Here is a 141,427-nt window from a genome sequence, read left to right as displayed (position 1 = left end):
ACCATGTGGATAACAAATTTTTTCTTTCTTCACATGAAAGACTGAATTGTTATAAAACATGTGCATTCCTTGGGCTTGAGCAGCTAAATTTTCTGTGAATTTCCCACTCCATTTGTGGTTATGGCATTCCCACCAAGCAGAGCCAGGCCCCAACAGGAACCAGTACTGGGTTGTGTGAAGGACTGATGGACTAAGCAGAGGGCAATCTGAAGCAGCTTAGAAATATTATGTTGTCTTCTGTGGTTTTGTTTTGTTTTTGTCATCAAAAAAGAAAAAATGTAAAAAAATAAAATAAAAAAAAACCAAAATCAATCAGCAAGAAAATAAATCTGCAAGTTCTCTCTTTCCTTAGTAGGTTTACCTTGCCATCTGATGGCTAGATTGTGAAAGGGAGGAGAATGACACTTTGCCAGATTCTCATCTGAATTTTGTCTTGCAGAGCCTTAACTCCCTCCTCTGAAGTCAGAGTCCACTGCCAGCTGGCTCTAGACAAGATTTTCCTTATGTTCCCTACAAAGAAGGTTGCGTTGCCAACAATTGGTGTGCTAATCCAATATAGCTCTCCACACTTCCATGTCCCACCAGGGAAAGGAGGATGCTGAAAGGACAGGAGCCTCTGGCATGACCACAGGTGAAGTCACCTTCCCTGGGAAAGGTGTCCTGCTCCATCCCAGCCCACAAAATCTGCTCTAAACAAGGCTTGCCCAGATGCCAACCCAACCATGAAATGGCATCAAGGTAAAATGACTTTCCTGGAGTTCAGGTTGATAGAAGCATCAGACCCTGCTTTAAGTATGAGAGAAAGGTTGTCCAGCCTTAGTTTATCCATAATTCTTCATGTAACTATAGAAATATCTGGTATTCACTCATTTTATTGTGCATTCAAATTTCCAGGCATGCTTTCAGCCTTTATCATCTGAGCCCTTCTTTATCTATTACTGTCACCTGAAATCTCAACAAAAAGAAACCCTGTAAAAAAATGTAAGTTATATACATCTTACTTTCTTTTGACAGTCCACTTAAAAGCTTTGCAAAGAGATGGTTTGGCTATTTTTTTCCTTTTTCTTGTTTGCTGAAAATTGCCCAAGTTTTGTTGCCACAAAAATAAATTTTAACAGATGTCCCAGCACCCACATGGAGCTATGAAAATCACATCCAGGCCCACTCCAGAGGCTTGGTGGAGGCTGGGAGCTGAGTACCTGTTTTTTTGGCATGTATTTAACTTCAAGTAAAATGAGACAAGAACCCAGCTCTTGCAGATACAGCTGCTCATTTGTTGTGCCTCTGTTTGGGGACACAGCAGATGTCCAACCCAAACAAACGCAGCACAATACTGAAAACCAGGCTTCTCCTACTCTGTGTTGAACAGATAATTTTGCTGGCAACACCAGCTAATTTTTTTTCCTTCCTGTTTGTGACACTGCTTATCTTGCAATAGGTGATATGAAGTGGCTTAGGAGGTGCTGTGAGGCACAAATAATGTGTGTTTGTAAAGCACTCCAAGGCACTTGGACTGAGAGCAGGTAGGAATGTGTCACCCCTGGATACCAGCAGGGTCAGGATCTCCAAAGCAGCCTGGCTCTGATAGCAGTAATTTCTGCTATTAATAAATTCTAAGGAGTCACTTATTACATCTCAGGGCTGCTATCTCTGCCAGGCATGTGTCCTCTTTGGAGTGGCCACTTGACATCCTCATTAAGGCTTCATCAGCTGTAATGGGCTGTACATGCCTGAATGAGAGAAAAGTCTTCCACTCTGAAAATGTGGGAAGTGGCCACTCTGATGACTCACCTGGCCTGAAATTGATCTAAAATATCCCCACTCTTATTTTCATGTATGCCCAGAGCATGTATAAGGCACTGCAGGGATCAGAACCTCAGTGCATCAGGAACCATCCCCAGGCAGAACAAAGCAGCAGCTTGTAATAGAATCATAGAAATGCTAAGGTTGGGAAAAACCTCTAAGATCATTGTGTCCAACCATTTATCTAGCACTGCCATGTCCCCAAGTGCCACACACAGGAGGCAATAGAAGGTGGTAGGTCACATGGAAAATAGAAGGAAACAAAGAGATGGGATCAAACAGTGCAAGTTATGTCACCCTGTAGCCTTAAACACATCCCAAGCTTTTGCTGGCATCCCTGCAAGAAAGATCAGATGAGACACGGGAATGGGAAGGGATGATAGTTTGTCTGGATGCTCCTCATGGCATCTTGCAGGCAGGCTGGGGGGCAAAACACACAGGTGCTGCTCAGTGTGAAGGAAACTACAAGGAGTTACACCAACAGAGGGGAAACAATAGAAAAGCCACAAGACACAGCAATGTTACTAAGCAGACACTTGCTGGGTAAACCTGGGAAACTTTTAGACTAAGTTACCAAACAATGAGAGAAAAAATGTACCTTTCTCCCCTGATGCTGCTGTGCCCAGGCAAACAGCCCTTTGCTATGCAGTCTCTGTAAAGGAACTGCATCCCACAAATATGACTCTCTCATCTGTTTATCCCTCAAAAGGAAAGAGATTGATTTAGAGCCAGCTAAAGGCTGGCTGCCTCTTTGAGCCACAGTATGCTCAGGTAGAGGCAGAGTGCACAGGGAATGCTCTTCAACCCCAGGCAGACGTGCTATCATTAACCTTTCTTTAGATGTTTGGCACTTTCTGTGATGATCAAATAAATAAAGTCCCACCGACTTTTTTGCTTTCTCTCTCTTTGTCTGAGCTTGGGCATTTTTGGAAGCAGATGCAAAATTAAGTTTGTTTCAGTTTTGAATGAAAACATGTCTTTATGTCCTGCTGAGCACAACTCCTGAGAGCAGCAGAATCTTTTGAAAAGTACCACACACCTTTCTCTTTAGAAAGAGCTCTTCAGTTTATCCAGAGGCAGGAGTTTTATTTCTTCAAGGAGTCTTGATGTCAGTTTGGGTGGGCTTGATGCCTACTTGGAGGTGTCCTTTGTGAAGGAAAAAAAATCAGGAGGAGGCACAAAGTGCTGGGATAAAGTGCCCCTGGCCTTGCTGCATATAGATCAGAATTAGTCTTTCTTCATATGATAAAATGATGATAAAACCTAGTGGGACTGAGATGAGTTTCCGCATTGGACAACAGATAAGAAACAATGTGCTGTATTTATGTGCACCCACTGTTTTCTGCACTCTTAAAACTTGTTGTATATGTGTAAACACTTCACACACACACACACACACACACACACACACACACATACACACACAGACACACATATATATATATACATATACATATATATGTATATATATATATATATATATATATATACATATATATGGATGGGGAAGCAAACTTGCCATGTCCCAAAATAGTCTTTCTGGGTAAATAAATAAAACCACTCACCACTCACAGTTTAATGGGCTGGTTTTGTAACAGACCAGTCCATCTGTGGTGGCTTAGAACATGCCAATTAAGAAGACAAAGAAACATAATTCTGCTTCATAAATTTACTAATTACCTTGAAAACTTTGTGACTTGGAAAGTCTGAACTGTTCTGCCACAGACAGTATGTAAGTAAATCAACATTCCAGTTTAAATTGAAGCTTCCCATGCCTCAGACAGGAAAATATCTAAGTTCTGCTTTGAGTTTGGTAAAAATGTCAGCTATATATTTACCAAAATATTTAAAGTAGTGAGCACATGTCATTACATGAGTTTAAATTAAATTTGTGTCCTGCTGTGTCCCCCAGTATTTCAGAGAAGAAGGAGGAGAAAGGGAAAAGGACCAGGCAGAGCTGAATCCACTCCACAGACTGAAGATATCCATAATGCCTGGAGGCACTGCTGGAAATCCCCTCCTATGTACACTGAACTCCTTGAGGACCAAAAACAAAGTTCTTAAATCTCTGCACATGAGGAGAATGCAGGTCCCAGCTCAACAAGTGGGAAAGAACCTCTACAAGGTGCAAGGTATCTCTGCCAGCCTGGGATGTACCGAGGGCTATAGCAAATAGCAATAGCAAAGTCAGTCACTCCCTTACAGGAATAGCAGCCATTCCCACCACTGTGACCCAGGATGAAAATTTGGGTGAGTTTCTCCATTCTCACTCTGACATGAAAAAGTAAGTAAAAAAATCAGGAAGTCTTTTTCTCTTAATTTTAACTGCTGAGCCTGTCTGCCTTCCAGCCTGGCTATTTCAGAGCACAGTAGGAACATTTGCTTTCCCTAAACTTTAAGTGAGATTATTTTCCTATACAGTCACACAATTTGAGATGCCATAGACTTCAAGAAAAATTGTGTGTGTATATTGTGTTGCCATCATTGTCATTTGGAGAACTTGGACTCTTTCATGTGAGGGCAAAGCTTTATGGGCTTCATCTTTTATTTCATTTCAAACACAATTCCTCATGTGTTGGTCACAGAACTGAATAACCACAGCTCCATAGATTTCAGCATGCCCTTTATTTTCATTTTCAGGGCAGAATCTGTTCACAAATGAGATCTTGGCTCTCACAGTCAGTTCGCCAAAAGCTTAAATGCAGTCTGTGCCATGGGGAAAAGAATGGGAAAAACTGGAGACCTCTTCTCTGGTTGTATCTGGATACCAGCTGTCAAATCTCATCCTTGGGATACTAGTGTGCATTTTCCACCACAAATGCCATTAGGAGCAGCAGAACAGAGGCTTTGATAAAAAACAAAATAGCAATAGCCCACATGAATCACAAAACAGCTAAAGAGAGAAAGCTATAAGAGAGAGTTACTCAGAAAATCACTTGGTTAAGTGGCTACTGTTCCCTTAGGAGAATCAAAAAGTTCCTTGTTGGTAGCAGAGTATCAAAGCACATCAAAGATTAGAAGACAGGTAGTTATTGAGGGCAAAAAGAGCTCTGCCCACACAACTAAGATGTGTATTAGGAGCACAGGCAAAAGAGAGAGAAGCTCATCTGTGGAACAAATGACAACTCAGATGGGATGGACTCAGTTAAAGAACCACTCAGTTAAAGTCTTTGCAGTCACACCTGTATAGAAGTGCTTCAGCCTTCCATGCACTGTACAGACTCAGCTACTCAGCAACCTCTGCTCTACACTTAAAATTATTTGGAATGATGTGTCTCCATAAGGAAATCCTGCTATAGCAATGTCTGATGTACTACATGATGATAGAGGGAGACAAAAACTAGTGTAAACTGACTGGTCAAAATAACTGTTTCTCTTTTGAACCTTTATAATTCTTTCCACTTGCCCCATTTTACTTTTGCTGCTGTGGATAACACTGTGCTGATATTTTGGTGATGATCTTGATGCAAATCTTTTCTGGAGCTGATTTCATAGGCCATGGCTGGAGCTAAATCACTTTATGGAAGGAAAAATGCTTTGCTGAGTGCTGTTAAAACTCCTGCAGAACTGATGATGGTCACATCCAAAATTGTTCTCACTGAGCCAGAAAGGCCAAGCTTGCACCTACCCTGCTCCAGCAGCTCCCAGGAGTAGAGGGAAAAATTCTCCCAGCAGCCAGGGGCAGCCCACAGCAAACACACCTCCTAAATCTGCTTGGAAACCATGGACAAGGACGTCAGATTTGGCTGGGATAGTTAATTTTCTTGTTAGGAGCTGGTACAGTGCAGTGTTTTGGATTTAGGGTGAGAATAATGCTGATAACACTCTGATGTTTTAGCTGCTGTTGAGCTGTGCTTACTGCAAATCAAGGATTTTTCATTTTCCCAGGCTCTGCCAGCAATCAGGTGGACAAAAAGCTGGGGAGGGACATGGCCAGAACAGCTGATCAAAGCTGGCCAAAGGGATATTCCATACCACAGAACATTGTGCTCAATATGAAAGCTGAGGAGAGCTGGCTGGGAGCTGCCAATTCCTGCTCAAGAGCAGACTGAGCATCAGTCAGCAGGTGGGGAGCAACTGTAATGTGCATCCCTTGTTTTTCTTGCCTTTCATTCCTCCCTCTCTTTTTAATACCTCCCTTTTCATTACTTTTAATGTTACCATTATATTTTAATTTATTTCAATTACTAAACTGCTCTTACATCAACACATGGGTTTTACTTCTTTTTTTCCCCCAGTTCTCCTCTTCATCCTCATGTTGGGGAGGAATGAGGGAGCTGCTGCATGGTGCTGAGCTGCCATCTGGGGTTAAACCACGACATAAGGAAACACACAACACCCCGGCAGGAAGCCTGGGCTGGGCTGGCTGTGACAGCCACTGGAATTACTTCCTTGCAATTTACCCACATCACAGAGGAGGAAATGCACAAAGAAGCTTCCAAGGTCACTGTATCTGCCAGTAGCAAAGGCAGAAATTTCACTCCCTTCTGTCCCAACAGCATAGTTATTCTGATCAATTTTATTTTATGAGTGTCATTAGGACACTGCTGGGAAAAAAAAAAGTTATGATGATTAAAAGGCAGCAACTATTGGGATATAAAGTGGAGATGATATGGAACAAGTTTTCAGAAAAATACAGGGAAGTTATAAGTTTAACCACGAGTGAAACAAGAGTCTGGGCAGAACTGATCACACCTCTGAGACCAGCAGTAATGTGAAAGAAAAACCCGCAAGAAGAGAAATCTTTGATGAGTGACTCCCATGTTACTCATTTCAGACAGGGGAAGTGACAGGCTGCAGTGAAAACCAGTCACTTTTCTGGCCCCACAGCCATGAATGCAGTTCAGAGGGTTCATGAATGAGCCCAGACCTCTGGAGAGACTCGAGGGGCTCTGAATGATTTTTGCTACACCCCATCCATGATAGAGCCCCAGACACTTGTCAGGACCTCTGGTGTCTGTCAGAGCAGTATGAAGTAAGAGCCAAAAGTAATTTGTGTGTGCAGAGCTGTGAATACACAGCTGAAATAAACCACCCAGCAGCAGTAAATCTGCAGTAAATAAAAGAAGCAGAGCTAAGAGACTGTGAAAGGGGTACCCCTGCCCTCCCCTGCCCTCAGGAGGAGGTCAAAGGCTGGTGCAACTCCCTTTGAAGGGAACATCTGTGTGTTGCTAGTTGCCCCTCTGATTCCTTTTTTTTCTAACTCAGCTCTCAGTGACATAGCAGCAGTGCAATTTAAGGCACATAAGGAAACTAGAGGAAGACTTTGATTGTTATTATTTGGTTTTTTTTTCCCTTAGGCCATCTGGGATACTTCAGAGACTGTTTCATATGAGTGCAAAAAGTAGCAGAAAGACAGCCACTCACAATGGAAATGTCACACTTAATGAATGTAAATCATTCAGGTGACTGGAAAGCCCTTCAATGTAAAGGGTTAGTAATTACCAACAAATGAGTAAGAAGAGGAAAATGGTCTCTGTGGTCTGGAGCATTCAGTCCTCTTCTTCTACCACTCCTTCACATAATTAAAACTCATTGACTGATTCCTATGTTCTCTACTAAGAAACTGGAGGTAAAGGAAGAGGCATGGTAAGGTATAACCTTTCAAGTCAATGGAAAATAAACCTGGTGAGCCAAGAGACAGCTGTTCTTCACCCCATGCCATACCGCTAACCCTGGGATCTGAAGTCTTACAGCACATGCTGTCAGTGCAGTCACTTTGCTCTGCATGAACAGGCCCCTAAATGTACCAGCTGTCCCCTCTCCAATGTGTCCCCACTCTGGGGCAGCTCCAGGTGACAAATCTCAAACCTCAAATGTGGTTTCCTCCCCTGACATTACTCACAGTGATGGTAGGGTGCAATTATCACCAGAATTCTCCTGCCTGGAGCAGAGGGAGGGCCCAAGGGAGACAAGAATTTGGACAAAAGATTGCTGCTGTAGCCAGTCACCCTTTCCTATCTGTAATTTAGATAATATTCAACAACTGCACAAACAAAGCCATGCGACTGGTAGGGACTTTTATCTGCTGAGAGAATCATTAGCAAGTGTCTCTCTTTCCAAGGCCTCCCTTACCTGTAAAGCTGCTTTAGGATTGTGAGATGGGTGCATTTGTGTATATTTCTTAACAAAATGGCTCCCACACCCACCACTTGGGTGGTCCAGGGCACTAAACAGCCCGCAGGTCAGCGATCCATTAATTATCAGTTTCTGAAGGGCAAAGCAATCTGCCCCAAGCAGATAGGCGAGGCTTTGATAAACAGCCCGTTCCTCTTTCCTCTAATCCTTGCAGGAGGATGCTAGGACTGTGTTTTGGGCATTGCTAGGAAAACAAGCTGGTTTTGCCAAGGCTTCATTCCCTGATGTGCTCCCTATTGCTTTGCTAATTCCCTTTTCAATTCCAAAGGCAGGAAAGGCAGCTTCCCCATCAGTGCTTTTTACAAAAGAGTTTGGGTTAACAGGCATTTATGCAAGCTATGACCAGCATTGAATTGCTCTGTTTGGGTGGCATCAGACAGTTAATATGAGATAGAAGTCTATTTTCTTTAAAACCCACATTATTTCACATGTGCATAAGACATAATTTAAATTCCAGTTGATACATAATGTACAAAACCCTTCCTAAACTAGAAACAAAACATAAAACCTTGTCCAAGAGAGTAAAGAACTCCTGGGGTTCTTTATCTACACAGTTCTTATAGATCAGGATGTCCCATGGATTTTCTCCCAACTCAGGGGTTCTTTTACTTCCACCCAACAAATTTCAAGTATTAAAACCACCTGAGCAATTAGTTAGTCCACATTTCACTGCTTCCACTGGAACAAAGGTTTCTGTATAGTCTGCTATCAAAGCAAGCTGCAACCTCTGTCAAATAATTATGGTCACAAGGAGAATTTTCAGGAGGACTTTTCAAGATGTCTTAGAAACTATTTATTTATGATAGCACAATTAGAAAGCTGCAACAAAAGCAGGAACAAAATAAAACCCCTAGGAATAAATGATCTCTAGGAAACTTCATCAAGAGGCAGTCCAGAAATATTTGTGCTGTCGGCAAGGATTGCCTAAACTGTTTACTTCCTTTTTATACATCTGTGATTCCATCCTTTTTCATGCATGAATAGGCAATTGAAGTGCTAAACTAATTCTGCACAGAGATAATAAAAAGAAGCATGCTAGCTGAAACAAGGCTCTTCTATTTAACATACCCATCCCCACTGTTTGCAAAATAGGACTTTCACTGTTAATTACATGTGCAATAACAATTCAGGTTCTTGACAGGAAAGAGCATATAATAATTGCACAGGAAACTCAAATGGGTGCTTTCCAACCTTCTCTCTGAAAAGTTACAGGTCTCTAAATATCATAGATGTCCACTGTGAAAATTATACATTTCCATCACAAAAACATGACTGGGGTTTTCATCCAGTTTACTCACCTGATGTGTGTCCTGGTATGGAAATATTACATTTCTTGCCAAAGTTTGCAAAATACAAGCACTGCTTTTGCCTCTCAAACAGCCTGTTTTTCTCCCAAATAACAGCACATCTCTTTTTTTTTTAAGCTCAGATACTTGATACCAGCAGATGAGAAAAGAAACCCTCAGATATCCTACCAAAGTGCTGTTCTTTGACTCTGTACAGCATCAGAGCAGAAAAACAGGTGGTGGAATGACCATCCACAGCTGTTTCAGTGGAACATTTTTTCAAAAACAGGAATGTAACTCATGGAGCTGCTGTCATCCCAGCCTCTGCTGTGCCATTGCACTCCCCTACAAAACAGAATTAAAATTTGAGGTTTGTTTCCCAAGGTTTGGCCTGCAGTTAGCTCTGTAATTTGAAGCAGCCACACCTCACCCAGCAACAAAGCTGAAGGGGAAGCTGCCAAAGGTTAATCTTTCCTCTGGTATTTCTACCCCAGCTTTGCTTGGCTGGAGTTGTACCTGGGCTGAATTGAGCAGGACAATGAGACTATTAAGCAGTTTGGCTTTGTTTTGCACTCTGTGGAAACCCTAATTCCCTCCTGGGAGAAGATCTCTATAAGAGGAGAAGCTGCTATTAGCATTTGCAAGAGAAAGCAGCCACCTCTCCAGGGATAAGGAGCCTTGCATCCCCTGTTTCACACTGCTCAGCTCAGGCAGCTCCTCACCAGTGATGCTGGAGAAGCTGGAGTCTTTAAGTTTGGTTGAGTTAAAATGAGCAAATATTACTTCATCTGTGTGCACAGAAAATATTCTACCTACTAAATATTTTACCTAGAACTAGTCATACTTTCCAGGTTCTCTTCCCCCCTTCTTCCTGTCCTGTATTTAAACTAACAAAAATTGCCAAGAAGTACATTTTAAGTGAAAAGTGATTCCAAAAAGATATGAAATCCTTCATGCCTGATGTGAAATCAAAAGATGTTACTTGTAGAATGCCTAACAAATGTTTTGAAAAGAGCTAATCAGGCTTAGTGACCAAATGCAATACACCCAGCATTGCTCCATCTGGCATCCAAACCCCATGCTGTTCCCAGTCCAGCTCTGACCTCAGGCTCAGTCCAACTGCCAACCCACTGCCTACCAGGGACTAGCAAAAAATATTCCTCTCCAAAATGTCTGGCCTCAATAATTCTGGGTGGTTTCTCTTCTGTTATTTTTTTTTCTCACTTTGTAACATCAAACATTTTCTACTAAGAAATGCTGGATAACAGCCTGGCTGGACTAACACAATTTAAAGGGTCATGTCCTTCTGCAGAAGAGAAGGAGGATTCCTGCACTTCAGCATGAGCACGTGGAGCCCACAGGGAAACAGAGATGCCCTGACAGACAATACAAAGGCACATTCAAGCACAGCAACAGGGCATCAATAATCTCTCCCTGATTAGGGAACTTTTCATGCATCCCCAGGTACAGTTGCATCTCTGGGGCTTGTCTTGCATCATCATGTTTAGGATCCCCTTCTTTGGACAAATGCTGGCTTCCCAACCTGAAACTCCTTCTCCTGTGTTAAAGGTGGATGCCACACAGATGATGCCAGGATTTTTCCACCTGGGAAGTTTTCTGGCCCTGGCTCATGAGCTGCTTTGCATGTGGATCAGGGCAGAGGTGTGGCTGTGGCCAGGGCAGCTCAGAAGGTTTGTGGAGCCAAGTGGGCACAGGGGCTTTGATGAGTTCATTAAGCCCAGGCACTGTCAGGGCTTATACAGCACCTGCTCCCAGAACAAGTCCAGTTATCACTGCAGAGCAAACCAACTTCAGAGGTTGTGGAGAGGGAGCTGAGGAAGGACATCAGCACCATCCACAGCTCACCTGTGTCCTCAGTTCACAGACCAAGTAAATCTGCCTCTGGCTGGCCACACCAGAATCCTACACGTGGAATTCCAGCTCATCACTTGGCACTGCCCACATCTGAACCTGCAGCTTTGTCACTCATCTCAGCCCACACGTGCCTCTGAAACAGGCTCTCCCTCATTCTCCTGGCACGGGTGTTGCTTCTAGGACAGTGCCTAAAATCACCTCCTCTCGTGGCAGGATGATTCCTAATGCTGTTAAATGAAATGCACGCCTCTGGCTGCTGTGATGCAAACTGGGTTGCTATGGTGCTGATCCTCCCAATTATTTTTGTACACTTGGCAGGCCTCACCATCCACCTGGAGCTGGCACAGCAACATCAAAATCTAATGGAGTAAATATAAAGCCTCTAGAGGACAAATATAAATTACTAATAAGCTTTTTGTGTCTGCCAGCCAGACATATTAAAGAAAAAGCTCAGGTTGCTTCTGCGCCTTCCTCCCCTGTGCAACTTATGGGTTTCCTCCACCATGGATGATTTTGGATATGATTTCACCCCACTGAACTTCACCACGCCCAAGGGAAGTTATTTTTTTCTGGATTTACTTCTGGAAGCCAATCCATTCTAGAGCTGCATGAGGGATAGCAAATGTGCTTATCCAGTGCACACCAACAGATGGCACAGCAGAGTGAAAACGTGAGTCAAGGATCTTCAGAATTCACCTTCTTAAATATATGCTCCTGCTGGAGGCCCTCACATTCAGCCTCAGGTCCATCAGGCACTTCAGTTGTTCTGGCATCCTGACCTAAACAACGTTGGGTGTTTTAAACATTAAACAGTGCTCCAAGTGCTTTCTTATTCATGCAGAAACTGCAGGGTGCTGCAAGCTCGAGTTCTCCATACCTGTCACAGCCCAGGGTGCCCTATGTGATCACCTCTGCATCCATACCTGCACATACACAGCCCGCATGGAAAAAAACCAGCTGCCACAGGAGTCACAGACTGGCAGAAAGGCTGACATCGCTGCTGTCACTGAGCTTGTGCTGCAAGGGACTTAGTCTTGGCTTCCTCAGACCACTCCAGACGTGCACCCCAACTCCAGGTGTGCATCCCAGCACATTCTCGGCACAGCCCTCTCTCTGACAAAGAAGATGCCTCAGAGGGCTCTGTGAAATGCAAATGTAGCTGGTTCAAAAAGAAAATGAAATTCTGAGGGTTTGCACAGGAAACAGCCTGGGGGCGGAGAAAGGCGGCTGAATGCCTTTCATTGAAATGCAAAGAGGAAATTTTCTTTCTCAGCAAGAGCAAAAACCCCTCTCGGGGTGATAATTTTGTTAGCAGGAGAGAAACTGGCAGCAAAACTTATTCTAGACTGGTCCTGAGAAATAGCGCGAGTGAAATCATCCCCGGTGTTTTCCACTGCACGACACTTCCTACATTTTTCGTCACTGCTGTCTTGAAATACACGGGAGGAGAAAAATTTAAATACACAGGGGAAGAAAAAGTCTTAATCAGAGCAGAAATTATGCAAACAGAAACCCCTCCAATGTGATCCCAGCGTGTCCCAAGCACACTGAGTACATCTCCCCGTGCACCCTCTTAGCTGGAGTCATTCATCGCTTCAGCTGCCTGTGCTGTGCTCCTTCCTGGTGGCTGAACCTCTTGCATACAAAAACATCGCTCTGCAGAGCTGCCTCACAGACGACCATTTTGCCGTCCTTAGAAGTTTTTAGTTTTGCCAAGCTGTGCTTGAGTGGATTCATCATACCCAGTACATGAGGAAACAAATGGGAATGGGTTTAGTAGGCAGAAACTAAAGATTTGGCTGCATCTAAAAAAGAGAGACGCTGGTTCAACCCGTGGGGAGTGTTTGCTGGCAGAGGGAGCAGCCAAAAGGAATGTGCCTTGGAGGGGGCTCTGGATTCAGCACGGACCAATGCCAGGAGCAGTGGGGTGTCCTGGCTATGGGCTGTCCTGGCAATGGTCTGTCCTATAATGGGCAGTCCTGGCAATGGCTGTCCTGCAATGGGCAGTCCTGGCACATGGGCTATTCTGGCAATGGGCAGTCCTGGCAATGGCTGTCCTGCAATGGGCAGTCCTGGCACATGGGCTATCCTGGCAATGGGCAGTCCTGGCAATGGGCTGTTCTGTAATGGGCAGTCCTGGCACATGGGCTATCCTGGCAATGGGCAGTCCTGGCAATGGGCTGTTCTGTAATGGGCAGTCCTGGCACATGGGCTATCCTGGCAATGGGCAGTCCTGGCACATGTGCCAGCGGTGGAGGCACACCTTCTGTCCCCCGCTCTTCTGGCGTCACTTGGCACAGGGCACTCGTATTTCTCTTTCAGACTCACTCGGTCTCCTTGCGCCGCTGCTGGTGCGCTAATCGGCGATACATCCTCACACATCAGCCACACCTCCTGTTCTCATCTTCCAGGTTTTGTTTTACCCCTACCCTACCGCCCTGACATGACACATCCGCCTGTTCCTGTGTCACCAGAGCCCTGCCCCGACTGAAGAACAAAGGGACAAGCATTGCGTCTGCAACTTTTTTCCCCCTAATCAACAGACTAGTAAACTTTTTTCTCTATTTTTTTCCCCTCCTTTGTACTTCCTGGACACCCAATTTACACCATATGCTTCTGCCTGTGTATGTGTGTGCCAGCCCAAAACTTTCCTGTCCCTTCTCTGCAATGTCTCCGTTGCTGATCTGTGATGACAGGAGTGACAAATTCTGCCTATTCTTTCATTCCAGCTTGTTCTGCATACCATGCATGCTGAGAAATGCTGCAGAAGGCATGGAATCTGTTTTATGAAATCTCTCTATCATATGACTCTTTAATAGCTATGAAGAAAGCAAACTCATAACTTTCCACACAGGAAGAAAGCATGAGAAATCTCTTCTGGTACTTTTTCACTGAGTGTGCAAACAGCCAGTTGGGTTTTGAGAATCCAACTCTTCCCTCATCTGCTACTGAACTGCCCAGGAGTTACTGGTAGTTCTCCAGAGATAACAGAGTGACAGTCACCCACAGGCAGGGCCTGTAAAAATGGTCCTATTTGAAGCTGTGATACTTTTTAGGAGGCAGGGTGGAAAATAAAACAAGCAGCCTTGGAGAGGGGGATGAAAGTACTGGAGCTTTTTTTCCTCCCCAGCTCTAGTCCAGAGGGCTGGAGGAGGAGGTTGTTACCCTGCTCTGGTTGCTTTAGGAGACAGGGCTTGAGGCAAACAACTTCAGTGCTGGTTTTCTGTTGACTCCAACAAGCAGAGCAACTACAGCCATCCTCCAAAGGGCAGGAGATAGAGGTTATCTCCAGTAAAAAGAATGCTGGTATTTCTGGGTAGGCCTTATTCACAGAGAGGAATAGCTAAGCAAACTCCCTGTGGACTTTGGGAAACACAAAGGCTCTTCAGAATTTATGTGCTGAGATAGGGCTCCTGGGAAAATTTTAACCTAACCTTTCTCCAGCTGTTTGTTTTCATAGAAAAAAAATATATGTGTATCTATGTGAAGAAATCTCAAGAAGAAAATTTAAAATACACACACACACACACACACACATATATATATATATAATTTTTTTTTTTTTTTTTTTTTACAAAGTTTCACTTTCTACATGGGAATAAACAGATCCAGCTCCAGCAGGTCTAACTGGGAGATGACTTCAGTGATTGGGGAAATTACAATGTGATGACATGCCATTCTCTTTTTTTTATTTTTTTTTTTTTTTTCTCTGCTGTATTTCATGTGTATTTCAGGCTCTCATTCTGCCCTGTAGAAGATGCAGTTACAAAAGACTGAGTCTGCTCACAGTTCCCACGTGGCTGTGTATGTGGAACCACCTGTTGAAAATAGAAGTCAGTTGTAAGCACTTATTTAATAATTTGATTTACATATTTTTGGATTACTAATACTTTTGGATAATCTATATTACTAACACAGTACATGAATAGACAGTGCTGTCTTCTAAGAACTGTTGATAATTTCTATCCTTTTTGAGATGCTGTTTTGAAATCCTTTTCTGGATTCATCAAATCCAGGCTCTGAAGAAGAAGTGCACTGCTTTCTGCAGTTACTTTTTTCTCTTGAATTTCCTGGTTTAAACTCATTGGAGCTTATTTTTGCTTGATTGGCAGAATATCTAAATTAATAGCTCCTGACACATTAGGGGACAAGTTACTTTAGTTGTGAAAACAAGCAGATATTTGTCTAAACAAGACTATAAGTGTTTTAAGGAAGTGAATACAAGAGTGACTAGATATGAAATGCTTTTCATCTGCTAAAGGAATTTCTTATATTCATTTCAGGCAAAGACTACACACTGAGGTAAGTGATCTAAATAAGGGTAAGTGCTACCCAAAGTATGGAAGTTTACAAGCCCCTGAGACAACAAGGTTGCAGAAATGGGATCTTTGTCCTTGTGAGGGGTCATGTGAGCCAAGGAACATGGATTTACCTTCCAGAAGGGCTGGAAGCTACACAGGCACTGGAATTGCTTGTTTGTGTCAGTCAGTTTAAAATGCCTGTGCTGTTCATATCCCTTCAGTTGCTGTACTACACCAGGACTTTTGGGTTTGCCTGATGGTTACTTCCAAAAGTGTGTTAGTGGAGATGCCTTGTTAAGGAAATTTAAAACAAATTATTTTATACATTTCTTTAGCTGTAATGTAAAATTACTACAAAGCAGACTCAGCCATGAGATGAGATTTTTCCTTCTGAGGAATAAGCTTGAATTGAATGTTCCAGGCACTTTCCATGCTGAGATGCCAGAACTGAAGTGATCCAAATGTGTCTGGTTTAGATCTGGGGCTCATTCTGAAACAACTGTGGCCAAATCTCCTCAAGGTTTAACCATTTTCCCTTCCTACAGCTGGTGTTGCTTTGGGGACTCCTTGTCAGAGAATCTTTAGGAATTCAGCCCTGTGAATTCCAGCAAATGACAGATTTAGCAGCAAACTCCATCCCTAAAATACTGACTGCTGGAGGCTTATGTGTGCTCTGATTCTATGATTACCACCCTTCCCTTACTTATCTCTCTTGCTAGAGCATGAAACAAAGTGGAAATAAATAGTAACAGAGTCTGTCATGCACAATGCTAATTAAGCATTAAATGCTTCAGAGGTCCTGAGGGTTTTTTTTTTTTTTTTGCTTCATGATAACAATCTCACTTTCTTCCTCATTTGGCAGCAAATCCAATTACACAATTTATAAACCCCTGGGTTTTCACACAACCTTTACAACCCCTCTTATATCACTCCTTAGTCCTGCTGTCTTGCAGATGGCCAAGCTTGTCTGGAGCCATTTATTTGCTGTTGGTTTATATGCCTGCTGTAAAATGCTCTATTCCCTTTGTAAGAAGCCTCAAGCTCCAACTCTGAGTTTGTGCTTTTGGACCACAGAGTCTATAAAACATCCTGGGTTTATGTTTTTCTGCACCTAGTGTATAGAATTGTGTGTAGATACAATTAAAGATAAAAAAATGCACTTTCAGATGAGAAAAATAGTTGGAGCATGAGGGAAAAGAAAGAGCAGTCAGTGCTTAGGTAAGGTTTTTTAAGGTTTTTTTCAGGCAGAGAAGTGATGAGTTTGAAAGGAGAACCAAAGGGAACTTAAATCTGGAGAGTCTATAGGAATCATTAAAGATGCTAGGCCTTTCATATACATTACTGACACTGAAATAAAAATCTGTTCCATGGTCAAAAAAGTAACTGGATGACAGAAAACACCAAGAAAAGAAATAATTTGCAGAATTGTGATCATTACAAATACTTTGGAGCTGGGTATACACAGCACACAAATATTACCCTGACACAGAATTCAGGTCAGGGTAGGTTTCTCTGAGAACAGGGCAAAGCATAACTTAGGAAGAGGAAAAGATAGGGTGGAGATGGATGTAACACCTGAGACACCATGATGTAAGATTGCTTGTGCCATGATTGTGCCTGGAGACCTTAGTCAGATCCTGTGATCCCACAGCACAAAATGCCATGTCCATTTCTCAGAGGCATTCCCCCTAATAAACTTTAAATCTTTATCAAGAACAGACACTTCTGTTGCAGTTTGAATTTCCATTGGCTTTTAGGTTGAAGCTACAAGTAGAGTAAAAAATACCAGTTGGGAGAATAGGCTGTCATCCTCTGTCATACTCTGTTACACTCTGAGCTGGCCAGCTAAAATATTTATCCTACCAGAGCATAAATATGAGGATGAAAGTTCCCAATAAGAACAGATTCCAAGAAAGCCATCCAACTGTGTGGCTCTGATCTTCATTTTCTACCTTAAGGAAACCACAGATAAGTGCAAGCTGGGCCACTGTGGTTTTCAATCTTCAGACCAACTGGAAAGGGATAAGAATAATCAGGAGTCTGTGCATCCTCTGAGATGGAGTGGCAGCAAAGAAGGACTTACATGAAACTCAGTAGGAAAGCACCCTTTATTTCCTGACCCAGATACCTGGAATAGGTGTGGGTTATCCCAGAGCCAGTGAGGGCAGCACAATGTAAACATCAGACACAGACATAATTAGTTACACAACTGAACAGCCTCAGTAGCTCATGTACTTCACAATTACTTTTATAAGGGATGTTGCTGTTACCTGCTGCTTGAGATAGAAATATCATAACCATTTGCAACACCAAATCCCACCTAATAAGACATTGCACCAGTGAAGAAGCAACGTGGCCTAAATAAAACTCTCAGAGCCACTGTCTGAGGCCCTGAACAGCCAGAAGCACTTAGAATTTCTCTTTTCCGATTTCTGAGGTAGCACTAGTGTCATTTTGCATCCTGAACTGCCACCAGTTCCTTCAGGACTTGCCAACCCCAGTGTTACAGAGCGGTCTTTGCAAGGATCCACTGAGTCCCATTCATATGGGAACCTGACCTGGTTCAATTTTTCACATCTGTAAGGAGATCATGACAGAATTCATCATAGCTGCAGACCAGACATGCAGCAGGCGGGCAGCAGAGGGAACCTGAGCTGGAGGTGGCACTCCTGGACCTGCTCCCTTTCCTTTGTTAGCCTGGGCACTCAGTGCTGCTATAAATACACAGCAGTCACTTGACCTTGGCAGCTGCTTTGGCTGCAGTAATTCTCCTTTGCAGCTGGCAGGGGTTCAAGAGGAGCACATGCCTTGCTGCCCCTGCTGCTCAGCTGGAAGGCATGACCTTCTCCTTGCTCTGAAGTTGCAGATTTGTGGCTGCCTTATGCTCAGCCAAGAAGGATTAATCCCAAAACAGTGACCCCCACCTCCTTTTTCCCCCTGCTACATGTTCCTACTCACTTTTCAGATTGAATCAGACCGAAAATCAATCGGTTTTTTATCCCTCCAACAATTCAGCCCACTTTCAGAGTGAAGGGAAAGAAAATGCACTTTTGGGAATCAACATATTTTCCCCCATGGAGACGTATGAATTAGAACAGATGAGTCAAAATAACTTGTCTTTTTTTGTTCACTTAAGATGACTAGAGAACTAGAAATGTATGCTTTGTTTATCTAAAGGTAGATCTTTCCTTTTTATAATTCCCCATTGAAAAGTTTTCTAAGCCAGCTGACCAGAACCCCCTAAAATCCCACTGGGAGGTGAGCAGCCCTGCAGGCACTTTGCCCTGTCAGCCTGTATTTTAGGATTAGTCATATTGCCCCCAGGATCACATGTCAGGTGCTGATATTCTGCCACTAACGTCTGTGAGGTGCTGTGTTTTCTCCAGCTAAATTCCTAGATCAATAGTTCACTGCTGAGCAAGCCCAGCATGTAACCTGTCACATCAGGTTTCAGAAACACAGCCTCATGCCCAGCAGATCTTTGAATGAAGTGTTTTCCTTTGCCAAGGAACCATCCATGGGAGCAAAGGCTGCCCAAGGCCAGTGCCTACAGGCATTTTTCATGGCAAAAACAAGCAGAAGGGGGCATGGCTCTTTCTGCATATTTTTTCCTGCATTCCTTTAATAGCCACCATCTTATAATGGTTATTTAGATAATAATACAGTTCACAAATGCTACATTAAATGCTACATTGAAAGACAACTGAGACATTGCCCACAAATAACAACTGTATTTTTTTGTCATTTACAAAAAAATGAAGCAGAGCCCTGGCTGATTCTTAGAAGTGCTGCTGCAACAGCTAAAAATCAATTTGAATTTTGTCAGAATACCACTAGTACAGTACCCCTACTGTACCAGTAGCACTTACTATATGGAGCAATGTAATGAGGCCATAGTAGAACAGTTCCCTTAGACACATGTCAGGAGTCCAAGGTGGCTGGGCTGATTCAACAGGTTTTCTATGCAGAGGTGACATAAACTGTGCCAGAAACAGGAGGTTGCTCTGCAAGATGAGCCTCCCTGGCTGAAACTCTTTCCAAAGTCTAACTGCACTCCAAATCCTTTCCAGCACTGACAGAGTTTTGGGCAGAATTAAGAGGGAGAGAGAGAGTGCAAAGAGAACAGGAACAAGCACTTAGTGAGGATAAATCATCCATACTCGTGCAGTTCATCCAGTTGCTCTCTGGAAGGCAGAAGAGCAAAAACTTGATTATTTTATTAAAGGTTCTTAAAATTTACCTTGTCCAAACAGGGACAGAAGTTTCTTCATTCCATGAAGGATGTGGGGCTGAAGATGCTCTCTAAGTGTACTTCCTATCAAAGGGCAAGACAATTTACTTATGTTTTGTACACCAATGGAACAACTGGAGAAAGAGTGGAAGTAATTTCTTTTGTGAGCTTATTTGATTTGAAAGGTGAGCACCACATCCCCAACCAGTTCCAGCAGCTGCAATGGTATTGAACATCACTTGTGACATAATGTGGGCAGGTACAATATAATTTGAAATGTATTAAGCAGCATCACACTTTCAATAATTTCATTGAGGAATAGGTTTGCAGAAGTGAGTGACTACAGCGTGATTAGGAAAGGTAAACAATAAGTTTAGGAAATCACATCATTTTAAAGGGCTTTTAATCTACTCACTGAGGAAGAAATACATGAGTGTGATGATCACTGAAGGCAGCAGTGAGAAAAGCACCAATCTGTAATTAGAGGGATGACTTGGGAAAAAATGAGGGGGTTGACACCTATCCCATAATGTTTATTAATTGTTTGTCTTCAGTTCTATGAACTTTTTAAAATAGCTTAGATAGGGGCCTCCATTTCTCAGGCATAGATCCAGCCTAGCCCAGGCCTGTCACAGTGCAGTTATAAAAAAATAAGACAATTCATGATCACACAAAATGCAGTTTTTATCTGCTTACAGGATAGTTTTCATGCAAAATGCTTCACTCTTTTGTAAAACTTCTAAAATAAACCACTTCTAGTTGAACTTTTGGAAGCTGGAAGCCCCTGCCATTTAACATGCACCCTTTAAAATGTTTTAATTTTAATTACTAATCCAAGTACTGATCAATAAATCCAGGCAGGACAAATTTCTACCTACTTTTCTTAATGTGCTCAAAAGCAAATCAACAAACTGCAGGAAGCCTATGACTTTCTGAATGTCTCAGCATTAGCCTGCAAGTTTACAATGACACGGAGATTTTGGGAGTACAAGCTAAATACACACAGTAAATCTCTGGCACATGTCAAGGAAAAAAATTGTGGTGCTTATCTAGCCAGTGTAGCTCATATCAGTGCTGGGGCTGATTCAGGACAATTTACAACAGGTTACGTGCATGGGTTACTATTAATAAGTGTTGGAATTACAACATCAGGTACAGGAAGAGTCATTCACAGACACTAAATTGAGCTGAGTGAAGCCATTCTGTAGTCTGTGGAAATGTAAGCTTGTCTAGAATGCAACTCAGAGCCCCAGCCTAATTCAGACTCAAGTTACAGGAGAGGCAGAGAACTGATTTAGTGTTTCCCAGCCATGACACAGGGAAGGGACTGTCCCTGTGCTTCTTTGTCCCAGGCCTCCCTGAGCTGTGTCTGGTATTCACTGGGCACTTCATCAAGCACAGTCAGTTGGCTAATGAACAAAAAACTGCTTCAAGGAAATAAAAGTGATAGTTTCCTGCTGATTTAATGAGCTGAAATGGCTCAGCAAGAGATTAGAGAAGCTTGTGGGTTCAAGCCCTTTGAGGCTTGCCCGATCCCGCAGAGCTCAGCGTTGGATTCAGCTCTGCTGGGAAATATCACCTTTGGCTGCTCTCTTTGTGGGGAGAAATTTTAATTGGGCACCTGTTAGATCCAAATCAAAGATATTTGTTGCAGTCATCCTAAAGTTCCTGTCTTACTTGGCTTTGCCTACAGCATTACAAACCAAAGTGGAAGCTTGATTGGTTGAATAACTGAGCTATGTTTTATAATTTGAAGGAGGAGATTCAAAATGTGTCCACAGATCTATTCCCTCACCTTTTATGCATCACCCTCTAGGACCACTGCTGGAAAATGTAACTCTCATCATTTCACAGGGAACTTGCACCTGTTCCCCACTTCCAGCAATGATTCCTCCCCCTGCAAGCCCCTCTAACCAGAGGAACAGATTTGCAGAGTCAGGTGAAATAGGCTGTGACTGGGGACACTCCAAGAGCCTCCCTAGCATTTGGATGAAGATTGACACTGTGTTTGTCAACAGTTCTCTTCTTACACCATCAAGGGTAGGATGCTCCCCCACACTGCTTGATTGATGGAATTCTGCCAAACTCCATCAATAAATCCCAGCCACTATGAGTTCCTGTGTATTCAGTGCAAAGTGTGCCCTTCCTAGACACAGGACTCAGATGCAGTGATGGAGGCAAACCTCCCTCAGTACTGGGAAATGTTAAATAATGCTTTCTGGAAGCTCAGCTGTGTCCACAGTTTTTTCTGCAGAGCTTGTTCTCTGTGAATGGCAGTGCTAAGGGTCCAGAGTGCAATATGGCAAAGGTTCTTCAGATATCACTGGACACTTCCCAAACAGGAGGGCAGTCAGTCAGCCTTGACCCTTAACATCAGCAATCTGCTTCAAAGGCACTGGCTGCAAGCCTGTGACTGCTCTGGAGAGGTTTATGTAAACCACAGACAGAGGTTTCTGTGTAACAGGCAAAAATTTATTTGGTCTGTCTCCAGAATTACTTTTAACTAGGTAGATTGTGAGATCATGTTAGTGAAAGTCTAGGTGGGAGTGGGAGCAGTGAATCTGTTCTCCAGCAAAATTCACTGTAAGCAATATCCAAACATAGGGGTTCAAGTGACATAACTTGAAGTTTCTTCTCCCAGTACAATGCACATAAAGGGAAACCTGGATTCAGCTTCTAAAGAGGTAGTAAGTCCTACAGCTGTGGAACTACTTCAGAAGTCATTAAAGGTATAAGATGTGTTTCTATGTGAAGCACTACTGAAAAATCTACTGTAACATGAGGTATTACTGTATTGCAGGAGGCAATTCTTACCTACTACCTCACTGCTATTACAATAGCAGTGAACAGGACTACTACAAAAACCTTTGAACAAAGATCAGTTGAGGTGCTACATACCAGATATGCTACACTTTTTCTGTGTGATTACAGGGGGGTGATTGCACTTATGTCAAAAACTCTCCAGCATGAACACAACCTTGCATCTGTGTCTGGAGAGGTGTTAGCCCAACAAGGCCATATTCACTCCTTTAGACATACAAATAAAATCAGTAAATCCATACATAAAAATATTAGGACTACCAAGTTTTCTGAACAGTTAATCAGTTCAGAGAAAAAAACAAAACATCCCTATTGTATGAAAATTCATCTATTGATAAAAAATTCATTGTCTGTCTGTAATTTCAGTTTCATATATTTTTGCTTGCATATGCACTGTTTGCCCCATTTCTGTCTTGTCACTTTGTTTAGCAGCTGTAGTTTCTCCTAAACTTTTTAATGACCAGAGCTTATTAAATCAATGCAGTTTAGTTCTTACAAACTAGGTGCTATTACTTAACTAATTGTCAAACTTATCACCATTTGTTTCCTCTGGCATCAAAGATATTAATTAAATGAGATCATCACATTTCACTCCTTTTGCACTATAGCCCCCAAGCTCATGGTGTGTTTATTAGGTTTGGGGTTTTTTTTATTAACTCCACTATAAAGCACTTAACTATTATGAGTGTGTTATCTGTTTACACTGTCTAATCTTTAAACAAAAATTAAACAGAAAGTCGGCTCGCTGCCAAAAATAAGGAACCGTTCCTTCAAACAAAACCAAGGAAAAAGAAGCTTGCAAAGCTTCTGCCCTCTTGCAAAGCTTATTGCCACTCCAATATAATTTTTCTCATTTTGTGATGTATTTTTCCTCCAAATGGCAAATCCAAGTGAAGAAGAACAGAATTAACATAGGTGGACCAGAATTTTAATTCAGCATCTGCCAGCATTGCGTGTGACAGCACTTAACAATTTCTTCCAGCAGATTAATTCAGTTGTCTGTATTTTGCAAAGCTGAACATCTAATTCTTTTCCCTCCATTACATCCATGCACAATAATGCTTAGATCATGTCCATCCTTAGGGCAAGGACCTGATCCACCAGGTCTACCACAGTGAAAGAGAATCTTTACGTTGTCATCCCATCCTGTGGTGTAATGGGTTCCTTCCCTTTCTGGGTTAAATTCTTCATGATTTAGGGCTACAGCCATCATCAGACCATGGCCCCCAGAACATCAGCATCTTGCTGTGTGAAACAGTCCCATGAATAGAGTTTTTCAACTGAGATCTCTCTTTCTTTTATCAGGTTTAAGGGTAGTTTTGGAAAAAAGAAACAGCAGGGAAATCCCATCCACTTTCATTTTGGGAGAGATGGAAGTATGGAAGTATGGAAGTAGTGAAGTATCTCAGACTTATCTAATGACACACTTTGTATGCAACCCAAAAGTTGAAAGTAATTAAAACGTATACACAAAACATGTTGTAACTGTATGAAGGTTACCGGACAAATTTATTTACACTGTGTCCCTTAACATTAGAGCTTGTTTTTCTAGAGAACATCACTGCATCAAAAATGCCTATGTTGCCAAACTGGAGCTGAACTTTGAAACTGTGACCTCTCACTAGGAGACTTTCCGTGTGACCCTGGGGAGATCTTTTCACCTCTCTGTGCCTCAATCCTCCATCATCTGGAACAATAAGTAAGTAAATAATAAAGAGAAGGAAGAGGGAATAAGCTTCTTTTTTCCACCCACTGTCTTGCTCCTACTTTATCTATTTAGATTGAAGGACTTCAGGGAGGAGATTAAATACCCTGTGTTTTTAGCACTGCATGCAAAATGATGCCTGATCTAAATGAGTGCACAGAAGAGCTGTTATAACCTGTGGTAAACAGCCCAGTCTGCCTTTTAAAGCTTTAATATCTTGAAAATAGGAATGTGGCATTTCCCTCTCTAATTCAAAACACTACTGTGATAATTGATTGTTGAAAGTCCCTAAGGAGAGAGAAGGATCCTGTCCAAAAAAGGCACAATGCACTGGTGAACGTTCCTCACAACAGGCACTGGCAGGACAAAGACCCTTGGTTATGGTTCAGGAATTAAAAAACTTTCCTCTGGTGCTTCCCTAATCTCTTCAGAATCTTTTTATCTCCCTTCCTCCCTATTTCCTTAAATTTCAGCTATGCATGTTCCTGTGGTGTTTATAGAAGATAGATTTTCTGACCCTTACATTTTATTGTGTAATTATTATTTACCTCCAGCTCCCATTGCAGCCTTAATTTCAAAGTCTTGAATTGATTTTCTTACAGCAAGCTGCTACCTAAAGTGTCATGTGGATGGCTTAACTCATTTCTGTCCCTGCAGGGGACCCTTTGCAACGTCAAACAATGTGAAGAAGCAAAGTAGGCCACAGTTAGAGAGTGATTTAAAGCCAGCATGGGTCTGTACTGATCTGCTGCCCAGAAAATCATGTTTCATCCTTTGCTCACCACCATGCTCACCACCCCTCTCATGCTCACACCATCATTTGTTTGGCTGATTGGTGAGCCACAGGGAATTAATGTTATTACAAAACCTGGCAAAATATCTGGCAAAAAAATAGAAAAAAAAAATCAATACAACTTTACACCAGCCAAACAACAGAATTTAAAAAAAAAAAAAAAAAAAAAAAAAAAAAAAAAAAGTAGCCATAGTAGTAGCCAGGCAGAGCTAGGCTCTCTGCCTAGTCCCATTTAACCCAGTGACTTATTTGGGAGGACTCTGGAATCTACTGTTCTGTTTTCCCTCTTGTGAGAGAGACTAAATCACGTGTGATGAGGAACCTAAAGCTTTCTGGTTTCTTCCCCACTGGAACTAATTGCATACCATTCAGTGTTTTCCTTCTGCTTTCTTCCTTTACAGCTAGAAAGATGTAATGTTACAGCACTAGATGAAAACACTGCTTGCTATTATTCCGTATTTTGCTTGCTTTGGTCCTGGAGGGATTCCAAGAAATCACTTCCTTCTCTGCTCAGCAGCGCTGGTGATCGTACACCCACATTTTCAGTCTGTGTGTTCCGTGGAAAACGAAAATATAATCTGACTCTTATTGCTACTTACAGTGCCGGATGTGCTTATTACTCTAACAAGGCGTTAAACTACATTGCCCCATATTGCCGTTTCTAAAGGATGCCCTACTGGGATATCGTGAAATAGAATGAGTGATGTGGGTCTGGCCGAAGCGAGGCAGAGGGAGGGGCGCGGTGGTGGTGGCTCTGCTCAGATTACATTCTTTGTTGGCCTGCCTCAGGTTACATCCCTTATTCCTGCCAAGGCATCGCTCTGTGCCTCCACGAGGGATTCGTCCAACCACCAAAAATCCAAGCGGAGTTAGCCTCAGGGCAAAAATCAGATACCCCTGACCGAGGAGATACCTCCAACTTGAGCAACTTCTCCCCGAAAGATCAGGTAATATGCTTTATATTTTTGCTGTATTTTAAGCTCGCTTGTAGCGATTATGGCCAAGCCTGTGGCTCTGTTAAACTCAGGGACCAACTGCCCCGTTGTCCCCTTGAAAGTAAACGACGCTCACGCTGCCGAGGCCACCAGCGTCCAGTGTCGCACGGCCACCGCTGGTCCCCGCGCACCCAGCAGGGACACGGCTCCAGAAACGGGCCGGCAGCGCGGCCCCTGCGCCACTGCGGGGCCGGGGCGGAGCAGCGGCATCCTTGAGGCTCCGTCCTTGGCGGGGATTGAGCGCGGCCGCCGCCTCCCCCCGGCCGCGCCGCCGGGCCCGCCCCTTCCGTTGCGGAGCGCTCATTGCCGGAGCCCCGCGCGCCGCGCTCCCCTCGCCGCTCCCGCGCTCCTTCTGTTGCGGAGCGCTCGTTGCCCGAACCCCGCGGCCCTTTCGTTGCGGAGGGCTCCTTGCCCGAGCCCCGCACACCGCGCTCCCCTCGCCGCTTCCGCGCTGCTCCCGCTGCCTGGTGCGTACACCCCGCTCCGGGACGGGGGATGCTGGATGGCCGCGCAGCCGGCCCGTCACTGCTCCCCCGGGCTGCTTGATCCCGCCGGGCTTCGGCCGCTGCTGTGAGCCGAGCATCCCTGCGTGGCCAGCGGGTCGTGCCTGGGGTGGCCGGAGCCGGAGTGCGGCACCCGAGCTTTGGGGTTTGGGGTGCCTGGAGCTGGGCTGTGGCTCCCGAGGGTTCAGATTGGGGTTTGGGGTGGCCGGAGCCGGGGTGCGGCCCCCGAGCTTTGGGGTTTGAGGTGGCCGGAGCCGGGGTGCGGCCCCCGAGCTTTGGGGTTTGGGGTGGCCGGAGCCGGGGTGCGGCCCCCGAGCTTTGGGGATTGGGGTGGCTGGGGCCGGGCTGTGGCTCCCGAGGGTTGAGGTTGGGGTTTGGCGTGGCCGGAGCCGGGCCGCCGCGGGCTTGGCGCAAGCCTCGGGGCCCGCGGAAAGGAGCCGCGGCAATCCCGGCCCGCTCCCTGCGGCCCGGCTGCTTGTGCAGTCCCGTCCGGGTGTCCTGGTGTGCCGAGAGGTGAATGAATGCCCAGGGCCCGGCAGTGCTGGTGGAATTTCCCCCTCCGGCGGGCGGCTCTGGGAGCACCATGAGCGGGGTGTGCGAATTCGCCCCCGTTCAGCCCCCCTGGCTGGGCACCTTGAGCTCCGTGGGTCGTGTGTGATGGGAAGGAGCCCTGCGAGCAAGGGCAGCGTGCCCGGAGCTGCCTTAGGCAGACCTGGCTGCGGCAGGTGACTTCTCCATTCAGGACATGCCTTTCAGCTCCCTCTGGCTCGGTCTGGTGCACATCTCTCCGTCTCTCCTCGCAGAACACCATGGCCACTGTCAAGGACAAGCTGATCAGCCCCGTCGCGGAAGGAGCCAAGGTTCCCAACAACAAGATCACGGTTGTGGGGGTTGGCCAGGTTGGGATGGCCGCTGCTATCAGCATCCTGGCAAAGGTACGGCTCAAGGACAGCGTGCTCTCCAAGCCCCCGTGCTGCCGTGCTCTGCACTGCCTGTCTTAGCAAAGGGTGGGACTTTGGGGAGGTTGGCACAGGAATGAATCATTAGCAGCTCGGGTAAGCAAGCAGTGACCTACAAGCCTGACCTCCACATTCAGCCTCTCCTTGTTCTCTCACCTTTCTGTCTGTGCTTAGCAGTAAATGTCTCTTTAGGCTTCCAGGCTTCTGGGAAAATATTTGTAGGAATGACTCTGCAGCCCCTGCCAAACTTCTCATTCTATTCTTAAATTTTTTATTCTTCCTCACGAGGCTAGAGTTTGCTTGGTGAGAGAGCTCTGTTGGGCAAAGAATGGGGACAGAGCAAAAACCTAGGTGAAATATAGGATAGGAATCAAAAGAGTTTGCTTTTTATTATTTTAAAGAATATGTGCCCTAGTAGCTGAAAATGCTGCTATCCCCTTTAGCAGCTTCTTGATTTCTCTTAAGCCCTTTTTCCTTGTTATATGACTTTGTTTTTTCCAGAGAGATGTTATTTTTAAATAACTAAAAACAGAGGGCTGGACTTGCAGGTTGTTATGACTTTTCCTGTTACTGGATTGTGGGATACTTTTGTCAAATCTCATGTTGCAGTCTTTGAGCAAAGTAAAGGCTTAATAATCAAGGAGGATGTTTTGTACTTTGCCCTTTGTTTTTAGAGAATATTGTGAATTGATTAAATTTGAAAAGATGGAAACTGCACACTTTTTTGTTTTTAAAAGAAGGCATCAACAGATATGCCCTGCCCCCTTGCAGGGGCAGATCTTAAATCAGGTAGCTCATAGATGAAAAATCTTGCTTGTACAAATAAATCAGATGTATTTAGTTTGTAGATAACCCTCCAGTGTATTACCCTGAGGATGCATGTTTAATTGTAAAAAAAAAGAGTAAGGCCTTTGACTTGCTGATATTCACCAGCCCTGTGAGCAAGGAAAAACTGACAGTAAGAACAGGCCACAGTGAAACTAAGTGTGAAACTGATACAAAAGTGCCAAATGGTTTTTAAAACAAATAAGTAAAAAAGAAATTGAATGGAAAAACAGTGGCAGTCCATTGTGGGTTTTTATATTTTTAAGCACATGGTTGCTTCTCATAATCTGAAATCAGTTGGTTTTGAAGTGCTGTAACCTGTGAGGGAGACAGTGATGTTACCACAGATTGAACCACAATTCAGCATTCATTTAATGCAGTTCTCTTAGCAGGATCTGACTGTGTTGTCAGATATCTAAGCAAAAAGTTTTACTGTTGATGAACAGTGTGCACCAAACCCAGAGCAAGAGCTGGTTTTAAATTCTTCAAGCATGGATGATGACATGGAGTTTATTTCAGTCAGGCTTCTGCTTTCACTGTCTCACAACTATAAGCTGCAGTGTAAAACGTTTCTATAATAAAACCATCTGGTTCTTGAAACTGAATCATAATAATGTAATAGAACCACGTGGGCTGAAAAAGATCTCTTATGATCATTAAGACCAACCATTAACCCAGCACTTTCAAGTCCAGCATGTCCCCAAGTGCCTCATCTTAACATTTTGTAAACAATCAAGGGATTGTGACCCAACAACTTCCCTGGGCAGCCTGTCTCTATGCCTGACCACCCTTCTGTGATGAATTTTTTCTTCCTATCCAATCTAAATCTCCCCTGGCACAGTGTGTATCCTGTCCCTGTTCCCTGGGAGCAGAGCCTGACCCTACCTGGCTGCCCCCTCCTGTCAAGGAGCTGTGCAGAGCCAGATGGTTCCCCCTGAGCCTCCTTTTCTCCAGGCTGAGCCCCTTTCCCAGCTCCCTCAGCCCCTCCTAGTGCTTCCCCAGCTCTGTTCCCTTCTCTGGACACACTCCAGCCCCTCAGTGACTTTGTAGTGAGGGAATGCAGGATTTGAGGTGTGGCCTCACCAGTGCCAAGCCCAGGGGGCAGTCACTGCTCAGGTCCTGCTGGCCACACTATTCCTGATGCAGCCAGAATGCCTTTGGCCTTTTTGGCCAGCTGGGCTGGCTTGTGTTCAGCCACTGCTGGCCAATATAATGTAGGTTTGACTTGTGCAAGATGCTTGGCTCTAATACTGATTTCAGTTTGTTGGTGTGGTATTAAATATAAAAATTTGCATGCCTGAAACTTCCATGTTGGTTATTTAGTCCCTGCTCAGGCACAAGTCATTGATGTTACCATACTGATTTAGAAATGGAACCTAAATCTGTTCTGCAACCTAAATACCACACAGTAGCTCCTGCAGAGAAAAATAGCTAAAGATCCTTTTCTTTTCAATTTCAGTGGTGAGAGAGTCTGTTCCCATTGTGTATTGTTGTGAAATTAATTGACTGGTGGTATGTTGAAAGAGAATAATTACTTGATAATTATATGGTGTGGTCTTTCAGATATTTAAATATTTAAAACAGGCCTATTTGCTGGATAGATTTAGAGGGTTTGCCACAACTCTGAAAGATGCAACTTTTTTCCAAAGGTAATAACTTAATTAAGAAGTGCTTTCCTAGGAAAGGGTTGGCTGTGCATTCAAACTCCCCACAATTCATACCTTTTTTGGAAAGTCTGAGTGAGTTTCATGAACCTGTGCTCTAGTAGCCTCTGACTTTGTGAGATGCATCAGAACACCAAGATAGTGCTGGTTTATTTAGAGAAGAGATGCTTTCAGATAGGTGAAATGTGTTACTTTAAAATGTATTTTAGCTCAGCTCTGGGTTAGCTTTAAAATGTGAACTGTTCATTGACTCCAAATATTGTTGTTTCCAGGATCTTTGTGATGAGCTTGCTCTGGTTGATGTAATGGAAGACAAACTAAAAGGAGAAATGATGGACTTGCAGCATGGGAGCGTGTTCCTTCACACTCACAAGATTGTGGCAGACAAAGGTGTGCCTCAGTCTCTTTGATTTAACACTGATACTCCGTGACTTTGCTTAATAGTGGAGAATTAGTTGTGCAGTCCTAAAAAACTCTTAGGATTTGGCATTGACAAAGGTCAAGTGTTGAGTTGGGGTGAGTTTAGATAACACTGTAATGGGAGTGGCTCTTAAGCTGGGCCCTCTCTTACATCTCTTTACACTATGGGGCTTCTTTATTAAAATTGATTTTAGTGAAACTGTATGTAGAGGAAATAGTTTTATTTGCATAGTGGAAATAAGAGTCAGGATGGTTAAATGTACTCTCAACACCTATATATTGATATATCAGGTCAGTGTTATGAGATGGTGCTGGCTTTTCAAACTGATGTCTCAAGGTTTTGGGTTTGGATGCAATGCATAGTGCAGAAGCTGTAATGCCTGTATTAACACAATGCTACTGGAATTAGTGGAATTGTTTTAAACACACTCTGTATCTTCTCCCCTGTGCTCTGGTTAGACTATGCTGTCACTGCCAACTCCAAGATTGTGGTGGTGACTGCAGGAGTGCGTCAGCAGGAGGGGGAGAGTCGGCTCAACCTGGTGCAGAGGAATGTCAATGTCTTCAAATTCATCGTGCCTCAGATTGTCAAGTACAGCCCCAACTGCATCATCCTGGTGGTTTCCAACCCAGGTAAGGCAGTCTTTTCCTAAATACTTACAGATTTGCTTTGACAAGATAGAACAGTTCTCAGAAAATCTCTTCAAATACAAATTGTTGAAACTTAATAGCTTGTTGTGGACATCTGAGAATACAGACAAATACTCTGTACTTTGTGATGCTGTCTTTATTCAGAACTTGTCTTGGTGTCTGTATTTTAAAATAATGCTTTAGGTCTTTGTATACTTTAGCTTAAGCAGTAGGAAGTTTAAGTTTTTTGTCTGTAGTGGTTAGCTTTTATGTCTGGATAGGATAGGGCTGTTTCTCAGCATGAAGAACTTGTCCTATAGTCGTGGTTATATTTTCAGGAAAAATAATTTGCATACTGAAGCCTATGGTGAAACAAGGGCTGACTGTACTTCACAGTTCAGTTAAAACAGAAAAAGAATTAATTATGCATACTTGTGTTCACTTGCTAATATCTCATTGCACTGAGACAGCTTGGATATTTGAATGTCTAAAGGTAACTGTGAATGTTCTGATGTGCTTTGGAGGGTGTCCCTGTAGGGTTGTCTTTGCTTAATTCAGCATCTAAAGAGCATTGTGATTGAAGTGGCACTGGTTTTAAAGATAACCTGGCAGAGTGGAACCAGTGCATGCTGTGTTGGGGGTTGAGTAATTAGCTGGTGTACAATTAGCCAGTGTTCTGAGCAGTACAGGAACTTGAAGCAGTTTTAAGCACTTACCTGAAAACCAAACTGATACAAAGATCAGGCTGTTCTTGTTCTAGCAAGGCTAAATTAAAGCTGTTGAATCCTCTCCAGCAGAGTGACTGCAGGAGGAGAATTGCATGTTGCTTTTCCAGAATGATTTTTATAATGCTATGTTTTCTCAGTTTCGTCCACTAGTCTTATATAGTGAAGGTTTTTGTGAGCCCATGAAAAGGGACTTTGAGGATGTAACCTTGATGCCCTTCCCTGCCCCAGCTAAAGCTGTAAGGGGGCTTGCCACTTGAGAGGTATGAACTGTGCTTTGGTGCTTGAGCAGAGCAAATGATGCATTTTAGATCTGTGTACACAAATGTGTTCCCTCCTGAGAACTGCCTGGCTCCTCAGAGTTGGAGTCTATTCCTGCAGCCTGGTTATTGCTGTTGCTTTGAGCTATGGATTAGAGTTTTTTCTGTCTGCTCACATCCTTCTCTCTGCCCTACCTAGCTTTGGGTTTTTTCCTAAAACTGTATTTTTAGAAACACACGCAGCTAAAGCACATTGCTCATCTGGCCTTTCATGCTGCAGAAGTGGTAGATGCAGAAAATGTTTAGTGCACAAATCAAGAAATTAAACTGAAGGAATTAGAAACTACAAAGAGTATGTAATTATCAGATTCTTGATTGTAAATTATTTAACCTGTTGTGATGGTGAACTGGAAGGGAGCATTTTTCAGGAAATTGCTGGAATGTTTCAGCCACATGAGATCAGTCCCAGTTCTGAATGCCCTAGGGTTTTAACTGTGACCAAAAAAAGTGTGTCCAACTTTAGATGGTAGGAATACAATCTCTAAAGACCTTTCTTGAATTTTCTTAGGACTGCATCCATTTTAATCCCCCAAACAGTCAGATCCAGAAGTCCTTGACCAGTGAGCACAACTGTGTTTTGAGTCCTCCTGATTGCCCTGCTACACTTAGTAAGGCAATTGTTGGAGCATTCTTGGTGTGAGTGGAGTTTCATTGGCCATGCATGCTTTTCCTTTCAGTGGATATATTAACCTATGTCACATGGAAGCTGAGTGGGCTGCCAAAACACCGTGTGATTGGAAGTGGCTGCAATCTGGACACGGCCAGATTCCGTTACCTGATGGCTGAGAGACTTGGGATCCATCCAAGCAGCTGCCATGGCTGGATCTTGGGAGAGCACGGTGATTCCAGTGGTAAGGAGCAGCTCTGACCTCCTTGGGAATGAGCAATACCATATCAGAGGTTGACACCTGAGGTTGTTACAGGATTCTGAAGGAGCAGCTGCAGTTGAGCTTGAGTAATTACAACTTTGCTGTATTTTTATGAAGGGTTGAGAGAAGTCCAGGAAATCTACCCACACCTATTTAATAAATGCGATTGTGGCTGTATGATTAAAGTCTGAACTGAAAAGAAAGGCCAGTTTTGTGAGGTTGTGTTGTGAAGGCTACAGCTTGCTCCTTCTCTTTATCCTCAGTTTTTGGAGTACCAATCCATAGCCTGTAGCACAGTTCTCTGAAAGCACTTGGTAGGTCAATAGCAGATCTTGTTATTCTAGCAGTCCAGATTCAGCCTAACAAAATCATCCCTTACCTCATTTTGTGACTTTTCTCCTTGCTATTAAAGTTTTAAAATGTGAAATCAGGGAAGTTAATCTGTCCTAATTCAGTTCATGTATTCCAAATCTGAAATGCTGCAGCAGAATGTTTATGTATATTGTTACTGCTTTATATTTTTGTGCTGTCTATTTCTAAGGGAGCTACCTCTTCGTTGTCCCATTGCATTTGATCAAAGTACAGTGTCAGATCAGTGCAGCAGTTATTGTAGCCATCCCTACACCAATGAAAGCAGAGTTTGGCTGAGCACTTGCAGAGCTTATTCTATCTTTGTCACAGCTGCTTTTGCTTTGAAGTAACTCCAAATTCCTGCTTCCTTCCCAGAAACAGAGACCGAGCCTACCTCTGAGCTGCCAGGATGTAGGGAGAGGTGCAAATTCATGTCTTGATATTCTTAGTTTGCCTATTGCTAACCTCTTATTTGTGTAAATAAGAATAGACTTCCTGAAGGCTAATCTTAATACTGATTAGTGTAGTTGCAAATGCTGCAGTTTTGAGTAAAATCAGTTCTAAAAGGCTGGGTAGCTAAAATATGCCTTTTTACTAGAATTTGATGGTTTTGACTTCAGAAACTTCCAGGGTCTGAAAGTTCTGCTGTCACATGTTACAAGTGACTTGTAAAAGTGCCAGTACTAAAACAGTCTCATGTTTGACAGATTTAACTGTAGCTAAATAAAAACTCAAAACCTGCCTCAACCATTGCTGTGATTGTGACTGCTCCAACTTTTTTTCCAATTATTTTAGTTAGGAAAGGTGGAAGGGGGAGTTGCCAAGTGCTGATGTCCTGCCTCTGTTGCAGTGGCTGTTTGGAGTGGAGTGAATGTGGCAGGGGTTTCCCTCCAGGAGCTGAACCCTGACTTGGGAACTGACAAAGATCCTGAGAACTGGAAAGAGATCCACAAGCAAGTGGTTGCAAGGTATGATGACCTGAGGGATAATATGGATGGATGCCACGCTGACAACAGTTTGTCTGCACTTTACCTCTGTTCTGGTGCAGCTTTGGTGCCCTCTTAAGTAGAGAGTTGCTTGAGTGAGTGGGACTGCTTCTTTAAACACAGAAATGCAGGATTTCAGCTGGTAATATTTGTTATCCTGCAGGGAGACAAGTTACTGCATAACAAACCCACTCAAGTGCTGGAGCACCTAGAGCTGTGGGTGCTTGTTTTCCCACATGGAGCTTCTTCAGTGGGTAACTTTGCTCAAAGGGCACAAGCCCAGGAAGAGGTAGCGTGTTTCTGTGAGCAGAGTGTTGGAATTGGGGAAAATTCTGTTCATGGATGCAGGAGAGTTTGTGTAGAGCTGACTACATGTTGCTAAGTCTTGTGAAATGAGTATACACTCCCTGGGGTAAAGTGTGTGCAGATGTTGGCTAAAAACCTCAGGATGTAGTGGTGCTATGACTATAAATGTTTGCCTATTCCATTGTGCCCCCTACTGAAACAGAGAACTTGTCAGTTATAGGTGTGGTTTTCTACTTAACACTAGCATCTCTTCCTAGATGGAGCTCATTTTGTTTTCAGCTAAACCTGTAAGAACAACAGGGTTCTTCATTATATATGGAGGTTAATGTAGATTTTATAGTTCATCCTCTGATGTTGAAACACATAACTTGGACATTTTAATTCCAAAACTTAGTGTGTTTCAGGAGTTTGAAAATTTTTAAATGGCTAACATTCACTGGTTTTAAGGCTTGTAATTTGCAGTGACTTGCTTGAAGACATCTTAATGAAGTTGTATTTCAATGTTTCCTTAGTGCCTACGAGGTGATCAAACTAAAGGGATACACAAACTGGGCTATTGGCTTTAGTGTGGCTGACCTCTGTGAGACTATCCTGAAGAACCTGAACCGAGTTCATTCAGTTGCTACTCTGGTAAAGGTAAGAACTGGGGGCTAATTGGACACTCTGGCTCATTTTATTGTTCTGGACAAGCTAAATAGCCTCAATTAGCAAGGTGCTGAATGAAGGCAGCTTTGTAAATTACTGCTTTGAATTTCTAATGGCAGCTTACTATTGCTGTTTCTTCTAAGCTGACCTCTTAGCCTGCTCCTCTCACAAGTATGGAGCTGAAAATAAAGTTCTCAGTGCAGAACTACCCTCATGTGAAGCTTTGCCATGTATGGCATATGCAGATTCCTTGAAAGGAAGTTTAATTGTAAAAGTGGAAGACTTATTGAAGGCCCAGCTGTGACAGCTGGAACCACTGTCCTTTTATAGCTGGTGTAACTGGCTGCATGTGGTCTGTACCAGCTCCACAACCGCTGCTGCAGCAGGGCTCTGAGCAGGGGGAGCTGCTCCCTCTGTTGGCCTGTCCTAATCCTGTGTCTGAATCTTTCAGCTCCCTGCTGTACTGAACTAAAAGTAAGGGAGAGATTTAAAGGTGGGGTTTCTGCCATCAGCTGTTTGGTATTGCCAGGCATTTGGTCCAAAACAGCTCTATACTATTTATTTTCCTGAGTACATCGTGGCTGAAATTTTTCTGCAGGTTGTAAAAAGATGGTTTTTGAGCTCTGCTCTGAAGAGGTTCCTTACAACATAAACCACAGATGTGTGGTGACAGGCCTGTCTGATCTTTTTTGTTTGTGACAGGGCATGTATGGCATTGAGAATGAAGTCTTCTTGAGCCTTCCTTCTGTCCTAAGTGCCTCTGGCCTGACGAGTGTTATCAACCAAAAGCTGAAGGACGACGAGGTGACCCAGCTGAGGAAGAGCGCGGACACGCTGTGGAACGTCCAGAAGGATCTCAAGGATCTGTAACTCAGGAATGTTAGTTTCCAACAATAGAAAAACAGCATGTTGTTTGCAGATGTGGGCTCTACTCACCATATATCTCAAAGGTTAACATGGAATGTTCTTCCTGACTTTGGTCCATGGTAGCTAAACTTACGCTTGCTGTAACGCACAAACCTTACAAATAAAGCAATTTTCAGGCGTCTTTGGTTGTCCTAGTGACTCTTTCTCAGTATGTCAATTACCTGCCTTACCCTGGCATTCTCCTTTAGTGTTTGCCACAGCCTGCATGGAAGTGTAGACTTGATGTGTCTTTCTAAAAGGTTCGAAACAAAGTTGCAAGAGTGAATTGGGGGGATTTCACTAACACCACCTTCATGTGAGGCTTTTCTCGGTCCAGACCTCTTTCTGATTGAAAGCTTCATAGTTTTACTGATGGGTAGAGGAAATGGAAAGAGCACTTGGCTCTGTGCCACTAGCCAAAAATATGCCAACAATAAGTTTCTGTATGCCTTAGAGTCCCATAGATCTCTCTTCTGGATTGAATTCTTTGCTTGTTAATGGTGTCTAGTTCTTATAATTCAAAAATAATTTTCTATTTGATTATCCAAAATTCAAGGTTTTTTCTGGACTTAGACTGGAATGTTGTGGTATTGGTCTTGTTTATTAAACAAGCCAAGTCGGGTCTTAAATCTCTGAATTTCAGCATGATTGTTGTCTTTATATACTTGGAGGGGGAGCAGAATAAAAAAAAAGCTAAAGTTTATTTCTTAATCATTTACCATTATGGAGTAAATATTAACCATAAAAAAGAACTGCTCAACCTAAATGTCAGGGGACAGATAGCATCAAATCCATCTGTCTTGTAGAGACTGTAAGTTTTGGTTTGTAACAAATGGTCTGAGACTATGCTGGAGCAATTTACAGCTCTTTTCTATCTGCATTAAAATGCTTTGGATATTGGACTAAAACACTTTCATAAGTAGGTAGCTTAATTTTTGTCGCTCCTTTTGAAAGGAAAGATCATGCAAGTGTTGTTATATTGCAGGTTAAATTCTGTGATTGAGTAAGGATCATGTACTTCCTGAAATATGCATGGGATGCTGCTGACAGCATTATTTACAAAGGGTATCCTAGGGAGACCTTGGGAGATGTTTTATTCTTAGTTACAGGCTAAATTCCAGACTTCTTTGCCAATAGGAGGGAGAAAATTACATTCTGTTTTCCTAGCTTGGTGTGGAGATCTTACTGGAAGGCTTTCCACAACTAGATGGATTAAAGCTGGATTTAGGAGGCAAATGGCACAAGGTGCTGCTCTTTCCAGGACACACCCATTAGGAAAATTCACCTGAGTGCTTTTAGTACAGGAACCTTGTACCGTTCCTTCCTGGCTTTGTTCTTATGCTCAGTCAATGAAGTAATTCACAGTTGTGTTGTGGGACCTTATCTTGCAGGATTCTTGAGTGATGTGCATGAAGAGGCATCAGCTGTCTCAGGGTACAGGGAGTGGGCCCTTTCTCCTCTGGTGGTGTTATATATTGATTTTTGAAGGTCTGGCTACAGTAAACAGGATTTCTCACTGATTGCATCCTCACCCACTAAAATGTAGGGTCAGACCTTGTTCTGTGGTTGGCAAACTGAGACCCAAAGGTACATTTTGAACATACATGGCCCTGGTGTTTGAGCTGAGGGGTTCTGTCACTTGCTGTCAGCTATTTCAAACCCCTGCAGGTCTATAGGGGAGGTTTTTTTGTTAGTGATCCCAGACTTAACAAGATCTTTAGTTCCCAGACATTAGGCAAGCAGAGAACTCAGTGACAAAAACCTGTTCTGTTTAAACATTAAGTGCATACAGGTGAAGGAGGGAACTGAAGGAATGAAGAAAAAATTGGTTTGTGTGGTGAGAACTTTTCTTGCACATCAGCAACCTCATTGTACTACCCTTTTTATCTTTCTACTTTCCTTTTTTCCAACTTCTGCTTTTGGGGATGACACATCATGAAGGAAAATTCTAAAAAAGTTAGGCAGCAGTGAGTAGGCATCCTGGATGTTATGAAGGATTAGTTCAAATGGTTAAATAGGAATGAGTATCCCAGGTTAGTGGATTTTGAGCTGTTATAAATAGGCCCTTCAGCTATTACTTTCTTCCACTGATGTTTGTAAGCCCCATGCAAGTACATCAATGATACTGTGATTTTACACACACAATCTTTTATCTTCATTGCAGCTGCATGGCTGTGGAGTGGCTTCCCTGTGTGTTTATACAATACCACCCTATCACCTCCTGTTACTTGGAGTCTATCCACAATTTAATATCAACCATATAAATTCCTAAATAACAATATTGCTATAGGACATCTGTGGGTTTTTATCCAAATATAATGAGCTCGTGTTTATCTTCTGTATGCTTTGTTTGTCTAGGCCATTGATACACAAACTTTGTTTTATCCCAAGAAAGGCAGTACAGGTTTTTAGCCACATTCCTATGGCTATGACCAGAGGTTCCTTGGTCCAACAGAGAACACTGTGGTGCTGTTGGACAGAGTAGTGCAGCCAGCAAGAAGGAACACTTCAAAACACTTCAGGAAACTGAGGACAACCTCTTATGCTCACAGGGTAAGATCAGTAATGTTATTTTAATTGCTACAAGGCTTTGGACCTCTTGCATTTGCAGGCACACAAGTACTGGCTGTAGAGCAGAAAGTCTGATTACCCTGCAAATGTGTGTGTTGACAGACAACAGGCACAAGGGATTTTACTGATTTTTAGTTAAATCATGTATTGTTTTTTTATTAGTCAAAGGATAAAATTGGGGTAGGGAATTGCATGCATGTTTAAACACTGAGACAGTGTTAAAAAGAAAACAGCTGCAGAGGGATGAGAATGTTTTATAAGTGTATTTTGAAGACTTGTAGTGCTTATGTGACTTTCATACCATCTAACTTAGAACTGTGGTTTATGGTAAATAGGTGACTTTAGTTGCTTACTGAGTTCCTGTTATCTTGTATTTACACACCTCATGTTAGCCTTGTCCTGCAAAGAAATACTATTTCCCCTGATTTACAGGTATAAGTCAGAACAATTAAGCCACAAACTCTCAGTGGAATGTGATGCTGAGGTCCTTGATGTCAGTGTGATGAGTAGCCCAAAACATTTAGGAGTCAGATCCTTACATTGTGCTTCTGTCACAATGTCTAATTTTGGGCATTTCTTCCTTCTATAAACAACTCTCCCTTAATGCATGTGTGTGAATCCAGCCTTATGCAAGGCAAAACTTCCAAAGAAACTTTCAGACTACAGTAGCCAGGGCCTTCCTAAAATCAAAACCAGTGCCTGTGGTGTGGTACATTTTTATAAATTTCTCCTGAGAGACCATTGCTGTGTGAGTTGTTATTCTGTGCCAGCAAGGGAGTTGTGCAAATCATTAACTTTGAATGGTCTGTTGGAGAGGTCAGGCTCAGGAGGGCTGGATTTGCTCAGTGTCTGAAATGAATAATTTACCTGCAACAAGGACCAGGCAGTGGCTACACAAAGTAAAATTTCTGAGTAAATACCTTCTTCTTTATGATCTTCTCTTTAATAGCTCTTCAACGTTGTTTAGGTGTGTTTACACATTCAATACCTGAGGTAAAAAATCCAGAAAATCTGTCAAAAGAGCATGAAGGTGGATTCCTACCAACACCAATTTCTGGAAGGGAATTTTAATAATTTTTGCTCTGTGACATATGCTAAATGAATATATAAAGGGAAGTAAAAGAAACCCATTTTGTTTGAGATACATCCTTCTCTATGATGCTAATTCTGTATTTTGGGCAATAAGACAGAAACGCAATGATTTCCAAAGTCTCTGTTCACTCAGCAGCCTCCAGCAGTAGTAGATTCTGGAATACTCTCCCAGTATCACTGGGAATCAGTCTAAGAACCACATCAAACTTAATTTTCCTAGCCACAGTAGTGGAGTCCCTGATAATCTGACTGAAGATCAGTCTAGAAGAGTATTTGCCTAATTTCTGTTAATTTTTCTGAGTTTGTTTTTCCCATAGCAAATTGCTGTGCAGAAGGAAATAATTTTAACATTACTTCTGTACTGGTTTGATTCTGTGCACTGCAGGGTTTTGTTTGGTTGGTTGGGTTTTTTAAAGATAAAAGAAGAATAAGTAGAAACATCTTATTTTGGTATACTTCAAGGGCATTCAGGTCAGTAGAGTGGCTCTCAAGGAGGCAGAAAAGAAGATGACACTGACCTTAGCTTTAGTGCCTTTATTGCACAGAGTAGGGTTGATGCTTAAATGGTTTGTTGAATGGGGTTAAATTTCAGTATGTTAAGTTTTAATTTGAAGGGTTGTCATGGCATAACCTGTTTTTTGTAAAGTCCTCACTATCCTTTCATTTCTGAATGAATGGAAATGCCTGTTTGAGCTGCACCTCTGTTTGCAGCACAGTCTTTCAAAGCACAGAAACCCTGGTTTGCAGCCAGAGGGATGAAATGATGCAGTGGCCACTTGTTGCCAGCCCTAACAACAATTCCTATAAGGTCACTCAAGATAATAGATGTAATAAGAATTCATACCTAGTCTGAGCCTTTTTTTCCTGAACATGGCACCAAACAGTAGAAAAGAGGCAAAACAGTGTATTAGTCTTGCATTTTATTTTTCAAGTTACAGCCATATCAGACATCACACAGAAAATCTTGGTGTCTCTCAGGAATTGTTTGCATGTGCCTGTGCATTTATTTTCCAGTAGAATTAGTGGGATTTTTTTAGTCTCTGATGCCTAGTGCCTGCCTGGAATACAGACAGGGACACTGCTCCCTCTCCAAGAATGTGAGCTGTATGTCCTTCCTTTCTTTGGACATCACTTCAGGTGCCTGGGGTGAGGTAACTTCAGAAGGGAACATTCCTAAATCTCTGCTTACATGGGAAAATGGCATGCATGAATTGTAGCACAGATTATGCACTGAGCAGTCCTGTCCCTCAGAAGGATACCTGCTCATCACAGCATTTATTTTAAACTTTAAATAGGGTGGTGACATTCTGATGCTTATCCAAGTTTCACGATCCAACTTAGAGGCCAAGCTACTCTGGCATAATTTCCTAAAGCCAAGTCCAAAAAGATTAACCTTAAACTTGCCCATGGCAAGCTGGTATTTGCAGGGTGGCTCTTATTGTCACTCCTGGATGAAACAGCAGAGGCCAAAATACCCTGCAGAGCTGGGAATGTCAGCCTCTCAGACCAGTTGATAGGAATGTCTTTGGTTTGGTGTGTCCTGGAGTCCATGCACTCCCAAATTCCTAATTTGGTACAAAACATACCAGGTGTCACTGAGAAAAATCCATTGTGTCCCATCAAATGTTTTGTAGCCCTCTCTGCTTCCTGGCTATTTCACATTATTATTGTACGTGCCTGTCCTCTAACTGGAAGGAAAATTCTCCACTTGTGAGAGATTTGGAGCATTTTTTGGCTTTGCACAGACAGGGCAGGAGCAAAGGCCATCTCTTCTCAGCTGGAATGAGGTGAACTTGCTGCCAGGCAGGCAATGAGGGCTGTCCCTAGAGCACTTCTGGGCTCCTCCCTGATCTTCCCTGAATTCAGCTATGACAAAAGTTCTCCAATGAGAGGGACACTGGAGAACTCGTGAACACCATCAGTGCCACCTACTGTTGTGTGTCACAAGTACAGTGTGTGTGCATCAGTGACTGCTACAAACCCCTGTCCTTTCCTTCTCTCAAATTTGGCTCAATGTCTGCAAGCATTTTTAACATCCACATCTGATTTTTTTTTCCCCACAGTTAATTTTGGCAAACCTGGAAACCACAGTTCTGCTCAGAGCAAGCCAGTCCTAGACAATTATCTCCTCTTAAACTGCCACACATGGAGAGTGTTTCTTCCCCTACAGGCACCTTCTCACTGGCAGCCAGGGAGATTGAAGTTGATATTCCAAGAAGAAAAGGTTGTCCAGAGTGATTCTGGTGGAAGGACTGTGGTAAGAAGGCAACATCCACAACTCACTTCTTGGGGTGATAATACTGAGTTAGTTTTTGCAGAAAACTTTGCTCTACCCAAATAGGAGTTGGATCAAAGTGTGCAGACAAGACAACATCATAGAGGTAACAGTTTCAAAATGAGATTTAGGCAGAGCAGAATGCACAGCATCATCTCTGCATGGCTCTCTCCAGAGAACTCTAGGAAATCTGAGGAAAACAATACCCACTTAGTGTATTTATCTTCAAAGACCTTGCAAGCTCTTCTTATTGTCAAGTATTCTTGCAAACAAAATTATTTCACTTCTGTGGGCTGAAAAAGAATTTGGTGGGGTAACAACTGGTGTCTGGCAGAATTGCAACACAATGAATAATGTATTACCAAAGGGCATGTGTATAGTTTGTGATAAGAACAATATGAGAAGCTGGGCTGGACTCAAAACCAGTCTCACTGGTTTCCAGATTTCTGGGCAATATTTTAATCAATGTTATATATTATAAACTAGTCTTTCTGGTATGTTTTCATCTTCCTACTTCAGCAACTGGTCTCTGTTTGGTGTAAAAGGAGCAAACTGCATGATCATAGTCACAACCTTTCCCTGCCTCTGTGACAAAAATGCCACATTGTTCTAGTGGCAGCAGAGTGTCCCTTTCAGCACTTGCACCTCACTGCACTACACATGGAGGACAGATAAAGGTTGCCCTTCTTAATGTCAGAATACAGATTTTCTTCTAAAATACAGATTTTCTTCTTCTTTTATTTTGTCTTACTATATGTGCACAGCAACACACAACCTCCTTTATGGCCCTAAACCCAGATAACTCCAGCTGCACTCCAAATATCCCACAGTTAATCCTTGCAGGCCATAAATTTAATGAATAGGGCCCTTTGCCCTCTAGCAATTAAGAGCACTTGCAGAGATGAAAGTTTCTGGACTACAGGTTGGAGTTCACCTTTTCTGGGCACTTCAAATACTTTTTCCTCACTAATAATAGAAAACCAGGAATTTGGGATGGCATTGTGTGAAAACAAACCTCCTTCTTTAAGAGATGCAGATTGATAAAATGAAATGTACTCAGAATAGGAAGGAGTGCTGATGTTCACTGTGCTACTTAGCACTTTTTATCAGTTAAGAACTCCATTATCTCCAAACTGCCAAAGGTGAGTTTCTCCTAGGTTCACTCAAGATTGGCATTGCCAATTGTGGAATTATCTCATGGTATCTGACCATTCTTTCTAACTCATTTGCCAAGGTTCAAGGAATTATATCATCTTCTCTCAAATTCAAAGAGTAAAAGAATTATCATCCTATTACAAACAGAAGCTGGAAAAACGTGATACTCAAGAATCTGAAAACCACAGACTATGTGAGGAGCTTGAAAAATTTGCTGCTACAGCTTTAGTTCATTCTTGTAAAATTATTTGCATGTTTTTCAGGCTTTTAAATGCTCAGAGACAGTGGTATGTCAGTGAACCAGTGCCACTGGTTATCTGGCATCACCTAGAGGTTTTCTTTAGAGGGATGGAACACCTCTCCTATGAGGAAAGGCAAAGAGAATTGGGAATGTTCAGCCTGGAGGAGGCTCTGGGGTGACTATTATGGACTGAAGAGACACTATAAGAGAACTGCAAAGGGACTTTTTATTATGACCTGGAGTGATAGGACAAGGGGTGATGACTTTAAGCTGAAAGGCTCTGGCACAGATTGCCCAGAGAAGCTGTGGCTGCCCCATCCCTGGAAGTGTCCAAGGCTGGATGTGGCTCTGAGCAACCTGGGCTAGTGGAAGGTGTCCCTGCCCATGAGATCTTTAAGGTGTCTTCCAACCCAAACCATTCTGTGATTCTGTGGTCCCTGGAGAGGTAACTGATGTGAAGTTTTGGTTTCAGCACCTTGAGAGCTGTGTGAAGACCTGCAGAGCACAGTGGTACCCAGCCAGCAGTGGGGCCCACACACCCACAAATCCATCAGGTTCTCCTCGGGGATGCTGCAGCTCCTGGTGGTTACTACAGTGAGGGTGATTACTCTCAGTGAGGGATGGCAGCTGTCACCTTTAAAATGAGAAGATTTCTGTGCTTTCATTTACACAGAGTGAGGAAAACCTGTGGGGTGGGGATGGACTGGTCAGCTGCTTTGTTCTGTATTCTCCACTCCTCACCTGAGATGGCCTTTGCTCACCTGGCAGCTTTAGGCCTCACCCTCAGAGTGAATCTCCCAGGAAAAGCATGGAAGTGTGACTTGGGCAGATTTGATGTTCAGAAATGAAGAGAGCCTTAATGCATTACTGGTTTCTCATTTTAGTTACTACCTACTCCAGGTTGTAAAAGCCACAGCTGCTCCAAAAATCATGATTCTCAGCCAGGCTTTTTTTTAGAAACTGGTGAATAAGGCAACTCAAACCATTTAGACAAAATGACATTCAGCCAATAAACCCCTGAATCTTTTCCAGGTTCTTTTCTGAGACAGCTCCAGTTCTTAACTCTGCAAAAAATGTTTTCTGCACCCTTAGGTTTTTTTCAGTGAGCTGTATCCAGCAGCTCAGGGATGGGTTTGACTGCCATGAATGCAGAGAGGGCACAGAATGTGGAAGTGGAAGAGCAAGTCTTTTGGGGGGTAGGTAGTCTTTAAGGCAGGCTCAGCTGTGCCTTGCATTATGTATTATGTCTAAGAGACTTCTATGCTGATGGGCTGGCTGTCTCCTAAAGCAATTGTCTTGGACTTGTTTTGCCTTAGGTGAGCTCAGAGCCTTTCCCTCTATGCCTGCTGGTGCAGTGGTATTCTCCACAGTGCCAGAGATGTCCTGGAGCTCACCCTAAGATTTTGCTCCCTGCTGAACAGTGGGTGTTGGGCAGGTTGTGCTCTAAGCTCAGAATCAGATTCAGCTGTCCCAGAAGCACTGGCTTCTCAAACAGATGTGTAATATAAGCATCTGGCAAGCAGGCAGCTGCTCTGCATCTGTGTAGATGTGTGTTCACTGCTTGAAGCATCCCAGCTCTGTGCTGGAGAAGACAGGGGCATGCTGTGCCCTGACTTAGTACTCACTAAGCTCCCTGGGTGGAGGACATGGGCCCAGAGGCCAGGAAAGACCTGGGGCATAGAAAAAGAAAAAAAAAAAAAAAACAAAACAGGTGGAAAGTCAGGGACAGGACTGCAAGGAGGGGTAGAGTGCATGCCAAAACAGGAGTAGAGCTTTTGTAGCTCTGTAAAAGCTGGCAGGGCTGCAGAGCTGCTGAAGCAGCCAACAGCTGATGCAGCGTCCTGGGAACAGAGCTGTGAACTATTGTGGAGGTAGGAGATGAGGTGAACTCGGGCTTCCAGACTGCTGAACTGAAAAAGAAGAGGTAACAGCACTTAACCTGCCAAGGAACCCGAGAGACACCGTGTAAAATGAGTCTAACTCCTGCAGATGGCCAGCAGGTAGGAAAACTCCGGGGGTGTAAGGGGAGGGTGTGTCTCGAGGGGAGGACTCAGGGGCTGGACTCAAATCAGGTGGTGAACTCAAAGTGTCCTCCCTGTTGGAGTTGGCTCAGGGCGGTGCTGACTTTACAACAGTCCAATGTCGACTGTTCCTGAGGTGCTGGTGGCTCAGGAGCTCAAAACCATTTTTTACCTCTCCCTGGGAGAAGGAAAAGAAAGAGCTCTGGCCCCAAAACAGTTGAGACCTTTCTCAGGTCAGTCTTAAATTCTTACCTCTCCCAGCAGCTGCTTCTCAAGCCCTGAGGATTTCACTGAGCCAATTTAATGCTGGTGGTCAGACAGTTTAAACCCATTAGCTCCCAGCTATCTGAATAATTTTCTCCTGGGATCCCAGCACACGGGCAGACTGCTCTAACCAGAACTGCAGAGCCCTGCCACGGGACCTGGACCTTTGCTGACTGCTGTGGCCTGTGTGGTGAGCACTCAGGGGCTGAAGAAAATGCCACTGGGGAGATCCCTGTCCATGACATCTCTGAATGGGCTTCCTCAGTGTGAGGATGAAGACCTGCCCGTGGAGGATTTGTTGCTCTTTGAAATTTCTTGGGAAGTTACCAACAAAGGTTTGTACCACAGTTGGGGGTTAGTATTGCTGTTTTCTCAGCAGTGGAGGGAGGGATGAAGGGCTGGAGAGAGAGGCATTCAGAGGGAGATTGGAGAGGGCTGCAGAGCTGCTGGATTGGAAGAAGTGCAGGTGTGTAATTGTGCATGCTGAGTGTGGGTTGCACCTGCCTGGGCTTGTGTGGGATGGGCAGAGCCAGGATGTCTTTTTGTGCTCCACCAGGGAGAGGGGGTTTGAACATCTAAGTGCTAAGTCTGAGTGTGCAGATATATATATTGCTTTGTATGTGCTTAGTTTTTGCCTTCCATGCAAATTCAGTTGAGAATGTCATGCATGGAGATGAGCTGTACAACAGGGATCAGATGCAGAGCAGTTTAGCAGTCCCCCCTCAGCCTTCTAGAGCAGTGTGGAGAAGAGGCCAGGCCTGGAAGGGGTATAAATAAACAGAGCTGTGTTACAGCCACTGAACAAAACCCAGGAGTCAATGACCAGCAGCCTTTGTGTACCAGCTGAAACTCTTCTGGATTGCTCTTTGCAAACACAGGTGGTGCCAGACAGGGGCTTCATTTGTTCATTGGTTGCTGCTGGTCAGGCAAAGGGCAGGCTGCTTATTGGGCAAAAATCCTCCTGCCTCCATTTCTAATTCATTCATCAAATCACCCCCTTTCAGGTGGGTGTAGTTCTGCCAGCTTCCATTTTCACTGCAAAAGTGAGTTAGTATTAGCATGAGTAAATTATTGACCCCATGTGTGTTATTGTCCTGGCAGATAAATAGAGATTGATCAGGAGAAGGGACCTGTAATCTGTTGAGAATTTAACTCTGAAGGGGAAATGTGTGTGAGAAGAATGAGCAGTGCTGGGGTTTATCCCCATGGGGAAACTGGAATTACTATTCTGTGATAATTTCTGTTGGTTTGCACTGCTCTTTTTAGGGTGTTGACCCCTGTCAATACCAAGAGGTGGGACAGAGTGGATTTGGCAGTTTGAATCCATGTTGGCTTATTTTTCAGTAGCTTCAGCCAAGCTTTTAGAGTTAATTTACTAAAGCCACAACTTGGAGCATGCAGCATTCACTTTTGCAGTGTGCATGATAAGTAAGGCTCTGGCAAGCAGATGGCAGCAGAAATCTAGGAAATTCAGGAGTTCTCATTAACTTCTCTGAACTCCACAGCATGTAGATTTTCTTAGTCATCTGGACCCAGTGATTGTAAATACCACACTTGACATTTAAGAGAAGGTAACTAATTAGATTTTCCCAGAGCATCTACAAAATTTAGTGAATCATTTATTCATCCATAGAACTCTAGCTGACTTCACTGGAGCCAAATCAACCAACACTGCTAAAATTTACTATTCACACATTTTATGAGAGAATTAATATTAATAAAGTACATTTTATTCAGTGTGTTTAAAAATAATGTGCCTTTGCTTACACTGTTTTGCAAGCACATATATTCAGACAGGGCTGAAGGAACCATGGAAAACAATTTCTTTATTAGAATCTGACCTTGTGCAAACTTTTCATTAACCAATCACTACTAGAAACATCTGTGCAAAACCCCTTATACAAGCTGTTTCAGCCAGTTTTTCTGGTAAATTCTTGATACTGAGGGTTTGGGAGTTTTTTTCTGTATTTCCCAGGCAATTGAATGTCTAAGTCATGTGGTGAGAACTGTTCCCTGGTGACCTAACTTTTATAAACAGTTCTGGAAAAACTGTTAGGGTGCTGTGAGAGAGAGCAGACAGCAAAATACAGGGAGAGTCATCACAGAAGATACATAGGCTTAGGAAATAATAGCTTGTACCCTATATTTCTAGCTCCTTTAGCAGGAGTAATTGTTTATTTGATGAAATAAGCTGAGCAGATTTAGTTCTGCTGCATGTTTTAGTGTTTGTGCTACTGTATATGTTCCTAACACAGAGTTAACATTAGCTGGATTTATTTCCTGATGAGATAATTTTGAACATTTAACATGAAGGTTTCTTTCTTCCTTTCTGGCAATGCAAAGGTGTGTCAGAGGAGCTCAGCCTGAAGTTTTTTTGCATTTCTGAGGTGGTGTAAAGCTGCTGCTGCCCACAGGAGCAAGTCCCAGTCTTTGTGTTAATTTTGTGTGCATCACCAGGTGCTTGGGTACATTTGCTCCTTGGCCAGTGCTGCTTCTTAGGAATCCCTCCATTTCTCTTGTGGCACTGACAATCAGGCTGAATTTTCCCCTTTCCTGTGAGGAATGTGATAGCAGAGCTCACAGGTGAATATCCATCCCCCCACACTGTAACCAATGACCTTTACAGGTGCTGAGTTGAACCTCTTCAGAGCCAGAGGATGGTGAGGGGGTCCTGCAAATTGAAGAATTTCTGATTCTGTAGAGGGAGAGGGTCCTTATGTGCCCAGCTGCCCATGGGGAGCAAGCATTCCCTGGGATTTCCATGATGCATCAGGTGCAGCTGTAGGGAAGAACAAGATGGTTGAATGAACTCAGGGCTCAGAGATCTACAAGTATCCATTATTTCCTTCTTTGTCAGCAGCTGGAGCAGGGAAGTTGTCTCTCCTTTTGTTTTAAGGATAGATCATTTAACACATGCTCTAATAAGGCAGAGTTTCTACTTCTCCATGGTTCATTTTTGTATTTTCTGTCCTGGCTGCAGCCTGTGCTGAGTTACAACCCCTGCATTGGCCTCTCAGTTACTGCTCTCACTCTGTCTGGAACAAGCAAAGATAAGGAGAAAATGGGAAATAAAAGAGGCTCATCTGCCAGTGCCACTTTGCCTCACCCTTCCCCCAAGTCATATGAGAGGGAACTTGCCACCTAAGCCAAACACAATATTGAAAACCTCTGCCAAAGAAATGAGAAATGTGTAGTTTGTTTTGTGAGATTTGCCTCACTTCAGCTGCCTTTTCACTGATGGGCAAAATCTTTGTGAAGTGGATCTACAGTGTTTCTGTGGCAAAGGGGAAAAATGCAGGCAGTGAAGGGTCCAGTACAATGCCACAAATCTGGTGGTAACCATGGGGGAGATAAACATTTTTAACTCTTCTCTCCTGGCCATCATGTTCTAGTAAAGCCAGGTCTGGTCATACAGCTGTGGAAAAAAGGACTGGTTTCTTTCCTCCATAGCATGAAGACCAAAAAAAGCTTTAAGTACAGCAGCAGCAAAGAAGTGGCTACCAAGCTATGAAGATTTTGTGCCTGAGTTGGGTTTGTCTGTAGTGGGTTTTCTGATACATTAGTTAAAAGGGCTGAGAATGCTCAAGATCTGCTCTTTTCTCTAGAAAGATGTCTTGAAAATAATTCCAGTGATATTTAGATTACTATCCCTTGATGTACCACTCACAGCTTGTAGATAGAAAGTAGAAGAATGCTTAAAAATGCTGGGCAAACAGCCAGCTTTTGTCATCATTCAGCTGTGAACAGCTTAGCTCAAGAGTCACTGGTAAATGAATCTCAATTTTTTTTTCGCCATCCCCATTGGAATGAAGATTGTGCTAAAAACAAAACTTGTTTCAGCTCTTCCTGGAGCAGAGATCTTGGTTCAGTTTCTCTGGTGAAAAACTGGACTTTTGGAAATGAAATACTGAATCCCATGAAGTTAGTAGGACCAGCATTTTACCTCCTCTGTGTCTTCCCATGATGAAACTTCCTTGGGAGAAGGTGATTACTGTAATTTGTGACACAGCTGAAGTAACACCCTTTGAGGAGTGGGGATGTGCTGGCATAAACTTGGCATAAGCACAGCCTCAGAGCTCTGTGCATTTATAGAGTGGGGTAGAATATCAATGTCAAATCAATTCCAAATGAAATGCTGTGCACTGGGTATGATGCACACAGAAATAGCTTCTCGATTGTGGACATCTGTCATAAATTTCAGCAGCTCAGTATTATTTCAGAATATGTTTGGAATATCAGAATTTCAGAGAATATGGGGATCTGCCTTTTGAGGAGTCCTGGCCACAAACATAGCCCAAAAACCACAGGAAAAATATCTGCTGGCTGAAGATGCCAGTTGTTTTTTCACCTGACACATTTTACAACCTGATTTTCTTAATGGTACCTCAATGGACAATCAACCAATCAGATTCCAATCAGATGTTAGAAACAAGTTCAACCCAAATTTTTATCACACCTGTGCAGACCAAAGACTCATTCTGGGGAGAAGGGTGAAGCAGTTGATGTAGTTGCTGAGTGGTTGTGGCAGTGAAGTCAGTTTGAATCCCTGAGCCTGGGCTCACGCTGCTCCCATGGATCCTGTGGCTCTCCTGGTTCCCAGGGAGCCTTTAATGCCCTCAGAGTGGCCTGGTCAGAACATGGCAAAGGAGCTGCAGAGCCCTGGAATCATCCTGATCCTCTCTCTGAGTGGCAGAGGCGTGTGGGAAAGGATCAGTGACAATCTCCACTTAGCTCTGTCTCACTTCCATAGCTCACTTCCTATTTCACTCCCTCTATTTTGCTTTCTGCTGCTCCTTCCCTCTGTCCTCCTGCAGCGTGGGGTGGGTGGGAGGACAAGCTCTAACTGCTGCTTGGATTTTAAATATACAGAAGAAATAATGCAGCAGGACTTGAAACAAGGGAAAAAGAAAACGCTGGAGTGATGCAGAAAACTCCTTTAGACAAATTCATAGTAGTGTTAACATAGATAAAAATGTTTAGACTGTTGAAATAATTCTATGGAATATTTTCTGAGAAAGTATTTTTAAAGAGGTCAGTAAAAAGAAGTTAACCTCCCCTTAAATTAACAAAATCCTTCTTTCACAAATATCTTAGCTCGCCTTTCTGGGCCAGTTTATTTTTTCCCATTAAAAAAAAAAAAAAAAAAAAAAAAAAAAATGAGGAATGGAAAGGATAGCTGGGGGGGAAAGATTTGTTGTTGATTTCCTTCGAAACTTGATTTCATTTATTGGTGAAAAGGTTAAAAGCATGTTTTAAGAAAAAATAATATAAATATATTTCTTTCAGGGACATTTTTAAATGACTAAAACTTAATATATTGACTAAAGCATTTTGTTGAACAGCAGAAAATGAAAGTATTCCTGAATAAACATTTTACTGGTAATTCCCCTTGTCTGTGATATTCCAAACCAGTTCTCTTGTTCTGATCTCTACTGATTCTCTATCTGTTTCTTATTTTGTCATTTCTTATTTGTTTTTACCCTGTTTCAAAGTACAAAACTTCAGAGGCAGCATAGGGAAACTTGCAACATTTCGGTACATGCTTGTTGTTTGGAAAAGTTTTGTGTTTATAATATGACCTAAAACATTGTATTAGAGAAGAAAAAGAAGATTTACCAAATTGTTGAAGCAATTTGAGAATTCTGTGAGGTGAATATGTAAACCCCTCTGTTACTCAGTGGGATATGTAATGTTTTGCTTACTGGCACCAGGTATTTCCAGGGAATTCAAAGCAACTGAGCATGTAGAAACTATCTCTTAAAGATATATAATGTGTTCCTTGAGTTTGCTATGGAGAAGTGTAATTTCAGAAGTCAATACATTATTCTAGACATTGCTCTGTTCTTCTCAAGATGTCTTTTTTAAGTTATACCCAACACTTCCTACATACATAGTTTCACTTGCAGTTTCCCTCCACTGTCAATTAAACCTTGTGCACCAACATGCTTTGTGAGTCATATTTCCACAGTAACAGGGAAGAGAAAAGCAGCTCTGGGGGCCAGGTAACACTGCTTTTATCACAGTTACCTTCTGAGGAGTTTGAACAGCCTGTAGAATGTACTCTTTGAATTTTATCATAAGTGCTTTTCATTGCATTTCAGGCAAATCAGTGCCCTGACATGTTTTTTACCTTGCTGTGCAGCAGATTATGACAGCAGAGCACAGCACACTCTCCATCCTTTCCCCCTTAAGGGGCCTTCCATACATCTTTGGCCCTGTAGGGCACACAGGGATCCTAAGGATAACCTTGTGGAGAGAAACACTCAGATGCTGGCTGTGCAAAGCAAAGGTCCAGGCTCTGCCCAGCCCATGAGTGCAGCTCCCTCATTTCTCTTCCAATCCATGGCTGTGGAAGCTCAGCTGTGTTGCCAATCCCAGTGTTGAACCCCTTGCACTATGGAAGAGGCTGATCCACACTCCTGGGATGGGGGAAGGAGCTTTGCTTCACTCTAAGCATATACAGCTTTATCATGGCATTAGTGGCTTTCCTCCTGCAATCCTCCTGGATCATTTTTTAGTGAAAAAAAATCACTAAAATCTTCCTCATTCTAAACTCTGTATCCCTGCCAATTCAAACCAGCCAGTTTCATGACTAAGATTTCTATCAAGCCTCATATTTATCCATTTTGGACTGAAGCACCTTATGGTCCTATAATGAATTTACCACCCCATAAAAACAGTTGCTTTATAGGTTGAATGCTCTGACTTGTCTCAAATAATTAAAATGTTATGCTTATCTGAATCCAAGCTATTCAAATAGACTCAGCTTGTGAGCAGAGGAACTTGGAGGGAAAATACAGTGTTATTTATCTAAGATTGCTCTAAGTCCTTGTCCAAAGCAGCCATGGAAGAGTATGATGACTATAAATTAGATTCTTAAGCTTTCTGGTCCTGCTGAAGGGGAGAATAAGTCTTAGGCATAGGTTTTCCTTCTGCAGTTCCATATCTACATGATGTGAAACTTGAACTTGATTTAGGAACAGACATCTGTAAGGTCTTGAATTATTAAGGGTAATAATTTATTGCAATAATTCTACTTAGCAAACTCGTGGATTGGAACTGCATTTTTTTCCTGTTTGTAAATACCTAGAATTCTGAGATGTGAAAATATTGAGACTAGAGATCCTTCCAGCATTCAGAACAAATGGGATTTTTGTAGAGAGAAGGCTTTTAAGTGAACAGTTTTTTGTTTTTTCTAGGAGCATAATTAAAACTGTGCCTCTGTCATTTGGCTCCTCAGGACTGCAAGACAGCAGGCTTTGCAGAAGGCTTTCTGCAGTTGTCAGGGGATACAGTTTAATTAATCTGGGATCTAATCTCCCAAAGTGCTGAGCAACTTCAGCTGCTGTATTGTACCTAGCAGTGGCAGAGTTTTAAGGAAGAATTAGGTAACTTCTTAAGGTTTTTAATTCAATTGGATGTGGTGCATTGGCACCTCTGGATATCCCAATAGCTTTAAAAGGGTGAGCCCAGAGTGCCAGCTCTCAATCCCTGGAAGCTTTCAGTGCTGACTCCATAGCTGATTTTGATGTCACTGCTGGAAGTGTTGCCAAAGACCTCCAAAGCTTCAACATTCCGTGGAGGAAGAGAATTTTATGTAGGAGCACCAGTCCCTTCTGCAGTGTTTCTTTTGCTCTTTGTACCTGTTGAGCTCCCTCTCTCACCTTGCTGGAGCTGTGCTCATTGTCTCTGGTGTGCAGCAGCAGCTGCTTGGGTTCAGGTTTTCTTTTCCCTTGCCATCCCTCCCTTTGCTGGATTCAAGCATGTCCCTGTTGTTCCTCTGACTTGGTGGTGTGCCATGTCCACTGTCCTGGCACCTGGGCACTGGGGCAAAGGGAGCTTTGCCCTGCCAGTGTGTGAATTCCAGGGCTGGCTATGGAAAACTGTGGGGAAGAGCAGCTAAGGGACTCTTGCACACCATGTGCAAGACTGGATAGATCTGTATTGACTTGGCAAGGAATGCTGCTGGATCCTCTTAAACATTTGAATGCTGTATTTGTATTTGAACAGACATTTATATTGTCAGTGTAGGCTACATTCCCTCCAACTTTAACTCTTTGAGACTGATAATGGAACAAGGTATGTTTGTCTTTATAAACATATATCCTTATGCTTTGAGGAAATCAGCTTAAGTCCATTTTTATAGCCAGTAGTCAATGAAATTCATCTGTTCCTCAACTTCTCTTAGTGATTTGTGTCAAACAAGCTCAGTTCTTACCAACTGATGAAAAGTAGGTTTGAAAATTATAACTGTGGCAATAAAACAAAAGCAGAAGGCTGTGCTTGGGATGCAGCAGAATCAAGATCAGACACGGGAGAGTGCAAGTAGGAGGCCCAGGATTTTAATCCCTCAATTGAACAGTGAAGTTCTGATACCATTTAAAAGACTGAACTATTTATTTGACTGAGGCTGGATTTCACTTGAAACCTGCATAGGGGAAGGGATTTAACTAGCAGTGTGTCTGATCCACAGGTGGGTTGGAGCTTAGTACAGAGATCTGTGGCCTGTGCCCCTTTCTAATTTTTGTTCTTTGTGATCTTCCTTTACAGTGGGAGGCATTTACACTGTGATCCAGACAAAAGCCAAAACCACAGCAGATGAATGGGGTGAAAACTATTTCCTGATTGGCCCCTATTTTGAGCAGAATGTGAAGACACAGGTGGAATTTTCTGAACCTCCAAACCCTGCAGTTAAGAAGGCAATGGACACCATGAAAAGCCAAGGGTGTCAGGTAAATCAGATGTGCTGCTGCTTCCCAGGGCAACAAATCTGACTCTGAGGAGATTAAAGTTTGGGTTAATGCTCTTGTCGTTCCACTTGACACAGCAGTCCTGGTCAATGTCACAATGGGAAAGGCTTGGAATCCACTGTTAGAACAGCAGAGTCAATTCATTAAAGGTTATTTTTGAGGAAGAACCAGTTCATCCAATTAGGGGTTTTAACAGTCATTTATCTGCAAGGCTGCTTAATTGGATTAATGACTTATTTATCTGGTCTCTAAGTGTGGTGAGATTTTATTAGATATAATATGACCTTACTTTGAGCCCCTTTCACATTCTTGCATGGGAGTGAGAAGTGTGTTCCATTAGCTCTCAGTTTTTCTAATGTACCATAATATTGAGCTGAAGACCAGAAAAGGACTTGAGAAAAGCACTGAGGTGACAAAGGATCCACTTCCTCAGTTCAGTGCAGCCAGCTGTCAGTTCCCTGAGAAGAGAGGTTAAACCATGACACAAAAAATGGATTCATCTTCCTTTCCAACATGATTTTTAACCAGTGTTTTCTGTGTGATCTCATAGCCCTTCTGAGACTCAGTTTCTCCAAGAATGAAGTAGAAATAAACTTCTTTCTATACAGATTATCTGCTAAAAGAAATGGATTATCATGCTAAATTTGACCTCTTTCTTGAAGTCCTCATCAGAGATGTAGAACTCACCTTCACTCTCAGTGTTGAGTCCCTCAGAGATGCCAGTTTCCAGGAGAAAAAATTATCTGCTCATAATGTGTGCTGAACAGATGTGGAGAGCATGGAGAGGCAGCAGCAGGGAAGCATTTTTACTGTTGCTGAGGGGATTGACACATTTCAGTGTAGAAATTCCTAAATTAATTTCTTGGGCTGTGGCACTGGCAGAGTGTTGTCTCCCTTTGTGAGAGCAGTTGTGCTGTTCTTAGCATGTACTGCCCTGGTATGCAGATGTCTTTTGTTGGATGAGTTTGTGCCACAGCTGGGGGGAGTGCTGGGGACACCGAGTGATGCTTGCATTGTGCAGGCTCAAATTGAAAGGTCCAATCTGCCATTTCTTTCTTTATCAGATTTTCATAGGTGACTGATCAAGTTTTCCATGTTGCCTCTGTAACACTCCTTTGTCTGAAAAACAGCTGAAGAGTTCTGGAGCAGATTGATTGCAATGCTTTATATTGTTCCAGCAATTTAGTCAGCCACCTCTGCCAGCCCAACATGTGCATGGTGCTGCTGGAGCATTCATACACAGCAGCAAATCTGTCCCAGGGACGTCAAATATAGCTTTGATCTCCAATAATGACGCTCTAGTTTCCAGGAGCTGCACTTATCCTATTAACATTTATGTCTGGATTTTGCTTATGTATCATAATGGATGGTTTTAAACCAGGAGACCTAGGAATGCCTCCAAATTTCTCAGGTCAGGTGTGTTCCTTGCCACAACCTGACCACATATATAGATGAAGTCTGGATTCCCTGCTTTTTAACCTCATTTTCCTGAATAGCAAATCTGGATAGTCTGAAATAAATACATGAGGAGTGAAAAGGAGCAAACCTGTCTTTGTTATGCCTTGTACTTTTTGTGAAATCAGGCCAAGAGCTTTTATCTTACTTGTTTTCAAGACCTGACCTCTCTTCACCTCATTTTAGCATTAAGGTTGGGTTCAACCCCTGAGGTCCCAGCTGTTTTGATGGCAGATTTAATGTGAAATAATTTGACTTTGCAGACTGTAGTGTGGGCTCAGCTATGTTGGGCAGGCTGGTGAGTAAGAGTAAATACTCTTAGAAATGTTTATGGAGACAGAGCTGGAAAGCTGCATTTTTAGTCTGATGTGATTTTAGATATTGAGATACCTTCTGATTGATCCTTCCACTTTTCCAAATGGAAGTGGAATCCTTCTCCTCTGTGCTGCTTGGAAGAAGGAAGAAATGTCATGGTAGATACAGGCACCAAGCTACAGTCCTACAAAACCTCTCCCCAGTAATCCAGCATGAATAGCAAAAGACTGGAGACAAATATGAGTGAAAGAAAATAATAACTTTAAAATAAGAACAGAATTCCTTATTCATAGATACTTCAATAAGAAGATATAATTATTCAAGCAAGTGTAGTCTCCCTAACCTATTTTTTTTTGTTGTTTTTTTTTTTTTTTGCCTGTCATGGAAAAGAAGTTACTATTGCAATAAAAATCTAAAATGAAAGTCTTAAAAATAAAATGTTCCTAAAGATTATAGTTTCCTTTGCTTCAGTATTACTCCATGTATTTTGCAGGGAAGACTGCAAGTCCTGGGTTTGTAGGACTGTGAACACACATTCTTTGTGGGAAATACTTCAGATTTGATGGATGAAGATGATCGTGCTGGCCTTTACATTCACTTTAACATTTTCTTTCTATCCTTCTCATCCTTGCCTCTTTTCCCTAGGTCTTTTTTGGAAGATGGCTGATAGAGGGCAGCCCATATGTCTTACTGTTTGATATAGGATCAGCAGCTTGGAACCTGGACAAGTGGAAAGGTGAATTTTGGGAAGCCAGCAACATAGGGATCCCTTTTCATGACCGAGAAGCCAACGATGCTGTGATTTTTGGATCATTAACAGCCTGGTTTTTGAAAGAGGTACAGTTTTTAAATCTAGAGATTTGCAGACCAAAACTACCTTGGGATGTGGTTCCTCTTCTCCAGTTTGAAAACTAAGATTTTTAGGATGTTGATCTCAATGTAGATCAAATTTGTATTTAAAACTTAAACGTTAAGTGGTCATTTAACTGTATTTTTCCAGAAGAAGGGCAGTGGGAGTCTGAGTGACTGTACTTGCCAGAACTTTCTGACACTCTAGAAAGGACTCTGTTCTGAAGGACTAGAGAAGCACAGGTTTTTTCTTGGGCTAAGGTTTAGGGCTGATGGAAATCAAGGGACATTACCACTTAAAATTGCACTGTTTTGCCATAAGAAGGAAAGCACACAGAAGGCTTCACAAAAAAGAAAAAAAAAAAAAAAAAGAAAAGAAAAAAGAAAAAGGTTTTCTGGGGCTGGGCTGATGGACAGGACAATGTATGTTTCATGTATTTCTTTCTATTTTCAGCTTTCCTGTCAGTTTGATGACAAGCCCAATATAATTGCCCACTTCCACGAGTGGCAGGCAGGAGTGGGTTTAATCCTGTCTCGATCCCAGAAACTTCCCGTCGCCACAATTTTTACTACTCATGCAACTCTGCTTGGGAGATACTTGTGTGCAGCCAGTCTTGACTTTTACAACAATCTGGACCAGGTAAGAGACATTTATCTCATTCTTCTCTGGCTTTTTTCCTAGCTAATCATCTCCTGGCTCTTTCTGTTTACTGTGCTACACCATTTATTGTATTTTCTGTCTCCTGTGATCATTTATGACTGACCCACAGCTGGCTGTTGATTCCAGAGCATGAGAAATGGTATTTATAAGATCATGAGGTGTCTAGGCATGAGTGCCTTTGTGACATCTGACAGGTCTGAAGGCTCAGTGGAAACCTGTAAAACCTATTCAGCTCTAGCCACATCCAACCCTTCAGGTGCAGCCTCACAACACTCCTTCTTAATCTAACAGTGCAGCAAAAATAACCAGTAGCCCTCCTCATGGAAAAATACCTGGGAATTGCAGTGGATGATGGTTGCTTTGAGTTTTTTTACCCCAGTTTTCCCCCAGTCTGCTTTATAATTTTTACAAACCATAATAAGTCCTAGTCTGTAGGTTAGGTTAAGCCTAATTTGTAACTGGCAAATGTAGGAAGTATTTTCTGAGTTCAAAAGACCCACATGTGTTTCTTGGAATCTGTGTAAACTGTCTACTGGTTTTGATTTGCACTGTTCTTTTTCCACTCAAAGCATGACACAAGCCAAAGTTTCAAGGACCCAAATGTTTTTAGCACTGCCCTCACCAGGGTACTTTGCATGATCTGGGATTTCTCATATGGTCACAGACAAACCTGAATTCAAGAGTTTTTTCCATTCCAGCACTTAGTGAAGGTAGAGTTAGATAAAAGAACCACATTGTTCATGCACTTCCTTGGCTAAAATCACTGAAGAAAATTACATGGTTGGTAATGTTTGAAGCTTGACACACTGGGGAACACAGAAACAGAGAATCGTGGAATCATGGAATGGTTTGGGGTTTTTTTGGTAAACATCATCTCATTCCAACACCTGCCATGGGCAGGGACACCTTCCACTATCCCAGGTTGCTCAGAGCCCCATCCAGCCTGGCCTGGGACACTCCCAGGGATGGGGCAGCCACAGCTGCTCTGGGAAACCTGTGCCAGGGTCTCACCAGCCTCACAGCGAACAATTTATCCATCATATCCAATCCAAACTTCTTCTCTGTCAGTGTGAAGCCATTCCCCCTTGTCCTGTCACTCCAAGCTCTTGTAAATCATCTCTCTAGTCTCCAAAGTTAGTTATGGTTGTAAGGTGCTTTAATAAGGCTGCATGAATATCACAGTCCTGCTGTGTAGGAGTCCAGACATTCCTGCTCCCTCAGAGTCTCTTTGTGTGTGTATATGCATAATGTAGAATGGTTTGTTTTGATTCTGGCTAATTGAGCAAGCTGCAAGCAGTCTGGAAAGTTCTCTTTTTTCTCTCAAAGCAGCTGTTTTTTTCTCTTCATGATGACTTTTGGGGGCCTCACCCAAAAAGAGAAGCTAATGATCTCACATCTGAGGCAGCCTGCAAAGTTTAATATGTTTATAAACTGGCCATAGTATTACTATAATTTTTTTTCTGTTCACACATGACATGGACACCTTTGTGTGAAGGCACTGTCCTTCCTGCATAGCCTCACAAATCCCATTGGTAGCCATCAGCTATGTCACAAATATAGAAATGTCTATTCAGATTTTATCTAAGAGTATGTGGAATTAAACATAAGTATCAATTCCACATATTATTCTAATTGCTGTAAATAATGTTTAAGGGAAGAAAATTGTGGATTTCTAGGCTGTAGTGCTTTATACCCTCTGTGGGTTGACATTTAAAGGTACTAATAGAGGAAATTACATCAACCTGTTATACAAAACATTGTTTAATATTTCTAGAGGGTGCTAAAACTCTTCCTGGAAAAATTAACTATCTTCATGAGGGCTTCTTTTGTTGTTAAAAGGTCACCTTGGCCCAAAAGTCAGCTGAGACACAAGGGGTTGATCTCAAATACCCTAAATAAATATCAGAGAGATAGATCTTCAGACATATTCTTGTTATAGCCTTCTAGAAGCGAACTGTTTAGGTCAAGCAAGCAATTTGTCAGTGAAGAACATTCTTTAGGACTTCCTGATGTTTAATCTTTAGAGGAAACAATATTTTTTTAGAGCATTTCACCCCCTCCCACCCCAAAATAAAATAGCTGGGTTTCCTGTTTCAGTGCTGTTGCATAAATGTTTTCTTTTGAAGTGTAATGCAGTTCTCACATTTGCCCAGTGTTTCACAGCTAAGAGCACAGCTTCCCACCAGACAGCAGCTGAGATGGGGGCAAAGATGCAGCTGCAGGATGTGTTGTGTCTGCAGCACAGAACAAAAGTGCATGGCCTGATTGTGCCTAGACACAGTCAGCATGTGCAGCTCACACAGGGGGAAGAGGAAACCTCATGTCTTTGTTTAGAGTCCCCAGCACAGCCCACAGAATGCTGAGTTAGGATGCCTGGTAGACAGTTCTACACTGCCCACACAGTGCAGGACTCTCCCAGTGCTCTGTCAAACCATCCCCAGAGATAAGCAGGGCCAGAAGATGAAAGAACAGTAGAGTCCTGAGCTGTAGGCTACCAAAACTCCCTGTTTCATGAGCTGAGGGCACATGTCAGCCTGTAATCTGTTAGAAGACATTTTCTGGGGTCTGCAAACCCAGTCAGCCCAGTGGAGGAGAGCTGTGGATGTCTGGGAGATGGGAGGGTGCATTTTGGATGTAAGGCTGACCCCTTCCTGAGCCATCTGCTCTGGGCCTCAGTCAGAGATGGGATCCTGGTTCTTAGGCAGCATTACAGCTTAGCAGCTGGCCATGGCACTCAGGGCTGTGCTTTAATTGACAAGGTGCTGATTGGTCAAAGGTTGGGCTCAGTCATCTTGGAGGTCTTTTTCAACCTCAATGATTCTGTAGTTAATTATACAATTCTTCTGTTCTTACTGTTTTCACTCAGTTCATCTGGAGAGGCTGGAAGTTATCTGCCTCTGCTCCAGTGAGAACCTGGGTGTTAAACTCTTAGCAGGTGCTCAGGAGCACAGTGACCACCAGAAGTAACACTGTTGTGTTATTTAGTGCATATTTCAGTACCTAGGTTCACATTTAATCCATTCTCATCCTGGACAAAGGAAGAGAGGGAAAACCAGAAGAACAAAACGGGGTGACATGTACAGTAACTGGCAGTGTCTTTATTTTTAGTTGCTTTTAGTTATTTGAAGAACCCTGGGTAGATGACTGGGCCAGGGACTGCTCACCAAACCTATTGATTACTGGCTTGAACTCTTCCAAACTCAACACTTCCTAATTTCAAAAATAAGCAGGGTTTGTTATGAGTTGGATTCCCAAAAGAAGTTTAAGAACTTTTGTATGTCTAAATAGTCCAACCAACAGGGCATTATCCCATTGTCTCCATGGCCAGTGTGGCTTTTACACTGGTGTGTGAGATTATGTTTGTTGCCAAGATAAACTGAACCAAAATTGCTAAAAGTTAGGAATTTCTGTGAAAAAAATCTCTGAGTCTGTGGAGCCTTTCTCTCTTCGGGAGGAATTGGTTTCTCAGCTGAAGATTGAGAGTTAATCTGTTATTGTTTTTCCTATTGTTTAAGGGGACTGATTTTGTTTTTTGCTTGTTTTGCGTGGGGATTTTTTGGTATCCTTTCATCCCTCTAGAGTTTTAAATAGACCAGCACCTTTCATAAATTGACTCAGACACTGATGATCCAGACAAGTTCCTACAGCTCATTGTGGGAAGTGATTTAACCTGGAATTTCATCTGGGAGGTCATCATCTGAAATGATTTTTGGGACCACTGGCTTGGCATCACGAAGAAGTTTGTGTGCTTCAGCCTCCAATGCTTGTTACTTAAAAAAGCACTTTGAGTTTTATGGGGAAAGTATTCTAAGAAAAAGGTTAGTCATAGTCTTCATTGCCTTTTCCTTAGGTTGCTCTGCTAATGTGTAACTCTTCTATTTAGAATTTGGAACATTTTCATTCAGCTCGTACAGGTGCAGCTGTATCCATTTCAAAGTGGTGGAAAATCCTGTCTTGAGAAGTCTAAAAGGAAAAGTACAGAAAATCCCATGAAAATGGATAGTCAAGAGCCTTTTTTGCTGAGACTCCACGTAGTGCTGTACTGTCCAGTTTGTCACCAAGCTCACTGTTACACAAAACTAATCCACTTTGTCAGCAGAGCAGCTGATGGAAATCTGATTTAAGCCAGGATGTGTAAATTTTATTCTCTTTTGGCCTGACAGAGCTATACCAGAATGAAAGTTCTCTTTGCACAAGGCAACAGTCAATTTGATGTAAGCTGGATTCAAGGGAGTAGTTCTTACCTAATTCAGGCAGTGGCAGCCAGTGAGATTATGCTGGAAGCAAAAATGTTTCCATTCTACCTTCTAGCAGGTGAGGAATTTGGACTTCAAACCAGTCTCTGACTGTTCCTTGGTCCTGCAGAATCAATTTGGACTTGAATGTACCACTGTTTTAAAAGACCAAGAGAGATTATTTCAATCTCTGTTTAAAATTTCATGTATCAAACCTGTGCCTTTTATCTGAGTTATAAAATACAGCAATGTTATCCACTCTTGAGGTAAGGTTTGAATGGTGAGGGTAGTCTGTATTATTTTTGCAAAGGTGTCGTAATGTTTTATTTAGGAAAATTACATATATTAATTCCAGTTTGAATTTGTATTGGTTTAACTTCTGTTGGCTTTAACTATACTTTTTTTTTTCACTAGGAAAGCGTAGCCTAACATCAGTATCTAGAGATTATTTGCAGACTGTGACAAATAATTTGTCTTTCTTTCAGACAAGTATTTAGATGGCTAACATAGTCCTTCCTCATCTTCCACTCTCAAATGATTCTTGTGTTTTAGAAACACTTTGCAATTCTTTATAATTTTGAAGTAGGAATGGCTGGTTTGGATTTACTACTTCAGTGACTGTTTCCAGAAGAAACATGACTGCTTAATATTCTCTTCTTTTTCATTCAAAGTTCATCTTAGCTGTCTTAAACACAATGCCATGCTGGGAGGCTCAGTGATTACCTGCAGTACCCCCTAACATGTTGAATTTTAAAACATGATCAAGATGTGCTCATTGCATGGATCCATAGAAAAGACAGAAACTGAACTGTAATTTTCCCTCAGGACTGCACTGCAAAAAATGCAACTTTTGCTCCAAAGCATTACACCCTGTGGAACATCTTCCTCTTTTCCTCTGAAATTGGAGTGGCCTTACAAAGGAGTCATTTCCCCTTCTAATCCTTGCCATCTTGTAAACTCTAATAATCTGCTTGGTTTCTGCTGGGGAAGGAGAAGATCCTCCAATAAATTCAGAGAGAAGTGGATATTGAAGCTGTGAAATGGTTAGACTCAAGGACTGAAGAGCCTCTTCTACCCTAAAGGGTTCTGTAGGCAGTTCATCTGACTTGAGTTGTTTTCCCCTCGATGCAGCTGTGATCTGTGGCTTTGCTAGAGCTCCCATTTGCTGATAGCAGCCAAGGAACAAAAGCAGGCGTGACGCAGGTCACGGGTATCTGGCTTTGCTCGGGCTGAGCAGAGGGATGTGGAGCACAGTTCACAGGTGCCTGAGCTGGGCTGGACACAGAGCAGGGCTCAGTGTTGAGCAGGAGCATTGGCTTGGGGGTGAGGAGCTGCCCTGCTGGTTGCAGCACCTTGTCCCGTGTCCCTCCCATCCTCTAACTCTGGAGATTGCCAGAGCAGGCTCAGCTGTCTTTGCACAGGGCTAGGTGGGTTAAATTTGTCACCTGCACTGTCTCTTCACTTAATTTTCATTTAACCTGCCCTTCAACTTGGCTAAGGCTCTTTTCTGAAGTCGCTTGTCTAGCCTGCTCAGAAGTGCACAGTTCCACACTGAGGTCAAAAGTCAAGGTCTTGCTTTACTGATTGGTGCTGGAATCTGATGGAGTGGGAGCAAATGAAATGTGAGAGCCCTGTGACCTCTGTTTGTACTTCCCAATAGATGAGGAATTAAGTACCTTACAAAAACTTGCCAAAAGTCCCCCAAGCATATGCAAAATAAAATACTTCTCATTTATAAAAGATGGAAAAATGACTAGCAATGAAGAAATAAGCACTGATAGGTGTTAAATATGTAAAGTCTTCATGCAATCAGAGAAATAAAAGTTAACTAGAAATAAGTCATAGTGCTTCACAATCTTTTTATGAACCTTTGTCCCAGCAGTGTTACAGGGAGTGTTTATCTACAGTTAGTGAGCATGTCCCAAATTGAATTTTTACTCACATTTTGTAATTAAAACTCATTCTTGCTGGGAAAGGGAAAAGAGAATAAAAGCCCTTTGATGTTCGACCAGCAGTTTCAAAAGTATTTTTAATAGCAAGCCAGATGTGTTTAAAAGACTTGCATAGATCTGACTGTGTGGTTGTGCCCATCCCATTCATGTGTTTGTCTAGCATGCTAAAGAACTGTCCCATTTAATATTTTTTTTTTGCACAGAATGGTTTGAACAATCAAATATGCAGTTAAGAGCTGCTTGTGAATCAGTTTAGTGTAAGCCAAGCACGGTGCTGTGGCACTATAAGGGGCCAAATGAATTCCCCTTTATTTTTCTCTGCTTTGTGCTCTTTCTACCACTCATCTTCTGTGGCAAATGAGATGAATGGTCTAGAGAAAATATCATCCTTTGTATGTCATGCTCTAAAATTCTTATGGGGAATGCAGAAAGTATGATATGTGAGGATACAACTGAGAAATGGTATCACAATATTTAGCACATTACGTGGTAAATTGTATTTTGCAAATGTAGAAAAGCTCTTGATATAGAGGATCATCAATACCAAAACAAAGCATCTAGTTTCTTTGGAAGTTTTCAGCTGAGATTTTTCAAGATTCCTTTCCTTTGGTCACACTAGGATGGTTAGATTGGCACTTCCAACTAACACAGTGGAAGCCACTTTTCCCACTCCCATAAAGTAGGGTAGCAGTGCTTCAGAATTAAAGTGGATAAAAGCAATTAACTTTCTCAGCAAAGCAGTTGTAAGATGTCTTTATATCTACTGTGTCTACACCTATCTAAGTGAAAATAAGAAGTTTGCTTCACTCTAGTTCCCTGCAATGGTTCACACTGCATCAACTTTCTCACAGTATATTCTGTACCAGCATCAAGCTTTGCAGGACAGGTCACAGTCTAAATAGCTTTGCTTCTGTCCAAGTTCTGGAGTGCTAAAAGCAGGTGGCCATGGCAGGGGTCACACAGTCCTAACTATAGAAAGTGCTGTCTGCCCTGCCTGTGATAAGGGTTAAATCTATTATGGTCAGTGAAGTTGCACAGTCAAATGCAATCAGAGTCAGGCTGTGCAGCCAGCATTAGGCAGTGATCATGACAGAGCTCATTGGGAGTCACTGTCACCCTCCCTGGAGCTACACAGGCCATTGGGTGCCCATGCTGCTGACCTTAGGGGCTCAAGACTTCTGTTTCCACAAGTGAAACATCATGGAAGACTAAGAGGATTGTCATTTAATTGACAGCATTGACACCTTTTTTAGACTACTTGTAGCGATTTTGCAGTGGACACAGTGAACATTTGAACCTTTAAGCGTGAGCTCAGGAGAATTGTGCATTTTCTTTGCATCAGGATAACATAAGCTCAGTTAAGAAAAGGGTAGCTGCAAGATTTAAAGGTGATTTAGAAATACTTGGGTGTTTGGAATGTCTTATCTAGCAGTTTAACTTATATCTGCCCCTAAAATTTAAGGGAGTTCAAACTGAAATATAAGAAGCAGCAAATAACAGTAGTAGAGTTGGAGGAAGAATATCTCTGAGTGTCAGAAAATATCTCATTTTCCATTTTCTTTTTTCATTGGAATTTGTGACTGAGTCTCTCCATGACAGCTCCATTTCTTTCTCACCTACCTGTGATTCCCACCATTCTACCAAGTCCCCAGCTTCTGTCCTCATCCCCATTTCTTTTTTCTTCTCTCCCAGCTACCAGCAGCCTCCCTGCTCCCCTAAATTTTCCAACAAACCAGGGGAAGCTGCAACATGGCCACATTGCCAGCCAGCAGGCCAAATTCCACAGAGCCTTACCTTCCATGGAATCATTAATCCAGATTTCCTTCCATGGCAGAGCTGCCATTTTTTCAGGAACAAGCAGGATCTGAGAGCTCTCTTGTCAATAAAACCAGAAGGACAAAACAGCAGTATAATCATGTGGTTCTCATTCCCTGGGGAAATGGAGCCTAGCAGGAAAAACCTTCCCTGAAGGAGACAGTGTGATGGTGGTATCACACAGGTGTATTTTTGTTTGTTTTGTCGTTGAACAGTTTGACATTGACAAGGAGGCTGGAGAGAGGCAGATTTACCATCGGTACTGTATGGAACGGGCATCTGTGCATTGTGCCCATGTGTTCACCACAGTCTCCCAGATCACAGCTACAGAGGCAGAACACATGCTTAAAAAGAGCCCTGGTAAGAACTGATTTTTTTTTTTTTTTTTTTTTTTAAATTTTTTTTTTTTTTTGCTGTATTTCCTTTGAAAGCCTGAGTGGACATAATAGAGACAGGTATGCAAACATGAAGAGAAAGAACACATGCCCAGGTGTGTCTGGCTATGCTACAGGGATTAAACAATTTTCCATGGATGTTAGGCTTTTTTTTTTTTTTTTGCCAGGACTCCTCAATCTCAGGAATTTTGTCTGTGGCAGGGTTTCCATGCTTTTAGAACTGAAGCTTCACAGAGATAAAATATTTTCTTCTAGGCCAACAAGTAGAATTTGAAAAATAGTTGTGTGCCCAATAATTTGTCTGGTTTCCTCTTGATATTAGTCTCAAAATATGAAGCTTAGAAACCTTGTCCTGTTCTATGCATAGATTTTGAGTAAGGATCATGATCCCAGTTTGATGTGTCATCAAAATTCTCTTTAAATCATCTCAGTGCTTTTTAGGGATAAACCCCAGTACTCCATCTGCAGGTAAGCAGCATGAGGGAAAAACTGCACAAGAGTTTTGCAGACTATTTAGCAGGTGTGTTTGGATCTTGGTTATTTTAAATATAACAATGCTCAAAATTATTTTCTTGGTTTGGTTTGGTTTTTTGTTTTGCATTTGGGGTTTTTTTGTGATCATTTTTTGGGTTTTTTTTGTTTGTTTGTTTGGTGTTTGTTTGGGAATTTTTTTTAATTTTGCTTACTCTTTGTAGAGTTATTGGTTGGTTTGCAGTGTTAATTATAGTTTTGGGTTGTTATCCTGGTTAACTTCAATGCTTCAAGCCACATTGTGGTTCCTAAACCAAACAAAAGAGCATTTCATGGAATCCTTTGCCTCATTTCTGACTAGCTGTCAGTAGGATGGTGGATTTAGATTATATTTTTCATTGTATTATAAGCATGAAGGCCATGTCTTAAAAGTCACTGAAGTTCAGTCATTTAAACTGGGATATCTCTGAAAGGTCTCGATTTTTACAGAGTGCAGAGTACTCTGAAAAATCAGACTTTAGAAGCATTTTTTATATAGGCATGAGGCTTCTCCCCACCACAGCTACCATTGAAAATCATAGTCTGTGTTTTGGGATTTTAGGAGACTGAAATGAATCTGAATCCAGTTTAATTTGGGGAAGAAAATCTCCAGACTGCTCACAGATAAAACATCAGTTGAAGCTGAAGAGAATTCCATGCACAGAGATTCACAGGCCTGAGATTTTTGTGATTATTCTTGCAACTTTGAAGAAACCAAGTAAATATACTTAATGTTTGGGTTAAAAAACTACTGACACATGTCATGCTTCATGTTGACAGCAGCTAGAAAGAAATTCAGTAGGAATTGTCACCCTGAATCCTAAGAGATTACTTTAAATGGAAAGTATTTTCTGATAGAAATAAGTATTTTAATAGTTTCTCTATCCAAGATCACAAATAAACTGTGGAGGAACCTATTCTTACACTATTTATTCTCTCTGAAAGTTGTGAAATGTGCATAGACATTGATTATTTGGGAAGTCCAGCAATCCTTCAGTAGGTCATTGAACTTGAATTCTGAGAAGGAACATGAATACTGAAAGCATGTGTACATTTCTCCATCCACTTTAAAAATAAACCTTTAAAAGGAGGATGCTGAATTGGCACAATTAACTTTTATTTGCATTTATTGAGACAGGAATTTTGTAACCAAATTGTTAGCTAAAAATAACTCAGAAATGTGCTAAATTGAGCTGTCTCTGCTACTCCTCTTTAGCATCAAACTTGGATTATAATTTAAATTATAAATCTCATCACTTGGAAAAGTCCCTTTAAAGTGTAATAAACCTGATTTCTCAGAGAAGTTTTGCAGCAGGACAAAGGCCAATCTAAAGCTGGCAGAATGGCTGCTTACATTATGCTGATCCCATTTGCTGCAGTTGTTATGTGATCAACAATTTACCAAACCTTTACTTATCAAAAGCTTGAGTATCTTTGGTGTATCCAGCAAGATTCTGTCAGTGATGATAAGTTATATTCTTGTGACTTGAAAACTGATGTTATGGGATTTCTAATGTTTTCAGTCAGACATGGAACATATTTCTCATTAGCAGTAGAGAAAACTGAATCAAAATCCCAGGAGAATCAGGTATTAATTGAGTTCTAGATCTAGGCTTCCTATCTCTATATATTTAATCAAAATCACAGATGGAAACTGAAAAAGTACTAATCAACTCTGAATGTTAGTGATCTATCAAGAGAGAACTTCATTCTGTGCTAATATTACTTAAATCAATGCCAGTTTCTTTCCTAAAACTGCAGAAGTCAAAATATCCTTATTTGACCTACTTGGGACAATTTTTCAAACAAAAATATTGTTAATTCATTAAACAACAACAACAAAAAACCCCAAACCAGTTAGCATAGGGACCAAGCCCTCTTTCACCCCTTCATCCCTCACACATGTTCAAAATATTCCAGAAATGGTGAACTGGGTTCTTTGGGCCACCACATCTGTCGTGCATCTCAAAGCCTTAAACAAGAGATGGGTTGAGCCCCAACCCTCATGGCAGGGTAAAGGAAGCTGCAGTTAAATAAAAGGACTTGGGTGTAGGTGATACACAGGCTGCTGCTGGTGGGTGAGACTCTCCAAAACTCCCTGATTAATCAATGTCAGAGTGGAAGGAAGCTGGCCAGAAATACCCAGGGAAGGGATTCTTCCTGTGTTGGGAAGGCTTTGAGATGGTTGGAGCCTCAAAGCTCTGTCCTGCCTGGGCCAGTTCTTCCCTGCAGAGCAAGAAACAGGTCAGAGGAATGAGAAGATCTGTTGTTGCTAAGGACAGTGGAGGATATTTCAGCTCTTTTGCTTCCCCCCAGAGATCTTGGAGAGAATTCTTAAGTGCTGAGCAGGAGAAGGTAAAAGCACAAGTTTTCTCCTCAGGTCCTCCAAGACTGTTTTGTCATTGAAAACCAAATCTTAAGTACCTAACAAGTAAAGATTTCCTGGTCTTTAGTTTCAAGAGTGGTATTCCAGAAAGATCCATCAAGACTTTCTATCTCATGGTTGCTACTAAAGGTTATATTTTTATCTGTTGCAGTTTAACCTAGAGTGTTTGAGGATGTTTTACATGTGGAAGTTTAATCAGAGATCACTTACATAGCAAGGAAAAACATATATTGCTGAAGCAGACTGTAACTTTCAAAGAAGTAATTAAAAATGGTCGTGGCATTTGCATAAGTAAGGCAAGCATCATAAATTAGTCTAGGTCTGTTTCAGTCAGTTGTGTTGCCATGAAACACATCTGCTGAGGAACTTCTGACCATCCCTTTCATTTCCATTCATAACCCAGCTCAAGGGACAGAAAATGGTGTTCTTTCCATTTACTGGGACTGGATTTAGGGCAAGCCTTTGAACAGCTGCCGTGATTGAATTTCAGTGCCTGTCCTCTGTGTATATCCTAAAACTCTGCCTTTAAAATGCTGGAAATGAACAAATTTTAATTGTAAGATCCTTTGGGATCTTGGAGGAGAGCAGCAGTAAAAATGTAAAGAGTACTATTCCGTGGCTGTTTTTAGGAGAAATGCAACCTAAAAAAAAAATAAGAGGCTGTTTTATAAAGGTTTCTTATATGCTCCCTTTTTTGATAAATCCTCAGAAGTTGTGATAGAGTGGATATCTCTTGTGCCATGCAGTAAACACGTGCATAGCACAGTTACTGCTTCCAAGGGCTCTCAATCTGCAGTGATAGCAGGCAGCAGTGATACCAAGGATAAAGAGGTAAAGGGCAAGTTGCACAACAAACTTACAGCTCAATGGAGACATTGCTGGAGTCCTGACAGGGCAGAAGGGTGGGGTCTGCCCGGTGCTGAGGGCAGGTGAAAGCTGCTTTGATGCTGGAGACAGCAGAGAGCCACGTGCAAGAGGCAGTGCTGTTCCCTCCCCTGTCACACAATGACATGACCTGTTCACATGGGCTTGAGAGACACGTTGGTTCTTTCCTTAAAGATTTCTCTGACTCTGAAGATGTCTACCTCTGCCTTTTCTCTGCTTTTCCAGATGTTGTCACCCCAAATGGCTTGAACATTAAGAAATTTTCAGCAATGCATGAGTTTCAGAATTTGCATTCCATGTACAAGGCTAGGATCCAAGAGTTCATTCGAGGTCATTTCTATGGGTATGCTTTTACTTTTCAAACATTAGCAATGCTTGTCCAACGCTATTTAAAGCAAGAACCAAAGCAGGAGGACTAACAAGTACTTTATAGAGGAGTGGAAATGTTGAAACCAGCTTATTCAAATATCTGTCTGGGATTTCTCAGTCAGAAGCTAAGGGAATTTTAGACACCAGATCTGACTCTGATTTTAACAGATTGTGGTATCAGACAGCAGATCTTGATCTATTTGTTATTTACCCAAAAAGCAATTTGTTAGATTAAGATAGTCAATTTAAAGCACAGCAGAAAAGCCTCACTTTCATTTTTCTCTTGGGATAATGAGTTCCTCCAGATTAGAAAGCTGTTGTATGTTTTGTTTGATTGTATCTTGGGAAATACTTTGTTCTTGTTTGTTTTCTTCCTTTCAGCCACCTTGACTTCGATCTTGACAAGACCTTGTTTTTCTTCATTGCTGGGAGATACGAGTTTTCCAACAAAGGAGCTGATATGTTCCTAGAAGCCTTATCAAGATTAAACTTTCTGCTGAGGGTAAGAAAGCTTACACAGCTGTTGAAAGCATAGAGCTTATGCTCAGACTGACCATACTGTGAAAATCAGCTGCAAGAATTCCCTTTCACTACTCTGGTTTATAGGAAAGTAATTATGGGATACTCACAGTTTCCATAGGGCTCTCTTCCTGAGCCATCAGAATATATGATCATTTCAGACAGTTTAAAAAAATTGATTACATAGTTCAGGAAGTTAATCCATGGTTGCCTCCCTGGTTTTTAGAGTGAAATAATGAAAATAGTATTCTGGCTTTTACCCTGATGGTTTACATATTATAATGGAAATAAAACTAAGCCTTTAAAGCTGCATTTTGAAAACATCCTTTTAAGCAAATTGCTTAATTCATTAGGACCTGTTCATGGTCAATGGTGCAATATTTCTAAATGCCTTTATGGAGCATTCCAATGAAGATAGAGCAAGGCTTTGTCAAAAATCACAGAGCAGAGCCCTTACCACCTACAATGAGGGTGTTGGAAATGTCTCCAGATGTGTCCCAAAGACTGGTATATTGAAAATAAAACCCAGAAAAAAAATGCTAATTGGTTTTCAATCATCTGGCAAGGATCAATCAGCTGTTGTCCTAGACTCTGTCTTTTGTACTCTTATCTGTTGAATGATATGGAAAATCTGGATAAAAATTATGATATTGCACTGTCAGCAGGGATGAAAGAATCACTGATGTTCAAAGCCCTAAGTACACTTATTCTACCACCACCTTCTATTAATATGCCATTTAGAGCCTCTGGAATTTCTGGAAATTCTAAATCCCTTCATTCACACAGGTCACCTCACAGAACTGGAGTATTTCCTACACAACAGAAATCAGTTTTTGATGGTGCTGTGCAGTATCAGTTACCTGTAAATGGTATTTACATGGCTGTTACCTGTGAATGCTGGGCGTGTGGCAGGTCTTGTGTGATAAGAGGGAAAGAATTGCCTGAGCAATTATTGCAGCAATCTCTTATTGCGGGTAACCATTTATATCACAGAATCATAAAACCTTTTTCGGGTTGGAAAAGACTTCCAAGATCCTTGAGTCCAACCTTTGGCCAATCACCAGTTTGTCAATTGGACCATGGCACTAAGAGCCATGTCCAGTTGTTTTTTGAACACTCTCAGGAAAGGTGATTCCACCACCTCGCTGGGCAGCCCCTTCCTTTGCCTGATCACCCTTCCTGTGAAATTCTTCCTGATGGCATCCATGGCAAACAAGGGTGATGGAAATTAAAGGAAACAGGCTAGTTTTCTCAGGCTCTGTAGAACAGTGTACTGTTGCTTCTCCCATAAGCTGAGCCTGGATTTACTGCATTATTCTTCCAGTGTGGATGCTGGCATCTGACTACCTGTTATAACAACACTTTTTCTGTAATTATTTCAAGAGTTAATTCCATTGGCAGTAGCAGACTACCTGTACTAATTACAAATCTGGAAATGGTGGTACTTCCTAAACAATCCCCAGTGGTGTGCCTGAACCTAAAAAGTGCATAGTGTTGCATGGAATTGTTTTACTTTATAGAGATGCTTTCCTCTGCTCCTTGAAAACTTTATTAAAATTTTGCAAATAAAATATGGATGTTGGGAGAGATTGTTAATGCACACTGGGATTGTGGCATGATGGACTTGGAACCCACTTAGAAGAGAGGGAAGGGAAGAATATTAATTAACATTAACATGACAGATGACTGCCATAGATTATTTTATACATTTCCCTCTGTGACAGTGTGAGAGAAGGCACACTAACAGCGTGTTTGTGTATCTAAAATTTGAAATGGAGGCAATTCAAAGTAATTTAATTTTTACAGCTCTGGACAGAGGTCACCCTTAGCTTTTCATTAAACTGTTCATGCACACAGCATGCATCTATAAAGCATGAGAGTGACTGTTCATGCACACAGCACACATCCATGCCGTGTGAGAGTGACTGTTCACACACTCAGCATGCATTCATGCAGCAGTGAATGGACCTGGTATTTTGAACCTTGTTCTAATAGCACAGGAGAAGCTAGCAAGTGAAACCATCTAGAAATAAAGGGTCAAAATTTACAGCAAGTGCTTTCTGCCTTGGAAGTAGCTGAATTGGGGAGATGAGCAAGAAGTTGTGGCTTTTTGTGAGTCTGGCAGGTCCTGTGCCATACACCTGTTGGTGTAAGAAATACCTTATCTCATGCCTAGGCATATCTCAGCTAGTAAACCACTCACTCCTTTGAGCCAGCTCAATTTGTGTCAGGTGAGAAAGTGTGTAGGACTTTTATTTTTCTGCAGTTTATGTGCACATCCAAAGCCGTGTTCTCTAAACCATGAGAGCTCAGGAAACTCTGATAGCCCAAACTGAAACTGGGTGACATCTCTACCTTGATCTCTGATTTGACAAAACTTTATTTGTAGCAAGAGCTACAAGATCTGAGCCTTCCTGGAAAACCAAAGTGCATTTGGCGTTTCCTGTGACTAATTCTTAAAGTTGGCCGTGATACCCTGTATGAGATTTTTTTTTTTTATTTAAAATTCCTCTCCATTTCTTGTCATGTAGGTTCACAAGACTGATGTTACAGTTATTGTGTTCTTCATCATGCCAGCAAAGACCAACAATTTCAATGTGGAAACCTTGAAAGGACAAGCAGTCCGAAAGCAGCTCTGGTAATTGCCATTCCCACCCTGCTACTGTCTGATGTGGATTCATGCAAAAGTCTTAGCTGGAGAACCATGCTCCTTCTTTTTGCTAAAATTGAGGATTGTGGGTAACTAGAATGTATTTCAGGGATCAAAGAGATGGAAAAGATAAATAAGGTCAAATATTTTTCCTTTGAGGTTTTTTGTTTTTTGTTTTTTGTTTTTTTTTTTTTGTTTGTTTTTTGTTTTTTGTTTTTTGTTTTTTTTTTTTTTTTTTTTTTTTTTTTTTTTGTTTGTTTTTTTTTTTTTTTTGGTCCAAAGTTATTTTTATTGGCTTGCTTTGCCATTCTATTAGTGAGTATAACTTGTTTTGCAGCAACAAAGTCCAATGCTCTAGAAAATCCAGTGTTTTGGATGTCTTCTGGCTGTTTCTGGTACTCCCATTGGACATGCTATGGAGCTCCCACAAAATAAAGACTGTCTGCTCACTTTTCACAGTGAACTTCTCTGTGGGAAAAAGAAATCAATCAAACATCCTCTTTTATTTAGAAATTTGGAAATTGCACTGTGTGATCCAACAGCTGATAAAAATTGTCTGTAATTTTATATATGGATTACAACAAGCAGTGGCCATAACCAAGCAGTGAAACTTACAGCTACAGAGGAAAAATTGTCACAGCCCTACTCATTTTGCAACTTTCCAAACAAAAAAGCAAAGCAGGAGCAGGATTAACCTTCCCTTCACTTTAATTGCTGTGTGATTCTGTGTAGGAAAAGACTGCTTTCAGCTGCTCTTCTCTGTGAAAAGCAAAAGACTCTCTGCATCACTGTTTGCAGCATTATCATGGTCATAATCTGAACACCAGGATAAACCCACCTGCTAGCAGTATTTCATAATTATATCAGGTGATTTTCAGGATGCCACAGAAATTAAGAACAAGAAGAGGCTGGCACTTATTAAGGAATTCAGCACTTACAAATTATTATGTGATGGTTGACTTGGGGTATAAAATCCTTCTTTTCCTCTGCTTCCGAAAAAGCAGTCTGTCCCATCTGGATAAATTACAGATATTGTGCATGGCAATCTATGAATGTATAGTCATGTGGGAACAATCCTGCTGGGGTTTGGATCAGTGTGGCTTGACATTTGTCTGCTTTTCAACTCACCCAAAATTAACTCATCCACTCTTGTGTCTAAGTGAGGTGAGAGAGAGCACCTAAAAACAAATATGTGGGTTCCCAGCTTGGTAAGGTTTAGGATTTCACTCAACAAGTTTCATCTTAGCCTAAAGTATAATTAGAAATCAGAAAGGCAGGAAAGGTTCTGTCAAGTGGAACTTTACTCACAGTAGATTTACTCAAATTTAGAGTGCACTTGCTGTTTTGACAGCAGAACTTTCTGCCACAGGCAGAATAATAAAAATGACTCTTTGCATGCAGAGCAGTGGTTCACTGGAGTTCTTCCTTAGCTAAAATATGACATTGGTCTGACACAGGCCTCATTAATAGCTTAAAACTTGGCCTGAGCTTTTCAGGAAGTTTTTTGTTTTGCAAACTAATTAGGACAAGGTACCTTTTAGTCTAACACTGGTTTCCAAAATTCTGAGAGTTGGGAAATAGGGCAGAAATTGAAGGGGGAAGCTTGCTTTGAAAATCCCTCTTTGATTAATTCTTATGTCTTGCATCTCTCTTCTAGGTCAAGAGAAGTTGGGGATCTCTCTGTCCATTATTAATGATCATGTTACAGTACCTAGGGTCATATATATGCTCTTTTTTTCACAGCTGACATGTGGTCTGCTGATCAGAGAAGAGGGTTAGAAAAAATCCCTTACAAAGCCTGCCCCTGGCTTTCCCAGTCTACTCATCTGTAGGTGCAGGGCAAATCCTCAGCTCTGCTGGAATCCATCAGAAAAACTGCTGGCTGGAGAAAGGAACTTTGAGAACCAGACCTTTGTTTGCCTCTGCACCCCTGGTTCTATCAGTATATCAGTTTAATTTCCAGCAGCATGAATCTCTTTTATACTGTTTTTGTCCTGGTTTCTCCTGTTTTGTGCATATATTTATTTATCTTCCTAGGGACACTGCACAATCTGTGAAAGAAAAGTTTGGAAGGAAACTCTACAATGCCTTGCTGAGGTGAGTGAATAAGTTGCTTTTCTCTGCCTTGCAGTGCCTCATGTTTGAGTGGCTTGTGCTGTTTCTGTGCTTCTGCTCTTTGTGTAAGGAATTTTGACATCCATAGGAGGGCAGGGTAGAAAGATGTGGGCCCATAAACAAGATACTTGTTTAACAGGCAAATGACAGAGAAAAAATTAAAGGTATCAGTAGTTTGTGGTGGAAATATTTGTAAGAGACACAGGGGGTGTCTAAGTAACACAAAGTCTTATCCACTGTCAAAAACGAGCTACTTCAGCTTAAAAAAGCACCAGGCACAAAGTCAAATGTGAAAGTGATTCAGTCATATAATTTCAGAAGACATTTGGAAGTGAATGATCCAAAGCATGGGTGAGATGGCTGGAACTTCAGTAAAAACAAGCTGTGTCCAAAAAAACAGGTGAAACCAATTCTTTAGCTTTTTTTTTTGAAAATTTTTTGGCAGATTAGCAAGTATATGGGAGAACCCAATATAGGGAATATAGAAGGGCCATGAAAACAAAGGAAAAGTTCATGTTTATATCTGCAGACTTTTAGGCCATTTCTTCATTTTCTTTACAAAAAGAACAATGGGTCATTTGGTAAAACTGGTTGTGTGTTTCCTTTGCAGAGGAGAAATCCCAGACTTGAACAAGATTCTTGACCGAGATGACATAAGCATTATGAAAAGAGCCATCTTTTCAACTCAGGTCAGAAAATATGTTATTTATAACATATTAACATTTAACATTTATGTTATTAATAGAATATTAATTAATACATATTCTAATATCATAATATAATATTAAAGTATGTAATATTATAAATCAATATATTATTATTACCTTTTAAGATTTATAATTTATTATAAATAATGAATGTGATGATGTAAAAGGATTGTGTATGGCATATAGTGATATGTGTACATTGGGAAGAAGTTTTCACTATTAACATTTTCACTAACATTTAAAATCAGCTCTGATTGTTTTTAATGAGAGTATTACCCAAACTAATCTTTTGGGGAGTCCTTCAGTCTTGTGCATTCCCAGTTCTTTTATTCTGAACTATGTGTGAACTTTGGATTGTTCCTGAGCCTGGATTTTTCCAATTTTACTAAATATGTGAAATCAAACTCTAAGGAAATACAGCATTGATTAAAAACCTTCAAAATTAAATGGTGGGCCCTTCTAACAGTTAGTACGAATTAATTTTTTTTTAGGTAAATTGAGCTTATTCACATCAGCGAGTAAAAATCTGCCGCTGCCTTCCAGTAGCTTTAGGAAACGGCAACAGGACGGTTTGCCAAGAGTTTGTGTGATTTATGGATTGCCTTTTCTGTGTTCAGAGACACTCTCTGCCTCCAGTGACCACCCACAACATGATTGATGACAGCAACGACCCGATCCTGAGCACCATCCGGCGCATCGGGCTGTTCAACAACCGCACCGACCGCGTCAAGGTGCGCGCTGCCCTCCTGGTCTGGGCACCCTGGGATTGCTCTGAGCATCCTCAGTCTGCTTCCTTAGCATGGGGAGTGCTCTTAAATTCTTGTTGGGTGGTGTTATGCTGCTAGAGTCCTCCTCTCTTCCTCCCTTTCCAGGAGTAACAACTTGTCGCTGCACAAGGTGCTGTTTAGCCAAGCTAATTTCAATTTAGGAATATGAGTTTAGGGAGTTGTTTTCATTGCTGCCTCCTGCACTGAATGAGGAGGTCCTGCTCCTGAAATCAAAAGTATTCCTGGAGTATTGATTCATCTCTTAAGAGCAACACCCTGATACTCAGCTTTTGTTGTAAAAGATTAACCAGGGGTTTGATCCTGAGCAGAAAGAATTTCTGTTCATGCCATGCTCATGCCTGTATCATCTGTAGAAACTAAATTTATGCAAAGAACTCCTTTCCTTGCTTCCATGTTTACCTTGTCAGACCACAGAAATTATCAACTCCTGCCTTCACTGTCTACCAAAGTTGTTTTTTCTGGCAATCTCCAGCATTAGAACTATGACTATCTCAACATCTGTCTAGTCAAAGTTGAACCTAAAATTAAAAATTCTTCCTCTTTCAAACCTTTTCTTTAAAGCCAGATCCAAGGTATCTCTAACAATCAAATTTCATTTATTCTCAGTTTCTTTTTAAACCCATGGCTATACCTGAGTAAATATTTTCTTACACTTCCTACTTGCTTCTTCTTGGCTTAACATGTGAGCATTAACTCCAATGAATTCTGGGATTATAATATGTTAATAATACATGAGATATAAGAAAAGTAGTGTACACTGTGTACAAATGTGGTAAAAAATGCCTCAGAATTAACTTAATTATTAATTAATGCTTGAAGGCATTACAGAGCAGATAGGATATAACACAGCAGACATCTCCTGCTTCTCAGCAGATGTCAAGTTTCTTAAAATCTGTCATTACCACTGAAAAATTATCTCCTGCATGAACAGGCTTAATAGTTAATGAGCTGAATAATTTTTTTTTTCTAAAATTTGTAAACTTCAAATTGAAAGTGATTTTGAGAGAAGTATAAGATATCCAGGCAGACACAGCTGGCATGTGAAAAATATCCTCAGCAATTCCATTGGAATCACTGGGATCAACTAAGCTTGCAAAATGAGTTTACAGCCCTTTTACTCTGGTTGAGTACATTCATGTGTTTACTCAAGTGAGTAGCATGACAATCTTATTAAGAAGGGATAAAAGCATATCCTGGACATGGAATAATGGCTGTGGGGAAATAAACCCAGAGCAGTTTAAACCATGCACACAGGCAGGATGTGCTGTAGTGTGAGAAGTGGGGTAGGTAACAGATGGGTGGTCAAAGGAGGTGTTGTCCAGATACTTAGAAAAAGACCAGGGTGAGCAAGTTGCCTAAGCTTCTTCATAATTGAAATATATCAATGATGGTTTTCTTCCACCTCTAACAAAAGTTTTGAATATCCAGGTGATCCTACATCCAGAGTTTCTTTCTTCAACGAGCCCCTTGCTGCCCTTGGACTATGAGGAGTTTGTTAGAGGCTGCCACCTTGGGGTATTCCCATCTTACTATGAGCCCTGGGGCTACACTCCAGGTAGGAATTCTGTACCCTTAACTAGTGTGGGAAGATGAACACCTTTCCATTGATGCAGCCAGTTCCTTCTGGAGTGCTGAAAAAACTCTTTAGGCTCTGTTTCCTCTGCCATGCAAAGGTCTTACTGCTGGCAAAATTGTCCCTGCACTGGACTCTTTCCCTTACTAATGTGTAATCTTTTGATTTTTCTATGGCTTTTGAGCAAGAAATGATTTTTAAAACTTAATTCTTTGTTGAAGGATTTTAAAAGAAGGTGTCCAGGAATGTAAATATTCAAAAAAGCAGGGCAAGAATTCTGATGCTGCCAGCTGAAAGTTCAGTGGATTTAATTCAATATAAAAAGTTTGAGAGAATTATGTAATACCATAGCTAAGTTATTGAACAGAAATACATGCAGTGATGGTGAATCTCATTGGATTAACTGGAAATTTCTAAAAATGCAGAGAACATACAGATTCTAACTTAAAATATTTTCTATGTCAATAGCCATTTATGTCTCCCAGAAACAAAGAGTGCTTTTTTTAAGGTATATTTATAACATTTATATTTATATATATTTAGACACCAGTTTTACTATCATATGAAGGCCATGTAGATGTCTTTGCATTTTTGTAAGACTAGAGTCTTCATGGTGGTTTAGGTTAGGCTTAGGCCCCTTGGCAAAAACTCTTTGAGGAGGGTTAGCAGTTGTCCTTGTTCATGGGTATAACAGGAAAACTAAAAAAAAATGCATACATTTTCTTATTTTATAAAAATAGCTCCACATCTACTGTGAATGCAGTCCTGAGTTAATGATGGGGTTTGTTGTTTTGGGGTGGGCTTTTAATTTTGTTTTGTTGTTTTTTTTTCTTGCTATAGAGATCTGTTGGCAAACCATCAAAACCCAAAGTTTGATGTGCTTCTGCTCCAAAGAGATTGTAAAGTTTTGTAAAGAGTTGTGAACAACTAATGAACATTGGTGTACATTAGACTCCAATTTAAAATCTAAATAGTCCTGACCATATATTGGGGTTCTCTGATTCAAAACTGCACTTCCAGAAAGTTTCCAGTTTAGCTGCTCTGAAAACACAGGGTGAATTTTTGTTTAAAATTTGTTTTTATTTTTTTTTCCCATAAGCCCCAACAAAACTTTATTATCGTTTTCACGTGATATTTTCAGAGCAGCTTTAATATTATGGGACTTTCTGTCTTCCTATTTTATATTTTTCTCTCTTAAGATGAAAGCATTGCAGATGTATTGCCCTGAAACCCTTTTCCTTTCTGTTTTCCTGTTTCTTTCTGCAGCTGAGTGTACTGTGATGGGCATTCCCAGTGTAACCACAAACCTCTCTGGATTTGGGTGCTTCATGCAGGAACATGTTGCTGACCCAGAAGCTTATGGTAAAAACTTTAACAGCATATCAAAATATCACCTCTGAGTTAGTAAGCAAAAGGCAGAGCAACCATGCTATTACTCCTCAAATTGGTGTTTCTCTGGGACAAGGGAGTTCATTGGGGGAATATAGTCAGAGCTCTGAATATCTTTTTAAGTTGGACAAGTGATTTCAGCTTATATATTTATCCAAACCCTTTCCAGGTTATTTTTTTTTGTCTCCCTTTACCCTTTTGTCTGCTGTATCCTTCCAAATTCATCACTGCTCATATCAGTCTAGAGTCTCCCAGCACTTCCCTTTAGTGCCTCTGGTTGCATTAGAACACTCTGAGCCTTCTAAAGAAGCAGGGAGAGTCTGCTTCTCTTAATAGTCTGGGACTTGGAGACCAGTGACATGACCCTTAACCCTTCTCAAACAAACATTAAATTACCATGTTCACTTAAAAAGAAAAAAAAAAAAAAAAGAAAAAAAGAAAAAGAAAGAGAGAGACGTGGAAATACAAGGAATCTACTTCAAATAATGATCTGCTCAGGGAGGTTCATGACTGCAGTGCCAATGCCTCGTATGTCAGGACAATTCTGCCTCTTGAGTTGTCCTCTGCCTCAGCAGAGCCTCCTTTTAGGGTTGATTGTCCCTGTTTTCAACTGGTGCAGTGTCACTAAAAGCTGTGGCCTCTCTGGGGTACAGAGCAAGGCACAGCCCTCCCTGTCCTTTCCTCCTTGTTAGCCAGGGATACCTGGATGCCCCATCTCTGGAAGTGTCCAGGGCCAGGCTGGATAGGGCTCTGAGCAGCCTGGGATAGTGGAAGGTGTCCCTGCCCATGGCAGGGGGCTGGAATGAGATGATCTTTAAGGTCCTTTCCAACCCAAACCATTCTATAATTCTATGGTTCTGTGAATATTGAATATATTCCCAAACTAGGGCCTCTTTCCAAGGACCTGGGCTTGTTTCCACAATGAGCCAGTGACAGCCCCACACTGGTACCACCTTTGCCTGACCTAGGGGCAAGGGTTAGAGCCTGGTACAAAATACAGATGCACCTATATCTATAGGCAGACCACATAACACAGGTCACTTGCTCCTCTGTGCCAAAACATAGATGTGAGTTGGCATAAATTACTATCAGGCATTTCATTAAGGTAGTTTTGCATCTGTCATGTCCATTAAGAGAACTGCAAGGTCTGGTACCTTCTTCTTCCCAACACCCTGGTGTAAAGAAGGTGGCAAAAATAAAATATTAATCTCAACAATGTAGAGGCAAAGCTTACCTCTGCCCTCTCTGTGCCAGAATTGTCTGTTGAATGATGTATGTGAGTTAGCTGTCTCTATGGAAACACTTGTATTTCCACAGAAAACACAGTCTCTCTCCTACAGCCTGATTCCAGCCATCCACACTTGTGAATTCTACAGCAAGCTAGGAAAACATTAGATTGATTGTTTCCTTTAAGAAGTCATTATTTTAAAAATTATGAGAGATAAAAATGATATGTCTTTATCCAGAAACTCAAACCCTTTTGGACACACTTACACAGCAACAAGAAAGCCTCTGAGTTTTGAAGAATTTGCTGAATTTCAGCCTGAAAAGTAAAGAAAGTTGAAGTTTATAAATAATTTGCATATTCCTCTGCATCTCTGTCGCTGTTGGGGCAGACACCATATATGAATACACACACTACATTTCAAAAGGCTAATATCCCATTTATTACAACAGCATGTTGTCTTTTATACCCTCTACAAAATTTGCATTTTGTTCATTGGTTACAATAGATGAACATAATGTTCATTGGTGTAAAACCATCTCCACCTCTGTTTTTCACAAAACTTTTATAAAAATACTTTTCCCAACTGCAGGTTTTGTTTCCTGCATATCTCCTTCTTCTCTTCTTGGTCTCCAGGCCAACAGCCTTGATAAGATTCCTTTGAGAAATAATTCATTAACCTTCTCTGGCTCACAGACCAGCTGTAAGGGTCTCAGCAATCTCTCTATTCCATCAGAATGGTAACAAATATTCCAGTTGTGGCTGCCTTTTAACATTAGACAGGACATGCTGCATGTAAAATTTGCAGGGCTACGTGACAGAAGGTCCATTGGCAGTGTAGAGGTCAGATCCCATCTCCAGTCCTGTGAGGTTAAGGGTGAGGTACCAGGGCACCAACTTTGTCAGGTTATCTTCTAGAATGAGCAAAGCAGCTAATAGTTGCTAAAAGGTTATTTATTGCAGAAGCACATCAGTCTCAAAAGGCACAGTCACAGGCATCAAAGTCCATGCTAAGTTTTAGTTTGGAGTCCCAAGTATTGAAGCAGAAGCTGCTCCCTGAGGTCCTGGTGGGGCTGATGATGCTGCGGCAGCTCCTGTCTTCTTCTCGGGTGTTGAAGTTGATGGTGAGCAAAAGCAAAAAGAAAAGAAATGGCAGGAAAAGCAGAAAAGGTGATGGCAAAAAGCACCAACTCTTCCCAATACATACTCTTATATAGAATCTTCCCAACAAGCTAAAACACAAACTCAGACTACCACTCCTTAACCTATTAGAATTCCAGTTTCTTAGCACGCTAGGTTACGTATAGACTATGCGTACAACCTATCTTGTTCTATCTGAAAAGTGTAAGCAATATTCTTACTCTAGCTCTATTATGTCTAGGTACTGTCTACAACTATGGTTCTGGAGCCTCTACTGAAAAGATCAGAGTGTTTTTCACCCTTCACTAGAACTCACACTTCTACTTTAATATCTAAACCTTTTACTTACTAAAAGCATTAGAGCTATGTAGTAAAACTTACTGACTCACTTATCCTAAAACTTAAACTTACACCTCTACCTTACGTGTGAGTGGCTTAATATACCTCAAACCCCCTCCTCACCTCATCCTTCCTCGTGTCTCCAGGGATCTACATCGTGGACAGGCGGTTCCGCTCGCCGGACGAGTCGTGCAACCAGCTGACCCAGTTCCTGTACGGCTTCTGCCAGCAGAACCGGCGCCAGCGCATCATCCAGAGGAACCGCACCGAGCGCCTCTCCGACCTGCTGGACTGGAAGTACCTGGGCAGGGTGTGTGCCTGGGAGCCATTCTGAGTGCCAGGCTCAAAGGTCTGGCCAGAGCCTCCAGCACGGTGCTGACATTCCCCTCTGCAGGGGGCTGAAGGCAGAGCCTGCACGTTGCACTGAAATCCTTCCATGCTCCAGTGGCAGGATAGGTTAGGGCAGAGTCCAGTCACACCACTGAGCTCTTTCTGGTGCTAAACAATGTGAAAATCTGCTTTTAACACCTGCACTAAGGAGGATTTGTGCTCCAAAGTCATCTGGACACTTTCAACAAATCCTTCCCTGTCCTGCGTGAAATGTTTCTGAGCTCTGTGGCTCCTCAACACTCCTTAACTACCTCTGTGCTTTAAATGCAAAATACTGTTTTTAATTTACACAGAAAGCACTACAGTACCACCTACTAAGAAGACAGTAGCAAAGTATTGTTCTCAAGTCTGCAGGACCAAAGAAATGGAAGCACATATATGAGTTTGTAAAACTCATATTTTGGATCTTTTCCTGTTCTGATACCTGTGTGAGAACCTTAGTATTTATATGGTTCTCAAAACTGCATAAGATATAACAAGCTATTTTTTCTGTGCATGTGCTGCAAACTCAGGAATACAGTGGATCTAAAAATATTTTTGTCAAATTCTTAGATATCAGGCATCAGTGATCTCATAAATGTTACTTCTCTGTCAGTGTTACAAATGCTTCTGTGCAGTCCAAAGTGACTTTGAATGAGTCTAAAACTTATGTGTAATACATATGCACACTTTAAGATGTAAATTTTCCTTGTTAAAAAACCCACCCTCAGTTTTTTTCTGAGGGATAAAGCATACCTGTCACTCAACAGGAGCTGTACTGACCAAGACAAGTCCTAGTTTCCATCCTAATACATCTTACAGGTGCCCTTATTCAGCTTCTGTTCCAGACTTCTTTGGTGGGAATCTGTCCTGAATTGCTCATCACTTCACAGTACAAGCAGTGATATCAGCTGGATTCTGCTTAGCTGGAAACACATTTAGCCTTTGTTCAGCACTGTCTTTTAGAATATACTCACTTTATATTCCTTTTCCCCCCTTGCTTAAATCTATCCAATATTTCTATGACTTGTATTGGCTTCTCTGTTCTGTTGCAGTATTACATGCATGCCAGACACTTGGCCCTCGGCAGAACATTCCCAGATAAATTTGAGATGGATCGAAGTGCTCCACCAAAGGTAAAGTCTGCAGTTGGAGATGAGTTCATTTTAACTGCTTTACAAGGAAAGAGAGGAAGAGTGTGAGAGAGGAGAGAGTTAGCAAGTTTGTGTTTAACTAAAGGGAAGTAGGAGCTCCTAATTAAAAGCTTAACAGGTTATAGACCCAGTCTCCAGTCAGGAGTGTGATGTTTTGGTCTGGAACAGAGACAATTTTTCTCACAGTAGCTGGGCTGTGTTTTGGATTTGTGCTGGAAGCAGTGCTGATAACACAGGGATGGTTTAGTTCTTGCTGAGCAGGGCTTGCCAGAGCCAAGAACTTTTCTGATCCTCACCCACCTGGCCAGCTGGGAGTGCACAGGGAGGGGACACAGCCAGCACAGCTGACCCTAACTGGCCAAAGGGACATTCCAGACCTAATGGCATCATGCTCAGTGTATAAAGCTGTGGGAAGAGGGAAGAAAAGGGGGTGTTCAGAGTGCTGGTGTTTGTCTCTTCCAGTAAAAGTTACCTGTGATGGGGCCCTGCTTCTTCTGGGGATGGCTGAACACCTGCTTGTCCATGGGAATGAATTCCTGGATTTCTTTGCTTGTGTGCACAGCTTTTGCTTTCCCTACTGAACTGCCTTAATCTAACCCATGAGCTTTCCCAATTTCCCCTTTTTGATTCTCTCCTCGACCCCTCCAGGGGGGAACAAGCTGAGGCTTTGTGGGGCAGAGTTTCTGACTGAGGTTAAACCACAACCTCAGATATCAGATCCAAACACAGCGTTACCAGGTGTGACACAGGACCTGGTCATCTTCAGATGGTTTGGACTGAGCTGGATGGGACTATGCCACTTTGGAGCAGCTGAGGAACTGGCCCTTGAAATTCCTCCTGGAAGAGTGGCAGCTGCTAATTTTTGCTTCTGCTAAATGACATGGAGATGTTCTGCACCAACCAAATAGAAGGAAAGGTTGTTTTAGGGAAAGCAAGGCAAAGTATTGCCTTCATCTAAACATGGTGTGTTGTCTGGAGCTGCAAGGGGTCACTGCAAAGGCACACCTTCAGACAGTTCTTGCCTAGTCCAGATCAGCACCAATTTGAGAAGAGAGGCTGCTCACAACAATGTTGAAACCAAACCTCCAAAGAGCACCTCTGTTTTTTAGTAAGGAGTGAGGAGGCTCAGACCAAAACCCCTTGCTGGGGTCTGATTTTGCAGATGCTGACATTAAAACTAGAAAACTGTTTTGAATGTTCAGATTGAAGCCTGAATTTCAGTAAGCATATTCTGACTGCAGAGTGCAGGAGGATTTTGTGTTGTGCTGATTGTTTTCAGGCTCAGTAAAGATAGCCATGTTTTTCAAAAAGCAGTGGTGGAAGGTTGTTTATAGCATCTGTAAACATCTGTTATAAAGCTGTGTATGTGTAATACAGGTGTGTGCTTGCTGGCAGAGGAGGACTGAGAGGATCTGAGCTGAGGGATTAATCTGAAGTGATGATAGCCTTAACTTGCTGTGCAAAACCCGTGGAGGGGCTCAGCTAACACACTGCACTTGCTTCTGTGTCTGGCAGACGGAAGGGTTCAGGTACCCCAGGCCTTCATCAGTGCCACCATCACCCTCCGCCTCGCAGCATTCCAGCCCCCACCACAGCGAGGCCGAGGACGAGGACGAGGATGAGAGATACGACGAGGAGGAGGAGGCTGAGAGGGACAGGCAGAACATCAAGTCCCCCTTTTCCATTGGAGCCTTGCCACAGGGGAAGAAGAAGCAGCACGGAGAATACAGGAACTGAGCTCGTTGTCTCGCCCTGGCACTCGATGCTCCTCCTGTAGGCTTGGCAAGCTTTGTGTTAAGGACAGCGTGGTGTAATTAGGGGAACCTTAAATGTTACTTGAGCTACACTTCTGGAAATAATATTATTTCACCTTGAAAGTAGTTTAAATGACGATTTTTCTGTGCCCCTTTGAGGTAGAAGAGATTTTTCAGGCTTAATAAAACTAGAGAATGAGACAATCCCCTCAGGAGCTTATACAAACTGCAGATCATACCTTTGTCTGTGGAATCATCTGTATTAATCATAGTCTAGACAAATAGCTACACTTTGGATATCCCAAATGAATTCCTACTTCATTTATGTTTCCCCTTTTCCCCTCCTAAATTAAAATGAACTTTAAGCCAGAGCTCAAAAAATTAAAGAAAACGAGTGTTACACTGGAGAAATTTGGAAGAGTTAAAAAAGATACACTGAAAAAAAATGGTCTTTCTTTTTCCTGATGCTGTTTATTGTAAACTTGCATAATTTAAACCACTTTTTTTTACAGCACACAGAAGTGTCTTGATCCAGTGGTAAAAAATACTTCCTGTGGAACAATATAAAGTCTTATGCAGTGGGCATTTTAGAAACAAATGAAGTCATCTTTCTGAGGTCATTTAGACCCACAATAAACAGCAGACTGTTTATTTTCTGATTCTTCTGGTATGTCTCTTTTTTTTTTTCTCATCTTCTTGTAGATTCTAAATTTGTTAACAAACTGGTTTGGGGGGAAATTAATGTAACTTGACTAAAGTGAATGACAAAATTTCCTTCAGTAGCACCTTCCCCTGCAGACACAGACCAATGTGACAACATTCAAGGATCAGTAATTTCCATTAGTCCATGCTCTATTTCACTTCTTCTAGAGGAGTCCTAATCCTAACAAATAATGCTAAAAAACATTCAGACATAATTTTGAAAAACACCTGAGACTTCAAAGTTCTTGGGGAATAGCTGATCCTCACAACAAGAACTAAACTTTCATTTGCCTTACAGAAAGCTTTTAGAAGTGTTTCAGCTCCTAGAGATGCAGAGAGTGCCTGAACAGGCTCTTCAGAAGCACATCCTGACATGAAGATGTTAGGAAGGAGATCAGTCTCTTGTTTCTTGAGTTTGTGCATCAAAAGTTCCCCATGCTGCTCAAGAAAAGACATTTCCAGAACTTTATTCAGCCTGTCCTTCAGCAGGTAGGACAATGTAAGCTTTGGAGGAATTTACCTTTCCTGTCAATCCCAGGGGGAGCCTAGATGTCCAACTTTGGTTAGGCTCCTATCTTTCAAACACTTAACCAATGCTGGATGACATGGTTCTGACTATAGGCCATTTAGAATAAAAGGGACAATGTGCCTATTTGTAGTTTTGGCCACCTAAAATCAGTTTTAAAACTGGACTTTGATTCTTGAGCTGATTTGCATACTTGAAAGAATATTCTCAGAAGTCAGGTTCTGGTTTTTATAGTAAAAACTTACTTGGAATTAAAAGGAATCACTATTTCTTTAGCCATTTAAAAGGTAATTAAACACTGTTTAATTTTTCATATAAAAGTGGTGAAAGCAAAGATATTGCAAATACTTTCCTTCACACAGTTTACTGTGTGGAGAACAATTGCATTTTGTGCTTCTTCCACAAAGTGCTCCCAATCAGAGCTCCCTTACAGAGTCAAAAAGATGTAATGGCTGAGAGTCCCAAAGAAAGAACACATAAAACAAATCAAGAAGTCTGTATGTATTGCTTGTATTTCAGAGCTCTGTTGTAGAGCAGGAAAGCTGTGTGTGTGTTTCAGCCCACCCACATGCTTTGAGCACTCTCCTGGTGTTAGAAATGCCCAGATTTTGAGATGGACTGACCTGAATTCTTAGATTCAGGTCCTGCAGTGGCCAAAGCAACCCCTGCCCCATGCCTTGGGCTCATGGTAGTTCTGCATCAATTCCAGGGTTAACCATGGGTGAGAAGGCAATTTATCTACAGCAAAACACTTCTGTATGTTGAATTTATAGCACTGGGGGAGTGGCTTCTCATTCAGCCACAGCAACAGATTGCCTAAATTAAATGCCACACATTCCCAACAGTTACTGGCACCTGACAAATTTGGCAGCAGCTCTCTGTTACATAAGGGATTGTCTTCCAGATGGAAATTACTGGGATTTCACAAACAGCTCACCAGCAAGGCAGGAGGTTCATTCTGTTTCATGATATTTTGAGGAATTGTTTAAGCTTGAGACCTTCAGTCAGGAGCACACACAAAAATCAGTCAGCTGGGAATAGGGTGAGTGCAGTTTCTGTATCCCTGGGACAGGCAGAGGCATATAAATAAATAAATAAATACACTGATAAACCAAAGGATGTATAACCCCTTTTCACTTTTCCAGTGGAAGGTGTCCCAGATCATGCCAGGGCATTTGGAACTGGATGATCTTTTAGGTCCCTTCCAAACTAGGCCATTCTAGGATTATGTTATCTGATTTTATGCTACTTTTTGTCTGAGCACTCCCTGATGATCCTGTAAAACATGCTGGAAAATCACTTAGATGTGCCTGAGATATTCCAATTATGCTCAAAACTAAATTAGTGAAAGGATTCTGGTGGATGCCACTGGTCTTGAGGTGAAGTCCATCATGAATGTGTTCTGTCATGCAACAAACACTGCCATTGGAAGAGATATTGATGCTTAAAAATGAACAAAGCAGGACACTTTGATTTCACCAGTTTTGTTCTCCATGAAGTGATACAGATTATAATCACTAAAGGTGCCTCTCACTCCTTGAAAGAAATTAATTCCTTCAGCTGTGCTTCTCTGTGTTGAGGAGATGCATCATAGTTAGTGTGAGTTAGAATTAATTAGCAGTGTTAGGAGAAAGATCAGGGGAATTTAACATTAAAAGATGAAGAGCATGACAAGGGTAGAAGGTTAAAAAAAATAAAACAGCTGCTTGGACACAGAAATCATGTGGCTATTCTTTAATTACATCAGAACTACAGAGGGCTTTCCAGTAAGATCACAGAACTATATAAATAATACATCCTTATCAGCACAGAATGATAATTAACAGACTTATGCATAATTCCACTTCTGCAACTCAGAAAGAAAGAACAAAAAAAGTACAATCACAATGCAGTTGTTAATGAGGCCCTGATAGTGCAAGACCTGTCCCCAAACTGCCTTTATGTGCTCAGTAGGATTATTAAACACTGCAGAGTATTTCTGCAGGAGTCAACTGGGGCAATAAATGCTGCTGCCTATTCTCTGTGCTGACTGATATCTGCCAAAAAAAAAAAAAAAAAAAAAAAAAAAAAAAAAATCACTAGCTTTGCAGTCACAGATAGCTGGAATGTTTTTTTACACCTCATTGAATTTTTTGACCATCAGCAGCCTGCAGGGCCACCAATGCAGTGGTAATGGAACCTGTCTTTATCAGAGTTTAAAAAGCTTCAATATTCAGCTGAGTAGAAGGTGGTAAAAGGTTTCCCAATGGCAACTGAAAAACTTTTTAATGAAGTGGTTGTCCAAAAAGACAGTTTTAATCATCTTTTCAGGTGAGATGGTACCATGTATTTTGAATTTCAGGTGAGACATACAAAATGCTCTAAAGAAAGCAGAAACATTACAGATGCTTTCCTTATCTGAACTATTACCTCTTAATCCCTTTGCATTCAAAATTTTGCACTGTGGAAACACCTCACCCTTTGGGAACTTCAGTGAGAATGGATGAAACACTTACACAAGTTATGCTTTCAGGCTCAAAGCTGTACAAATGTTTAAGACATTTTAAATAATTTCACCAATTTGATAGATTGTCTGTCAAGTAGTCAGGGTGATCACTGTTTTCTTCTTCCACTGCAAGACAAGACACAATGGGGAGAAATAAGTTGTAGATAAAAGGAAGTTCAGCCAGCCAAATTTTCAGCTTTCAGATGTGCCTTAAACAGATTCAGTGCAGTGTGACTGCCCAGCTAAGAGAGGTAGCATCTCTAAAAACAATTTCACCCTTTTTTTCTCTGTTGCTGTCCATCTCCCCTGCTACAGCAACAGCAGGCAGGAAAATACCACTAAAATTTGTACAAATCCACCTTCAGAGGATTTTGTGGGCATACAAACGACACTTTCACTGATTTAAGTTTAGAAGTGCTCATATATTTTGTCCAAAGCACTTTTTTTTTTGTTCCCAGAGTTCTGCCAGGGCAGGGAAAATAGGGCTGAGCACAGAGCCCCAGCTCCATTAAAAAAAAAAAAAAAAAAAAAAAGTCTCTGATAGTTGAAGAGGTGAGGGATTTTAAGGGCAGAGGACATGGAGAGCAGAGGTTTAGGGTTTCAGCCTGGTGATGTGAAACCAACAGCTCTTCTCCTGGAGTTCTTAATTATTCTTTTAAACCTTTGCACCAAATCCAGGGGAAGAATAAAATTTTCACAAGCAAACAATACTGTGTAGAAAAAGTAACCCCAGTAAAGATTTGGGTTGGAAAATTCAATTTTAAAATAGCCATTCCCTTGAATCCAAACCTGTTAAAGATCTGTAGAGAAAATTAAAAGCAGAATATACAAATATTTACCTGCTCTCATTATGTGGCTCATGTTGTAATCTGTGTGAATGTGCACTCCAATTCAGGGTGCTCTGTTGAACAGTATCTCAGTTCAAAACAGACCTTTTAGATTAATTTGCTAAATTTGTAGTAAATTAAATACTAAAAAAACACTTCTAAAGAAGAGTAAGACAAAAGGTGCATTTACCTTCTTGTGCTTTCTGTAAGGCAGTAAGGAACAGTGCAGCAGCTTCAGAAAGAGGTAAAGGATTTATGTTATGGCTGCGTGTTTCTGGAATGAAAAAATCAGAGATGCATGGTTTGTTAGTGTCTTATGGCATTTCCTTACTTTGTTCTTTGCTTTTTTTATTATTTGTATAACTAGACACTCAAGACAATACTGTCTCCCTCACTCTGTGACATTGTCTGCTCAAAACCTGATAATTACCACAAGAGAGATTAGCAATCTTTTTTAAAGGGAGGTTATTTCAAAGTCCCTCAGAAAGTAAAAGGAACATTTTCCTTTTTTGTAAGTTCCTAACTTTTTTACAACATTCTGTTCCCTCCAGAAACATTGCCTGCCTCTGTTATTTGTCACTTCAGCACAATTAATAGTTTGATCTGATTATTTTTTTCTCCAGTGCAAAAAGCAAGTCAAAAGCACTGATGAAAATCCCACCTAGCAGCCAGGTCAGTCTGGAAATTATGTAAATGAAATCACACAGGTGCACCAGAGAGCAAAGTCACTATTTGTCATGTGCTGGTTGGAATGAAGGGACTGGAAAAAAAAAGGGGGTCTAGTTGTTTCCTTGGCCATGATTCCAAATCCCCTCCCATTTCCAGGGATTTCTGCCATAACTGGGGAAGGGGGATGGATCCTCACAGCCCTGTGAGGATGGACTCACCCAGCTGCACTCTGCCATACAGGTCCTTCCTCTGGCTCTCATCTGCGATGAAGCGACGTCCCTCTGCAAAAGCAAAGCCCCAAATTTGTTGTAATTCCTACTTCATAATCCCTAAAGGACCCTTTTCAATTTTGTATATGGTCAAGAGCCTTCAATCTCTTTGCTGGACTACAAAGTATTGCCTTTAAAATTGTATTTTTATTTAAAAAAAAAAAAAAAAAAAAAAAAAAAACCCAACCCAAATCCCAGACTAACAAAATAAAATCACATTGCTTCCTGTGCATCAGTAATAATAATAAAAAGCACACTAGGGAAGTAACACGATGCATTATTCAGTTGGAAGAATTTTTTTTAAAGAACAAAAAAGGTCAAAATTTTCACTTTTATTTAGAAATAATTGTATTAATGTCACTAGAACTTTGAGTCATATTTACAGCTGTTTGGAGCTTATATTAATGCCACTAGAACTTTCAGTATTATTTACAGCTGTTTGGAGCTTATACTTATTTTGTGTTGGAATTATTTATATTGTCTCCCTTTTGCATTTTTCTCAGGATTATGACCTTTTTTTCTTCCCCCTCTAATTTACTGGGAGCTTTTTTCTTCCTCTCTTAATACCTGCCCTCCCAGATATCTTCTAATATTAAATCAACAATTCAGAATACAGTTTTTCATATTAATATTTCTGTTAAATGTGATGATTTGGATCAAAGGACACAATCTCTAAGTACAGAATCAGAGAATATTCTGAGTGGGAAGGACCCACCAGGACCACTGAGTCCAAGTTTGAAGTGAATGATCTGTACAGGGACCAAAGGTGTGCCCAGGACATAATTAGCAATTAGCACATCCTCCCTGCAAGCCTCAAAACTTCTACCCCCACAGCATCCTCAGGATCTCCTGCTTGTGTGGAACCAAGGAATAATCCAGGGGTGGGGAAATTTATCTCCTCAAAAGGGAAAGAGCTTGGGACTTACGTGCACCCTTCAAATAGAGCATGGCATGAGGAGTCCAGTTTCTCCTTTGGAAATGAGCCTTTATGCCAAAAAGATAAATAAATAAAAAGAGGTGAAAGAGACATACCAACATTCCATGCCATTGCTAATTAGTGCAAATACTTATTGGCACCAAGCTCTGAGCTCCATGAGCTCCAGCCTGAGCTCACCTGGGGGGCACTCCAGGAGAAGGTGATGAAGGATGCTGCCAGGAGCAGGGCCAGGGCAGATGCTGTGAGTTTGTGCAGCCCCTGTGCACAACAGAGAACCACAGGAAAAGTCTTTCACATCTGCACATCCTCCCAACTTCACATCTAAATGTGAGGGTGTTCCCAGCTCCTGCCTTGTCCCTGTCTTGATGCCAAACCTCTTCTTGCTCAGGGGGTGTTTCAGTGCATGCTGATCTGATCAGAGGATTCATGTTAAATAGAACTTCATCATTTTTACTCAAATCCCATCCCATTCTGGTGAGAGCTGCCATCAAGGCAAGCACCTTTTATGCTCCTATTTACATCAGATCCTCCAGAAATGAGAATACTGTACAAACTAATGGGTAAAGATGGTATAAAATCTACCTCTGTTTTACCAAACTGTAGACAACAAGCAAATGTAGGGGGCTTGTCATTCCAAACAAACAAACCAACCAACCAAGAGACAAAATCTCTACTTCCTCAGGTTAAAAAAAAGTAAAAAATGTTTTAAATTTAGCATTCTATCAATATCAACCATGATTAGCACTAGTCACAAGACAAGTTTTTTCGATTCTTGGAGTTAATTCACTGATGCAGCACATGCAAATGGGGGCACTGAGCATGAATCCTCTGTGCACAAGTTGCACCTCTGCTTGTTCACACTGACCATGTTGTTTTTCATGTCTTGATAACAGTGATGGGCAGCAGAGCATCTAACTTTATGTTTCACAGTGGTTCATTTCAGGTTGTGCTATTGGTGTTTTTTTCCTAAATGCAGTTGTTTAAAATACATATAATATATCTATGTGGATATTTCTTTCAGCTGACTTTTAAGGAAAATTTCTCAAGCCCCCCTGCAATTCCTAAATATTGCCCTCACATGAAAAAAAAAAATTAATTGTGAAATAAATCTTTACTACAGACCAAAAAATTCTCACATACCTTCATACTTATATTGGTGACAAACCTTCACTCTTCTTTCCTCAGGATGATGTGCCACAAGATCTCCTTCCTGCATGTCCAGGGTTCCTTTTTAAATCTTTGGGGTGGATGTGCCCTCCCCTTCCGTGGCGGGGCAGAGGAGTCTGAAGGGATCTCTTGTCAGCCCTGTAGATGGGGAAGCAGAAGGTCTGATGACTCCTGAGGGAAACCTGCAGCCTTGCAGGAAGCCCTGATTGAAATGATTGAAAGATGGATGCACTTGGAGATGCACCCCATTAACCAGGTGAACACATCCTGAATACATCAGCATCAGCCCTGTGTGCTTGCAGTGCATCACCTTCCTGCTGGATGATCAATAATCACAGCCAGAGTGAATATTAATATGGATGGTGAGAGCTTACCCAGGATAATCTACAATACAGATTGGTATCCATTGTGAGAACTGGAAAAGCTGGTAAGTCACTCACCAGCATCAAGAAAAAAGTGATTTACTCAGTGTCACTGATTGATATTATCCCTTGCATGCATTCAGAGGATGTAGTTTATGGTTTGATTCTCTAATTATCTTTTGCATCTAGTTTTCTTACACACAAGTAAAAGTACAAAGCTCAACAGCAACAAAAAAAGACCAAAAATACCCAAAAACCCCTGAACTCCTAATAAATAAACCCTGAACTCGGAAACACTTTTCTGTCTCATGGATTGGGTGGAGTAAAAGCCCAGATCATGGGCTTGAATAGGTCAGACAGTGGAGCAGAAAAAAAGCAGGATCAGGAAGTCATTCCCATGAGCTACTTCTGGGATTGTTGGGCTCATTGCAGTCATGGAGAGTGGGTTTGGTCCTCAGACAAAGAGTTAATCATGCTTGATGCCTGGCCTTGCTTGCTCTGTAGCCAGGGTTTTCACCTCTCCTCCTGCACTTTTTCCCTTGTAATCTCGATGGAGGCAGAAGGAGAAGCAAAGCAAACAGGGAGGTGGGAATTTGCTGATTAGAAGATGGACCAATGGAAAGTTCACTGCAGCAGCCTCACACACAGGCCTGTGGTGTGACAAAAATCCAGGTCAGGCCATGTGTGTGACAAACACTGGCTCATGGATGTGGGGTCCAAGGAGGGATGTGCAGACAGGCACTGTGGGGCAAAGCAGCTCCCCCATTCCCTTCTGGAGTGACTTTAGATCTTCCTGTTATGCACAGACCACAGGGCTGGAATCAAAACATTCAGCTGAGCCTGTGAAAATTAATCCCCTGCCCTTGGGATTATGTTGCATTTGAGCTATAGGAGAGTGGCAAAAAGGATAATGCAACACAGTTCTTTGTGTAATGGAGAAGCAAAAGAGAGAGAGCTTTATTTAAAGAAACACTACACTTATATAGGGTAGTTCGTGCCACACAGAATAGAAAAGGCTTTTTGGCCCAAGAAGGCAACACCTCTTTGAAAACATGCTTTGTGCCAAACATCACTTCTCTCATGTCTCCAGCAGGTGTTTAATCATTGTTACAATTTCTTGTCCTTTCTTGGCTCCCAGCACAATCCTAAGAGCAGGATTGGGCAGTGTGAAGTATCTCTTCAGGATGGTTCTCCTCGTGGTAGGAAATCTAGAAAGTGTCTGGCACTGAAAATAAACCCTGCTTTTCCTGCCACTGGAATGAGATAACACAAAAGAAACAGGGGGGGACAACCAGCTCAGCCCCTCCCATTGCAGCTGGGAGAAGAGCAGGACAATGGGAAGCATGGAGAAAGATTTTACCACAGTATAGGAAAACAGCTTCACTTTTTCTTGTCTTTTGACCATTTTGCAAAATCTGAACAATTCTGACTTTTGTTGCTGGAGTCTCTCTTCCAAACCCGGCTGTATTCTGAGTCCCACTGGAATCCTTGTAGAGACTGGGAATGGTTTGAGGCTGCCTGGAGGGCAGCAGGGAGCTGAATACAGCAGATCAAAATCTGAACTGCCTTGTGGTAGGGACAGGTGATCACCAGTTTAAGAACAAAAGCAGGATTTTGACAGCATCATCTTAAGTTAAATGATGTTATTGCTGTGCCATCAGATGCCTGAGTGCCACCAGGGTGTCTAAAAATCAACAGACAGCTGACCTTGACCTTTCACATCAGGTGAAATGAACCCAATCTCAAATTGCATTTCCATAATGGTTTGGGGCTTTAGGATTTTTTGGTGTTTTTTAAAAAAGGTCTTTATTTTTCCCTTAAATTGTCTATGCCTTTGTGACTCATGGCCCTAAATCCACTTATTTTTACTATGACAGGTGACTCCAAGTTGCTTCAGTTTTCAAACAGAAGTGTATTTCAGAACCATCTCCTTGGAAATGTTAAGGAGTCTGCATGCAGAATGAAGAACTCCAGGTTTGTCAATTCTACTTCAGGGATCAAAATATAAAAGATTCAGCTTCTCCCTTCAAAGCTTTTTCTTGCCATGATTCTATGAGAAGGTGGCCATCTCAGCCTTCCTAGAAATCCCACCACTTCTAGGATGGCATATGGGACACAGTTTATTTGTTAACAGGGACAGGAGGCAATGTTTTGGGAAGGCAGTGCAGGTACTGAGGGTGTTTGCATTCACAAAAGAACTGTGGCTCTGTGTGGGCACATATGAGCTCCTACCCTTGAAAAATGAAGCAGCCTATAATTGGGTTATGGATCACAACACACTAAAAAACTGTGGCACTTTGGGATGATGAGCTGTGCACCAAACATTGTCAGTGCTGCCATTTCTCAGCTGATTCACCTGGAGGAGGAAGTGGCTCTGGCATGTAATCAATACCCTGAGTGAGAAAAGTGGAGGGAAGCTTGCTATAGCAGCAGGACCCCTTGTTAGAAAGAACATAACCTATTCTTATTCTTGGAGCTGATCTAAAGGGCACAGGCTGCATATCCTGATGCTGTAAGTGATAAAAAGCTAATTTCTGGCTTTGAAGTTCAGTGCTGAGGTGAGGGGGAAATGTTCTCGTGTGCTGGAGTTTTAACCACTGGGGTCAAACTTACCTCACTGACTTGCATCACAACTGTGCACTTTCCCAACTATTTCCCTGGAAACACAGGATCCAGTTTTTGTGGCTGTGTATTTTTAACTGCTGGTAAGGACACCAGTGATCCATGGCTTGTTCCTGAGGAGAAGGTGCAGCTGTCCTGTGTGTGGGTGGTCAGTGGGCACATCAGCAAACACTGGTGCTGTCAAGGTATAAATCTGCCAGAACTTATGAACTTTGCTTTGTGCTTGTTCTCATTTCCTTTGGGCTTGATTTTTTTTTTTTTTTCCCTGTTAGTTTGGTAACTCTCTGGGAAATACATCCCACTTCTGTCTGGCACCTGAGCAGCAGCACCTAGCACAGGGTACTTCATGCTCCTACATGCTACTGCAGCATCATAAAAGGCTGTGAAATGTCATGGCAGAGCCTGCAAAGTAGGAAATGACAAAGCATTTTGCATTTCATTTGCAGTAAGTTGCATAGTAAGGCAAGCTTACTATCAGTGGCAAAGTCAAATATAGATTTCCCTGGAAGGATTTTAATTTGTTATCACTGAGAAACTCAGAGAATAGATTGGACAGTGAATTTTTAGGACTCATTGCCCAACTGATCCTGCCCAGACACATGGTTATGAGCTTATGACCTCTTAATATCTTCTTTTTGGGCTGGTTTTTGTGTTTCTGTGATGTTTCAAAGCTGACTCTGAACTTTAACCCCATATATCCCACTCAAACTAAGGAGAAATTTGTATACAAGCTCTGTATTTGCCCTGTAAAACCTGTTGACCAAAGCAATCCAATCTGCAATCCATCAATATGGATACTGGTGAAAGCCAGGAAAGAAACAGCTTGGATTTTCTCAGGCTGCTCAATGAAAACATGAGAGAAAGAATTATAACAATGGTTAAGCACCTGCTGGACGTGTGAGAAATGTGATGTTTTTGTGAATGCGTGTTCACCAGGGGAGAACACCAATGAAATCACTTCTGTCCTTGCTGCCATGATCTGCTCTATATAAGTGTGATTTGACTCTTTAATAAAGAACTTTTCCTTCTCTTCTGCATGAAAGAAGTTTGTTGCTACATCCTTTCCACTGCTCTCCTAGCCCGACAACAACACATCAATACCCTTTGTGCCACACAAACATGTTTTTCAGTGTTATTGATTTTCATAACAGACCTTAATTTACAGAACCATGGAACAGTTTGGGTTGGAAGACACCTTTAAAAGTCATCTATTCCATCCCCCTACAATAAGTAGGGATGTCTTCAACTTCTCTGGGAAGATGAAATTTCACAGTGCAGCTCTGAAGGGAAGAGATACTCCCTGGTGTAAACCAGGTGCAGGATTAGAGAGGCCATCAGTTGCTGGCCCAAATTTATTTAATTATTCTGTTGCACATACAGACAGCACCACAATGTCTGTGGCTGCATTTCAAGCACTGCATGTTTTCTGGAAAAGCTTTTTCCTTTTCTTTAGATTGTATGAGAAGAACTGTGCTAAAACCTACTTGAGGTAGAGAACAAGGAGCAGAAAATCCAGTCAGAGATAATATAAATGCCTCACACAAAGACAGGTAACAGGACTTTATGTGTGAGCAATGCTGCAGCCAGGTCCAGGTCCAACTGTTCTCACAAGTGAGTTTGTGAAAGAGAAGCAGCTTCAAGGGATAATTGTAAGCAAAATTTAAATATATTCTGTGTGGTGAGGAGTGTTTGAAAGCATCAGGAAAAACTAGAAATTTTGAAAGGTGTAAGCATCTCAGAAAGAGGTGTTATTTCTGAAGTTCAGTGAACCACAGGATGGCACAACAATTTTCCCAGAATTGGACAGGTCTGAGGCAAACACCAGCTGAAAAACAGTTTTCTCAGTTTGCAGGCTGGAAAGGAGATGTGGCCATCTAAGCAAGGGCATTTACAAGGTGCTTTAGCAGGAGCTGTACAGGCTCTACTGCACAAGTCTTGATAATTGAATAAAAAAAAAAACAGGAATTAGTTAAGAGTCTTAATGACAATTTTTTTTTTTTTTTCCACAGAACCAAGGGCAGAGCTGACAGTTAACAAAGAATCTATTTAATACATTATCAGCTCAAGAGACTTCAACACTTCCTTCCTTTCAAAAGTGGTGAGAGTGATGAAAAGTACAATGTTCCTTTATTCCCTGTTCTAACTCTCATAAATTAGATCTGTTCCTGCTTGAAATTTTGCTGTAGGTGGGAAAAGCAGGAAGGAACTGCTAATAGAAGTGAGAAACATCCCAGGAAACAGAGTTTTGACACAGCAATGACCTGTATCACAACGTTCCTTGCTGTTTTAAACAATAATTAGAAGAGTGGGGAGACTTCAAGTTGCACTGAAATTACAGGCAATTAATTTAACAGCTGCAGGAGAGATGGGAGAGGGGGAAAAAATGGTAAAAAGGTAAAAAGGCCAGGGAGCAGGAGCCTGATGCTTGAGTAGAACCTGGCTGCAGCTGAGTGGCAGCAACTGTACCTTGTAAAGCTGATTTTCCAGCAGAAGAGCCCTCTGCTCATTTAAAGGCTGAAGCTCAGTCTGCTGCTACTCCTCAGAGGAGCAGCTAAAGTTGCTGTACTGTCTCCTTCAGAGAATTATTTTGCCATATATTAGTGTAAGTATAAGGGTTTTTTGGTTATTTTATTTTACTGGTATGTTAAAGAAAAAATCAGTTATTTTAAATAGTGTGTTGCTTATATCTTCTTGAAAGTTCTTGTGTACTTAAACAACTTTTTCTTTTTCTTTTTTTTTTTTTTTTTTTTTTTTTTTTTTTTTTTTTTTAGTGCTATTTAAATTTCAGTTTAAAGGTAATTCATCTATCTCTTTAGAAATAACACATCTGTAATAATACATCTCTAATATAGAAGACTGCTTCCACTTCCTGGCATTTATTTGAGAATTAAATATTTTAAGAGAGACATAGTTTAAAAGAAGTCTCTTCTCTAAAATTGCTCTGAGCTTCTTTTTATTCTTATTTTTTTAAGTATTCCTTAAGTGCCTAAGGCATATTCATTAGAGTAAATGTTACTACTTGTAGAAATAATAGAAAAATAAGCTTAGAGATCTTGCCTCTGCTTATATAAAACTAAGTTGCTGCCATGCAGGCAGCTTGTAATAAAATAGATTAAATGAAACACCTAGTATTTATGTTTATTTCAGTCTAGATTAATAATTACTTATATATGATTTTATTCCTTGCTTCAAAAGATTATACAAGTGTTAAGTGCTAGTGAAGCTTGCTGCTGCTTTGGGAGAAAGGAATTAATTTTTCTACATTAAAAAAAAAAATCACTTAAAATCTGATTCTTGGGCACTTCACCCAGCTTCATTTGGTATGTTATTATTATATTTAATAATATAGCTCCATAATTTTGATGTCACTTCCTGCTGGAGTGTTTCCCCTCTTGTTTCTTCCCAATGGCAAAGATTTAGCCAAGCTGGGGATGCCAGTCCTGCTGAGGGCATCCCCCAGAGAACATTCTTGGTGCTTTGGGGGGTTGAGAAGCTGTGGGTGAAGTCCCCACTGTCCCTTGGAAGCTCCCAGCTGATCAGTCCAGGTGGTTGTGAAGGTTAGATGTGGAAACCTCTGGGAATGAGGATTTATCCCTGCAAAATGAGCCTCCCGTGCCTTAGTCACACACAAACATGCTTATCTTGTAGGAAATAGCTTTTTAAATGTTGCCTGGCAGAACAGATAATAAAAATGCCACAGGATGAGGTGCCTCTGCAGGGCATATTCCTTGTGCAATTCCCAGTGTGGAATCATGACAGCTGTGGCTGATTAGTACGAGAAAAACTGGATTTCGGAGTTTTTTGTTCTTGTAGGCTCACAGAAATGCTGACACTCTTCTTGGTCTCACTTTTTCTGCCTCACATCTGCCACCCCCAGGTACAATTGAAGTGCTTCTTTTAGTTTAAAAAGCCCTCTGGTAATTTGTTTTGTCATTCCCCCTCACCTCCCTGCCATGGTTATGGTGCTTCAGAATAAGAAGTGAGATGTCAGGAAGTATTTCTGTCTTTCTTCCCCAACTTTGCCACATCAGCTTCTAGCTCCTTGGACATCAAAATGTCCTGGCTAATGGTTTCTGTCACAGCTGGTAAGTGGAAGAAGGGTTTTCAAAGCCCCAAGCTGTCTGCTGAATGGAAAAATTGGTGTAAATGTGTGAGTTGAGCACCCTCTTATATCTTGTGCCTGCTCTTGCAGATATTTGGCAAGAGAAGGGAAATGAAGAAGTCTCTGGAACGTGGAGCTAAGAAACGACACCACAACCCAGTGGACAGCATCTGCAAGAAGATCAAATCCATCCAAATGCTGGACCAAGTCTCCAACCCGGCTTTGCAGATCCCGAAATTTCAGTCGCGGAACTTCGACAGCCCACAGAGCAATACTAAAAAAAACCTGGAAGAAATACTGAAAGGGAGAACCTGCAGAAACCAGGAGAGCACTTGCTCACCCCTGGCCAGCCCTGGCAGTGACAACATTTTTGTTGTAGACTCGTCTTGTCCCTCCTCTGCCTCCTGCCCTGCAAGCGCCACCTTCTCGATCCTCAAAAGCACCGAGAGACCCAGCAGCTCGCGGATGCCTGACTGTCCCACAGACAATTCTTCTCCTTTCTGCTTTGGGCCCAGGGAGGCCAATGCCCAGAACAAACCTTCAGCAAATGCTGAGCCTAAAGATGTGCGCCCCAAGCAGCAGTATCTGACGTCAAGCCCAAATGTGTATTTCTTCCCATCTGAGAAAAAGCCAGAAAGTGCTTTGGTCCAACCTCCTGTGCCAAAGACACTTCCCTCAAGGGAAAGAGGTAAAAAAACCCTGAAGAAAAATACCCCCTAATTCAGAATCCTAGAACATTAATTCTATGTACATAACCTTCATTTACCACTTAAACTAGTGACAACACATTTTAGTAGCACTCCAATCTTGTAAGACTGCAAAAAGAGCTGAGGCAAATCTTGAATTTTCTCTAAAAATATTAATGTGAGTGCAAAAAGTGAGGAATTAATAAGACAAACTTTTTCAAGTTTGCTGCTTCATTTTTTGTTGAAGAGAGAGATATTTTTAACAGTTTAAGAGATCGAGACTACTGTTTGGCTAGTACTGTGGCATTTATTTTAATAGCCAAATTTTATTTGGCTCTTAATTTAGCCTATAGTTTATCAGACAGATTTTTGAAAATACATGAGTTTGGGTGTTGCTCTTTGGTTTTGTTTGGATTTTTTTTTATTTGTTTGTTTTAGAGATTGATTTCTCTACAATATACCTGGAGAGGGAGGGAAGAAACACCAGGCCTTTTAAGATGTCCTGTTTCATATGTTTACTCCATAAAAAGAATAACCAAGTTTTTCCAAAAATACACATCTAAAAGTAGATGCATGGAGTATTTCCAGCTCTGACCAGTTCCTGTTGTTGTTTAGCAATAAAATCTTTGTTTTTATTGGAGGAGTTTTTGTTTTAGTCATGTGGAATGGAAGTTAACATGAGCAAGTAAAGATGGGCAATAACAGATTTATTTTTTCACAGGAGAGAGGCAGACTGTGGGGTCCAGGGCTGACAACATGTATGATGTGAGTTTGATCTGTGAAGAGGACCTGCTGACCACCATCTTCTGTGCATGTGACATCCACTGCACAGGTTTGCCAGGGACTTTTCATTGCTCTCTTTTCTTCTCTCAACCTTTCTGAGGTTTAGATTGTGTTATGAGAGGTTCCAGGCTCTGAGATGTGCAGGTGCCTGTGCTGTGGCAGATGCAGAATAAATGCATAAATGCCTGTGCCTCTTTTGCATGGTGCCTGACCTTTCCCCTGTTGATCTTTGCAGAGCAACACATAACATGTTACCCTTATTGCAGATCACTGTTCCTTTCTTTCAGCCTTTATCCTGTTAGAAACTTGAGAAACTTCAGAGCAAGAGACAATTCCTCCAGTTCTACCTCAGACATGACTAAAAGTGTTAGAATCATGCAATGGGTTGGGTTGGAAGGGACCTTAAAGATAATTTCATTCCATCCCCTGGCCATGGGTAGGGACACCTATTAAAATCCCAGATTTGCTCAGAGCCCCAGATCAGTAGTGTGGCCTTTTATTACTTTTTTTTTTAATGGTGCCTTTCTAGGCTTTGGAGCCTGACCTGTGTTTCTGCTTTAGGAAAAGTGGCAGTGTCCAAGATAGTTGATTATTTGAGACACACAACCAGCAGGGGATCAGAGGACAGTGGCCTTGAAGAGCTGTGCAACATGCTGGACCCTGAGCACAAAGACATCTCCATGGACCTGGAAACATACCACGCTGTCATGGGAGAGTGGATTGAAGACTGTAAGAGAAAAGGGTAACAGCATTTTAATAAATATGTCTCATAAGTCTTCTGTGGGAACAGGAGGTTATAAACTCCCCTGTGGCTCTGGAAAGAAAGTGGAATTGGGACACCATGTCCACAGCACTGGGTTTGGCTGAAGTTTGATGTGTTGGTAAGCAGTGTCCTGCTGGTTTTGTGACTGACCCCTGATGCTCCCTTCTTTCAGGGAAGAAAGTGCTACTGAGGGATCATCAGCAAGCATGGAAGATCTGGAGTTTCAAGTCCCTAAAAACATCTCTGAAGGTGCAGAACATTTTACTCTGTTTCTGTTCGGGAAAGCTCCACTTTCTTTCTCTATAACCAAAACCCCCACCTCTTTCAGCCAAAAAGACTCATGCCAGGATGAATGTTACCTCAGGAAGCCTGGAGGCCTTTGGGGGTGATGTGTCTAAAGGAGACATGTGAGTCCATTTAAGCAATTCTTTCTCAGAATGTAGCACTGCTAGCTTTGAACCACCTGACAGAAATTCCAAGAACCTTTATTTCAGATCACTATCCTTGCATATTTCAATGCTTACCTCAGTCTGTAGGAGCTCTTGATGCTGTCACCTTTTTCCTCACAGCTTCTGCCTAGACTTAAAATAAAACCAGTATTTTTTTCCTACTGATATCTTGGTGCTTCTGTGTCCATTTGCCTTTTTAATCTGTGACCAGATGTTTGTTGTATCTTTCCCTGTTTAAACTGGTCCTTCTCTCCACCAAATTCTTAATTGTCTAACAATATGAAGACATTATGTCCTGGAAATCTGGTCTTGGGTTTTGTTTGGGGTTGTTTTTCTTATGATAGGGAGTTTTTTGAAATTTGTTTTTTTTTGTAGTAGTAGCAGTAGCAATGTTTTGATTTGGGCTCTGTTAATGGCAAAGCACTTAAAGAGCAGAAGTTTGACTTGCAGTTTATGCCTAGTCAGAAATCCAACACCTGCTCTGTAATGCTTCCCTATAACTTCTCAGGATCTCAGAAGAATGATCCTCATTTAAGTTTTGGTTGAAAGTATAAAGTGACTTGGGGGAAAATAAAGGACACAGAAATTGCAGAGTGAATACAGAAGCATTAGTGGCCCAAGAGGTGATTTGCAAAATCTTAAAGCACTCTCATGCAGACATCCAGCTGTGGCAGAACATTTCTGACAGCTCACTTCAGTTGTAGGGAGCAGAAAAAGTGCTTAAAACCAAAACTTCTTGGTGCCCATGAAACTGAAAAACTGGTTGCAGATGCTCCATTATCTCTTGCAGAGCAAATGACTGGACACTGCAGCATCACTAGTCCTCTGTGGGCTCTCCCTCACCTCTAATCAGTGCAGTAGGATGTTTTACAAGTCTGGAGGAGATGAAATCACCTTTCTCACTCTTTGCTGGTTTGCCACTGGGACAGGGAGACCTCTGACTTGATAACCTGCATTGCTGACCTGCAGTACAACAACCAGAAGCTTCAGGAAGAGAACAACAAGCTGAAGGTCACCCTGGAAGCTGTGGATGAGACCAACAGCAAGCTCCTGGCAGATAATGAGAATCTACATCAGCAATTAAAGAGGTGGGGTGCTCTGATTACCCCAGGCAGGGCTGTGCCTTGCTCTCATGCTCTTCTCCCCACCATTTCTTCATCTCAGTGCCTTTCTTGACTTTATGCAATATCTGAAAGGTTTAGCCCTCTTGCCTGCTTGTTCTGCTCTGTCCCCCCTGGTTTTATATAAAATCATTCATCTCAGAGCCAGCTTCCTGCAGCATGTGCTGGTGTGGGTGCACACAGGGAGAATCTCAGGCTAAAGCAAACAAACAAAATAACAAAAATATTTTAAAAAGGCATAACATGACCAAGAAAGAGCCAAGCACTGGAAGGCTTCCAATCCTAGGCCACATTCTTATTGCTGAGCAGAGGTGAAATGAGTGTCTAAAAGCTGTTTTGCTGCTCATTGATGGACTGAGATGAGTTGTGTCACTTGTTCAGCCTTCCTGTAGTCTGAGGACATATCAGTGCCATGGGTACAAGCCCATTTTTAAATGTGATTATCTGGCCTAATTAGTTAGACTGATATGGTTTGGTCAGCTGCCAAGCTGTTCCCAGGGTTTTCAGGGGAGGTTAAGGCAAGGGTTCTGAGATGGGATGTGTCCTTATGTGGGACCACCTGCTCTGGGATGCTCTGCAGGATTGAGCTCAGAAAAGCTTTAAGGCATGGTTTGGGATTTATCAGATTAGGGTAAGAAAATGGTGCAGAGCTCATCCTTGAATATTGAACAGAAATGGTTTCCCCAGCTGTAAACCATGAAGTGTTGTAAAGATGAATTTGGGCTTAGGTAATCTGATATATTTAACTGCAACAAGCTAAATTTTTAACATATTTAACAAAGCTTTGTTTGCATCCACCTGTCCTGGATGGGGTTTCATCCCTCACTGTAAGAGTGGAAGGGGGTGAAAAATAGGAGTAGAACCATGAGCTTTTGCTTCCTGGATGGAAATGATGGGCTTAAACTTTGTTGTTGCTCTTCTAAGTGTCTGTGCAAAAAAAAAAAAAAGTCCCTGGTGTCTTCTAAAAATACTTATTTCCAACCTATCTAAACAACCAACATGAACTGGCTGAAGTTTCTCTGGATTTGCTTCCCCTGTGCAGTGTCCAGCAGTTTGTGTTGAAAGCCAAATCCCTGGAAGAAGAGCTGGAGGAAGCAAGAAACAATGTGAACGTGTCAGAAGAGAAGAGAGAGCAGGTTCTTCTGCAGAACAAGCAGCTGGTAGGTTCTCTTCCTTCTTGTTTCCCTTGCACAGCACCTCACCTTGCTGTAACAGTGGTGTGGCTGCTCAGGCTGTTAAAAATCAGAATTAAGTCCTTCTCTGGACCTTTAGTGGAGGCCCATGAGCTGCACCAGCCTCAGCTCTCCTCTTTTTGTGGGCTCTCTGAAACAAAGATTCAACACCACAGCTCTGGATGTGCTTGTGGTCTTTGAGTGTTGAATTTGACATGCTAAAAATCAACTATTCTGTTTTTCTCTGTTTCTATTATTTATTTTCTTTTTTGTTTTTGTTTTTTTTTTTCCATCGACTTGATCAGGAAAAAGAAAACCAGTCTCTCAACATCAAAGTTACTTCTCTCCAGGAAGAGGTAAAATAAATCATGTTTTGACGTGTTCTTGCCTAGCTAAAATTTGCCATTAAGAAATGAAATGTTTGTCAGACTTTGAAGCCTTGCATGCTAATTAGGTTATCAAAATATCTAACATTTTAAAAGGCTGATGTGTCATAAAACTTCATATCTTGAGGTTGCACTGTGCTTCATATTTTCCACTTGCTGGGTAAGTAAGGATGAGATTAGGGAAGCATAAGGACAGATACAAACTGCTTTTCCCCCACCACCACCTTTTCCCCAAGATTTATAGGCAAATTCCAAGTATTCCTGGTTCCCAAGGCTACAGATACACAAACTCTATATTGAAACAATCTCTACCCAACACTTTATCATTTCATATTCACTTCTATTTTCCTCCCTTAAGATCCAAAGGAGGAATCTTGTTTAGAGCTTTAACAACAAAAATCCATAATAAAAAAAATTCATTGTCTGGTGTCTCCACTCACAGATGGATCCATTGCCACTGGCCAAGGATCTAGAGGAGATTTTTTGGGAATGCAGCTCCATTTGCAGAGTATCCCTAGGCTTTTCATTTAGAGAAGAGTTGTTCATACTTTTTTTTAACTGTATCATGTTCTAATGCTTGCTTACAGACTGTATTTCAGACTATTCGGGGGGAAATGGAGAAACAGGTTAAATCAAATATAGTACAGAAAAGAAGCACCTGAAGATCATTCTTTCTGCAAAGCTCCTCAGTCCAAATAGCTATTAAACCACATCCTTCTGATAACAATTTTCATGCTGCAGGGTTGACTTTTCTTTAGCTTTCCAGGTCTGGTAGTGGTTATAAATCACATTTTGAGGGGTTTTCTCTTTTATCAGTGCTATGGGTGGGTAAAAGGAGCAGCAGCAGTTTTGGTGGGGCAAACACATGCAGTGTATGTGCAAAAATGCTGGTAGTGCTGGAGAGTAGGCAGCAGCTTGGGGGTGGAGATGTCATTTTTGCCTGATTTCTTCAAGGAGAAGCTGTCAATCCATTCAGCTGTGCCTAAACACTGTGTCTTGTTTAGATTATTAAGAATAGAATGGACAACGATGGGCTGCAGAAGAAGCTTTTGGAGCTGTCTAAAAACACAGCACAACTTCAAGTAAGCACTTCAAAGCTGAGAGGAATAAAAAGTCAACCTGGATTTTTTTACTTGGGTCTAGTGAAGGGGGAATTTCTGCTGCTGGAAGGCAAACAGCCCTGAACCTCTCTGTGTTGGAGAACTGCAATGAAATAGTAGCTTGGAGAGCATGACAACTTTCACTAAGGAAGTTGCTGTCTGGAGGCTAAAAACTGGGCTGGTAGCAACAATCCCCAGTTTCATTCTTTCCTCCAAGTTAAACTTTTCAATACCTTTTCCCCACTATTCAAGAAAATACATTAAGGTCATGCTTTGAGGGATGTTGCTGAAGATATTGGCCTGGACAGACAAGAGGAAACAAAGGTGACTGAAAGTTGAGAATGCTTTCACTCTTTTCCAGGTATAATAGTTGTACTTTAAAACAAGCACCACACAAGTATTCCAAGAAAAAAATTGGTTTTTTCCAAGCAAGGAACATGGATAGTCTTTTTCCCTTCCTAGTAGGAAATAGGAACAGAGTTTTATCATGATCTGTACTGATGGCTGGGGTTACTTTGATCTTTTCATTCTTCAGATCCAAGCCCACATCTATGAGAGCACTGTGGTGAATAAAGAGGCAAGCCTGATCCAGGTTAGTTGCTTTTACTCCTTTACCAACTGAAAACCAGACAGTCACAGAATGGTTTGGGTTGGAAGGGACCTTAATGATGCCTTGTTCCAACTGAGCTTCCACAGGCCCAGGTTCCTGGTCTGTACTGATGGGATATTTGTAAAAAGGCAAGGCAGTAGTATTCACTGTGGCACTTTTATTTCCACTCTTCTCACATTGCAGAACCTGATCCTATAAATGGCTTCAAAGTAGGCGAGCTCTGCTTTAGGACCTGGTTATGAGTCAGCATAATTAAAGGTTTCAGGATTTCATTTGCCTTTTTTTTTTTTAATATCATAGCCTATTAAAACAAGCTTGTAAACTTCAGACAAAATATCCAGAAACTTCTAAAGGTTGCTTTGTACAAAAGGTCTTTCCCTGCATGTCTTTTACTGAAATTGTTTGTGTCAAACTAGAAATGGTGACTTGGAGTTCAATGGAAAAGGGAATCTGTCCTTTTATTGCTCAGGTGTAATTATCTAGGCTTTGCTGGGGAGTGAACATTTCTTATGTTTTTAAACATGCATTTTATACTAGAAAACAAAGATATAAGACTATACAAATGTGCTGGCATTCTCTGGATTAATGAATTATGCAATGGGCCTTCTATGCTAGTGGGGTTTCTACGTAGCAGAACATGCTGTGAATCTCCTGATAAAATATTTGAATTTTGGGCTCCCTGCGGAGTGGCTGCAGCTAAATTCAAATGGTAAAAGAGAACTTATCTGAATAACACTGGAGTTCAACTTTGTAGCTGAGTGTTTTAATAGGTCTGGTTTGGTTGCTTTTCCAGAAACAGCTTAAGGGCACAAATTCATTAAATTATTTATTTATAAAGGTAGCTTTCACTTTCTCCTACTTGAATGATTCAAAGCTTTTGTGAGCTCTGTAGTATCATTTTATTTCAATAAGAGTCTTAGTCTATTGACTAAATAGGAATTTTGAAAGTAGATTGCTGGATTACCTGTGAATAAATGTGAGTGGTTGGTATATTTTAGAAGAAACTGGTGTGGAAAACTGACTTTACTTGGCATTAGGATAATCGGATTCTATAACCTCACTTTTCCTGCTTAGCTTTCTGTGCACTTCATCTCTTTCAAAAACCTCAATGATTTTTAAAGACAGAGTAGGAAGAACTCATGCAAGTGTGAGAGGACAGGAGCTCCTACTTGAAATTCCTGTTTTCTCTTATAAATTCTCTGCTGTCTGTGTAGTGTCTTTTATTGGAATGGCATAACCTGACTGGAACTCTTTCCTAGTTGCTAAGAAAGGTGATTCTTATACCAATTCCTCAGTCCTACCATGGGGACTGACTCTTTTTCAGCCTTTCTGTGCGGTTGTGTTTAATCTAGGGAGTGCTAAACTCTAATAATTAAAAATAAGTCAACTCAGAGCATTGCAACTTGTTTGAAGGGTCAGTTGGGATTAAAACTCCTGCTGGCATATGACATAGACCATGTTTTAAGCTAAAATTAGAGTGCTTCTGTCTAGTTTAATCTGTGGAACCTGAAATCAGGTGAATAGTAAATTAAAGTACAGCACCTGGAAAAGAGTTTGTTTCCCTAATTTCAGAATTTAGGTAGAAAAGGTCATCTGAGCGCTTTGTATTAGTAAATATACAAGGAAACTGACTGTATTCTTTTAAATTAACAACTATTTTTATGTCATAATTAGATTGCTGGTGAAGCTAAATCATACATATTACTTCTGTAATGGAGGATCGAATATGATTTTGTTGTTGGTTTTTTTTTTTTGTTCCCCCCCCCCAAAAAATCCCTGCAGAAGGAGCAGGACATCAAGGAACTCAAGTTAACCATTGTGGAGTGTTCCTCCATAATAGAGGTATGGGTTGGGTTGGGTTTGTGCTGATTCTGCATGGCAAAGGCAGCCTCCAACCAAACCCCATGGATGTTTTAGACACTGAGGGCTGAAAAAAACAAACTGCTGGAGAACATCCAACACATGCAGCAAGAGCTGATCTCGTGAGTATTGTGGCCAAATCCCAGGAAAGGTAGCTCAGAAATCCAAAAAAGACTGATACTTTTTTTTTTTTCCTGCTCCTTTTAGGAATGGGCTGAGTTTCCCGTTGCTGTATAAATTTAACAGCAATATTCCTGAAGGGATGAATTCATTGCTCTGTGAACTGGAGCTTGCACAGTCTGAGGTATGAATTAAACCTTCAATTAATCTCTTCCCAGTTGTCTTGCATCAGCAGAGGCAGAACAAAGCTCAGTCCCTGTAGATGATTTGATAACTCTGGAATTTGAAGCCATAATTCCTAGTATGTAAGCACAGAATGAGAAGGTTGCTATATTGTTCCAAGTGCATTGGAAAAAGTCCAAAGAAGAGCAAAACAAAACACTTGTAGACATGAAAAATTAGTTGATGGTATCCTAGAATGGCCTGGGTTGGAATGAACCTTAAAGATCATCCAGTTCCGACCCCCCTCTGCTCTACAAAGTAAATCTAGAGGAGCTTGGATCATGCATTTAGCTGGCAGAAGAACAGAATGATGGGAGAAGATATCAGCTTTCCAATATATAAAGGCTTTTATTCTGTGGAAAGTGACTGACAGTCTGCTTCTTGTGCTGCCTACACTAGACATGAACAATATTTTTTTTTCAGTTATGAGAGGAGATTTCTTTTTCTTTGAAATTGACTTTAGTGAGAAAGGAAATTCAGTGTGAGCATCTTGATAAAGTTCTTGGGTCTTAATCAAATGTATTGTTAAGGAACTCTGATAACAATCTCTGATGGCAAACCAAATATATTTAAATGAATAAAATAAGTCCTTTATGTAAATAGAACATAAAAATTAGGCTGAAAGACTTTAATCAGAATTATTTACTTATAACTGCTTGTACAGTGCACTAGCTAGTAATCAAATAATTTCCAAACTAATAATTGTTAAATAGATTTTGTTGGTATTTACCCATGTTGATCACTGGACAAATCTTTTGCTCATCTTTGAGGAGTAAATTTGAGGTTGTCCCCACTTGAGGGAGGGATCTCCACACACACCCTGCTACAAGGGGTGTGTCAGAAGCCCCTGGTTTTAAGAAGTGGGTCTGGGTTTTTATGGTTGTAATGGTTTGAAAGTAAAACCAGTGAGAGACTTCAAGTCAGAAATACAATTTGATAGGTAAAAAGAGAAGAATAAAATACATGCAATAGTACAAAAGATATACCACTGACAGAGTCAGAATGTGACCTGACACCCTGTTAGTGTGGTGGTAGTAGTCCAGATAAAGTGGTCTTATTGACACAGTGATCCTGTAGAATGGTCTGGAATGTAGAATGTCCTCTGGAAACCAGTGGGTAAGGGCAGCTTTGGTGTTCCAAAAATCTCAGTTTTTATCTAGGTAGGAAATGCTTGGCTCCTCCCCCTGGGTGGAGCATCTCCCAATGGGATGATGTAATTTTATCAGTCATGCAGTGGGACTCAGTGGCCCATTAACAGGAGATATCTCCTTGGAGGAAGGATGGATTGTGGAAAAGGTAAAGATCATTGCCCCATCTGGCTTTTAACAGATGGCCCATTAGCAGAGGATATCTCCCACAGAGATAGGAATCACTGCTCCATCTGGTTTCAGCAGATGGTGAGAGAATACATCCCTTTGGGCGCATCTTTACATTGTAACCTAGGACCGTGGTATAAAGTGATTGACTCTCAGATCTTTCCAGGCCAGTTGGGTCCTTTGCAGGAGCTTTGCCTGCCACTTCCTCACCAGTTTCTGTCAGGAAATATTGTTCTTCACATCCTCAATTTTTTAATTTTGGGGTCATGGAACCGGGCTGGTCTTGGCATTCTCTAACACCAACAGCAACATAATCCCCCACTGGTAATTTTTGCAAGTGGGGTATTGTTGAAGCTGTTTTATACCAGTTTAGGCAGAACATCCTACAATTTTGGCTTTAGTTCTGATTTTAAGCTGGGCTATTCTGTTGCCATTCCCTTGACAATCCATGGAGTCCCATCCTTCCCTGTGTGCTGTTTTCCCTTCAGATATAAGCTGTGCAGCACAGGTGACAGCAGAGAGATGCTGCTGAGTGATTTCTGCTTATTTTTGTACAAGGTGCATTTGCAAAGAGTTAGCATATACAGCAACAAGAACAAAAATGTCCAAATGGACTAAATCTTCAGGGCCAGAAAGGAGGGGTAGGCTTGGCTAGGCAGCTCTGAGGAGTGAAGGTACCATCCCATCTTGCAGCTCCCCAGAGCCCCAGTGAGTCACTGTGTTTGCCCTTCCAATGCTGCAGTGAGACACGATTCCACCGAGTCACCTGTGAGGAAGAGCTCTGCTTACTCATCACTTGGTAAAGACTCCTCTGAATAAAGATAACTAATTACTGACTTCCTCTTGCCTACCATGACATGAATATTTACCCTGGATCACTCAGCAGTTGGCTAGCTTTTCTTTTTTTGTTTTTTTTTGTTTTGTTTTGTTTTTTTTGTTTTGTTTTTTTTTGTTTTGTTTTGTTTTTTTTGTTTTGTTTTGTTTTGTTTTTTTTAATCCTCATTGATGCAATGATTTTGAAAAAGCTTTTCCAAGCCTCAGGTTTTGGTAACTCTGACCTTCCTGTAAATGCAGAGCAGGGGTACTTCAGGAAAGTCTAAATGTCACTGATGCTGGTTGGTAATAAGGGGATGTCAAAACAAACTGTCTGGCTCTTCCATCCCTTCCAAGATGATCAGGACTGAACGGACATCCCTGGATGAAACACTGGACCGTGAGGTGCTGCTTTTGCTCCAGGGGCCTGAATATGCTGGAGAAAAATTCAAGACTATCATGCAAAACCTGGTCAGTGGCAAAGCTTACATGGATGAGGGTGTTGTCTTTGATCAGAAATTTAATTAGGAATTCTCCAGGCATTGATAATCAGATTGTTCACTCCTTTTGAAAAAATAATAATAGCTTGAGATTGGAGGGCATCATAGTTTAATAAGATCACTTGGCACCTACTCTAATACCAATTTATGTCCTGGGTAATTCTGGGCAGAGTTGTTCTAGATAAGCACTAAAAATGCCAGAGTCTGGGGAGGTTATTCTGGGATTTATTTTCTTTTTCAGCAAGAGCAAGCCTCTGAAGCAGAGGAGCTTGTCATGGCTTTGTTAGAATGGGTGAAATATCCTGATAAGGACATGCAACAGGCCTGGGAAAGAAAACTTGTGGTGAGTAACTGTTTCTCTGAAGCATTTAGTGAAATAGTGGGGCTGTGCAGAAGCTGCAGGTGGGTATCTTGCTCTGCATGCTGTGTTTATTACTGGAGATCAGAGCCCATCTGTGGGTCAGAGATGGCTGCATGGAGAGAAATATCTTCTTTTACTGGGGTTTTTTGAGGAGGAAGAGGATGATTGCTGTTCACTTAAATGCTGTGCTCTTGTTGGCTTGTCTTTACAAGAGCTCCCTTAGTTAAAACTCTGCTTGAAAGAAAGGGCAGATCAACCAGCCCAATTAGCAGAGGAGGCTTTATAACCAAACTTCCAAATCCACACCTCCATAGGGTTTATTTTGTTGTGAAAGGCAAAGAGTTGTGCTTTTACTGGGTGTATTCTACAGGAAAAATTTCAGTGAAATCTTGTTTTGCAACTTAATCTTGCATCATGTATTTCTCCTACTCCTTGTATCTGAGGCTTGAAAGCTCAAGGTACTGTAAAAATATCTTCCTGTGTAGTAGTAAGTGCCTGTGGACACAACACCTTTGTTCCCTTTTCTTCCCTGTAACAGCTCAATTTCTGGAATTCCCATCATGTTGGATGTGGCTTTTTCTCTAACCTCCTCCATTCTGCTGATCTGTTGTTAGGGATATTCCAGCAACCCCAATCTGTCCATTAATGCTGTTTTTCAGCTCCCTAATGGGTGTCAACCCCCTCAATTCCCCTCCCTTGGGTGACAGCAGGTGCCACCAGGGGATGTGATGTGCTGCTTGAGGTTGGTTCTTTGGGCAGAAAATGTTCCTTTTTCCTTTTGTTCTGTAGAATGGTGTAGCTGGGCCTCTTAATGTTTCCTGGGCAGGGCTGGAACAATCATTGGGAGCTATCCAGTCCTGGAGACAGTTTTGGGATTTTTTTATAATTTTTATTCAGGTAAATCCTGAAACCTTGCCCTTAGAGAAGTGCAATCATCTCACTCTCTTCACCCAGATGTGACTTTGAATTGCTGGCTCATGAATTGCTGTAGCTCTTTGCTCTTGACTGAAAACCTCCTCCCTGAAAGCTGTCAGAGCTGAAAAATGTTTGTGAAGTTACATTCACATTGGGATCATAGTCCTGTTAAACATGTGGAGCTAAAGAACTTTTGGTGTGGGGGTTGCAGTTGATTATGGCAAATGAATCCTATTCTGGCTTCTGAAGAGTGGTGCATTTGGAAACTGAGCTGACAGAGGATCAAAGAACAACAAAATCCTTTAAAAATAAAAGGTCACATCCTTTAGGGTCCTGTGGGGGATGGGAAGTGACTTCATGTCAAAAATTATCTTCACCTGGACAGAACAAGCCAGATATGTGTGAAATTTCGTGTATGGAGCTGAACACCAGTAGATAAAAAAGAAGAGATATTCAAAGTAGCTTCTTCCAGCCTCAATTAGATTATCAACAAAAGCTGTCACTAGAAGCCTTGCCCACTGTTTCCTGTGAAATATATTATGGACATGCTTTGCTGGGGTTTGGTATTTTCAAAAACATTGTAAAGGATATTAGACATATATAAAACCAACTTATGTTTTTGTACATATATACATATATTTAAGTATATATAGTGACAGCAAAATCTTTTTCACCCTTCTACTGGGAGATAAGACTGGTGCATGTGCTCTGATAAGCCTATATCACTTCAGTGTCAAAATCATGGTATTTCTACAAGTGCTGCCTGCCTTGCCTGAGAAACAGATCCTCAGGATGTGGGCAGTTGGACATGGTCACATCCCATGTCATCCTAGTAAACATATCAGCAAAAGCTGCTTTTTTTTTTTTTTTTTTGTTTAAGCATAATATTTGATGTGTTTGAGTTTTTTTATTTGAAGCTCATGAGCATCAGACTCCAACTTGCAAACACATAATGTGCCTATATTTGTAATATTGATGTTTTCCCCTTAGAATTGCTGTAAAATCCCAGGAATATAAACTTCATCCTTTCCTGACCTCTGTTTGACTCTCATTAAGCATTCTTTAAAAGCTGAGGACACTCTTTCATGTGTTCTGTTGAGCAAGGTCAGAGAGAGAGCACTGGATTCTTCTGCTCAGTACTTTATACTGCAAGTCTCTCTTCTGAGAAATAGAGAGGTCTGTGTTACCTAACACTTAACTTTCATCCTTTTTTTTCCTACAAGCCAGAGGTAAATCTAAAAGCCTTTTTGATGGGGGTAATCCCTGGGACAGATCATCTAGGCATGCATGACAAACAGAAAGATGGTTTTATTGGTTCTTGATTATTTCATTTATTTTGCTGCAATACAAACTCCATTTGGTACCAGTTGTACTTTGAGGAAAGGGCCACAGAAGCCTAAATTATCAATTATAGGCCTTCCTGAAAGATCTTCATTAGATCTTCATTTTGTTGCTGTATCTGGGCACCTTGCTGGTGGAATTTCTTTACTCTGATAGGGTGGGATGTAGGTGATGGTATTAATTGGTGGAGCAGGGGATTCAATTCTCACCATGAAGATTGAGGCTCTGGCTCTGCTCCTCCTCTAACCACATGGCAACTACAAAATTCCACAGGCTCTCAAGAAAGAACTAGGAGAAAGAAGACATCTTTGGACCCAGAAACTCCAGCTTTTGGAAAAATGCAAGGAGTCCTTAGACAAGGATTTTATTCGAGTGGCAGGCAACCTGAGGAGAACCAAGACAGAACAACTTCACCTGAGGAAAGAGCTCTCTGCTAGGTACCCCTTCAAAGCTTTTTTTTTTTTTTTTTTTTTTTTTTTTTTGGGGGGTGTTTGGTTTTGGGTTGATTTTTTTTTTTTTTTTTTTTTTTTTTGTTTGTTTGTTTGTTAGCTGTTTAGTGTTTTATTTTGGGGTGGTTTTTTTTTGGGTTTTTTTGTTTGTTTTTTTTTGGTGAAACAAAGCCTACTGAATTCTCAAGAATTTTTTCACAGAGGAAATGATCTTCTGTTTTGGAGAGTGGACCTGGTTTTAGCACAAGGTCTGCACTGTGTGGGAGTTAAGGTTTGTGCCTGAACTGATGTAAAGTCTTGGAGGTGTCTTTGAAACCACTAGGGAGACCACAGATCAGAAGCTGAAGCATGAGGACACTGCCTATTGAGCAGGTGCAGCCATTAAAACAATTGTTGGGTTTGTGTGAAGCAAGATATTTAATAGGAGAGCTGTTAAGTATCTGTCTGCAGGTATTTTTGCTTTGGGATGCAGTTGCTAGGCTCAGGGAAGACAATGTCTCTATTTCCCACGGGTGTAGCTTCAATGAGTTGTCATCAGATATGAAAATGTAACTTTTTTTTTGCCATATGGCTCCTTCTGTGAGTTGTAATATTTGAAATAGAATCATAAAATGGCCTGGGCTTGGAAGCACCTTAAAGATTATCCAGTTCCACCCCTGGCCATGGGCAGGGACACCTTCACTATCCCAGGTTGCTCAGAGCCCCATCCCTGTGTTTGGGATGTCCTTAGGGCTGGTGCAGAGCAGTTGTGCCATACTTCTGCCTGATTTACTGTCCACTGAATCACCCTACACCTGGAAAAGAACTGATAAAATACTGATGGCTTGGTTTCTTAAAGCTGCCTCTGTGTCAAAATTGTTTGTGATGAAAGCAACAGCAGAAAAGCTGAGGTGAGTTAGAGAGGAAATGGGCAAAGGTTTCTGCAGTGGAAAACAAGGGTTTCATTGCAATCCATCCTCTTTAGCACCAGTTCTGATGGCAGCTGCTTGCTGTCAAGTGAAATTCCCTCTCAAACACTAAGAAGTCAATCCAATGAAGCAGTAATAGCTCCAGGGTATCCTTTTCTAGAATGACTGACTCTATACCCATCCACTATTTCACCCAAACCTCGAGGAAAACTTTGTGTTGTCCAAATTGCAAAAGCTTGCCCCACTCAGCTCTTGCTCCTTGACAGCTCTCTGGTGATTCCCCTGTGGTACCCAGAAACATCACAGAAAGCCTTCATCCCCTTCCTGCTGTAAAAAACCCGTGTCTGATTCCCTGGTGCAGGATCCTGGGGGGCTGCAGTGTGTGACAGCTGACTTTGGGTGCAGGTCCCAGCAGCTAGAGTGTGTCACCTCCCGGGCCAGCTGCCCCAAAACGTCACTGATGTGCTGTGCTCGTTATGGTTTGTGCTCGTTATGGTTTGTGCTCTCTCGCCCTGCAGGCAGCACCAGATAGAAACTGCCAAACAGCTACAAGAAGAAGCTGCTGGCCAGGCAGAAGCCCTGCATTTGGAGCTGCAGAAAGCCACCAAGCATGTAAGGGACATGGCAAGCTCCCACTGTGCCAAGGAGATGCCGAGGGCTGCATCCGACGGGGATGGGAATCGCGCCTTGGGAATGGTGTGCCTCCCTGCAAAAGTGGAACCAGCAGAGGAAGTCAAATTTGAGGGGGTGGTGACAACGGTTTGCTGATGAAAGAGGCAGCGTTGCATATTTGTGGTGGCTTCAAAAAAAAAAAAAAAAAAAGAAAAAGAAAAGAGGAGGGAAAAAAAAAAAGCACCCAAAAATAGCTTCCATACACAGTCCACCCCAACGTAAAAATGCAGAAGTTCAGAGGGAGCTTTATCACTTCCTGAGAAAGAACAGATGCAGTTTGGTTTCATTTACATGAACTGTAGAGGCTCCTTGTGCTAGCCAGGCTGCTTTATTTTATGGGGTTTTTTTATTCCTTTCTTTTTTCCCTAAATATTGTTTTGTGCTTAGGCGGCGGATCAAGTTGAAGCGTTTCACTCTGCTCGTGAGGAAGCAGCATCCTTGAAGAGCAAGTTGGAGGAAGCCATTTCTGAGCAGCAGAAGCTCAGGGATGTGAATGCAGCTTTAGCAAGCACTTGCCAGTTCCTTCAGGAGAAGGTGGAAGACCACAAAAGTGAGTAACTTTTGGCAATGTGCCAGCATTCACTTTTTGTATGGGCAAGTACTTTAGTGTTTAGTTAGATCAAGAATTGATCTGCAGGTCATTCAGTAAAATGCTCTGTAGAGTCTTGCTTGCTCTTCTGGGGTTTTCCCCCCCACCTTTTTTCTACTTTTCCTTCTCTTTGAAGAGATCTGCCACCATCTGAGCTGAGAAGCAGGTGGAATGCCAAGGAGTGGGATCCACCAAAGCTTCAGAAGCTCCCATCAAAGCCCCCAGTCCTAGGAGGGGGGATTAGTAACTCCATGGGTGGCACAGGTACTCCTTTATCAAAAGTGCTGTTCCCTACCTCATCCCTAACAAAGCCATCCCTCTTTCTTAAGCTTCCTGAACCAAGTAGACTTGATTTTTGTGTGTTTGTTGCTTGTGTTTGCTCTGTGTTTAATATCTGTGTGGTGTTAGGCTGCTCTCTTTAGTGGAAAGCAATCCTGTCACTGCCTTGTACACGTGCAACTTCTGCCACAGAGCCATGGAAACTTCACATTGCCTCTTTCTTACTTCCTGACATCAGCACCTCAATCACCTGGGCAATTAGGTAATGCAGAGGTCTGAGTGCAGAACACATGGCATTTTCTTTCCTAACCTTGGAGTCTGATCACTTCTTACAGAAAAAGGATTTGATTGATCTAAGCCCTCTGAATGTTTTGAACTCAGTCATGCCCTTAGCATATATTCTCGGCATATATGTGTGCATTGCAAACAACTCCATGTGAAACCACAGTTTGTCTTGCAGGAAAAATTGCCTGGGACCCTTTGCTTTAGCTCTAAGGCACAACTTTGCACTGATACAGCAGAAACAGCCCCAAACTGTGCTTGTCCCCCTCTGACCAGTGTTCTGGTGCTGTTCATGTGTGTGCTCGTGTTGCTTTCATGCTTCCCTCAGACTGTGCAGCTGCTTTGTTTTGCTTTTAGCAAGAGGCATGACAGTGGAAATAGCTTGCTATTTTCCAGCTCTGAATAGATAAAGCTCTTCTGCAAAGTGGGCTTGAGTAGACTGAGAGAGAACACCAGATTTGAGACTGATACCGCTGTGACTAAAAAAAATCCAATCCCCAAAGAAACACCACCACCTTTAAAATGGCTAAGACCTTGGCTTTAAATTACTCCAGTCACTTTACAGGAATCTTTCTGTAGATAAATAAACTGGCAGATGTGTAGAGAAGTTGCAGAGCACTATGAAGAGCAGGGCTGACAAACAAGGCTGGCACTGAAGGAAAGAATAAAAATGAAAATTGGTTCCTGTAGCAAGTCAGACAGGTCTGGTGCCTCTTCTGAGGAGCTGGGCTGTGATCTCCTCCCCTCCTACCCATGCCAATCTCCCACCTGCATGGTAAGAGGGGAAAATGCTTCCAAATACAAAGCCCATGAACTTTACAACTTCTGTACAGGATGTCAGGTGCTTCTCTTCCCCTAAGCCATAAGTGAGGGATCTGTTTCCACAGGGAGCTGTGGCATCCCAACAGTAATGATTTGCCTGTGATTTGCAGGTGAAGATGTCCAGTGTTTTATCTTTGCTATGAAAAAAGAGTTGCAGGCTTAACCAGACTAATGCAAAGTGCAATAAATTCTGATAAGGAATAGTTAGAGATGCTATAATATTGGATTGCTTGTTATCAAGTTGTAAGGAGCCCTGTTAGACTTGTAAATGTCTCTTCATAGCAACTGCTAATGCCCTGAGATGGGAACTGCTGCAGAGGAGACTCTGTGAATTGGTGTGCCAGGTATGGTGGGCTTGCACAGGAGGGGCTCTGCTGGAAGGACAGTACCAGCTACAAACAATTTGGCAGCACCTGGTGTTGTCTTTTCTGACCTGTATGCACAAATCTGCACATTATTTTGCCTCTTCAGCCTTCTGGGAAAAATGTGTCAGGACTTACAGGTGTGGTGTTGGTCTTCACTGTGAGCATTTCTTGGTGTTTGTATCAAAAGGGGCTGAGGGAAACCTTCCCTGATGACTGGTGTGATTTTTGCCCCACAACCAGCTCTCACTTCTGCAGACAGGCTTGAAAACAAATGTTTAAAATCTCATCATGTAAGATTTTTTTCAGCACCCAGGCACTGGAATAGGCAGTGAAACAGTTATTAAGCATTTGTGGCCCTCTGTGGAGGAACACATTGGAAATTACATAAATCTGGAGTGCTTTGCTTTGAATAAAATTATTTGCTTCAACTTTGGAAGGGGGTGGAGGGGGAAACTTTGTGGAGAGACTCTTTTCCCAACTGGCTCTAGTAAGGAATGCTATAGCTCAGGATGTGAGCACTCTGGATTCAGCACAGACCAACAAAGTATTTAACAGCAAACAGGTCCTGAAATGTCCCCTAGGCTGTGACAGGGGCATCAGAGGAGCAGAGTCAAAACTGGGCCAGCTGCACCTAAATAAAACTTATATTTGTACACAAGGGTCTGCAGAATTAAAGGCTGAAAGTAGCAAGGGGAAGCAATTGCAGAGTTTTGTAGTTGTGTAACTGATAGCTGCAAGTAGTTCAGTTTGAAAGATAAAGTTGCATTTTGCCCAGAATCAGGGGCAGTGCTTCTTCTCCTATTTGTGTTGTTTTTTGTTGTTTTTCTTTTTACCCCTTAGCTGCCTGCCTTAAACTCTCTCTTTTACAACAGTGCTGTGCAGAGTTAGAGTCTGACTACACTCTGCTGCCCACATCAGCTGAACACATAAAAAGGAAGGTAGGGGGGCTTGCTGTGATCATTGCTGTTAAAATGGGGTGCTGGGTTTATTTGGGTGGGTTTTTTTTTATTTTGGGGGAGGCTTTCTTCTCCTCCACCTCAGAGAAATAAGTAACATTCCTCATAGGAAACTTTGCTGAGTTAAACATTCACTAAAAATAATTTGAGATCAATATCTGTGTGTATGTGCATGCAGGTGTTTACATACATACAAAAAACATGTTCCAAAGTTTTTTTTTTGCAAAGCCAGATTCCCACTGCCTCTGAAGCGCAGCACAGATGTATGATAAGTTGCTTTTTGAGAAGGATCAGAGTCTGAAGATGGAATTTCTAATTTCTTTTCTATTTTTCATTGTTTAAGCAGTGTTAGGTCAAAAACAGCTGTGCACGTGTTGCTTCAGAAGTTTTCTCAGATGGCACCTCTTGGCTTGGCTGAAACAGTGTGTTTTGGATTTTTCATTTTACCCCTTTCACAGGGTTTGAGTGGATACTTTGGTACTCCTCTCAGATTCATCCTGCCTGGTTTTGTAGGATTTATTTCCAGACCTAGCTTGAACCAGCACATTTTGTTGCAAGTGTCAAGTTGTATTATCCTGTCTCTTCCTGTGACAGTACTGCCTGTTAAAGATATGAGCTCTTCTGCTTTTCTAGACAAAAAAGCCACAGGAGATGTATTTGTGTAACTGTTGGTGTTACATTATGCAGATGCCTGTGTGGGGGGAGTTGGTGGCATTAATGTATTCAGTGTGGTGAACAGCAGCTCTTATATTTTCAATTAGCAGCTCCATTGCTCCAAACGACCATGGAGTGAAGGACCCACCTTGCACTCTGGCTTTCCCTGGGCACTGCCCTCGAGTGTTTCATCCTGGCACAGCTCTCCTCTGCTAGGTAAGTAAGACCTGGTAGTGTTGGACACTTGTCTTTCACCTGAAATATAGAAAGAGCCACCAGAACAGTCTCAATAATAGGGCTGAGAGTGCTGATAGAGTGTGGAAAATCCTTTGTGGGCTTTAACCTATTTCTGCATGTAATCCAGGAATCTGAACCATGATTACAGTGCTTGCAGAGAAAGCCTGAAGAGGTGGCTCTGTCACCCTGACAGACAGTTCCCAAAATCTTAAGGGATTATTGGTAAAAATCATTCATCCAAGTATATTCCTGATTGGATGCTGGTCAGTCTGGATCCAGAGGGTGTGAGTTCTGTTCTTCCCATTCCTCTGGCTGGCCCACCCTGAGATGTCCTGCTCCTTGGCTGCTGAGCTGAGAGCACTCCTGGCTTAACACCTGAGCAGTAACAGAGCTACTGAGAATAAAATCACAGAGTGAGAGAATGGTTTGGGCAGGGACTTGAAAGATCAGCTCGTTCTGTCCCCCCTTCCACTATCCCAGGTTGCTCACAGCCCCATCCAGCCTGGCCCTGGACACTGCCAGGGATGGGGCAGCCACAGCTGCTCTGGGCACCCTGTTCCAGTGTCCACTCAGCCTTCTCTCCTCCAGGCTGAACCACCCTACCTTTCCCAGCAGATTGCACTTGCTGCTTTTTCCTGCATTCTTGAGTTGTTTGAACTTCCCTGCAACTCTCAAGACTGACAAGGACTGAAAGCAGCCACTGACAGCTATGCATTGCTGCATTTGGGATTTCACACACAAGAATTTCTCCAGCAGTGAGCTGGTACCACACAGAGGCTCTTCTCACACAGACTAGAAATGTTCAAGTGTAATTCCAGGCCAGATTGATGGGAATGCAAGCAAGTCTTTCTTTGCACATGCTCTTAATCAGAGCATTCTGCTTCTCTGAGAGGGTTGTTTCAGTTTGCCAAACTCTCAGTCTATGGAACAAGTTGAGGCCACACAACCAAACCCTTTTTTACCAAGATAGGAGTTGTTTTATTATAAATCTCTGCTTGGTTGGTCTGCTTCTTGGTTATTTTAGAGTTAACCAAAAGAATTGTCTTGTACCTAAATCAAATTTGTCAAGGATCAACTCCCTGATGCTTGTCCTCCTTAACAGATGCTCTGACCTTAGAGATCTCCTGCCCAAATAACCCTCCTGGGCACAGCTGGGACCAGCCTTGCAGGCAGAGCCCTGGCAGCTGCACCTTGGAGAGCTGTGATGTGGGACCTGTGTCCAGCTCAGATGTGACATCAGGAGAAGGCAGGTAAGGTGGCAGAATAACCTTTCTGGGGTGAAGGGGGAATAGTCCACAGGGTCTAGCAGATTCCATGTGCTGGGTCCAGCTGCAGGGGCCTCCCTTAGAGGGAATACTGGACACCAGGTGATCCAGGGCAGCACTTTGCTTCTGTTCACAGCCACCAAAACTCTTTACTGGAGCTCCTGGTAACCAGCCAAATACAGTGATTGGGTTCCTATTTCATGCTGGAGTACTGAGATGTGATTTAGACATTCTCATCTCTTTTCCATGTTTAACTCCCAATTGACATTCCCATTAGGTGCCAAAATCCTATTGGCTTTGAGGAATTACTTTTTTTTTTGTAGTGCTTAGAGCAGGAATTCTGAGGTCCTTGCCTATCAAGCTGCCTCCTTAGATCTTTAAAATAGAGATTGAACTGCTTGTGATTATGAAAGCTGAAGTGCATTGCAGTGAATATTTTAAAAGATAAGGATGTTCCTGAAGGTGCAGAAGCAGGCAGTCTGCAGCAAGAGACTCAGCAGCTCTCAAAGCTTTTGCCACTGGTTTTCTGTAGAATTGTGCAGTGTGGAGGAGGTTGGGAGAAGGGCTGGTGGTGGTTCTTGCTGCTTGGGGGAGGAGGGATTGATGCTGGTGATGAATTTGTCTTTCCCTGAGAGACCAGCTGACTGCACAGAGAGTGGTGACTTCAGTTGTTATGTGCTTAAGGAAAATGGGCACTCTATCTCTCTGTTGTTTGGGCAATATGCAAATAAAGCCTGTGTTGCCAGGTGGAAAATATGCTCTGCTGATGACTACACTGATGCAGACCTTCCTGTTTCCATTACAGTGATGGACTCTTCACTTGCCGAGGTGAGTGCTGGCTCTGATGCCTGAGATGTGGCTTGGAACAGGCTCGAGCATTTTGTGCCTTGCTCAGACCCAGCTCCAGATGGCTCAGCTATAAATCAGCACTGCTCCACAGTGGCTGGAGCTGGCACCAGTCAGCAGGGTGCTCTGGGGGGTGTTCCCTTCTCTTTGGGCATGTTTCTGCCATATCTTGGTTATAGAACTAAATGTCTTGGTGCTCACGTGCAACTGGGTCATGCTTGTAGCTGTGGAGGGTTTTAAATGTGGTTTCAAGGCTGGAGGCAGAGCTGGTTCTGCATTAACAGTTCTGCCAGGGAGGAACTGAGTGTCTTCTCTTTTTCTCCACCTGCAAGGAGCCACAGGATGCTTCAGTTGGGAGTGCTGCCTTTCTTTGCACTTTCTCCCACCGTGTAGCAGCTGAAAAATGTCATTTTTGCTGCAGGGGAGCTTTCCTTCAGCTGTGCCTCTCCTGCTGCCCTGAATCCTGCATCTACAGCTTGAGTGCAGCTTTCTCATGGCAACAGCAAGAGAAACTGCAGCTCAGCCCACCTCAGCTGTGCCTCAGTCCTCACTACTGAAATCTAGACCTCAGCTCCACCACACAGGGCTTCTAAGGAGCTTTACAAACCCCAGTGTTGGTGGGGATGGTGGAAGAATATTGGTCAGTGGTTTCTGTGAACCTAGAAATAACCTTTGGGATTAAAAAGCAGCAGGGTGATCTGGTGTGTGGTACCTGTGAGTGCAGCACGGTCTGGTTGTAGTAAATCAAAGCAGAAAGTGCAGTGTGGGTAGAAGGTAAGAGTGCTGGGGACTCTGTGGTTTTACTGGGGTAGAGCAGGTGAAGAACTCCCAGCTTGTGCTGCTACTGCATAAGTGCCCTTAAAGAGAATCCTCCCAAGGGTTCCTATTTGATCCAGTCCTTCTGGAAAGTCACAGCTGTGCTCTGTTGTTCTGCAATTCCAGCTGGGCTCCAAAATATCCTTTTCCATTCTTGTTATCACTTTTTAGTATAAGCTTTGCACATGAAAGTTCCAAAGGGGGAAAATGAAAAATGTTAAAGCTTGCCCAAGAGAAAAGGCAAATGGGCTGTGCCCAGTGTCTCTTCTAAACACTGGCATGTAGGAGAATTTGAATATCTTTTTTCAATAGAATGTCTCCCTAGTTTTCTTCTTTGGAGTTTTATTACACTGCAGTTGCAGGTGTATTGGAGATCAGCACATAAGTAACTTAAATTATTTGTGTCAAATCATTGTCACCATAGAAGTTCAGGGACTATTTAGTAAAGGAGCATTTGTGAGAGCCAAGTGAAGTTTGGGCTTTCCATTCTTGCTTTGATTCATAAGTGTGGAAGTTGTGCCACAGTCTGAAAACCAGACAGGTCTTCCAAATATTAATGATTGTTTGGGAGTTGTGGCCAGAATTTGTGGGCTGAGATAGAGAATCCTTGGATTATTATGCTAAGCAGGGGGATGGAGGTGGGAAAAGTGATTAGGGATGGGCTTCAAGATCTTCTTTGGCCATTCTCTAATGCCCTGTGTAAGATTTTACAGTGAGGGTGCTGAGGCACTGCACACATTGACCAGAGCAGCTGTGGCTGCCCCATCCCTGGCAGTGTCCAAGGCAGGCTGGATGGGGCTATGAGCAACCTGGGACAGTGGCAGGTGTCCCTTCCTCTGGTTGGAACTTCAATTTTTAAAGTCCCTTCCAATCTAAACCACTGTAAGATTCTATTTTATGAAGAAATCTAGAATGTGGTGGTTCTCTTTTATTGGGATTTTTTTCCCCCTTTATGTGGAACCTATGGGAGTGTACAATCCTGGTAGCCAGCTTAGAGTTTTAAAAAACTGAATTGAGGATTTTCCCTCTATTGCAAACAGAAACCACTGACCATGGTCATGGGACAGGTCATGTAGCATAATGTATTGTTTCAGCCACTTCTAGTGATGCAAGGGCTTTTCTGTCTACTTGGGTGCTGTGTGTCAGTTTTAAAAGCCCTTTAGATTTCCTCTCTTTCCAACATGAGGTTTTTCTCCCTCCCCAATACTCCTGCAGACCCAATGGCCTGAGCAAGGCAAATGCATTGCTGCACTTCCTCAAGTTTAGGAGGGAATTCAAATAACAGTAATAAAAATAGCCTGGATTTGCATTAGAAGAAGCACCCACCTGGCTGGGGCTGGGCTGTGCAAGAGCAGCCCAGCTCCAACAGGGCAGGGAGGAGGGAAGAGGCACTTCTTGATGCTGGGAGCAGTTGTGACCAGGGCCCTTGGATACCTCCTGTTGTCATTTGCTGGGTTTCCTGTGTCCTCTGAGGGCATTTGAATGGGTAGGGAAGATACCAGAACACAGGCAGTCACTTGCTGGTGTGGTTTTTCTGTTGTTTGTCCACAGACTTCAGCAGTGTTCTTGCTGTGCAGGGAGCTGTTTGGCCTCATTCCTCCTCTTCTTGCGGAGAGGAGTGGGTTTGGGCTGGTTTTGTTTTCTGCTCAGCACTTTTCTTCAGCAATAGGTGTCATTCAGCACAAGCCATTACCTACTTAAACCTTTAAACCTCATCAGTTCCCCCTGTATTTTCACCCATAAAGAGGGACCAACCCAACAAGTGAATGAGCCAGCTGGAGCTTTCCAGGGTGAAATGCAGAAGAGGGATGTTGCACACAGAGCACCTCCCTCAAAATTAAAAGCCTCAGGAGGATGTTGGTTTTGCCTGTGATGTGATAAGACTCAAGTCCAAAACCTCACTGTGGCAGCAAGAGGAACATGAGCAAAACTGCCAGCTCTTAATTGCTTTGTTCCTCTGCTGTTTGCACACCAGAGAGTCTCAAGCCTTCTGCAGGAGCTGGGTAGTTATTATATATAATATTGTAAAACTGGATCCCTTCAAAGGCAGACACTAAATGCACATCACAGCACACGTGATTTCTGTGTTCTGAACCACCTGCTTGTTCAGGCTGTAGCTAGTAACACTTTTATTTATCTAGTGGGTCTGATCCCTATAGCCCAGTGAAGCTCTGTGCACCTCCTTTGTAGGTTTTAAGTTCCAGAACTTGAAAATGGATCTCTCCTGATGCACAGAGTTAAGATGGAACAGTGGTGGTGCAGTAACACGTTTGTTGGTCACTGGAAATGTGCTTTAGGAGCAAACCATGGAGTCAGGAACCAAAACACATCTCTGAGTACAACATTGCTGAGCTGGCTTTAGATTAGTGGGTGAATGTGTGCACTTTGCAGCTAGTTCTTCACTGCTGGAACAGTTCTGACATTCAAGTTTTATACTGGCACTTATCACTCTGATACTGACTTTTTTTTCCTCTCTCTAAGATTGACTGTGGGGAGCCAACACCAGCAGCCACTCTGATCCCATCCAGGTCAGGCCTTGTGCAAGGTTTAAAATCCTTTATCAAGATCTGTATAGTGTGGATGAGTATCTGAAAGGGTTTTGTTTTGGCAGTGATCACTTAACATCAGCCCCAGAAGCTCTTGCATCCTCAGTGGAAAGCACAGCAGTGCCAGGTGAGTCCTTAATTTGGGGCACTGGAAATCATGGATGTGCCCAAGTCTGTGCTCACTGAACAATAAAAGTTGTTTTCTGACGTTGCAGGCTGCCTTGTTATGGAGGAAGGATCATCCAAGGGCTTGCATGAGAGAGGGGAAGATGTGCCAGCTTCTGTGGCAACAGAGACAAACAGAGATAAGGACCCAGCTGCTCCTGGGCCAGGTACAGGCTGCTCACCCACTGAGGAAAGGGTTTGCTTCCAGCACATCTTAGAAGTGAGGAGGCTGAGTAAGAGCAACAACATGAGAATTGCTATTTCTGCAAGTATTTTCACCAGCCAGTGCTCTCAAGCCTCCCCAAAGCTGAGTAGGAATAAAGTTTTTTATCCCCTCTACAATGATTCTGCAGGCAGGGAGCATGAAATGACTCAGTGAGATCTTGGGGTGTGCCCAGCTGGTAAAACACTGAATGGGGACAAAATCCCAGACAATTTTGACAACAGAAAACATGTTTTCATGAATTCAAACAGTTATTTAGTAGAAGAGTGCTACTAAACACTTTGCTCTCTTTCAAGGCTGTTGCACAAGAAGCTGGGATGGGTCAAGAGGAAAGATGAAGGTTGAGGCATTTTTGTATTGTTCTGTCTTTGCTAGAGCCATGAACACTCACCAGTTTCTTACCAGAGCTGATGGTTTTCTTCCACTGAAAAACTATAAAACAAAAACTGGAGCATGTGTGCACACTGTATTTAAGCTGTTTTTGTAAAGCTGATCTGAATAAGCAGCACAGAATACCTGTGCATGCTTGTTTGTATTTTTTTTAAATCTTTACCTCTATATAGGACTACGGTCTCTTGCTTGGTTTTGTTTCTTTCCTCAGTACTATCTTCCTGAAATCTAATTCTGTCCTTTGATTTAAAAGCAATTTCTTTCCATAATTTCCCTCTACTGTTAATTTTCATATGTGGTCCAGGTGCCTTTGGCTAAGTGGAAGCAGATATGCAGAACAAGTTTTAAAAAGTCCCAATAGCTGTAAAGTCTGAGAATCCAGCTTCCTGTTGCACATCTCTGAAAAAAAAGTGTTCCTAATGTTAGAACTGATCAATCTCCCCTTGTAGGCTTCAAACCTAAAGCTGGAGTTTTTCTGGATTTTTTTGTTTTCTTTTTTTTTGTTTTCCCCTGTGCCACTTCTTTGACTCGCAGCTGTATGACTGCATAAACAGAGGAGAAAACAAAATATTCTAGACCTTCTAAAAGGTATAAATATTAATTAAAAGCTGCCTCTTTAAACAGTAAACATAACAAAAAACCTCCATGCTGGTAGCAAAATAATAAAATTTATCCAAAGGAATATTACTGTAACTCTTGTGTTTTCAGCTACAAGAAGTATAATATATTCTCAGCTGTAGACATATAACACTTCTTATGGGGATTTTTTTCCAATTATAACTATTATCACACTTTTTCCTGTGTGCCTTTATAGTGTACTTTGCTGCCTCTTCTTTTTCTCAGCTGTCTTTCATGGCATTTGGGGTGATTTTTAGCCTGGCTAGCCCATGGCTAAAATGGTAGATGTTGGAAGCTCAGTGTGTTTTATTAATTGTTCCATTTGGAAATGTTTCTCCACAGGGCCAAGCCAGATCAAGAAGGAATCCTGCCTGGTGGTGGAAGAACACAAGCCTGTGTTTGAGAATGTTTTGAAGCAAGACCTGGTAAGTGCTGGTGGGAGAAGCCCAGCTGGGCTGAGCAGTGACAAAGGAGGGCACAGACCCCTCCAGGGGTGCTGTGGCTGTTCCCCTGCTGCAACTGCTCTGATGTGCCCTTAGGAGGTGGAGCAGGACAAGAAAAATAATAAAGAATGGAGTGAGGAAGCACCAGCTGTGGTTCCCAGCAGGAAAGGTAAGGGGGTTTTGCTGAACACCTTCGTGTTACTGGAGGGGAAGCTGAGTCCAGAGGTGTCTAGGGAGCTGCTTGTCTCACACCAAATATGATCAGAGGCTTTTGTTTTAGGGCTTGGTACCTGCAGTTGGAGACCAAAACAAAGAGAAGAACGGTGTTGTCATGTGAAATCTGCTGCTCTGATTTCTGCAGACACTGATCTAACCAGCTCCACATTGCTCTAGACAGGAGGAAAATTCTTAGCTGTGAAGGAGTTGAGATATTTGAAACAGTTCTGGCACTCCTGCTCTCCCCAAAGATTTGTAAAAAGTATCTCTGATATCCATGATATAGAGGAGCAGGATGTTGTCTCTCCTTAGACATCTCCACTTTTCAAATCACCTCCTCCTTTGCCTTTGGAGATCTCTAAAAACTGGTGAGGTAGTAAACCACCTAACATCCTGGAGCCAAAACCTGCAATTAACCATTTCTGTGCTAGCAAGATGCCAGCTGAAGTCCCCTGAACATCTGACTTTTGGGGCTTTGTACAAGTGCAATTCTGTGCAGCCTCACAATGAATAGAACTGAGGCCCATGAGTTATTTTCAGTGGTGAGAGCTTAACAGACTCTCACAGGTTGGTTTGGGGAGGCTGTTTTTCACTTTGGTCTGAAAATAGTTTGTTGGTCTCTTCTCAGGGAGTTCACCCCCTGCAGGTGGCATTAAAGGAGATAAAACCAAGCAAAATGAGCCGTAAGTGTTTTGACTTTGTGATCACCTGCAGGTATGAATTTAAAGCCACAGTCTGTTCCATGGTTCTTTTTCTTCTCCTACAGTGACTCTCCAAATGAGAAAGAAGTGGAGGTAAGTCTCAATTGTTTGTATCCTGAAGTATTTCAGATAACAGATCTTAGATAAACTGATTAGTATCTCCTCCTATATAAAAGAATGATCCAGCTTAAACTGGATATATTTCTGTAGGTTAACTTCTGAGCTATCTTTCCAAGCTTAATGGAAGTTTTTGCAGGAGATGGGATGGAGAAAGGTGGAAATCTGCAAAACTGAACAAAGACTTGTCACTACTGTGACATTTGTTTGCAAGCTTGAAGGAGCATAGCTGTGACCTCCTCCCAGGCAGAATGTGCTGATTTAAGAGAGTTTTGTCAAAAGGCACAGATGGCACAGGGTGCTGCCAGGATGTCACCTCTTGTGGCTGCAGAACGTTGAACCCATCACTACAGATGGGAAGACCTGCTTTAAGGAAGTGGGTCATGTTCACTTATTCTTCTGTATCTCTCCTAAATTTCAGTCATAGGATATAGTCCTAAATGTCATGTCAGTGTCCAAATCTACTTAAATTGCTGCATCACTTGGATTCCCCTGAAATCTTTTCTACTCCCACAACAGGCTGAATTTCTGAGGCTGTCTTTAGGTTTTAAGTGTGATTTGTTTACCTTGGACAAAAGAGTGAAGCTTGAAGAGAGGTCCCGAGACCTAGCAGAAGAAAACTTGAAAAAGGAGATCACAAATGCTGTGAAGATGTTGGAGGTTGGTATTGGCCAGGGCTGGTAGGGTGGATGGGATAAGTAGATGTGAGTGTCTCCCTTAAAACAGCTCTTTAAAGGAAGGGTGTGTGTATGGGATACATGATGAGCAAATATTAGTGAATTTCTGGAGCAATGCAGTGGAAATATGAGAGATTATTATCCAAGTGCATTGTGTGCTCAGGCAGTGGAGAATTTTTCTGTTGCACAAACATCTGACCCTGCTTCAGCTGAATTTATGCTCCAGTCTCTGGAGCTCTCTGTCCAAGTTACACTGAGGATGCTGATGTGAGCCTGAACATAGCTCCTCAGTGTCACCAGCTCAACCTTTCGTTCTCTGTTAATAATCCACACCAGTTTTCTCACCAATGTGTGCTCTTAGGCACTAGTTCCTTTGTGTGAAGAGGATAACCAAGCACAGGAGATCATTAAGAAGCTGCAGAAAAGCCTGCAGTTCCTCAGCCAATATGCAGCTCGAGTTGCCAGCAGAGCAGAGATGCTGGGAGCTATTAATCAGGTAACAGTTTCCATCTAAAAGTACTTTGTTTAGAGAGAAAATCTAGCTGCCAAGGGATAGGCACACCTGCTTGCTGGGCTTCTGATTCCAGGACTGGATGTGGGAATTTGTGTGTAGTGTAGACTGGTCAGGACAGCTTAGTCCTGGCTTTCTCTTCTCACTCTGTGCTCATATAGGGAATCCCAGGCACTGGGAGCAGCTATACTGCACTAGAATTGTGCAAAAAACCACAGCAGAAATAAGGTGCTGCCTGAAAAACAGACTTTGCAGCAGTGAGATGTGTAAAATACCAAGCAGGGTAGTAACAAAGGCCTTGATGCTGCAAAGATGGTTCTCTGTGCCTTATGGAAAAGGCAGCTAATCACCTGAATCTATAGAAAATTACAAAGCCCTGCTCAAATGTTAGGTGTAGTTGTGTATAATATCCTAGAGCAGCACAAAAATATGACTTGGCAATACCAACAAATGCATGGTGGCAGCTGAAACTGTAGATCAGAGGAGACGATGATGAGTTGTAAGGGTTTGGAGAACTGAAGACTGATTTATTTATTTTACAACAAGATTGATCCCCGGAGGAACAAAACCTGTGTAGAATGTGCTTGTAGTGAAGCTTTGAAAGGGAGGAGAGAAGTGAGATGCCAGAGGGGAAATCTGCAGCCCTGAGGCAGCTGCTGAGGGCTGCTGCTTTCCCTGCTCCCTCAGGAGAGGAGGGTGAGCAAGGCTGTGGAGGTGATGATCCAGCACGTGGAGAACCTGAAGCGCATGTACGCCAAGGAACACGCCGAGCTCGAGGAGCTCAAGCAGCTCCTGCTCCAGAACGAGAGGTCCTTCAGCTCCCTTGGAGACAGAGGTAACCAGGAAAAGCCTCTTTCCCCTTGCCAGCCCCTTGTACCTGCAGAATAGTCATATAATCCCTCCATGTCTTAGGTGATAGAATGATATGGTTGTTTTCTCTTCTGAAAATGGGAGGGAATAGCAATATATTACCACTGTTAAAATTCCTCTCTGGAATTAGCCTTGTACCTAAACTATCATGGGTCTCAGGGTGTGTGTGTGTGGGATCACCACAAATACACAGGAAGGTGTTCTGGCTTTCAGCAAAATGCAGGGCATGTGTTGGTGATAATCTTATTCCTTGTGAGCAGTAAACTTGGGTGCTTGTTCACAGTAGCTATTTCTAGGTCGCTGAGCAGCCCTTTTCTGCCCTTTTCTACATGGGAATTACAAACCTCTAAATGCAATGGGCTTCTATTTCCCCTTCTAAGCAGCCAGGTTTGCAGCCAGTGCTGTGCACCTGTGGCTTTGAGAGAAGTGTTAAATTCTTCTGAAAAATAGGATGTGTTTTTTAAGCATCAAAAGGCAAGTCTTCCACACCATAAAATCCTTGCAAGAGCCTTTTGAATTACAATCCTGCCTGTGAAAGGCAGTCCTGTAACAGGACACTGCCTCAATAACAGAGTATATTTGATAGTGCTGGCAGAAGATGATGCTTGCAGAGGATGGGTAATGTGTCAATGTTATGAATTTGATTAAATACAAAGCTTTTTCCTGAGAGCTCATTTCTGCTTTCTGTGAGTCCATTGCTTAAACTTTGCAAAGTCAGGCCTGTAAACAGCAAACTTCTCTTGTAAAGCTCTGATGTTTGATCTCTTCACAGATGAATCTATGAATAAGAAGCTGCCAAGTCCTTTTAACTTTAAGGTAATAGTCCTTACATGAAACTTCAAACTTAAGTGTGTGTATTTTTGTTAGGTTTATGTGCTCTGCTGCATGCTTGACTTGGTGCCTTTCTGTCACTAATATGGGCTGGTGTCATCAAATATAAGGATTGACTTTTTGGGCACCCTACCAACCTTCTAAGTGATTCTCCTTTAGAAGATGAAGGTGAAATGGTTGGGCTCTCACTGATTTAAGAAATACTGTTCATATTTGGCTTTCTTGGAATTAGATGAGGGCTTAGCACAAGAATGAGTTCAAACTGAGTGTAGGAATTCCTGTGAGTGAAGTTAGGGTTATGTAGTTAGATTCAATTTTGGTATGTTGCTGGAAGAAAGCACTTACTGTGGAAAGATGCTGCTTTAAAGATCTGATTTGATCTGCACTTGAGGATGGATTCTTTGTGTGTCACTTCAAGCTAAGTGTCAATATCTTGCTGTAATAGAGTCTGTATAAAACAGATGGCATTTTGTGTGCTCAGTGGGTAACCAGTTGTGCCTTGCTGAGAGCCAGCAATGCCTCTTGTTTGTACAGCCCTCGTCAACCCTGCGGAGAGTTAGCATTGCCACGGTGCCCAGGAGTGTTGGGAATGCAGGGATTGGGGTGCCACTGGTAAGTAGGGGCTGCTGGAGGGATGCTGAGGTGCTTCAGCTCCCCAAAACTGGCTGGGATGAAGCATCAGCATGCCAGTGCAGTAAATGTGGCAAATTTCTCCTCCAGGCCCAGTTCCATGAAACTGATGGGGATGAACGGAGTGACAGATTTAGCAGGAGATCAAGCAGCTGGTAAAGTCACCTGAGCTTGTCTTTGAATGGGGGAAATATTTTCTGACTCTAACTGTGCCTGTAGTAAACAGTTTATGGAGCAGCTTGGGGTAGGATAATGTTTAGGCTACACCTTTTGCATTAGTTTTATGTGCTACAATAGGTAAATGAGACTTAAGAGTCACCTTTATTGAGCATGGAGACCTCAAAAAAATAAAAAATCCCTCAACTTTCTTGCTTTAGAGCTAAAATGTGAAATCTAAATATGTACAGTGGATGGACCTGTAGTTTTGTTAGGTTTCATTTGTTTTTTTGTTTTTTTTTTTTTAAATGATCCTAATTTCAAGCAATTAAATTTGTGAGTTATTTGTCTGAGGTCAACCAAAAGAGTAGGCTGCTGCTAAGTTTCTGATTTTTTTGCTCTGTGCTGGGGAAAATGAGACAAATTTGTTTGTCACATGGCAGGGGCAGGCTGGGGGTGAAGCAGAACGAGAAGCGTCCTTCGCTGCAGAGGTTCCTCAGCACCTATTCCTGGGCAGAGTACGAAGAGGAGCATTTTGAAACCAAGTGAGTTCAGCAGCAGCCTCCTCCCAGGTGTGCTGGTTTGGTTTTAATGAGCTTTTCATTCACCACCTGGCCAGGGCTATCAAGCCAAGCTTTGGAGCTGTTGATTCTTGCTTACAGAAATGAGCAGTTGGAGTCACCTGCTGAGGTACAGGAACAGCCAACCAGGAAGGAAAGTGTCTCTGAGAAAGGAAAATGCTCATCCAAGTGGACCCTGGAGTCAACGTAAGTTTCTTTCATAAGTTAAGGCTGTGTTTGGGAGGCTCACATGGGAAGAGGGTTCAAACAAACTGCCAGGACTTTCAGAACTTTCTAAAAGCAAGATGTCCTGCCTTTCTTGTAAGGCAGCTTTTGTGAATGCTCTCAGAACCAGGTACAGGGAGCATGGGTGGGCTGGTGAGCTGGGTCTGCTTACCAAGAATTTGTTTCTTTGGCTGTGTCGTATACCCAGAACCAAAGCTCCTCTGCACAGCTGCCAAAACTGTAACAACCTGTCACTTTTGGTGTTTGTGGGCTCTGCTTTCCTTCAAGGCTTTTTGGGGTGGGGTGGGAAGAGTTGCACGTTTTGCAGAAACCCTGAAGGGCTCTGTGCTTTCCTGCCCTGCCCAGGTGCAGTTTGATGGCAGCGTGGGCCTCCCACTTCAAGGCTTCCTTCTGCCACGCCAACAAAACCCTCTGGGTGTCGGTGTCCGTGCTGGTGCTGCTGGCTGCTCTCACCAGCTTCCTGACGGGGCTGTCCCTGCAGAGGCCAGCAGATGCAGCCCCTGTGGGCACTGGGGACTCCTGGACATCCCTGCAGCAGCTGCTGTGGCCCTACACAGGGCTGCAGCACCACGGCCCTCCCCCGGTATAACCCAGCCCTGCTGCAGGACAGGAGAGAGGCTGGCAGCACTGCAGGCTACATGCTGGGTTTGTATTGCTGGGCTCAAGATATTTTCTGGTATTTTTTTCTTTAAAGCATGACTTGAAATGGAAAAAAAAATATATATATTTTTCCCATTCTGACAAAAGTCGTCTTTAAAAGTAGCTAAGAGGGTCTCAGTTCTATTGAGGTTTACAATAGAGCAGCAATTTTGAACGTAGCTAACAATAAACATATCTAGGTGGTTTAGCCACAAAAGAATAAAGAGTTTATTTTGCTTGAACAAAAATAAAATGTTTGCATTTTAGATCCTGTTTCAATGATTTGAATAGAAAAGGATTTAAGACTTGAAATGTAACTTTATTGAAAGCTTTTGATAATAAAGTTTTAAAGGAAAGCATGCAGTATCTAAGTGTGCTAAAACTCTGGTAGCATGAAGCAGCTGATACACAGAATCAATAAACAGGAAGCCAGCTCCTTCCACTTTATCCATGGCTTTGTTGCTGGCAGTATCCTTGAGCATATGGTAGAGTGTGGAATGAAATTCAGACTCCTCTTCCAGGTCTTCTGAAAAAGCTTCACTGGTTTCAGTGAGCTTGAGGTTTTGTACTTTCTCACCACTGAACATATAAAGAGACCAGTTGTTGTCTTCAGGAGAGCCTGCTGTAAGATGTTCTCTTACCTATTGCAGGAGAAAATGCAGTGAGGTGAAGCCTGTGCCATTGCCAGAGTATAAATTCTAATATTTGTGTTCAGCAGGGGGCTGTGTTACCTTTCTCCAGCCACATGTGGGAGTGTTTGGCTGGCTGGGAGAAGTTTTAACCCTGTGTTTGAGTTCCCAGGTGGAGACAGATCAACACTTGAGGTTGCTTATTCCCTCCTCTGCATAGGGAGCAGAAGAAACCCTACAGGCAGCAACAAAGTCCAGCTGTTCCTTAAAAAGCTGGCACAGCAGACTGCTGGTTTTCAAGGGCCCTCTGAAGAGCATGAAGCTCTGTCAGGCCAGCTGTGGCTAAAGCCCCCCTTGGTGCCTTATCAGTTCCATTCTCCTTGGCAAGTGTCCCCTGAGAGCTCTCTCAAGTGCAGTCTGTGACTGAACTGAGGCAGGGGCTGGAGCACCCTGGGTGAGTTAATTCTTTCTGTCTGCCTGGGGAAGGGGTCAGTGCTGGGCTGACTCCACAAACCTTGAACACAAAGACTGATTATCCTGTTGTACAAACCAGGAAAAGCAACTTACTGGTCAGGGAAGCTCCTTTCTGGTTTAGGCTTCAAATATTGATATTTTTGCTATACTGGGTCCTACCCACATCATCTGCTACTCTGGGCTGTGACCTTTCATTTACAGATCCTGAAGAAAGACACCTTTGTGCAGGAATTCAGAAATGACACTGGTGTACTGGTTTGCACACCAGTGAACAGATGGATAATCATGGGTGGCTTGAACTTTGAGAAGAAACAAGGAGCATTAGCAGCAGTCTGCTAGAATTCCTTGTATTTCACTTGGTAGAGTTGGGAGGAGAAAGGAACAATTTTCAGGTCTCTAGCAGGTGGAACAGGCCTGAATGCAGCACCAGCAGCAAAGCACTGACAAACTTCCCAGAGCAAATGCCCAGATGCTTTCTCATAGTAAATAACTGAAATTAAATAACCAGTGCAGTGCTTGGAAAGGAAGAGACACTCAACTTTCTCTTGTGGAAACATCCCAAATTCTTAATCAGGGACACTGTAATAATTATGGTTTTTTTTTACTGCAAATGTTTGATTTAAAAAATTGACAGTACCTTAATTTGTATCTGAATGGTTGCAAAGACTGCAGTAACTGTGAAGAGTCCATCCACACCAGTAGGGTGCAATTCCCAGGCCTGATAGGGCAGGTTCAGGTGAGCATCCTGGAGAAGGGCTACTGGACAAAAGGCACCCATCTGAAAGGAGATGCTCTTTTCTTCTGCTTCATAGGTTATGTTGCTGATGCCATCAGTTCTCCACTGCTGGCCTGGACAAAGAGGAGGTAAAGATACAGTGATGTTCATGGGAGGCTTCTGCCAGTAATGCTGAAGTAAAACAAACCAAAAAAGTAACAATAATAATAATAAAAAAAAAAAAAAAAAACCCAAATCAATTAACATTGAAGTCTCCCAGCTATTTCTGGGCTCCAAACTGGCCCTTATCTTTACAGCTGGAGTGTAACAACAGTCCAACTCATGTAGAAATTCCACTATTGAATTTATTTTAAAATAAATTTATGTCCTAAGTTCATACCTGCAGGCTCCCATCTGGCTACCACAGGCACTTGAAAATAAATCACATTATCAGGAAGCCTCAGGGTTATCTGTACTGCTTCCTGTGTGCCATCTTCAGCCTCTCCTGGGGAATAAGGATACATCTCCAATCCAATGTCCAGCAGCTTTGGCAAGAGAGGAACAGGACAGATCAGGGGTTTATCAGAAAATGCAGGTTCTTTCTTGGAGTTCATCTCACCACTGCAAAGTTCTTTAATGCACTATTTAAAGGGTTTGCTAATATTGCACATTTCCAACTCCAACTTTGAAGGCAAGACAAGAGTAGCTACCCTGAGACCCTGGAGCCCTTCCAGTGCTGCTGAAGGCACCCTCAAGGCAGGGTGGCACAGCCTCAGAAAGCAGGAGCAGCTGTAATTCCACCCTGTCCCCAAGGTGTCCCAGGGAAGGAGAGGTCACAGGGGGCTGGGGGTGAACAGCCCAGGCCTCTTCCCCTGCCCCAGTCCTGCTCTCTGAGTCTGGCTTATGGGGAATTCTGCTTATTAAAGGTTTCCAGCTTCACAGTCTGGGGAGTAGCTCAGCACCAGAGAAAACCAGAGCCCAGTGCCCACAGTCCTCAACCAGCCTGCAGAGCCTGGAGCTGAAGCAGCAGTGAGTTTTGGTACCGCTGTGCTTTTACCTTTCACATCTGAAAAACTGATGATTTGCAGACCTTGCCTCGTCAGTTTGCTGCTCAGGAAGTCGTGCCCAGTGGCTGTGCCAGCAGTGACAAACCTCAGGAGCAGCTCCCGGGGTGCCAGGGCTGATCCCTGTCCTGCCTCACCTGCACCATGCTCCAGTCCCCGACGTCCTGGGGCTGGGGCGGCAGCTGCAGGGCATCGATGTGGTACACACCCCCCAGGGGCACCAGCTGCTGCGGATCTACAGCCCTTGGTGCCTCCCCCTGCAGCGCTTCCTCTCCTGCAAGAGTCACCAGACAGCAGGAGTTAACCTGCTCCAGCCCACCTGCATTTCCCCCTTCCCTGCTCTGCACTGTGTGTGCTGGAAGCGCTTCACTGCAGCAGCTCAGCCCCATCTGCTGGTGCTCTTCAAAAATCACTGACTTGGGGAAAGGCAGAGCTGGGCAGTGAAAAGCTCTTCTTGGTTTGGGCTGAGCTTTTGCATTTGTGGCCAGTTCCAAATGCTTTCTATAGGAACAAGGTTTTACTGACAAAATAATTCCATAATTACCCACAGGCACAATAATACAATAGGTTCTGGACAGGTTTAGTAAGATTGTATTGACATGAAAAGAAAGCCTATAATATATAAAAATAAGGCACCAAAAGTGGGCTGAAGATGAAAAACATGATAATTATGAAGGGCAAGAGGGATATAACATGAAACACAATATTCACATAACAAAGGTAATTATGCATAGGAAAAAATAATTATGTCTATATCACACCAAAAAAAAAAAAAATTTAAAATTTAATTAATTGGGAAATGTTAGTAAAAGGCAGAAACACTGTGGACAAAAATAGCCATAAATATTTTCTTTAAAAAAACAAAACCAGCCCACATCAAACACCACAGGGCATAGTACAGGAGAAGTTACTGTTGACAGAAGTAAAGAAGAAAAAGTGTTTAATACTGCAAAAACAGCTCCTGTACTTGTAATGGAATTTGCTTTGAGAGAATGAAATAAAAAATGACAACTCTAAAAGTCCCTTAAGTGGAGCTAAATTATGCCAATAATTTTATTTAAGTCAGTACTGTTTTATTTAACTGTTATTATTAATTTAAATCAGTACTGTGGAAAAACTCACTCTTATTAAACCAAAGGGCACCACCATGTGGGACAGACAAATAGTTTTATTTCCTAGAATTAGGCCCTCTTTTAACAAGGTTTAAGAGCAGGTATCTCAGTTTAAGCACCCATTCAGGTAATTCTCAGTAAAACCCCATATTGCACCAATGCCTACCATGATATGCACTGGAATCTTTCATTTTCTGAGGAAGTAAATCTCCCCAGAGCCTGGCAGATTCATAAAGATTATAGGTGAGACACACAGACATATGTATAATAATACACATATATATATATATATAAATATGATAAACATGTACATAAGCATAAATAATAAATAAAAACAAGTGTGGGGACAAACTCCATTTTCCTATCTGTCCCGTTATCTCTCCGCATTTAACAATCATTAATAGAAATGTCAACAAAACCCAAGTTTATCAAAACATCCCAATATTTATAAACTTTGCTCCATTTGTAGAAGCACATCAGTCCCAGAGACAAGGAGATCCAAGTGTTAAAGTCCATGCTAAAAACTTTTGGTACAGAGTCCTGAACAGAGGTAGAAGTTGCAGCAGCAGCTCTTTTATTCTTCCAGGCAGTGAGGAGAGAGGGAGAAAGAGATTCTCACCCCAATGCACAGATTATTTACAAATTTATTTACCCTATGAGCTAAAATCATGAATCTGAAGCATTTCTTATAAACCTATTAGAATTCTAGTTCTGTAATATGCAAGTTTATGCATAAATTCTGCATATAGCCTATCTGTTCTGTCTGAAGAATGTAAGCAATATTCTTACTATATTACTTTATATTATGTCTAGAACTCTGTTTTTGAGCTCTCACTGAAGCTTGTTTTTGAAGCTTAATTTTTACACCAGATTCTAAGGCTTTTGCTCTTTAAGGCACTTAAAACATACTCTTAATTACTTAAACTTACTTACTTACTTAAAACTAAAGCTTACACCTCTATTTCATGTCTGAGTGGGTTAATATATTTTAATTTCTCTAGAGATTTTAATAAAAAAAAACTTTATTTTGATATCTCTCTGAAGAACTCAGAGAAGCCTCTGTTTTTCACATTCCAACACTCCTGGATCCCCATGTGTGCTCACTGACCCATCCAGCAGAGGAGAGGCAGAAAGAGGGAGTGGGAGCAGAGAGGACACAGGAAGAAAAGGTAGAAGAGGGTGCAGGATGGAGGTGAAATACAAACAACTGGGATGGGCAGCATGATAGAGAGGGATTAAAAAGAGAAGGGACAGAGAACAGGACAGAAGGATCTAGTGAGAAACAATGGCACAGGGAGCAGGACAGAGCAACAGGGAATAAAAAGGAAACTGAGTGAGGTGTGGAGAAGGAGAAATAGAAAGACAGTGGTAAACACACAGGAAGGACAGAGGGAGAAAATGAGCACAGCAGGTGGGTGTGGGGGGAAGACACAGAGGGATGGGCAGCAGGACAGGGGGTTATAAAGAGAAGGGTACAGTGAGGGAGAGGGACTGAGCAGCAGATGCAGACAGGTACAGGCAAAAGGACAGTGAGATGGACAAAGAAACACCATCAGGGTTCAGGACAAAGGAAAAAGGAGAGGAAGGAAGAAGGAAAGATAAAGATGGAGGTTTCTCCCTGCTCCAGCTGTGAAATACACCCTGGTGATTCCTGGATATATTATGGCCATCCTGTGGGCTGCAGCCTGGTGTCTAACCCAGCTGCACAGGACAGCACTTCATGTTTTTTAGAGGGATTCAGAAAGAAAATTTATTCTGCACCATTCCAGTAAATCCATGTGATCTTGAGGCAAAAGCTGGATCTTTTCTCCTGTAGAAATTAACACATGCCCACAACTCTGATAACATGGATACAGTCTAAATATGCTCCACAAGAAAATGCAATTTTGTCTGCTTTCTGTTTGTTTGTTTGCTTGTTTGTTTGCTTTTAAAAGAAAAACTAGCTGGAATTCAAGATGAAAATTCAGTAAGATTCAGGAAGGTAGAAAACATCACAATGAAAAAGAGTTGTTTATTGACTGAGCCTGTGGTTCAAAAGCTGAACAAATTAAGCATGCTAAATCCCAATGGTAGAAGTTTACATTTCATAGAAACAAGCTGTTAAAAGCTAAAACTGAGAAGAACATTCCAATGACTGAAGTTCCAAAGAGCACTCCTGTCTAATAAAGTATTTAAGTATTTCTTGACACCATGTAGCCTGAACACTGAAGCTCTGCAATAGGATTTTAAAAATCAGACTGAACCTGACTGAATAGAACTAAACCATCTTTATTTCCTGGTTTGAAAAACTTGTAGGAAAAAAACAAACAGGCTAGATAAGGCAGAACACTCTAGTTTTGATTTTTAATGTAGCTACCACACAGAAGACCTGTTTTGAAGTGCACATGCTTTTAGATGGATAGGATTGCTGAAAAGAAAGGCTAAAGTTTTTTACAAATTCCTGTAACTCATAGACTAAGTATCAAAATTATTTACATAGTATCAGAAAGCTGTATTTAATTTTTTGCTTTTCCATCCCTTTGGGGAATGTGGAAAGAGCCTCCAGGGCCCAAAAGCTGGCAAGGCTTGGCTGTAGGGAAGGTGCTCCATTTCAG

General features: G+C 42.1%; 5 protein-coding genes across 6 annotated transcripts; 3 read left to right on the top strand and 2 right to left on the bottom strand.

The window, feature by feature from the left end:
• Nucleotides 1–24,108: 24,108 nt before the first annotated feature.
• On the top strand, nt 24,109–36,198 carry LDHB (lactate dehydrogenase B). Of its 2 annotated transcripts, XM_056511963.1 has the most exons (9): nt 24,109–24,153; nt 25,742–25,899; nt 27,254–27,385; nt 30,171–30,288; nt 30,778–30,951; nt 32,671–32,844; nt 34,064–34,181; nt 35,018–35,141; nt 35,853–36,198. In XM_056511963.1, the coding sequence occupies exons 3-9, from the start codon at nt 27,260–27,262 to the stop codon at nt 36,018–36,020; spliced, it is 1,002 nt and encodes a 333-aa protein (XP_056367938.1). In that variant the 5' UTR covers nt 24,109–24,153; nt 25,742–25,899; nt 27,254–27,259; the 3' UTR covers nt 36,021–36,198. The 2 variants fall into 2 exon arrangements, with proteins under 2 accessions (XP_056367938.1, XP_056367947.1); XM_056511972.1 differs by lacking the exons at nt 24,109–24,153; nt 25,742–25,899 and adding an exon at nt 26,125–26,414.
• A 9,283-nt stretch (nt 36,199–45,481) lies between these two features.
• Nucleotides 45,482–86,633, top strand: GYS2 (glycogen synthase 2). Its single transcript, XM_056516285.1, has 16 exons — nt 45,482–46,010; nt 54,226–54,407; nt 56,841–57,032; nt 57,499–57,684; nt 65,923–66,067; nt 70,109–70,226; nt 70,634–70,754; nt 73,303–73,409; nt 75,459–75,518; nt 76,147–76,225; nt 76,861–76,974; nt 78,460–78,586; nt 79,871–79,966; nt 82,844–83,007; nt 84,122–84,202; nt 85,736–86,633. Exons 1-16 carry the CDS (start codon nt 45,890–45,892, stop codon nt 85,955–85,957), a joined length of 2,115 nt encoding a protein of 704 aa, XP_056372260.1. The 5' UTR covers nt 45,482–45,889; the 3' UTR covers nt 85,958–86,633.
• Nucleotides 86,634–88,921: 2,288 nt separating this feature from the next.
• On the bottom strand, nt 88,922–93,580 carry SPX (spexin hormone). The gene is made up of 6 exons (XM_056516286.1): nt 93,530–93,580; nt 92,567–92,647; nt 92,379–92,436; nt 91,402–91,464; nt 90,705–90,788; nt 88,922–89,813 (listed from the first exon to the last, which is right to left on the bottom strand). Exons 1-6 carry the CDS (start codon nt 93,533–93,535, stop codon nt 89,755–89,757), a joined length of 351 nt encoding a protein of 116 aa, XP_056372261.1. The 5' UTR covers nt 93,536–93,580; the 3' UTR covers nt 88,922–89,754.
• Nucleotides 93,581–100,753: 7,173 nt separating this feature from the next.
• On the top strand, nt 100,754–135,198 carry LOC130264029 (inositol 1,4,5-triphosphate receptor associated 2-like). Its single transcript, XM_056511947.1, has 40 exons — nt 100,754–101,330; nt 102,050–102,160; nt 102,673–102,853; nt 103,047–103,123; nt 103,203–103,281; nt 104,253–104,411; nt 105,487–105,604; nt 105,922–105,972; nt 107,007–107,084; nt 107,638–107,694; nt 109,495–109,554; nt 109,630–109,694; nt 109,780–109,876; nt 112,401–112,514; nt 112,785–112,886; nt 115,434–115,597; nt 117,036–117,145; nt 117,245–117,249; nt 117,577–117,739; nt 119,444–119,505; nt 120,399–120,464; nt 121,244–121,352; nt 122,476–122,623; nt 123,385–123,466; nt 126,782–126,828; nt 126,912–126,973; nt 127,062–127,178; nt 128,585–128,667; nt 128,782–128,854; nt 129,530–129,584; nt 129,668–129,695; nt 130,239–130,379; nt 130,758–130,892; nt 131,595–131,742; nt 132,550–132,593; nt 133,143–133,220; nt 133,329–133,393; nt 133,838–133,939; nt 134,057–134,161; nt 134,546–135,198. The coding sequence occupies exons 1-40, from the start codon at nt 100,754–100,756 to the stop codon at nt 134,787–134,789; spliced, it is 4,362 nt and encodes a 1,453-aa protein (XP_056367922.1). The 3' UTR covers nt 134,790–135,198.
• On the bottom strand, nt 135,046–140,509 carry LOC130248417 (dynein axonemal intermediate chain 7-like). The gene is made up of 4 exons (XM_056482168.1): nt 137,859–140,509; nt 137,058–137,202; nt 136,580–136,791; nt 135,046–135,480 (listed from the first exon to the last, which is right to left on the bottom strand). The coding sequence occupies exons 1-4, from the start codon at nt 138,108–138,110 to the stop codon at nt 135,139–135,141; spliced, it is 951 nt and encodes a 316-aa protein (XP_056338143.1). The 5' UTR covers nt 138,111–140,509; the 3' UTR covers nt 135,046–135,138.
• Nucleotides 140,510–141,427: the final 918 nt, after the last annotated feature.

The sequence above is a fragment of the Oenanthe melanoleuca genome, chromosome 1A (assembly GCF_029582105.1).
Source record: "Oenanthe melanoleuca isolate GR-GAL-2019-014 chromosome 1A, OMel1.0, whole genome shotgun sequence".
In the NCBI taxonomy this organism is placed as follows: domain Eukaryota; kingdom Metazoa; phylum Chordata; class Aves; order Passeriformes; family Muscicapidae; genus Oenanthe; species Oenanthe melanoleuca.
This window is presented reverse-complemented; position numbering and strand designations above follow the sequence as displayed.

What these genes read in the sequence shown, in the direction of transcription:
- LDHB (XM_056511963.1), top strand. Translation starts at nt 27,260, where the DNA reads ATGGCCACTGTCAAGGACAAGCTGATCAGCCCCGTCGCGGAAGGAGCC. An exon ending in AGAGCACGGTGATTCCAGTG is followed by an intron (nt 32,845 to 34,063) that starts GTAAGGAGCAGC and finishes CCTCTGTTGCAG; the next exon opens with TGGCTGTTTGGAGTGGAGTG. An exon ending in CACAAGCAAGTGGTTGCAAG is followed by an intron (nt 34,182 to 35,017) that starts GTATGATGACCT and finishes ATGTTTCCTTAG; the next exon opens with TGCCTACGAGGTGATCAAAC.
- GYS2 (XM_056516285.1), top strand. Translation starts at nt 45,890, where the DNA reads ATGCCACTGGGGAGATCCCTGTCCATGACATCTCTGAATGGGCTTCCT. An exon ending in CAGCCTGGTTTTTGAAAGAG is followed by an intron (nt 57,033 to 57,498) that starts GTACAGTTTTTA and finishes TTCTATTTTCAG; the next exon opens with CTTTCCTGTCAGTTTGATGA. An exon ending in GCCCTGGGGCTACACTCCAG is followed by an intron (nt 78,587 to 79,870) that starts GTAGGAATTCTG and finishes TTCTTTCTGCAG; the next exon opens with CTGAGTGTACTGTGATGGGC.
- SPX (XM_056516286.1), bottom strand. An exon ending in TCTCCTGGAGTGCCCCCCAG is followed by an intron (nt 92,437 to 92,566) that starts GTGAGCTCAGGC and finishes TTTGGCATAAAG; the next exon opens with GCTCATTTCCAAAGGAGAAA. An exon ending in GTATGGCAGAGTGCAGCTGG is followed by an intron (nt 90,789 to 91,401) that starts GTGAGTCCATCC and finishes TTTTCATTCCAG; the next exon opens with AAACACGCAGCCATAACATA.
- LOC130264029 (XM_056511947.1), top strand. Translation starts at nt 100,754, where the DNA reads ATGAAGAAGTCTCTGGAACGTGGAGCTAAGAAACGACACCACAACCCA. An exon ending in AGTGTTCCTCCATAATAGAG is followed by an intron (nt 109,555 to 109,629) that starts GTATGGGTTGGG and finishes TGGATGTTTTAG; the next exon opens with ACACTGAGGGCTGAAAAAAA. An exon ending in CAAGTCCTTTTAACTTTAAG is followed by an intron (nt 132,594 to 133,142) that starts GTAATAGTCCTT and finishes TTGTTTGTACAG; the next exon opens with CCCTCGTCAACCCTGCGGAG.
- LOC130248417 (XM_056482168.1), bottom strand. Translation starts at nt 138,110, where the DNA reads ATGGGGCTGAGCTGCTGCAGTGAAGCGCTTCCAGCACACACAGTGCAG. An exon ending in GGGACTGGAGCATGGTGCAG is followed by an intron (nt 137,203 to 137,858) that starts GTGAGGCAGGAC and finishes CTCTTGCCAAAG; the next exon opens with CTGCTGGACATTGGATTGGA. An exon ending in CCATTCAGATACAAATTAAG is followed by an intron (nt 135,481 to 136,579) that starts GTACTGTCAATT and finishes CTCCTGCAATAG; the next exon opens with GTAAGAGAACATCTTACAGC.